We start from the raw sequence: 120,173 nt of genomic DNA, 5'->3' as shown, positions 1-120,173 counted from the left end.
GGCTGCCTCTTCCCTCTCAGCCAGCTCCGTTTGCAATCACTGTTTGGATCATTCAGTCAACGTTCAGCAAATCATTCATTATCTGTTCCTTCCTTCCTTCATTCAAAGATACTTACTGAGCACCTCTTTTGTGCCGGGCCCTGTGCTGAGTCGTTGGAATACCTTGGTGAACAAGATCCACATGGTTCCGGCCCTACTGGAGCCTCCATTCCAGTCAGAGAGACAGTGCCTAACCACAAAACGATTCTAACACGTATCTCAATAAGAACTGTGCTGGGCTTCCCTGGTGGCGCAGTGGTTGGGAGTCCACCTGCCGAAGCAGGGGACACAGGTTTGTGCCCCGGTCCAGGAAGATCCCACATGCCGCGGAGCAGCTGGGCCCGTGAGCCATGGCCACTGAGCCTGCGTGTCTGGAGCCTGTGCTCCGCAGCAGGAGAGGCCACAATAGTGAGAGGCCCGCGTAGTACAAAAAAATAAAAAATAAGAACTGTGCTAACACCTGGAAAATGCAAGTACACAGCATGGCGATAACAATCCTGGCCAGGCCAGGCTTCCCTGAGGAAAGGCGGGCGGTTAAGCTGAGACCTGCAGGAAGAGCAGCAGTTGGCCAGGTTTAGAGCAGAGGGGAGGAGACCCAAGGCTGAGGGAACTGCACGTGCAATCCTGAGAAGTCAGGGTGCCTCCCACGCACTGCGGGGACCAGCAGGTGCTGAGGTCACAGCAGTAGACAGGGCATAATGATAGCTCGCTGGGGAGATGTTTTGGAGACCTTTGCCACTGACTTTGTGGGCTCCCTTGCCCTTTCCCTTAAAAGGGAAACAGAATGTTCCCTGTAGGGCTCAGGGTATGGGATCTGGAATCAGACGTAGGCTCCATCACTCCCTATGTATGTACAAAGAGACAACAGCTTACTGTCTGTGTGCCTCATGCTTTTCCACCTGTAAAATAGGTATGACTCTGTAACTTGGGAGGATTTAATTAGATAACCCACATAAAGTCACATCAAGTCATGATCACAGTGCTTGGTACTTCAGCAGTGCTCGTTCGTGGTGGCTAGTGCTATTGTTATTCCTATTATCAGAGGCACCATGACCCTGGAGGTGCAGTCTCTATATAGTTAAATATGAAGTTAACACAGAGCCAGGGAGGGGCTCCCAGCCTCTGGATTCCTGTAGAACCAAAGTCCAAGGTATGACCCCTTTGGAATGACATTCGTGAATCCATCAAGTATGTTTTGGGAGTGGACTCGATTTGTCAGTGACCCAGGCTAGAGAGTAGAGGACAGCTAAGACCCAGAAAGGTTCCTTAGATGACAAATGCACGCAGTCAGTGGACATCAGCCCACCCCCATCTCCTCCTCCTGCCCTGAAGGCTGGACTCCCATCCAAAGGATTCCAACAATGCTGTCGGTAACGAGAGCCCCAAGATGTCCTCTCGGAGCTGAGGGGTCACGAGTTCTGCCTTCCCAGAAAAGCACCTTTGCTCCAGCGGTAGCACGCCTTTGGGCTGATAGAGACTCGCCGGGTCCAGTTATGGGTAAGAATATTGCAAGGGGCTGAAGCTATTTTTTGCCACATGCTCTATCTCTCCAGCAGGCAGAGTGACAGTGCTTGGGATCCAGATATTCTCAGCCGTAGAAGGTCATGGAGCTGAAGGCTAGAAGTCCTGGCTCTCAAATAGCTAGATTGGGGGTGGGGGATTATTTGCATCACCGGTTGGGGGGTCCTAAGACCTTGAGCTGTCATCCCTTCCATCCCCTGGCCCAGCACCGACCACTACCCACAGGACTTCTGTTGAACCGATTCCCCTGGGCCCAGAGTCTGGTGGCAACTGTTTATTTTTAGCCTCTGATTCTCTGAGAATGTGGGTGGGCCCCTTGGAGCAGGGGGAGGGAGGAAGGAGGAGGAAGAAGAAGTTCAGGGCCTGGAGGGCCACGGAGGACACAGCCCAGTCCAAGCCCTTAGCTCAGCTCTGTGACCGACAGTCCTCTCCCTTCTTGGCCCACCCCAGCTCAGGATTAGGTTGGACTCATGTCCCCACGTTCCCCTTTCCCTCTGCCCTGAAGGCCCTAGAGACTGTGTGCTTTCCGTTCCTCTTTATAGCCACGCCCCTGCCGTGTGCCCTTGGTCCTTTGATGTTCTCATACTCAACCACAGTGGGTGTGGAACAGGACTCCTCAATCCCTCCCTTCCTCCCTGAAGAGACGTCCCAGGTCCACCTCCTTGGGCCTGCCAGAGTAGGTGCTTAATAAATACGGGTAGGCTGAAAGATAGACTTCAAGGCTCTTCCATAAGGGCAAAGGCTTGAATAATGGAAGGACCAATAAGGGGAAGTTATAGGGGTTTAGAAACTTACAAAACCCTTAAGTCATTGTCTCTGGTTGCTAGTTCCTTTCTCCTTTCTGAGAAGTTCTCTGGAGCCCCTAGGCCCTGTCTTTGTCTCTGTGATCTAGAAGGAAATGCAGCTACCTCTTCTTCCTCTTCAGTTCTAACTTCAGTCTTCCCTGACAAAAGGGGAACTGCCTAATGAGCTGGCCTCAATCCTGGCACAAACTTGCCCTGTGACCCAGGGCAAGACACCCTGCCCACTGCACGACATTGTAAAGCACTCTGGTGGGATTGTTGTGAGGACTAGCGAGAGTGTGTGTAAAACGGCTGGCATGTAGTTGGTGCTTAATGAATGCCTGTTGCTGTTCTATGATCATTAAGTAAATGGTACAGTAAACCAAGCCTTCTTTTTTAACATCTGCTTCTTTCACGCTATACCTGATCATTCTTCACATTTTGTAGAGCGCTTTAATATTTTATAAGGCACTTTCACATACATTAGCTCATCTGAGCCCCACACAACCCCTTGAAAAGGGCCAAGTCATCATTCCATGATTATTATTCTCATTACACAGATAAAGCCACTCGTGTTCCAGAAAAATGTAGATGGGTCTCACTCACCATTACGTCGTCAGCGTCTGACGCAGGGCGTCGCACAGAGTGGGTACTGAAAACAAAACAAAGCAAAGCAAAATCCTTTTGAAGGAATGGCCTATAGGATGTAAGCCTATATGCCATTTACCCTTTCCTCACCTGTAAAATGGGGATCAATGCTATAGGATACACACAGGAAATTCAAATTCTAGGATTCAGCTCCATAGCAAGGCTTGGTCTTTTTAACAGACAGAAGGCAGTGAGGTATGTGTAGCAAGCCCTTTCCCCTTCTCCTAGAGGCGAGACCCATTTTTTTAGTTTCAGGAGAATAATTGGGAAGTGCCTCAAACAGGCAGATGGTTACAGCTCATTCCTGGGAGAGGCTCAGACCAGGTTCCCAATGTCCTTACATCCTGGGACTTTGGTTTCTCCTGGTTTCTCCAGCTGGAAGCTGAATTTTAGAAAGGAGAGGGGCCTATGTGCATGCAGTCACGGGAAGCAAATCCCAGAGGCAGTGGGAAGGGTTCTGGAGTAGAAATTAAAATGTCCTCTAAGATTAACACCATGGGGAAAAGATGCTGCCGCATTTGGAAGAGATGGGGTGAGGTGGATGAAAACATAAGAGAAAATTTACATATGTGCAATCCCCTTTTAGGTCAAAAACCATTTTACTAATTTCGGGACATAAAAATGTATTATATGTAAGTTGATTTTTACTGCAAATGATCACCATCAGTAAATTACACTTCAAAGTATAATCTTTGTTGTCAGGCAATAATTATAAATCTGTGGCTTACTTTTAATTTATTGAATTTCAAAAGAAATAAATGTTAAATTTTTAGATGTTAAATTTTAGGGAGTCTCTTCAGTTTGCCCATTGAGGAGAAGCAGAAGTCACCCACACTTGACTTCAAGAAAGCCTCTAATGTGTGGGAGCTTATGGTTTATAAGGAGAGACCACACAACTTTAAGCAAGTTACCAAGACTGTGTAGGAGGGAAAAACTCAACTCACTGCTGACAACACATGTCTCTTGGAACTGAACTCACCACTGTGTGTACATTTTCTTTTCTAGTGACTGTAAATCACATTTTTTCCCTCAGAATACTTTACAATACTTTTAGATCCTTGGAATCTAAAATAAAGCCGAGGGCTTCCCTGGTGGCGCAGTGGTTAAGAATCTGCCTGCCAACGCAGGGGACATGGGTTCGAGCCCTGGTCTGGGAAGATCCCACATGCCACGGAGCAGCTAAGCCCATGTGCCACAACTACTGAGCCTGCGCTCTAGAGTCTGTGTGCCACAACTGCTGAGCCTGTGCTCTAGAGCCCATGAGCCACAGCTACTGATCCCACACACCACAACTACTGAAGCCTGAGCGCCTAGAGCCCATGCTTCACAACAAGAGAAGCCACCGCAGTAAGAAGCCCGTCGACACAACTAGAGAAAGCCCGCACGCAGCAACGAAGACCCAATGCAGCCAAAATTAAATAAATAAAATAAATAAAAATTTAAAAAATAATAATAAAATAAAGCTGACGTTTATTAAGCATCTACTATGTGGTAGACATTTTTGTGAGGACTTTCCATGCTTTCATTCATCTAATCCTTATCCCAGCCCCATGACAGAGGTACTATTATTATCCCCATTTTACAGATGTGAAAAAAAGTTCAAGGACGCAAAGTGATTGCCTAAGGTCCCATGGCTACCAAATAGCAGAACCAAGATTTGAACCCAGGTTGAGAGCAAAGTGGCAAATGGTTCAGCATGAAAATTAGGCCCCTCTTCATTTTTTTTTTAAGATTTTTTTTGATGTGGACCACTTTTAAAGTCTTTATTGAATTTGTTACAATATTGCTTCTGTTTTATGTTTTGGTCTTTTGGCTGGGAGGCATGTGGGATCTTAGCTCCCCGACTAGGGATCAAACCCACACCCCCTGCATTGGAAGGTGAGGTCTTAACCACTGGACCACCAGGGAAGTCCCAGCCCTCTTCATTTAATCAAGTTACCTCCTCAGAGTGAACTGAGGCAAACTACCCACCTCTAGCCTCATCATCCCATGGAACCACGTGGAACACTTTTCTCCCCAGATCCTGCCCCAACAGGAACACATTCGTGACTTAGGAGCTGCTGAAAACACACCAATGCTCTTTCAATATTGCTTTAGTTTTTTGAACTCAGAGCAATTTTTAACTCTTTAAACCTTCATCTTAAAAGGATTCTTTCTTTAATCCCTTTTATAGATGATGAGGTCACAGGGACGAGAAAAAGCTGATTTCTAATTCCCTCCCAGCTCCATATCTCTGTCATGCTCTCACTAGTTTGCCTGGAACCTTGTGAGCAAGCAGAGAGTAGGATCACATTTCTGGCCCTTCCCATTCCCTTGTTCCTTTAAAACTTACTCATGGAGCCCCAGACCCTATCGAAGGCGTTAGGAACTCGGGAAAGAACATGGAGGGCTCTGCCCTCAGTCAGTGAACCTTCTAATGGGTAACGACTGACAGTAAACAAGGCACAAAGAGAGAGACTGAAATACAGTGACTGTATCTGCGCTCTGAAGGAAATCCCCCGTTTTTTGGTTTGGCAATGTCAGTGCCCAGTCGAGCTCATGGCCCCCATCAGGGCCTGGGGAGTGGGCAGGAGCACGCCCACCACTGAAACTGAAAGTATATAAGAGGAAGCCCCAAGCCAGGGGGCATGGAGATCCCTATCTTGCAACAACAGCAATTTCTGGGTCCCAGAGGGGCCGTTTCCCCTTGTTGACCCACGCTCAGGTCACCCTGCCCTCGGTGCCCTGGAACTGCACTGAGACCACACCAGCCACAGCTTTGCCTTCAAAACCTCCCTGTGGCTTGAGTTTTAGGCATCCCTTCAGGAGAGCAAAGTCTACCTGGTAGTGTTTGGACAACTTATCTTAAGTGTTTTATTTGGGGGAGATTGGTTTTTCAGGTTTAATGTCTTTGAAGAGCCAAAAAGTCCTTGGAATAAAATGACACTGATCACACCCCACACCTCTAACTCCTACCTTCACAGAAGAGACCCAGTGGGAGGATCAGGGCGGAGATTGCCACCTTTTTCTTTTTTTAAAAATTAATTAATTAATTAATTTTTGGCTGCGTTGGGTCTTCGTTGCTGCGCACGGGCTTTCTCTAGCTGCAGCGAGCGGGGGCTACTCTTCGTTGCAGTGCGTGGGCTTCTCACTGCGGTGGCTTCTCTTGTTGCAGAGCACGGGCTCTAGGCATGTGGGCTTCAGTAGTTGTGGAGCACGGGCTCTAGAGCACAGGCTCAGTAGCCGTGGCACACGGGCTGAGTTGCTACGCGGCATGTGGGACCTTCCCAGACCAGGGCTTGAACCCGTTTCCCCTGCATTGGCAGGCAGATTCTTAACCACTGCGCCACCAGGGAAGCCCCTGCCACCTTTTTTTGAGCCTGACACAAGGACTGTCCCAAGAGCCATCCCTCACCGGCCAGCACCACAGAGTCCTGGAACACTTTTCCTCTCTGTGATGTCAACCAGTCCACACGACAACTGGGAGAAGGAAGACAGAGGTTCTCATCCCCACTTTCAGGACTAGAGCAGGTCAGTTGCTGAGTGGTACTCACACATAATTTCATGATTCTAAACCCAGTGCTCTTTTTACCATCACAGTGTCTCCCAACCTCTGTCACTCAAGTCCTCCCTCTGACTTTTGCCAAATCCCTGTAACAGTTGCACCATGATTAATACATTTTTTCCAAAGCTGCCTGCTTTTTCCTTAGCTTAAATGGCTTTGTTTAAAAACAAAACGTGCTATCACTGCTCTAATTGGAAACCTGGTTTCACTTACTGTAAATGGAAGGCAGCCATAAATATAAATGCAAGGAAATGTAGCAATTCCCAGCTAGACACTGAGGCCTCCTGATGGCTCTGAGCCTGAAGCCTGCTCTCTCTTTGTAAAAAAAAAAGGTGGGGGGGAGGGTAGAAAGTGTCAGAGGTGTTAAAGACAGGCTAGCTCCCAACTGAGGCTTTCTCCTGGAAGGACTGAGGGAGAATTGAGAAAGTGCTGAACTTTCTCACTATGTGAGCAAACGAACGCTCGGCTGTGCCTATCTTGGACACCGTCCAGCAGGAGCACTTGTCTTGCCCCTGGGAAAACCTGCGGTGCTGCACCCTTTCTTGGAGAAGAGAGGCGGCTCCCTTGCCGTGGCGCCTCTCAGGTTGGTTCCCCCAAGCACCACTCCCGAAGTGGTCCTCTCCTGTCTTGGAGGCCGTCCTTTGCAAGTCCTCTTATCTCTGCCTCCCCACTGTGAGGTTGCCCAGGCTCCAACCCTGTCCACTCGTGTCCCAGCACAAGGTCTCTTCTCTCACCCAGGCCCTCGCCTGGACCAGGGGGCAGAGCTTGGCTGGATTGCTGCAATCCCCCCGCCTTTTTTTTTTTTTTTTTGCGGTACGCAGGCCTCTCACTGTTGCGGCCTCTCCCACTGTGGAACACAGGCTCCGGATGCACAGGCTTAGAGGCCATGGCTTACCGGCCTAGCCACGGTGGGATCTTCCCGGACCGGGGCACGAACCCGTGTCCCCTGCATCGGCAGGCGGACTCAACCACTGCGCCACCAGGGAAGCCCTGCAACCCCTTTTTTTTTTTTTTTTTTTTTTTGGCGGTACGCGGGGCCTCTCACTGTTGGGGCCTCTCCCGTTGCGGAGCACAGGCTCCGGACGCGCAGGCTCAGCGGCCATGGCTCACGGGCCCAGCCGCTCCGCGGCATGTGGGATCCTCCTGGACCGGGGCACGATCCTCTATCCCGTGCATCGGCAGGCGGACTCTCAACCACCGCGCCACCAGGGAAGCCCTGCAACCCCTTTTGAAACACTCCCTCTGCTTCCCATTCCTCCTCCTTCAATCTGCCCGCCACGCCCAGCCCAGGTGCCTTTCTAAAGCCCAGATTGATCATGCTGCTTCCCTTGGGGCTTCCCCGGTGGCGCAGTGGTTGAGAGTCCACCTGCCGATGCAGGGGACATGGGTTCATGCCCCGGTCCGGGAGGATCCCACATGCCACGGAGCGGCTGGGCCCGTGAGCCATGGCCGCTGAGCCTGCGCGTCCGGAGCCTGTGCTCCGCAACGGGAGAGGCCACAACAGTGAGAGGCCCGCGTACCAAAAAAAAAAAAAACCACTTGGCGTCTCCCACTGCCCTCAGGATCACGTCCTTCCTCCCTTCCTCGTGGGCCTACGAGGCCCTGCCTGCCCTGTCCTGCCCACACGAGTCCCCAGCCTCACTCCTCCCCACTTCCCTCCCCCAGCTCTATGACCTTGCCATGTTGGACTTCTTCACTTCCTTATCAGTCTCTTCCTTGACTTGGGAATTTCATAAACAACGTTCCCTCTGCTTGAAGGGAACGCTTCTGCCTTCACCCACACGTTCTGCCCGTCTCAGCTTCAACATCACTCTCTCCCAGCAGCCGCTCCTGGTCTCCCTCCACGCAGACCCCTCCCCTTTGATGACCCCGTGTTTCTCCCGTGGCTCACGCTCTATTGGAATCACCTGTGTCTGTTCGCTGCTCTAGCCCAGAGCCTAGCAGAGGGCCTGAACTGTATGGAGCCACAGAAATGCTTGTTAATTGAATGGAGGGTTATTATTAATTCCCTGCACCTGTCAGTCCCCAATCCCAGTTTCTACCTGCCCTGCCCTTTGTCTTCATTTAACTAAATTCTCCCTCTCCCAGCCTTGATAGTCCAGGTCAATTCCCACCGCTCCCATGAAGCCACCCCTGATTGCTCTAGCCCAGACAGAATTCACCTTCTGTAGAACCCCTAGAGCATCTCTTTCTTTGCTGAATGAATGAATGGGACATATTCTATTTTTATTTGGCCACGCCTCGTGGCTTGTGGGATCCTAGTTCCCCAACCAGGGATAGAACCCTGGCCCTCGGCAGTGAAAGCACGAAGACCTAACCACTGGACCACCAGGGAAGTCCCTAGGACATATTCTAAATGGAGCAGAGTGAGAAAACGATGTCATTTAAAACTCAAACTCATGGTAACGACCTCTGTTTTTTAAGAGGGAAGGCATAATTCCTATCAGTGGAAAAATAAATCTCTAAATGACTTCCTTGGAGAGGCTGGTGGGAAAAAGAGAGACAACAGGCTAAAATCACAAGACTTTTTTGGTTTTTCTTTGAAGTAAATGTGAGACCCTAAGAAGAAGTCCTCTTTTAAAAAGTGACGTGGTTTTTTGGAAATAGATAAAAGTTTGCACATGGTACAAAATTCAAAAGGCAGATGGCCTTTCCTTAGCACGCCACATTAATGAATTTGAATATGCGGGGAGATAGGTGTAAGTGGAATAGAGAATCCATTGTTCCTAATGATACAGTGGGGGAAACTGCATTCCTAGGGGAGTCCCCACAGGGGCAAAAGTGGACTCTAAGGCCGAGGGACCAAGCACGCAGATATTGTTCCAGGGTCTGTGCAGGTGGATGGCCGGGGAGGAGGTCTCCGAGCAGGTGGCCTAAGGGCCTCCAGGCCAAGGGCCAGCCAGCAGTTAAGTTGCCCTTGCTTGCCTTATCAGCCACACCAGGCCATCAGCCCTCAAATCCCTGGAGGGACAGTTTGGGGGGCAAACAAGGAAAGTTGGCTCCAGTCACCCTGGAATCAAACAGCCTCAGAGACAGCAGGAACCCAGGGTCTGGGGACACAGGGAGGACAGTGGCTCTGGGGACTTGTGGAAACCTTGGGAGGGCTTCCCACTGAGAAGGAATTGGGCTCCAGCCAACGGTATTTAATCTCAAAGGACACGTGACCTTAGCTAACATTGGAGTTACAAGCAGCCTTGCTTTACATTATTATCTTTTTCGTTTATTGACACTCTGTACTCCTGACTAGACTATAGGGTCTCTGAGGCCAGGGACTGGGTCTCATTTCCTCTTGTTCCACTCCCGACTTCCCCAGCCAATAACAGCGAGCTCAGCACTGAATCCATTTTGGTGGCCACCTGTGACATTCTCACTGAGAGAGCACTGTGACGGTGATTCATATCAACCCCCTCCAAACACACACACACAGCACCTGGAAACAGCCCAGGGGAGGGTGAAGGCACTGCTAGGCTGCCAGGAGCCCTGGGCCCTAGCCTGTCCCCCACTACCAATGTGCCACTTTGGGCAATCTCGGGGCAAATCCCTTGGCTAACTCAGCTCTTGTTTCCCACACCCTGCAATCAACAGCTCAAGGAGCCACAAAGCAATGTTTATGGCTACCGCACTGGCTGGATTGTAAGAAGGACAAGTAAGGCCGTTTCTAAGTAATTCCCAAACTGTTCAGATATGATGGTTATAATGGCCAGGGACTGGCATGGGCTGGGGAGCCAAGCAAAGCAAGATTGCCAAAGGCCTTTGTAACTGCTTCTATGGCTGTACTGGTGGGGAACCAGCTCCAAGTCAAATATGTGTACAAAGAGGACGCTCAAACCCCTCCTCTCAGCCCAGCCCTGGCTTGCTGCCTCCATTGGAGAGATAAGAAAGCAAAGACTCAGAAAGTTTAACACAGTCATGTGAACATCAGTAGGGTAGTCAAGAATTAACCCCATTAGGCCAATACTAATTCCAGACTTCTTAAAGGCTCCAAGGGACTGCATTTCTGCCAAACTGAGGTTCTCATTACCTTCTAGGGAAAAACATTCTCCAAATGATGCCACCATTATAATAACAGTGTGAGACTATTGGGGGCTTATGCTGGCCATCAGCTTGGTACTCTGAATTCTTGACATTGCTCAATTTAAATTTTTTTTTTTTTACATCTTTATTGGAGTATAATTGCTTTACAATGGTGTGTTAGTTTCTGCTTTATAACAAAGTGAATCAATTATACATATACATATGTTCCCATATCTCTTCCCTCTTGAAAATTTTTGGTTTTAATTATTTGTGAGTGAACTAGAATGCTCATGGCATGCACTGATGTGTCATTTTTTTGTGCCCAAATTTAAATCAGAGCACTGGGAGGCTGGTGTACTGGAAATATTAACAGTAAGTAAGGCCAGCCTCTTGCCCAGCGGCTACTTTTCAACATTGCTTTGTTGTTGTCACAGGTCATATACCCTGGAATTCTCAGGAGGTTATATAAAAAATTTTTTTTTAATTTTTACTTTCTATAAAATATAGTTCTTGAAAAACAAGCCAACTTGTCTTGGTGATGGAAGGGAGTAGTATAAGAAGTATAAATTCCTGTTGTTTCTTAAGCCAGAAAATAGAAGTTTTAGATGAACTGCAGAGTAGGAGATTGAACCCAGTGGAGGCTCAGATCCTAAAAGTGACAGGTTCATCTTTTTCTCTAAACAGTAATTTAAAAAAAGCAATTTATAAAACCATTTCAAGCAATCAGTGGCAACAACAATAACAGTAACAAAAACAACTCTTCAATAAGCAAAAGAAGAAACTTTAGAGAAGTCAAAAAAGCATTTGATGTGTAGCATGAAGATGTAACCCTTGATGGAGATGGGATTCTGGAGGAAGGCAATTATCTGAGCAGATTTTTCCATACATACAAATTTAGGGTGCACAAAGGTCTCCAGCTCTTAGTCTGGAGAAGATTGGAGGCCACTGGGAAGTCTTGCCTCACCATCAACTTGCTCATCCTTCAAATTTACCCCCACTCCCAGCCCATCCCAAATGGGATGTCATGATGGCGTGTCATCTAGTGGTTGAAATGATCACTGCAAATAACTGCCTTGCGCTTCCTGTTTCAATTTCATCACACCTTTATCTTTATTTATTTATTTGTTTATTTATTTAATGGATTGTTATTTTGTGCCTGATGCTGAGACTATAACAGAGAATATAGACATGGGCTTTCCTTCAGGAACCTCATAATCTACTGGGGGGATCAGACACAGAAAATAAAATATGAGGGTAAGCTCATAATATATTATAGGGAGCTAACAGAAAACTGAGGAAAGGGCACCTAAGCTAGATTTGGTGGCCAGGCAAGCCTCCCCAGAGGAAGTACCATCAATGCTGGGACCTGAAGAATCTCGTTCATTAGGGAGTCATTCACTAGGAATTCATTAAGCGAAGGAAGGGAAGGGAAGAGCCTTCCAGGTAGAGGGAACAGCATGCTTAAAAGCCAGGTATCAAGAGTACACAACAACCAGCACAGGCTGGGCTTTGAGCTCTGTTAAGAACTTTGAACTTCATCCTTGGGTGCAGTAAGAGCCATTTCTTTTTAGGGGAAAATGAAGAAAGCCTATAGAATTTGAATTTCCCCCAGGCCCTGGCTTACACCTCTTCCTCTTAGAGTACATATCCTCAGCCCCCGGTCACACCCCCAAAGAGTGGCATGATGTTATTCTTTTTGTTTGTATGTTTTCTTCCCAGGCATGAGTTGCTCATCCCACATGCCCTTGATCTCTCTTTTCCTTCTGTCAGCAAAGAAGTTTGTTTTGCATTGTAATCATTCCTAAGCCAGGGCAGAAATTCAGGTCCTGCACAAATAGGTCTGGGAATGCCAAACTCCTTTCTAAGGCCAAAGTTCTTAATGGGGGACTAATGACTACTCTGAGGGGAAGGTCCTGGGAACCTGTGCCTCTGCATCCTCTGGCCATTTGTTAAAGAGGTAGCTTCCCAGATCCCATCCCAGGCCTGCTCAGTCCTCACTCAGAGGTGGTCGGCCATGGAATAGGCACCAGTGCCCCAGGTGACCCTGCTACTCACTCAGGTAGGAAGCACAGGTGCTGTGGCCAAGAGCACCAGCTCTGGGGTCAGTTCCCTCCATGGCTCAGTCTCAGCTCTGCCTTGACCTGTAAGTGGCTCATCTGTTTGACCTTAGGCCAATGACTTCATTTCCCTAAGCACTGCTTCCTCTTCTTGAAAAGGAGAATAAAAATCATAAAACCTACCTGATAGGGCTATTGAGAGGAGAAGATGAGGTTATGCATGTAATGCACTTGGCACAAAGTCTGGCATACAGGAAGTGCTCAGTAGAGATTAAAGAACAAGGACGGTCATGTCTTGGACCCTGTTTCAGTCATAAGTGGGCACAGGGCTTAAGGCAGCAGGCCTGGATAATCAGGAACTGAAATCTAGGATTAAACACACCCAGAGGAGTAGGCTGGTACTGAGGGGGAAGAGGGGGCCTAGGTGCATCAGACATGTTACTCTGAGAGGAGGATGAGAGCCAGCAGTCCAGGCAAGCAGTCTGCCTTAGGGCAGCTGGGAAAGGCCTAACACAGGGTCCCAAGTGCACAGCAAAGGGGGTGGCAATGAAATCTCCATGAAATGTTCAGAGAATCTGATAGGAGGCTTGGCTCTGCCAACTCTGGGTAGCAGTCACAATTCTTGCCACTACAAACCAGCCTAAGCAAAAAAAAAAAAAAAAAAAAAAATTTGGGCAGGGGTTCATTTAACTAAAAGGGCCAAGGGTAGCTGAATCCAGTTTAAACAAAGTCGTCAACCAGTCTCCAGTTCTCAGCTCTACTTCCTTCTGTCCTAGCTTTGTTGTCAGGCAGGCTTGTTTTTTGTCATGGCGAAAAGTCAACCAGCAGCTCCAAATGTAGCTCTGCATGTAGCAACCCCAGCAGAGAGACAGCCCCTCTTCTGCCATAGCTCCAGCAAAAATCCTGAGGCTGACATTCATTAGCTTGACCTGGGTCATATGCCCATCTCTGAACCAATCACCGTGACCAGGGAAATGGAATGTTCTGATTGGCCAGGCATGAATCATATGTTCAATCTGGAATCCAAACTACATGAACTGAGCATAAAGAATTCCCTGAATAAAATAGCAGCCTTGATTCTGGCAGAAGATGTCAACCTAAAAAAGACAAAAACAAAAACAAAACCATGAGAGTCCAGTTCAGAGGCAAGGTGTTTATTTGGGACCAAAGAACTGCAATTCGGGGTACACAGAATTAGGTAGAAAACCAAATAGTGTCCTGATTACAGGAAAGGGTCTCAGGATTTTTATGGGAAAAAAAGAGAGAGAGATGAGGTAAGCTGTTTTTTTGTTTGTCTGAGGTAAGCTGTTTTTTTAAGAAGAGTTCATTGGTGTAAGACCAAGTAATTTATCAGGTGAAGTGTTCATTGATGAAAGATGAGGTAAAGCTATATTTGTACTTCACTGATCAGGTGAGGTGGTCACTAGGTAAAAGTTCATTGATAGTCCTTTCAACAGGACATTCTGGTTTCTCTGCTGAGTTGGAATGTTGGTGGTTTTGTCCAGTTCAGAGGTACAGAAAACAGGACTTGCAAGGCAGTTCCTCTGGAATGGCTGCTACGGCTCTATTTCATATGGCTCCACTCATGTCATCTTTCATAGAGGAATGAGGACAAGAGGTGACCTCATTTTGTCCATGTGTGAGACACCCCTGAGGCCAGAGGTCCCTGGAGCCAAGTACTCAGTCCCGTGAGCATCCATCCAGTTCTGCTGCAGCCACCACAGGCTTGGTCCTTGGACAGAGGATTCCAGCAGCATTGGACAGCAGGTGGGAGGAGTCTCTCCCCACAGAGAGCTACGACACTACAGATGGTGCTTGCTGAAAAAGCAGTTCTGGGGAGAATTAGGCACAGCTGGTTTGTACAAGCCCCCAGCCAGATCCCCCTAGTGTCCTTCAAGAGAATCTGTAAAGGACAAAAAATAGGGGACCTTATTGGGGGAGGGGAGTAGGGAGATGCTAAAATGCCTCTAGCTCTTCAGAAGGCTAGGACTCCTCAGCCATGGTACCTGAAGCCCATGGGGGCTGGCAGTCTTGGGCTGGGAGGGCATTAGGGATGGTGTTCTTGCTCAGGCACTCTTGCCTTTCTCCCTCCCTTCTTCTTAGCCCATCCTCCACCCTCACCCCAGCACCCTCTGAACTATGCAGCCCTGTGAATGAACCCCTTCACGCCTGACATGAGTCTCTTGGGCCCTTGTATTCATTCAGTCACTAGATTAGCGTCTGCTGTGGGGCACGTCCTGTGTCAGGAACTGCAATGGGTCCCTCGGCATAGCCCACAACCTCTCGGAACACACAGCTCTAGAAAGTGTGCATTCTTTACTTTTAATTGCACAAGTTATGCATGCAGTGATTCTCCTTGTAAAATATTCCAACAATATCTTTACTACTAAGGCCACTTGACTCCACTCTCCCCAGCCAGTCAGTCCCTCCAAGAAACCTCAGTTATACATTTGATGTTTATCTGTTGAAACAATTTTCTACATATGTACATCCTAACATGTTCATTTGCAGAAGCATATAGCTTTTGTTTTGGTGACAGTTAAAAAATAGGTCCAAAAGTGTACACCATGAAAAGTCTCCCTCCAACCCCATCCCCCAGCTGGGGATGTGAAATCCCCTCTTGGAGCAGCCAGTCAGGGTCATCAGTTTCCAGTGCATCTTTCCAGATAAGCTAGGCCAGAAGTCAGCAAACCTTGTCTGGAAAGGGCCAGATGATAAATATTTTAAGCTTTGTGAGCTTACTGGTCTCTGTCACAACTACTCAAATCTGCCATTGTATTGAGGAAGCAACCATAGACAATACACTAATTAATGAGCATGGCTCATTAATAAAACTTTGTTTATGGACATTGAAATTTGAATTTCATATCATTTATATATATGATGAGATAATATTCTTCTTTTGATTGTTTTTCAACTACTGAAAAATCTAAACATCATTCTTAGATAGTTGGCTGTACCAAGGCAGGCAGCAGGCTGGATTTGGCCTGTGGACTATAGTTTGCTGATCCTGGTCTATGCATAAAAAAGCAAGTATCCGTGAATATTCTTTCCCCTCTTTTTTACATAAGGGGATCATGCTATACATATTGTTCTGAACATTGATTTTCTCACTTTGTGATATATCTTAAAGATCGTGCCACATCAGTTCATATAGAACTTCTTTTTTTTTTTTTTGTGGTATGCGGGCCTCTCATTGTTGTGGCCTCTCCCGTTGCGGAGCACAGGCTCTGGACGTGCAGGCTCAGCGGCCATGGCTCACGGGCCCAGCTGCTCCACGGCATGTGGGATCCTCCCGGACCGGGACACGAACCCATGTCCCCTGCATCGGCAAGCGGACTCTCAACCACTGCGCCACCAGGGAAGCCCAGAACTTCTTCATTTTTGCCATTGGCATACATAGTATTACATTTTATTCCATGATAACACATGTACCATAATTTACCATAACTTCCTTAGCCCACCACTTATTGATGTGTTTTTAGGTTATTTTCTTTTGCTATTATAAACCAAGTTTCACTGAAAAATCTTGTATTTATTTGTATGTGTGTGCATTTTTAGCTTTATTGAGATATAATCCATATACCTTACAACTCATCCACCTTAAGTGTACAATTAATTGGCTTTTAGTATATTTACAGAGCTGTTCACGCAGCAGTACATTCAATTTTAGAACATTGCCATTACCCCCAAATAAACCCCTTACTCTTTAGCTGTCATCCCCTCGAAGTCCTAGGCAACCACTTAACTACTTTCTGTCTCTCTGGATTTACCTATTTTGGATATTTATGTGGAATCATAAAATATTGATCTTTTGCGACTTAGCATAAGGTTTTCAAGGTTAATCCATGTTTTAGCATGTTATTAGTACCTCATACAATATTCTACAATATTCTATTGTATGGCTATACCACATTTCATTTATCTATTCATCAGCTTATGGACATTTCAATTGTTTCCACTTTGGGGCTATTATGAATAATGCTGCTATGAACATTTGTGTATACGTTTTTGTGTGAATATATCTTTCCATTTCTCCTGGTTATATATCTAGGAGTGGAATTGCTGGGTCAGATGGTAACTTTATGTTTAACCATTTGAGGAAATGTCAGAATGTTTTTCCAATGTTTTTCCAAACATGTTTTCCAAGGTAGCTGCACCATTTTATACTCCCACCAGCAATGTATGAGGACTCCAATTTCTCCACAGCCTTGCCAATCTTTGCCATTGTCTGTCTTAACTTATTTCTATATCTCAGGCTTTTTTCATATATATATATATATCTTCTTTGTGATTGTTAAATACTAGGTGGTATGCCAGAGCAAAACTGGAGCCCAGTTCAGCCATTCCCTCTTGATGGCTATCTAGACTGTTTCCAGCTTTTTATCGGTACAAACAGCACAGCAATGCACATTCTTGTTTTACTTCCTTGTGCATAGAGTAAGCATTTCTTGAGGACAGTCTTTGAAGTGGAATTGCTGGATGAAGGGGTATGCACATTTACATTTTTTGAAATATTACAAACTACCCTCTGGAAAAACGCTACCAATTAACATTCCACCAACAGTGTATGAGTGCTCATTTCACTACATCCATGCCAGCCCTGGATATTACCCCCTTCACTGATGCCAACAAGCATCTTGTTTTCATTTGCATTTCCCTCATTAACGTGAGGTTGAAATCAGAGCCATATCCCAACTTGTGGCTCTCCTCCTCTTTGGCATCAGGGTGCTGCTCCTTCATCTGTGTGTCTTTCATACTGCCCAGCCCAGAGCTGAGTGCAGCAGCTACGGATAAATGTTGGAGTCAGGCACTGTGATTTTTGCAGTCCTATGTGACAAAAATATGTTCTGAGACCCTACAAAATTCTACAGTGTCTTAGATCTCCAAGATTTAATTGCAGATGTTAGAGCTCCTATCTGAGCTGTGCTGACTTCTAAGCCTTAGAGAAATCAGAAATCCTTGACTCCTGGTCTAGGGAGCAATTTTTTAGTAAACAGCAAAACAACTTGAATACCTGGCAGGCTGGAACACGGGAGTCTTTCAAAACAGGTCCTAGGATCCTGGGAAGCAGGAAATCTCTTCTGTTGGAAACTTCCTGATACCATCATCCAAACAGAATGGAAAAAAACCTTAGGGGTCATTTAAAGCTATCCTATTGCGCAAATCAGGAGACGGAGGCCCCAGCTAGAGAAGTGACTTGCTCTACGTCACATAACTAGTCAAGAACAGAGCTGTGAGCGCAGCCCAGGTTCTGATTCCAGGTCAGTGCTCTTTCCTCAGAACATGTGGAGTCAGAGGTTCACCTACAGACTCCTCCCCACACTCCTCTGCTCCTAACCGGAGAACTTGACCTTTCTCAGAAGCAGCATAGAATGGGGATTAAGGGCCCTGGTTTTTGAACCAGACAGCTCTAAATTCAAAACCCAGTGCAGCCACCAGGGTCTAGTAACTTTACTCTTTGACCCTTGGTGTCTTCTTCCTTGACGGTTAATATCACCTACATCACAAGATTATAGCTGTAGTTAGTATTATTTACCTCACAGGATTATGTCAGATTTAAATGAGCGAAATTCAGTAAGCACTCATTGAACTGCCTTTTATTTTTCCCCTCTAATCTCCTCCTCTCTTGAGTGATTTGTCTGTGAGGGTGTAAAGATTAATTTATCAGAGTGTAGGGAATTCCTGGTTCGGACTCTATGCAGTTGGGAGGATCATGCATCCCCCGCTTTGTGACTTCACTTGGCTAGGTTTGAGTTGCCACTTCCTAAGTCACTCCTTTATTAAACCACCATTCACAGCAGAGGAACTGTCTGCATCCTCGTTTATTTGCATTGCATAAATTAGAAAGAGCTGAGAAAAGAGTTCCTTTGACCTCAGTCAACCTTGGCTGCCATTAGAATCATAGGGGGAACATTTCAAAAGCACAAAGACTGCACCCCATCCCTTCCCTTATCCCTTATCCTGATCAGATTGGTTGGGAGTGGGGTCCAGGTGGCTTAAAAGCTCTCCCGGTGATTCTAATTGAAGTCAGGCTGGCGATCCTCTGGTCCACATGAGTAGAGTTTAACACGCATCTGAATCACCTATAGAGCTGGGCCCCTTCCATTCAGTAGGTCTGGAGCGGGGCCTATGAATTTGCATTTCTTACACGTTTCCACGTGATGTGGATGCTGTCGATTTGGGGAACATTCTTTGATAAACGCTGATCTAGATGAACCTGAGAGGACCTTTGGGTTTTTTCCTTCCCAGCATCATTTCCCCCTCTGGTAACAGCTCATGACTTGCCTTTAGTGAACTACCCCTCCGCATATCTTAGGCCACAGGTGTAAGCAATACTCACCCTCCTCCCAACTTCAGGAGCAAGAACATGACAAAGTCTGGCCAATCAACATAATCTACACCCTGGCTCCAGGGAGTGATTTGTTCAGCAATGGGCATGTCACTTAACAGTCCAGTGAGAGTCAGCCCTGGGATGTTTGCTGGAACCCTTGGGAAGAAGTGCTAAGCTGGTAAGTTGTAAACCTGGGGCTGCTGGGGAAGAACCTGCCTGAGGATGAAGCAGGCAAAGGAGAGCAGAAGAAGAGACTAAGAGAGACCAAGTCCCGATGACACCTTCTTATCCCCTGGATCCAGCCAAGCCTGAATTTAGACCTAAATATTTCAGTTATATAAGTCAATAAATTCCCTTTTGGTACATCACAGGGAATATAACCAATATTTTGTAATAACATTAAATGGAGTATAATATATAAAAATATTGAATCACTATGTTGTACACCTGAAACTAATATAACATTGTAAATCAACTATATTTCAATAAATAAATAAATTCTCTATTTTGCTTAAGCCAGTTTGGAGTGGGTTTTGTCATGTGCAATTCAAAAAGTGCTGGGAATTCCCTGGCGGTTCAATGATTAGGACTCCGACCTTTCATTGTCAAGGGCCCAGGTTCGATCCCTGGTTGGGGAACTAAGATCCCACCATAAGCCACGGTGCGGCCAAAAAAAAAAAAAAAAAAAAGTGCTGAGTACATGGGACATCTACAATGCCTTTCCACCCAAAGGGTGGGATTCCAGGTTCTTTCCTGGATGCTACTCCCATCAGGCAATGATCTTCACAAAGGCCCCAGAATGGAGCAGAAGAACTCCTAGAGGTCATTTAGTGCCATTCTCCTCCTTGTTTATGTGGGGAGACCGGGGGGACAAGGAAGGGTGAGGACACGTCCTGAGTCATGCATACAACAAAGCCAAAGGATATCAGCCCTTAGCTCTGTCAGTAAATACACCCAAACCAGTGGGTGATAACAGCCAGCAGTGCAGTGCCAAAACACTGACAAGTTTCCTTCTCAAGGACACCCATACAGGGACAGGGGCTCCCTCCTTCAGCATGAAAAAGAGCATTACTGTGTCTTAGTTTCTCTAATTGCAATTGAACAAACACACAGATAAATGCTGTTGTTCTCTTTTTTTTTTTTTTTGGCTGTGTTGGGTCTTCATTTCTGCATATGGGCTTTCTCTAGTTGCGGCGAGCGGGGGCTACTCTTCGTTGCAATGCACGGGCTTCTCATTGCGGTGGCTTCTGTTGTTGCGGAGCACGGGCTCTAGGCGTGCGGGGTTCAGTAGTTGTGGCACACAGGCTCAGTAGTTGTGGCTCACGGGCTCTAGAGCGCAGGCTCAGTAGTTGTGGCACATGGGCTTAGTTGCTCCACAGCATGTGGGATCTTCCCAGACCAGGGCTCCAACCCGTGTCCCCTCCATTGGCAGGTGGATTCTTAACCACTGCACCACCAGGGAAGTCCCAGTGCTGTTGTTCTTTTTTTTTTTTTTTTGCGGTACGTGGGCCTCTCACTGCTGTGGGCTCTCCCGTTGCGGAGCACAGGCTCCGGACGCGCAGGCTCAGTGGCCATGGCTCACGGACCCAGCCACTCCGCGGCATGTGGGATCTTCCCGGACCGGGGCATGAACCCATGTCCCCTGCATCGGCAGGCGGACTCTCAACCACTGCGCCACCAGGGAAGCCCGCTGTTGTTCTTAATCAACGAAATGGAGTATGGAAATGGGAAAAAAGTTTTTTCAGGGGATAAATATGAGGAAAAAGAGGAAAATGAAGCCCCTGGTAATCTCACTACCTGTGCTAACATTGACAACATTTAGGGAGCATATTCCTTTGTGTTTGTTTGCTTTATCTATGAAGATTTACATCAGGTAAGGTGGAGATGTGCTCTGGGGGACCCAAACTATCCTTCTCAGGAACGAATTGGGGTGAACCTTGGAAGTGAAAGAGGAAAAGATTTCTTCCATTCTTGGGGGTTGTATCAGACAGGGTTCTTCGTGGGAGCACCAGAAATTAGAGAGCAGGGGATTTTTTTGGAAGGCCAATGGAAACTTACACAATTGATGAAAGGCTAGAAGAGCAGGCTTGTGTCAACAGGACTTAAGGAAACTGAGGGTCAAGAAACATAAGTAGGAAAATCAGTCATTTCCTTTAATAGGGACATAGGTAAGGATGCTATCAATGACCCACAACTGCTATTGCCACAAAGAGAACGGCCAGAAAACACTTCCTTGTTCTTGACAGAGATAAAGTCCTGGGAAAAGAGCATTTTAGAGCACGTGTTCCCCACTGATTCACCCAGGTGAGTCGAGGAGAGATCTGACCTCTTTGACTTCAACTGGAGGAGGCCAGCAGGGGAAGGAAGGAACCAAGAAGTACCCCTTCCCCAAGACAGTCAGGGAGGGGCAATTTCCCTTAATGAAACTGGGGTGCTTTGGGAAGGAGGATGGGTGGTGTAGAGCCCCAAACTAAGAGCTACCCACTAGTGAGCCTAGAGAGGGCAAGAGCATGAGGGCTGCCGCCTCTAGGGCCAGTTTATCACTGAGCCTGCAAACCAGTCCCAACCTACTACCCTAGCACACTGTTGGTGTACTTCTGAACGAAAGCAACCATGTTTGAGCATATATGGAAATACAGAGCTGTAACACTGGGTGTCCAGGCTATGTGTCATGGAATATGTGCAAAAAAAGTCTTTTCCCTTTCCCACATCCCCCTGGGAAGCACCTGCAGGACCAGCCAGATGGAACGTGCCTTGATCAATGAAGTGGTTTCTTTAGAGGGTAGGGGCTGTACCTGGGGCTGGGTGTTGTCGACCACGTGTCTCCAGGCGGTGGAGGAACACGGCCTTTAGGCAACCAAGTTGCCTCTTTTCAACAGTGCCCTCCTATGGCCGTCTCAGCAACTGCAGGATATCTAGTGGTCAGGCTTCTCTGTTCTCCTTCAGCAGATGGCAACTAAACTGCCCCTTAGGACTAAGTAACTGCTCTGAGAGTTATCCTGGAAGGGAGGGCCACAGGTTGGGAGGAGAGTCATTCTCAGAAGAGGTGGGATGGGAACTCAAGTCATTCAATTTTAGTAGTAAAAATCACGTGACATGGTGCTTCCCTGGTGGCGCAGTGGTTAAGAATCCACCTGCCAATGAAGGGGACACGGGTTCAAGCCCTGGTCCAGGAAGATCCCACATGCTGCGGAGCAACTAAGCCCGTGCGCCACAACTACTGAGCCTGTGTGCCACAACTACTGAAGCCTGCGTGCCTACAGCCCGTGCTCCGCAACAAGAGAAGCCCACGCACCTCAACGAAGAGTAGCCCCCGCTCAACGAAACTAAAGAAAGCCCGTGTGCAGCAACGAAGATCTAATGCAGCCAAAAATAAATTTTTTTTTTAAAAGTATTAAAAAAAAAATCACGTGACATAGCATCCTTCTACGTAAACACTATTCACCAAGATCCTTTGGGTACTGATCTCCTTCTGGCTAAAATCCATCCAGCTGTCCTTGAATCTGTCTCACAGTTTTCCATCATATATAACCATGAGGATAGCATGCCTCTGCTTGTCCACTGCCTTGCTCAAGTTCAGACATATTATGTCTCTATCATTTCCTTGTCAAAGAGGGAATTGAGGGGCTCACTTATTGAAGGGAAGCGAAGGAACTAAATCCCTGACCTTCAGTGTCCCCTTTATTTCTGGGGGTGGTTTGTAAGAAACTCACAATGCACTGGAAGTTCGGAGTCTTGATCCTTGCTTCCAGCTTGGCCGTTAACTTGCTGTGTGATCTTGAGCAAGTTGCTGGAGCTCTCTGAGCCCCACAACCCTCCTCAGGCAAATAACCTCCACAATGCACACCTCAGGGCTGCTCATTGGTTCGAATGAAGTTAATGTTGCAGAAACCTAGAAAAGACAAAATAAGTAATTATTAACAACAAGTAATGTGGGGAGATTTTCTGCTGCAGTATTGGCTTTTCTGCATCCGCAGAGCTGAGGAACTAGGAAATAGGGTTCTGGTTCCAAAAAACAGCTGTTAAGGGATCTTTCTGTGTGTGTCTGCATCTCTCTCTGACTCATGTTTCTCTCTGCGTGTCCCTCTGGGTCTCTATCTCTCTCCTTCCCCCACTCTTCCCTTACCTTTTCCCAGTCTTAGGCCAGAGCTGATGTTTCTTCACAAGTGACAATTCAGGGCCCTTTTAAACCAGGTCTGCCCTCCCCTAATGGTTGTGCTAGGCAAGATGAAGCCAAGTCAAGACAGCTTCTGGGTTTCTCTGGCTCCAGGCTTGGAAGGTAGAGCATTTCAATTTCTTGCAAGTCCCAGTTAAACAGGACCTTAGTAGCAGATCAGGGCAGAGAAGTCCCAGGCTGCTGTACTAGGCTCCTGGGGAATGGGGTGGAGGGAGAGGAGGGGGAGGGGATTGCCAGCAACTTGGTGACTGACGGCTTCAGGCCAAGGTAGGCGGCACTGATGCCACCATCTCAGCCCTGCTTCCTGCCCACCTGCTGGCTTCTGCCAGCTTTCTGCCTCTCTAGAGCATCTGGGGTCAAGACAAACCTGGGTACAAATCCTGACTCCCCCATCTGCTCACTGTGTAACCCTGGCAAATCATTAACCTCTTCTAACTTGATTTCTTTGTCTGGAAAATGAAGATGATAAGAAATAAGTTGTAAGGATCAGGTTGAATAATAGCATAGCATAGAGCGGTAGCCAGCAAGTTATAGGCTGTAGACCAAACCTGGCTCACTCCGTATTTTTGTATAACCTGCAAGCTAAGAATGGAATATTTCTAAATGGTTGGGGGAAAAAAAATCAAAAAAGGGTAATATTTCCTGACACTGAACATGATATGAAATTCAAATTTCCGTGTCTCTAAATAAAGTTTTGTTGGCACACAGCCACACCCATTCATTTATGTATTGTCTAGGGCCACAGAACTGAGTAGTTGGGACAAAGATTGTATGTGGCGCTCAGTGCCTAAAATACTTTCTGGCCCTTTACAGAAAAAGTGTGCCTACCCTGGGCATGGGTTTAAGAGTACAAACTACCTGGGTTCAAATCTCTGTTCTGTCACTTACTAATTTTTGACACTAATTTTGTGACATTTAATCCATATGTGCCACAATTTCTTCTTCTGTAAAATGGGAATAACAATTGTGATTAGGGGTTGTTTTAAGGATTAAATGAGTTAATATTTGTAAAGCACCAGGACCAATGTCTACATGCAGTATTATGTAAATAAACAAAGAAGATCATGTATATGAGGAATTAAGCAATGATCTTGTGTTATGGATTTGGTTGGAAGCAAAATCAGAAGGAATGGTGGCTTTATCCCTGATACCGTCCTGGGCAACATTTTTTTGGTCGGACACGTGAATGAAGACATCTGAGGTAAGACAGTGGAATGCACGGAGGGTGTGGATGGGAGTGCTTGCGGGAGGACGGAATTGGATTCCTAGAGACCCTGTCAGGAACAAATGCACTGACTATACAGGTGACAATTTGGAGGGCCAAGCCTACATGCGGCCAGTTACTCTACAGAGATATTAATATGTGTTTTGTCTTTTGGGGGTTTTGTTTTTTGTTTGTTTTGCTGCTATTGAACATTAAAAAGAACGAGAGCTGGTTTCTTGTCTCCTCCTTGACCACCTCACCTCTCCAAGAGGACAAGATTTTGCATTCATGGAGTCTTGAAAAGAAGTTGAAAGTGGAGGCATTTCTCCCAAGGTGGAAGAGGGTTTGGAAGACTTGAGGTGAGCGAGGAGACATGACATAGTAGTGGCATGTATGACATCCATTTTAATACAAAGCATAACGCGCTAAAACAAAGTGAGTACAATCTCAGGCCACGTTAATATCAATAGAAGTAGGTCTTGTAGAAAGAGGGAGGTGATGTCCTTCCATCTACTCTGGCCAGCGCACGTCCTATCCTGGGCAATTTAAGAGGGATGTGGACACATTTGGTGGTATCCCCATACCTTCTCATCAGTTGCACTGGGTTCTTCCCCACCCTCATCATCCCTGGCCCATAGGAACAGTTGATAAATGCCAGTAGCTCCTGTCTTCCAATCATTCTCAATTATGCAGAGCTCACTCACTCTTCCCTGGTGAAAGCGGGCCTGGAGGATGAGTCCTGCTTCAGATCAAAATTTCTACTTTATCAGCAGCTACAAAGACATTAACTTGATCCCTGGGTGCAAAGTTTAGCTTGTTCGGCATCTCCTAGAATCACCTGGCCTTAGGAGATCCTGCTTAGGCCCCAGTGGTCTCAGAGACTGGGTGGCCCATCTCAGTCTTCAAGGACCCCTGCCATGTGCCTACAGCCTGATTTCCCAACCTTACCTTCCACTACTCCCCTTTACACTTGTATGACTCAGCCAAAGGAGAGCACAGTTCAGCTTTTTCAAAAGCACGTGCTATCTTAGTCGTTTTTTTGGTTGCAAGGGGCAGAATGCCAACTCAGATGAGGTTCACCAAGAAAGGAAAGTTTATTGGCTCATGTGACTGGGATGTACACTGCTGTCTGGCATCAGGCCCAGTTGTATCCAGCACCTTAGGATCTCTCTGTCTCAGTCTCCAGGCTCAGTGTTAGCTTCAGTCACAGACCAACGTTCCCCTAGGAAGTTGTAAAATGGTTGCTGAAAGCTCCAGACTCAAATCTGGAGCTCAATAACCCTGGTAGAAATAGAATTTCACTCCCCCAAGAGTTTGAGCCCAAGGCTCAGGAGATGGCTCTCTGGCAACAGACTGGGGTTATCCCAAATCAAGTCCTGTGGCAAGAGGCACTGAACACAACAATTGAATAGGCCCAAGTCACATGCCCCAAGATGTAGGGAAAGAGACCCCATTAAGAGCTGGGGGTACAATTAGGGTCCGTGTTTCTTATACCCATGACTTGAGAGTGGGAAAGAGTGGTTCCTAAAGGACATTGCATTCTGTGATTAGAAGCAGTGGAAACAGGTGATGGGCAGGCAATAGCACATGCCGATCACCACACATGCTGTACCATTCCTCCTGGCAACCTAGGGATTTGGTATCAGTCTGACAGAGAGCAAGGGAAGTAAAGCCAGGAAAGGCACCTCTGGATGTTGGAGGGAAAGTCCTGCATTTCTTTAGGACACCTTGCTGGCTCTGGGAGGGGACTGGAAGAGAGGATGAAGGAGCCATGGGGAAGATTTTGAAATTTAAAAGTTGATCTTCCTGCAAAGATCATGACTAATGAAAAGAGAGATGCCTCTGGAGCCTGGGCCCAGAATCAGGGAGGGAAACCCAGGAAGCTGGGGAGGAACTGTGCAGCATACACTACCCCACATCCTTTTTCCCCCTCCAGCCTTCTTTGAAGAGCCCTATACTGTTCAGGTGTCCACTCAGCCCAGCCTCAGGGTGAATCATGATTGCTCCAAGCCTATCATGATGCCCCACCCTCTTGCCAACAACTGGACTAGGTATGAATGTGTGATGTAATTCTGACCAATGATATGCCGGGGCCTTTTCAGAACCATTTTCTTTACTGACAAAAAGAAACACATAGGAAGACACAGACCATTCCCCTATGCTGGACACTGTCATGTCTGGAAGTGCAGCAGCTATCTTGTAGCCAAGAAGAGAGCCAGCCTGAAGGCCATGTGATGCCTGAAGAGCACAGAGAAGAAAAATGGAAAGAACCTGAGCCTTTGCTTATGACACTGAGCCACTGAATTAACCAATCCTGGAAACATCCTACTTTGGACTTCTTAGAGTGCAGTGTAATAAGTTATCCTTCTTGCTTAGGCCAATCACAATGGAGTCCTCTCTTACTGTAGCCACAGCACACTAAGTGACTCACATAGGCTTTGCTTTATTGAAAGAGTATCTGAAGAGAGAGGACATTTCCAACACTGGGTGTTAAGGCTCTAGGCAAGCCGCACAGCCACTCTGGGAAGTGCAGGGTGGTGGAAAGAGGATGTGCTTTAGAGACTCATATGCCTAGATCCGTCACTTATTAGCTGTGTGCCCTTGAACACATTCATTCACCTCTCTAGGCCTCAGTGTTTTCTTCTGTAAAATGGGAAGAATAACCTGTACTTCATCGAGTTGTTGTAAGGATCGAAAACGTGTACAGAGTTCTGACATACAACTATAACGGTCACATATGGAAGGATCGCTTTTGTCTGTACGTCACTGGACCAGGATCTCAATGATGTCCAAACAAACAATGACTGATAAAGCGTGATGATACTTTACCAGAACCTCCTCAGAAGCTTCTTGAAAAATCTGGATTCCTGGACTCCATCCATGGGGATCATGATTCAGTAGATTTGGGGTAGGATCTGTGTATTAGTCTGGACCCTTTCTTTCTTTCTTTCTTTTTAATATTCCAACCCCTTTATTTTTAGAGTATCAGCACCACTCCCAGAAAATTAAGTTCACAGCAGTTTCTGGGTACCATGATTTTTTGGGGAGAAAAACAAAGCTCTCAGGGTGATACCTATTATCCCCGTATTCAACTTCCCCTTCTGTGCTCTGCAACGGGAGAGGCCACAACAGTGAGAGGCCCGCGTATGGCAAAAAACAAAAAAAACAAAAAAGGGGAAATTTACACACAGAGACAGATGCCTAGAGAGGGACGACCATGTGAAGACACAGGATAATAACATCTACCAGCCAAGGAACATCTGAGGATACCAGAAACTAGGAACCCTTTGAAACCATCAAGATGCCAGTTTTCTCATATGGACACCAAGGGGGGAAGTGGCGGGGTGAGGGTGGGGGTGATAGTCTGGACCCTTTCAGTTGCAAGTTGCAAAAACCCAACTCAAACTGGCTGAAGCAAAAGAAAAAAAAAGACAGAAAGAAAGAAAAGAAAAGAAAGAAAAAGAAAAGAAAAGAGTAATTTATTGGCTCATACATTTGAATAGCCCAGAGGAATAAACTTCAGACCTGGCTGGACCTAGGTGCTCATAACATGTCATGAGATTGCTCTATCTCTCTCTCTCTCCCCTCTCATCCCTTGTCATGATTTGCCTCTGTGTTGGTTTCATTCTTAGCCAGCAGTCCCAGGCTGATGGCTACCAGCCTAGAGCCTCTGAAAAAAGAGAACATCTCTTCCCCTACAGCTCTGCCAAAATCCTGGGGCTGCCTGCTCCAGCCTAGCTTTGACCCCTGGGCTGATCCCTGTGTGATTGGCCCGGCCTGGGGAACAGGCTTGCCTCTGGAGACCACCCAAGCTACATGGGGCCATGTGAGGCAGTGACAGCTCTCTAAGGTAACCTAGGGGCTCTTCTCAGAAGAAGAGGAAATGGGTGCTGAGCAGACAAACACGCTACAGGTCTCAGAATCTGTATTTTTTACCCAGTCACCTGGTTGATTCTGATGCACAGGCAGGTTTGGGAATGACTGCTGGACCGATCACTGGTTTTAGGACTCACTAGAGCCATGGAATCCCTCTCCTCCTAGAAAATCTTAAACAGGAGAAAATAAACAAAACAGATATCCCAAAATGGCCCTGTCCTAGTGGAAGGAGGGGTTTGGGGGCCTTCTGTCATCCCCCAAGCAGCCCCTAAAGCCCCCCCCCCCCCCCCCGCCAAGGGTTCCCTTGAGCTCCCTGATTTTGCTGTTCTCTTTTGCTCTGACTCTTCAGCCCTGCATTTGGTGCAGTGGACTGGGTGGGGTGGGAGGGGAGTCTCAAAGAGCTCACCTAATGCTGTCCCCGCTTCCAGCCCTCGCCCACGCCTCAGCAGCCAGTGCCAGAGGAGTAAATAGGGACAGGAAGGGCCAGTGGCTGACTTAGAAGGCGCGTCAGACATGCCACATCGGATGCTTCTAGCTTTGAAAGCCCATCCTGGCCCAAGGCCAAATGGCTTCATGGGCTCTGCAGAGCGCTGGGCCCTGGGGCTGCGTGGGCGTTGATGACCCGCCTGTCTGCCGGTGACAGAGGGGATGGCGGCAGGACTGCATTAGTGGTAGCAGAGGGAGATGCTACAGGGACACACTGGCTGGGGAGACGTGGCAGAGGATGAAGTCAATTTCACACTTTATTAGTCAGTCTGGGGCCAACTGAGGCCATCCTAAAACTGGGCTGAAGCCCCGACTCTCCCTCCTCCCTTCACCAGCAAGAAAGGCCTTTATCACCTGAAACTCTTCTTGTTGAAGGAGCAGTATTTTTTTCTACTCAAAACCCCATAGCATTCAAACAAGGAGTTGGGATCCTTTTTATTCTGCAGCAGAACAAACCTGAGGGGTGAACAAATCTGATGTATGTGTGTGTGTGTGTGTGTGTGTGAGGCGAGGGGGGGAAGTGGTGTTGAACCACGTTGTTTATTTATTCATACATTCATCCCTTACCTATTCAACAGACATATATTGAGAGCTTACTATGTGCCCGGTGCTCTGTGTAATAAAGCATAATGTCCTCAGGGAACCCTCATTCATTCCCCAGCTTTTCACTGAGCACCTACCAGTTACCTGACACCATGCCAAGCTCTGGGGATGCCATGTGAATAGGTAGACACAGCCATTGCCTTCTTGGAGCAAGGGAGAGACCCTCAAGTAAGAAGGCAATTTCAACAGAGAGGGATAAGGACCCGAGTAGAGGCACCACAGGAAGAGCACTGGAACCAAGGAAGGAACGCTTCCTGGAAGAAGTGATATGCCTCTGAGACTTGAAGGATGACTTGGACAGGGGACGGAGGAGTGGGAAAGGGTGTACCACCAGGTGAAGGAGTGAGTGTGAAGGGGGCCAGAGAGAGAGCGGTGCAGATTCAGCTCAGCCAGAGCACAGAGTTCAAGGAGGGGAAGGGATAAACAGCAGCCAGACCATGAAGCCGTGGTCAAGAACCCTGGAAGAACCTCCAAGAGCCCTGGATTCAGATCTGTGTTTCTGAAAGCTGACCCTGGTGGTGGCCCTGTGAAGGATGGAAGCCTGGGGGTTCGCTGGCAGTGGGGATGGTGAAAAGTGGGTGTCTTTGGGAGTTCTGAGTGATGGCATGCTCTGGGGGGCGGGGTGGTTCTCTGTAGGCCAGAGGTTGAGTACTGGAGACAAAGACTGTACTGGGAGTCAGATGAAGCTGGGTTCAGAACCTGCTCTGTTCTTAACACCTATGTGACCTTCAGCAAGTATCAATACCTGTACCTCTCTGTGCCTCCTTCATAAAATGGGACTCTATACCCATCTACTGAGATAATAGTGCATGGAAAGACATGCACACAGGGTTTCTGTAAGGGACATGAAAGAGCTTGCGAAGACAATGGGAAGAACTCAAAACTCAGTCCATAGGAAAATATCTCAATGCAATCTCGTCTGCTTCCTGCCTTCTTTAAAGCAATCATAGATCCAATGTTTTTTCCTTATAACCAGTGTTGAGATCCTAGCTCTGGACCTCTCTTTGTGGCTTTTCTGGACACTTGACTTCTTGAAGCCTCAGTTTCCTCATCTGTAAAATGGGGGTGACAATATCAACTTGGTAGGGCTGTTGTGGGGATGGACTGAGAAGATGTGTGTAAGGTGCTTAGCACAATGCTTGGTACATAGTAGGTGCTGAATAAACAGTCAGGATTCTCATTAATATTTTCCATTCTTATCATCACTCACACAGGAAACATGAGCACTTCCTCTGTGCCAGATCCTGTGCTGGGCATCAGAGACGAACTGAAAATAATAAAAATGTCTGTAAATGTTTATTAAATGCTTACCCGATCTAATGGCTTTTTATGTCTGTGTACATAGATGTTAATTAATTAAATCCCCATATCAATCCTATGCTGTACCTACTATTATTGTCGACTCCATTTTACAGAAGAGGAAGCTGATGCTCAGAGTAAGTGGACAACTTTCCCAAAGTCACACCATGGGCGAGGGAAGTTGGATTTGATCCTGCTTAGTCCGGTTCCTGAGTCCACACATGATGCCACCCAGCCTCTCAAGGGTCGGCCATCCAGTGAGCCGCTCGGGACCTCCTCAATTATGAGTGACAGCTACTCCACACAGTGGTCAAGCACTCTGGCATCTGACTGCCTGGGTTTGAAGCCCAGCGCTGCTGCTTAGCGTCTGTGTGAACGTGAGCACGTTATTTAACTTCTCTGTTCCTCTGTAGAGCGAGTGACAGTAACACCCTCATAGAAATGTGCGAGGTGACAGCCTAAATGAGATAGTGCATCCAAAGGCTTGGCCCAGTGCCTGGCACACACAAGTGCTCGAGAATGTTGGCTATTATTTTGAAGCAAAAGGAGAATTTACTGGTGCTCATAAACAAACTACAGAAAGGATGGGGTGGCACTGACTTTGGGTCACCGAACTGTGGGACTTGAACACTACCAGAGGGTGTCTTTTGGTCTACCTGTGACTCTGTCTGTGTCTCTTTCTCTTCACTCATTCTCTGTTGCTGTCTTGTTCTCTCTCCCACCCACCTGTCCTTCCTCCCTCCCTCACTTTCTCTCTTCTCTTCCCATACCGGCTTCATTCTCTTGGGATCATGTTCCCAAGATGTGGGACCATGGGCCTCAAGTAGGATTGCCAGTTAAAATACAGGGCACCTGGGCTTCCCTGGTGGCGCAGTGGTTGAGAGTCCGCCCGCTGATGCAGGGGACACGGGTTCGCACCCCGGTCCGGGAAGATCCCACATGCCGCGGAGCGGCTGGGCCCGTGAGCCATGGCCGCTGAGCCTGCGCGTCCGCAGCTTGTGCTCTGCAACGGGAGAGGCCACAATAGTGAGAGGCCCGCGTACCGAAAAAAAAAACAAAAACAAAAAACAGGGCACCTAGTTAAATGTGAATTTCAGATAAACTAGGAATCATTTTTTAGTACAAGCATGTTCCATTTGGGACATACTAAAGGTTATTTGGATTTAGGATTGAAAAAGATGGATAAAATCCTTATCCATCTTACTTTCTAATGAGGGAAGCAGACAACAAACAGATAAACTAGAAAATAGGAGGGAGTGGTACAGTCTCTAATGACAGTAAGACAGGGTGATGAATAGTGAGTGCTGGGGTCAGGGTAGGAAGGGTTGGACACTAGCCAGATGGAGTGGTCAGCGAAGGCATCACTGAGGAGCTGACCTGTGTGGCAAGAAGCCAGCCAAGGGCAGATCTGGGGGAAGAGTATCCCAGGGAAGGGAAGGGCCAGTGCAGAGTCCCTGAGTCACGAAGGAGCGTAGGGTAATTGAGGGACAGAAAGACAAAAGCAAGTGTTGGCCGTATCACAGTGATCAAGGTGGAAGGTGGTACATGGTTTGGTGGGAGGGAAGCAGGGCCCATCACACGGCCCGGTTAGGTCTGAGTAAGGAATTTGGGTTTTGTTCAGTTTTAAAAGGCGTGACATTCTCTAATTTACTTTTTTCGAAGGATCACTTTGACTGTTCTATGGAGAGTGGGTGAGGGGGAAGCACAGGGGTGGGAACTGAGAGACAGTCCAGAGGCTCCTGCAGAAGCATAGGGGAGAGAAGAGGAGTGGAGGTGCTGGAGAGGGGGCAAGTGGACAACTTTCAGGAAGGTTTTGGAGGTAAAGTTGACAGCCCTTGCTGAAGGACTGAACATGGAGGGCTGCGAGGAAGAGAGCAAGTGGAGTAAATCCCAGCTTTGTTGGCGTTACCCCTTACAGGAGCCTAAGGAAGCATGACAGGCAGTGATACAATTCAAATTCCATATTTGGTTTTATTAAAAATAATGTAGGGACTTCCCTGGTGGCGCAGTGGTTAAGAATCTGCCTGCCAGTGCAGGGGACACGGGTTTGAGCCCTGGTCTGGGAAGATCCCACATGCTGCAGAGCAACTAAGCCCATGCACCACAACTACTGAGCCTGCGCTCTAGAGCCCAAGAGGCACAACTACTGAGCCCGTGTGCCACAACTACTGAAGCCCGCGCACCTAGAGCCCGTGCTCTGCAACAAGAGAAGCCACCGCAATGAGAAGCCTGCGCACCGCAACGGCGAGTAGCCCCCGCTCGCCACAACTAGAGAAAAGCCCATACACAGCAACAAAGACCCAACGCAGCCAAAAACAAGTAAATAAATAAATAAGTAAATAAAATAACATTAAAAAATGTATTACGTGCATATTGTAATACATTAAGAAAAACAAAAACTACGTTATAGTCACAATACAAACTGCAAAAAGTAAATCTGGACCAGGTGCTTTTGGCTGGTATCTGTCCCCTCCAGGTGGGGATGGAGACACCAGACTCCTAAGGGGAGTGTCATGCCTTGGAATCTCTGGCCTGGGACGTGGCCAGCGGGGTGGTGTGAAGGGGAAGAAAATAGATGTTGAGATTTTTCCAGTTGTGCGCGTGTCACTGTATTTTTCTTTTATGTTCTGCCTCAGCTTTTGGTGAGGAATGGGGGAAGGTTGAGAAAGAATTTGAGGAAAAAAGTTTAGAAATGTGGGGGGAAAGAAAATAGGGGGTAGGTATACTCACAAAGGCATATCAGCAAGGCTGTCTCCCACTGCTTGGCCTGGGGCTATGAGGAAGCTTCCTGGGAGGATGAAGATGAAGTAATTCAAGATGGCGAGCTCTAATCACCAGGGAGTATCGGAGGACGTGGTCACATTACATTCCCAGGGGAACAACCTTTGGCCTCTTAAGACATCCACTTGCTTTCAGTTTGGAAAGAGCTCAGGCAGTGAGGGGCTATTTTTTCAGAGCCTGAGGTGGTGAAGGGTCAGGAACACAGACGTTAGAGCAAAGGTTGAAAGTACAAGGAGTGTTAGCACAGAGAAGACTCGGGCTGGGGTCACTGCTGGCAAAGCTTAGGAGGAATACTTTGGAGGAGGTGGGAGCCAGCAAAAATGGCTGTGTCTTCGAGGATCAATCATTTAAGCAGCACTCATATGTCCTAGTCTGCCAAAACCTCCACGCGTGATCCCATTTCGACATTCCAACAGCCCTCTGAGGTACAACTGTTTCCTGGTTTACCCACAAAGAGGAAAGTGAGGTTTTAGAGAGATGAAGTAACTTGTTCAACGAGGTCCCACAGCTGGTGAGTGCGGAGTCAGGATTTGAATTTGGACGTTTTGCAATGTGAAGTCTGGGCTCCTGGGCTTCCCTGGTGGTGCAGTGGTTGAGAGTCCGCCTGCAGATTCAGGGGACACGGGTTCGTGCCCCAGTCCGGGAGGATCCCACATGCCGCGGAGCGGCTGGGCCCGTGAGCCATGGCCGCTGAGCCTGCGCGTCCGGAGCCTGTGCTCCGCAACGGGAGGGGTCGCAACAGTGAGAGGTCCGCGTACCACCACACACAAAAATAGGTTTAAGGTATATATCACTGTTTAAAATTGCTCTCTGAGGGCTGGGCTTCCCTGGTGGCGCAGTGGTTGAGAGTCCGCTTGCCGATGCTCCGCCTGCTGATGCAGGGGACGAGGGTTCGTGCCCCGGTCCGCGAGGATTCCCACATGCCGCGGAGAGGCTGGGCCCGTGAGCCATGGCCGCTGAGCCTGCGCATCCGGAGCCTGTGCTCCGCAACGGGAGGGGCCACAACAGTGAGAGGCCCCGCGTACCGCAAAAAAAAAAGAAAAAAAGTCTGGTCTCCTGACTACCACAGCCTCTTCATCCCAGACCCTCTCCCACGTCCAGCCCATCTTGCTCCCTGGGTTCAATCCTGTCATCAGATGGGAGGGTTTCCAGCAGCTCTGGCCCCCAGGGCTCAAAATGAAGTCACTTATGTCCAGCTCTCAATCCTGCCTCCTGCCAGGATCTTTGTATTTTTAGTGGACCTGATCCTTAAGTCCCCAGGACCTGGTACCTGAACCTCAACCCAAAGACTGGGATCCTACTGCCTGCTTTCTGACCTAGCCTTGATCTCTGTCCTGCCTGGACACAAGGTGATAGCTGTCCTCAAGGGCCCCATTATGGTTCTGGACACCTACTGCTCATCCCCACGTCTCTGGGGAGTGTGCCCTGAGATCACTGTGACCTCCCAACCTCACAACTCCTTCCCCTGACTCGTCCTTCTTCCTAGCCCTGGCAGCTGGAACTGTGTTGCCAGCCCCAGCTCTGCTCCAGGGGAGAGGCCTGGGGCTCAGCACTAACTAGACACCAGCTTATCCTACAGAATAAGGTCCACAGTGCCTGGTTGCTGTTGCGATTTGAGTTTTCTTGTTTGTTTTTGTTTTTCTTTAGTTCGCAGGTCTTGAGAGCTTCTTATATGCCAGCACTGGATTAATCACATAAAGTGGATTCCCTCACATAACCCTCAAAAAGCCCTGTGAGAAGTGAACAGAAGCTGTGGTGATTGCTAGTAGTGCACTAGCCTTTCCCCAGACCAAAGGCTCTGCTGATGTGCCTGGAATCACTGAGGCCCCAGAATCAAGACAAGCAGGCTTTTTCCTGGCCAGAAGCCTCATCTCCACTTCCTGTCTCACTGACCGGGGGCTCACTGTCCCTCCTGAGCCAGGGCCAGACTCGAGGCACTGTGGCTGGAAGGAGGTGACCCTCTCCTCCTGCCCACAGCCTGGCTCTCCTCTCACACAATGGCCCTTGGGTCTCCTCTGTGTCCGTCTTCTCTGGGCCCTGCAGAACAGCTTCAGTTGGCCCAAACAAGGGCTGCTTGGCAGATTCTCACAGCCACTGACCCTGGAGCGTGACCCACTCAGCTGCTGTCTATAGCTGAAGACACTTCCAAGAGATCTGGGTGGGGAGGGCCGGACTGTTCCCTGACCCAGGGAAGGTACAGCAGACCTGGTGATGGTCCCAATCTTCTCTGAGGGCTCGGCAGCCTGAGGGGCAGAGGTACCTAGGAGCCCCCCAGCTCTACTACCCACTCCCTCCCTGTATCCCTAGCTGCTGAGCTGCACAAGAGTCACTGACCAGTCAGAGAGAGAACCACTCCATGCCTTGTGAACAGAGGGACTTAGGGAGGAAGTTACACAGGTGAAAGAAGATCCTAGAAGCACCACAGGGATTAACAACAGCAAAAAGACACTAGTCTTCAGGTTGGAGGAACGCAGGGAAGAGGCAGTGTTATTAGGGCCCAGTATCTGAAGCTATCTGACAGAAACTGGAAGTATAGCCAGGCCTGTCCAACGGGACCTAAGACCAAGAGGCAAGGACCATCCAGTGGAAGCGGGAACCATGGAGAAGACCAGCTAAGGCAGAGATGCTGCCTGAAGCAGAGAGAGGGAGAAATACCTGGGGTTCTCCCCTCCTTCCCCCTGCCAGTGCCTCCCATTGGACAAACCCACCAGAAAACCAGCGAACAAAGGAGCCTGGGCAATGTAGTTCCCTGAAGTACAGAGCTGAGCTGGGCAGGGAATAAATGTGAGAGCAAGCAAGCAAATAACCAACCTCTGAGATGTGAGCTGCTCAGAAGGGGTGGATGCGAGTCCTATGCCCACTCTGGCCCAATCCTCCTAAGGCTCAGGGCTGTCCCAAACCTGCAGCCACTGAGCTCTCTTTCTACTCACAGGCCTCAAGGATGCCCAGACCCCTGATGACAGGCAAATGGGCCCCAAACAGGGAAACCAGAACCACCCTGAGGTATCCTGGAAGCATGGTGGCGGCCTGAGACCTAACTGAACAGCATTAGCTGGTGCTCCTGAGCCCAGCATAAGTCAGAGCCCTCAAGGACAAATCTGATCTCACCCTCTCTTTGTTCCTGAATCTGACAGTGGAGGCTCCAGCAAGGAGCCTTTGTCCCCAAAGCTTCTGGGTCCCCTTGGAACACCCTGAGAAGATGCTCCTGGATGTAAAGGGCCCTGAGCCTCTGACCAGAGTTGCTGCTCCAGCGCATCTGCATGCCTGATTATTGCCTGAGTACCTCCCTCACTTGTCCGGGTGCAATGGACTGCAGAAAGCCCTCTCGCTGGGGAGAGGCAGGAGAATCTGGGCCACTCCTGCCCAAGATTGGGATTGCCCTGGAAGGGGAAATCTGCCCACCCTGACCCAGATGCAGCACCAGGGAACCCGACAAGGGAAAGTCCCAAGAATGCTTTTGGGGTGTGACAGCAGCCTCTGAGGGAAGGGCTGTATCCAACCTCTACCAGGCCCTCAGGAGCCGGAACCAGGGGGCTTCATCTACATAAGGGAGTAGCCAGGCCTTGTCACCATCCCATATATATAGAGAAAGACAGGCCCTGCAAACCTTCCTCCAAATGTCATGCCATCTTTTCTAAAGTCCCCATAATAATATTTATTGAGTGCTAATGAGCCAGGTGCTGGGCTAAGCGATATTATATCAGTATCTCATTTATTCCTCAAAAAACCCTTGTGAAATAGGTACTATGGAGATCCTCATGGGTGGTCAGAAAATATGGCCCACGATCGAATAAATGTTTGATGACAACAATAGTAACAAGAGCAGAAAACGAAACAGTGCTCCCCAGAGATCCAAGGAAGGAAACTTAACGTCTAATGAAGTAGTGAGTGAAGTGGAGACACATGACGGCATTTCACAGGAAACAGATATGAAGCTAATTCTTCAGAGGAGATGCTCTACCAGGGCAGCCAACCCACACTCTGTGCCAGAAGATGCAAAAAGGGGGACCGGTTGTGACCCACACAATCTCCACACAGATTTCACATCAAAAATCAAAACAAAACCCTGGTTTCTGGCTTCTCTTGAAAAATCAGAATCTCTGGCACCACTGGGCCCTCATTCTGATGTGGCAACAGTGGTTGAAGCCAAGAAGCTGCAAGCTCCTTAGATGGAATATATACGCTCTGGTCCACCACAGTCCCTGCCACTCCCTAATGTCTCTCACCGGGCCCTTCCTCTCATTTGCACCACCTGCCCAGCACCCTGGGCATTTCAATTTGCTGAGGTGGCGCCTCCCAGCCCGATCTCACGGGATTCGTAGAGCCCTGCTGCCACCTAGTGGTCAGAGTTCACATATTCCCTCCCTGCACAGCCGTGACGCTCCTGTTGTGATCCACCATCATTCACAAGTGTTTCATTTAACCCTCTCACTCCCCCTGTCAGAACAGGAATTGTACCCATTTTACAGATGAGAAAAACAGAAAACAGAAGTTCAAAAATTACTGATAAGAAAACAGAAGAGCAAGGTTAAGTGAGTGTATTGTTAAGGAACCCAGCTCCTCGGGATGTTGCCAGGAGTGGAATCCAGCTCTTTCCTTACCCCCCAGTCCAGGTATTTGAGTCTCTGCCCTACCACAACAGATCCTAAAATGACTTTTCCACGCTGGAAGGTAAGGCCTGGTAGAGGAAGCCAGCGACTCCTTGAGAAAAGCCGGAATTCTACAGTGAGTATTTTGGGGGCTGAGTAGGGAGGACAACGCAGGCTGGGGGCTCTCACCAAACTTCTCCACATGCAGAAACCATAATAAATGAGTTTGCTACTTGCCTATGGCCAAGAGGGCCTTGAACTCAGGGGCTTTAATGTCAAGTGCTGGGCACTTCTCATACTACTACACTGCCTCTCTGGGCCTGAGAAGGCCTCCCCTTCCCTTTTGCTTCCCCCAACCCTACTTATCCCACAAAGCCAGCACCTGCCCCACTTCCTCCAGGAAGCCTCCCTGACCACCTCAGCGACCCCAAAACTCTTCCTTGTCTGAGCACCTATGAGCCTGGTCCATAGCACCCTTCTGGGGCTTACGGCATCCTGCCTTGTGGTGCCAGGTAACTGCCTGATGCTTGTCTGTCTTTTACAGCTGGATGGGAGATTCCTTGGAGGTAGGTTTTAGTATTCCCATCCCATCTGGGCTGTTTATCTGAGCAATGTGTATTGAACATCTATTACTTGAGGCATGTGACAGATGCTTAGGGAGATTCCAGAATGAACCAGAACTTGTATCCTAAAACACAACTCTGGGCGTGTCACTCCTCTGCTTGAAACCCTTTAGTGTCCCCCACCACTGCCCTCAGGATAAACCCCAAATCTCCTTACCATGCAGACCTCACTAAGCCATCTCGCACTGTACCCACCACCCTTACACACACCCTGTGTTCCAGCACTATAGCATTTTAGTTCCCTGATGAGCTGTGCTTGCTCTTAACTCTGGGCCTTTGCATGTGCCCTCCCTCCCACCTTCATCTAACCTGTTACCCATCAGCTTGGATATCACTTCTTCCAGGAAGCCCTCTTAGCCACCAAGTCTGAGTCAGGGGCTGGCCTCTCCCCTGGGCTCTGGTGGCACCTGTTATCACCCTATCCTAACAATTAACACTGTGTTTAACTGTTGCCTTTCTGCCTCCCTCATCAAACTGTGGGCTTTGGGAGGGCAAGGCCCCGGTCTCTCTGACTTCTCACTGCATCCCCAGCAGCTAAGGCCAAATCCTGGAGGCACCAAAGATGTGCAGTAGACACTCACTAAATGAGCACATGAATAAAGGAGGTGCCATTTTTATCTATGGCAAATATCTAGTGAACAAATGTCACACTGGGGTATCTGACCATCCAATGGTTAGAGTCACACAAATTTCAGCGGCATTTCATCTTCAAGTCCTTTATTCCCAGTAGTTGACATCAGTTATTCACCAAGCTAGACTCACCACATTAACCACGAATTTGCTCATCTTTCCTTTGATATTGTAATCTTGTCCTCATGTCTAAAACTAGGTTGGAACCCAAGAGATTAAAGAGGTCTCAGTCTGTCGCAGGGAGCAAGGGGCACCCTTGTGGATCAGTCTTCACCTCCCGGAAGTCTTGTTCAATTCACAAATACCTTTGTTTGTAAGTCTAATATGTGGCAGTCCAGCATTGAAATACATAAGACACAGGGCAATGGTTCTACGTATTCGGAGGGGGAAAGGCACATTACACAGAGTCCCCTGGAGAAAATTCAGGCCATTCTCCATCTTCTCAATTATGCATTTTCTCACCTTTCAGTGACTTTTAATCTCATCTCCTAGGAGAAACCATTACCCATGTGCTACTGAATACATTGTTATTTTTCCTCATGAGATAGATTTGGTTCCAAGAATATTTCAGTTTTCTCCCTTATGCCTACAAGAATATCCAGTTTTGTTCAGGTCCCTTTTAATGGCACTTAATAAATGTACATTCTGGGGCCTGACAGAACAGGCTGTCCTATTTCAAACCTCCTCTCAAGCTGCCTGTTTTTTTTTTTATATAACTTTTTTTAAAATTAATTATTTTTGACTGCGTTGGGTCTTTGCTGCTGCGCGCAGGCTTTCTCTAGCTGTGGCGAGTGAGAGCTACTCTTCGTTGCGGTGCGCGGGCTTCTCATTGCAGTGGCTTCTCTTGTTGCAGAGCACAGGCTCTAGGCGCGTGGGCTTCTGTAGTTGTGGCACACGGGCTTAGTTGCTCCGTGGCATGTGGGATCTTCCCGGACCAGGGCTCAAACCCGTGTCCCCTGCATTGGCAGGCGGATTCTTAACCACTGTGCCATCAGGGAAGTCCCTTTTTATTTTTAAATAACTTCTAAAATTATTTTGGCTGCGAAGCTGCCTGTTTGAAACATCTGAGCAAGTACAAAGTTTGGATGGGGCCCGTCCTAGCTAACAGCTTGTGACCATTTCCAACCCCAGGTCTATCTCGTCCACCACTGTGTGTCTAGAGCAGAGGTCCCCAACCCTGGCCACACACTAGAAATACTTGAGGAGCTCTCTGAATTCCTGAGGCTGGGCCACACCCCACACCAATTACATCAGCATCTCTGAGTGGGATCCTGGCTTCAGTCATAGTTAAAGCTGCCCCGGTGCAAGCAGTGGGCAGCCACGTTGAGAAGCCCTGAGCTAGGTTTCTAGCACACCGTAGGCTCTCATTAAGTATTATGGAACCACAGTTGGATTTCCTGTTTTATTATCTGTTCCCCTGTGCTTCCTGTTTGTATCAGAACTCTGAGCAGGGAAGAGAAAGGAAAATGAGTCATGAGCATCTTGGAGAGTGAATTTGATGCTAGGAGAGGGATTGAAGGGACTGAGTTTTGCATTATGTATGCAGCCTTCACACTTTCACAAGCCCAGAGGAGGTAAGTTACAGACTGACAAAGACATGTATAGACTTTTAAAGGCTCTCCAAATACCAGAGCTAACAGTTTTAGGCACTACAGTTATAATACAGAGATGTTCCTGGAATTAAGTCTAAACTGCCACATATTTTTACACACACTCTAAGGTGGGTTGGTTCCAAAAAATTTTTTTTTCCAAAAATGTTTTATTTGTAGCTACTTGGCTAATGGTCATGGTTGTAATATATATATATTATTTTTAAAAAACATCTTTGAGTATAATTGCTTTACAATGTTGTGTTAGTTTCTGCTGTATAACAAAGTGAATCAGCTATATGTATACATACATCCCCATATCCTCTCCCTCTTATGCCTCCCTCCCACCCTCCCTATCTCACCCCTCTAGGTGGTCGCAAAGCATGGAGCTGATCTCCCTGCGCTATGCAGCTGCTTCCTACTAGCTGTCTATTTTACATTTGGTAGTGTATATATGTCAATGTTACTCTCTCACTTCGTCCCAGCTTACCCTTCCCCCTCCTCGTGTCCTCAGGTCCATTCTCTACGTCTGTGTCTTTATTCCTGTCCTGCCCCTAGGTTCATCAGAACCTTTTTTTTTTTTTTTAGATTCCATATGTATGTGTTAGCATACAGTATTTGTTTTTCTTCCTGACTTACTTCACTCTGCGTGACAGACTCTAGGTCCATCCACCTCACTACAAATAACTCAGTTTCGTTTCTTTTTATGGCTAATATTCCATTGTATATATGTGCTACATCTTCTTTACCCATTCATCTGTCAGTGGATGCTTAGGTGGCTTCCATGTCCTGGCTATTGTAAATAGTGCTGCAATGAACATTGTGGTACATCACTCTTTTTGAATTATGGTTTTCTCAGGGTATATGCCCAGTAGTGGGTCATATGGTAGTTCTATTTTTAGTTTTTTAAGGAACCTCCATACTGTTCTCCATAGTGGCTGTATCAATTTACATTCCCACCAACAGTGCAAGAGGGTTCCCTTTTCTCCACACCCTCTCCAGCATTTACTGTTTATAGATTTTTGATCATGGCCATTCTGACCGGTGTGAGGTGATACCTCATTGTAGTTTTGATTTGCATTTCTCTAATGATTAGTGATGTTGAGCATCTTTTCATGTGTTTGTTGACAATCTGTATATCTTCTTTGGAGAAATGTCTATTTAGGTCTTCTGCCTATTTTTGGATTGGTTTTTTTTTTTTTTTTACATTGAGCTGCATGCGCTGCTTGTATATTTTGGAGATTAATCCTTTATCAGTTGCTTCATTTTCAAATATTTTCTCCCATTCTGAGGGCTGTCTTTTCGTTTTGTTTACGGTTTCCTTTGCTGTGCAAAAGATTTTAAGTTTCAGTAGGTCTCATTTGTTTTGTTTTTATTTCCATTACTCTAGGAGGTGGGTCAAAAAGGATCTTGCTGTGATTTACGTCATAGAGTGTTCTGCCTATGTTTTCCTCTAAGAGTTTTATAGTGTCTGGCCTTATACTTAGTTCTTTAACCCATTTTGAGTTTATTTTTGTGTATGGTGTTAGGAAGTGTTCTAATTTCATTCTTTTACATGTAGCTGTCCAGTTTTCCCAGCATCACAGTACCATACTGTCTTGATTACTGTATCTTTGTAATACAGTCTGAAGTCTGGGAGCCTGATTCTTCCAGCTCCAGTTTTCTTTCTCAAGATTGTTTTGGCTATTCGAGGTCTTTTGTGTTTCCATACAAATTGAGAAAATTTTTGTTCTAGTTCTGTGAAAAATGTCATTGGTAGTTTGATAGGGATTGCACTGAATCTGTAGATTGCTTTGGGTAGTATAGTCATTTTCACAATGTTGATTCTTCCAATCCAAGAATATGGTATATCTCTCCATCTGTTTGTATCATCTTTAATTTCTTTCATCAGTGTCTTATAGTTTTCTACATACAGGTCTTTTGTCTCCTTAGGTAGGTTTATTCCTTAGGTATTTTATTCTTTTTGTTGCAATGGCAAATGGGAATGTTTCCTTAATTTCTCTTTCAGATTTTTCATCATTAGTGTATAGGAATGCAAGAGATTTCTGTGCATTAATTTTGTATCCTGCTACTCTACAAAATTCATTGATTAGCTCTAGTAGTTTTCTGGTAGCATCTTTAGGATTCTCTATGCATAGTATCATGTCATCTGCAAACAGTGATAGTTTTACTTCTTTTCTGATTTGGATTCCTTTTATTTTTTTCTTCTCTAATTGCTGTGGCTAAAACTTCCAAAACTATGTTGAATAACAGTGGTGACAGTGGGCAACCTTGTCTTGTTGCTGATCTTAGAGGAAATGGTTTCAGTTTTTCACCATTGAGAACGATGTTGGCTGTGGGTTTGTCATATGTGGCCTTTATTATCTTGAGGTGGGTTCCCTCTATACCTACCTTCTGGAGAGTTTTTATCATAAATGGGTGTTGAATTTTGCCAAAAGCTTTTTCTGCATCTATTGAGATGATCATATGGTTTTTCTCTTTCAATGTGTTAATATGGTGTACCACATTGATTGATTTGCGTATATTGAAGAATCCTTGCATTCCTGGGATAAATCCCACTTAATCATGGTGTATGATCCTTTTCATGTGCTGTTGGATTCTGTTTGCTAGTATTTTGTTGAGGACTTTTGCATCTATGTTCATCAGAGATATTGGCCTGTAGTTTTCTTTTTTTGTGTGACATCTTTGTCTGGTTTTGGTATCTGGGTGATGGTGGCCTTGTAGAATGAGTTTGGGAGTGTTCTTTCCTCTGCTATATTTTGGAAGAGTTTGAGAAGGATAGGTGTTAGCTCTTCTCTAAATGTTTCATAGAATTCACCTGGGAAGCCATCTGGTCCTGGACTTCTGTTTGTTGGAAGATTTTTCATCACAGTTTCAATTTCAGTGCTTGTGATTGGTTTGTTTATATTTTCTCTTTCTTCCTGGTTCAGTCTCAGAAGGCTATGCTTTCCTAAGAATTTGTCCATTTCTTCCAGGTTGTCCACTTTATTGGCGTATAGTTGCTTGTAGTAATCTCTCATGATCCTTTGTATTTCTTCAGTGTCAGTTATTACTTCTCCTTTTTCATTTCTAATTCTGTTGATTTGAGTCTTCTCCCTTTTTTTCTTGATGAGTCTGGATAATGGTTTATCAATTTTGTTTATCTTCTCAAAGAACCACCTTTTAGTTTTATTGGTCTTTGCTATTGTTTCCTTCATTTCTTTTTCATTTATTTCTGATCTGATATTTATGATTTCTTTCCTTCTGTTAACTTTGGGGTTTTTTCATCCTTCTTTCTCTAATTGCTTTAGGTGTAAGGTTAGGTTGAGATTTTTCTTGTTTCTTGAGGTAGGATTGTATTGCTATAAACTTCCCTCTTAGAACTGCTTTTGCTGCATCCCATAGGTTTTGGGTAATCGTGTTTTCATTGTCATTTTTTCTAGGTATTTTTTGATTTCCTCTTTGATTTCTTCAGTGATCTCTTGGTTATTTAGTAGTGTATTGTTTATCCTCCATGTATTTGTATTTTGTACAGTTTTTTTCTTGTAATTGGTATCTAGTCCCATAGTGTTGTGGTTGGAAAAGATACTTGATACGATTTCAATTTTCTTAAATTTACCAAGGCTTGATTTGTGACCCAAGATATGATCTATCCTGGAGAATGTTCCATGAGCACTTGAGAAGAAAGTGTATTCTGTTGTTTTTGGATATAATGTCCTATAAATACAGATTAAGTCCATCTTGTTTAATGTGTCATTTAAAGCTTGTGTTTCCTTATTTATTTTCATTTTGGATGATCTGTCCATTGGTGAAAGTGGGGTGTTAGAAAGTCCCCTACTATGATTGTGTTACTGTCGATTTCCCCTTTTATGGCTGTTAGCATTTGCCTTATGTACTGAGGTGCTCCTAGGTTGGGTGCCTAAATATTTACAATTGTTATGTCTTCTTCTTGGGTTGATCCCTTGATCATTATGTAGTGTCCTTCTTTGTCTCTTGTAATAGTCTTTAAAGTTTATATTGTCTGATATGAGAATTGTTACTCCAGCTTTCCTTTGATTTCCATTTGCATGGAGTATCTTTTTCCATCCCCTCACCTTCACTCTGTATGTGTCCCTAGGTCTGAAGTGGGTCTCTTGTAGACAGCATATGTACAGATCATGTTTTTGTATCCATTCAGCCAGTCTTTGTCTTTTGGTTGGAGCATTTAATCCAGTTACATTTAAGGTAATTATCGATATGTATGTTCCTGTTACCATTTTCTTAATTGTTTTGGGTTTGTTTTTGTAGGTCTTTTCCTTGTCTTGTGTTTCCTGCCTAGAGAAGTTCCTTTAGCATTTGTTGTAAAGCTGGTTTGGTGATGCTGAATTCTCTTTAACTTTTGCTCATCTGTAAAGGTTTTAATCTCACCATCGAATCTGAATGAGATCCTTGCTGGGTAATCTTGGTTATAGGTTTTTCCTTATCATCACTTTAAATATGTCCCACCACTCCCTTCTGGCTTGCAGAGTTTCTGCTGAAAAATCAGCCATTAACATTATAGGGATTCCCTTGTATGTTATTTGTTGCTTTGCTGTTGTTCTTGCTGCTTTTAATATTTTTTCTTTGTATTTAATTTTTGATAGTTTGATTAATATGTGTCTCGGCATGTTTCTCTTTGGGTTTATCCTGTATGGGACACTCTGTGCTTCCTGGACTTGATTGACTATTTCCTTTCCCATGTTAGGGAAGTTTTTGACTATAATCTCTTCAAATATTTTCTCAGACCCTTTCTTTTTCTCTTCTTCTTCTGGGACCCCTACAATTCAAATGTTCGTGCATTTAATGTTGTCCCAGAGGTCTCTGAGACTGTCCTCAATTATTTCCATTCTTTTTTCTTTATTCTGCTCCCTGGCAGTTATTTCCACCATTTTATCTTCCAGCTCACTTATCCGTTCTTCTGCCTCAGTTATTCTGCTATTGATTCCTTCTACAGTATTTTTAATTTCAGTAATTGTGTTGTTCATCACTGTTTATTTGCTCTTTAGTTCTTTTAAATCCTTGTTAAATGTTTCTTTTTTTTCTGCATTTTTTTTCTGAGATTTTGGATCATCTTTATTATCATTACTCTGAATTCGTTTTCAGGTAGGTTGCTTATTTCATCTCATTTGGTCTTGTAGGTTTTTACCTTGTTCCTTCATCTGTAACATATTTTTTTGTCATTTCTGTTTTTTTTTTTTTTTTTTTGGATGGGTGGTGCTCTGTTCCTGTCTTACTGGTTGTTTGGCCTGAGACGTCCAGCACTGGACTTTGCAGGCAGTTGGACAGAGCTAGGTCTTGGTGCTGAGATGAGGTCCTCCAGGAGGCCTCACTCCAATTGATATTCCCTGGGGTCTGAGGTTCTCTGTTAGTCCAGCAGTTTGGACTCAGAGCTCCCACCACAGGAGCTCAGGCCCAACTTCCAGCCTGGGAACCAAGATCCCACAAGCTTCATGGTGTGGTAAAAAAAAAGAAGAAGAAGAAAAGGAGCAGTACAAGATCAAAGAATAAAAAACAAAATAAAATTAGAAAGATAAAAAATATATTAGGAAAAATAATGAATCAACAAGGTAAAACAGAACCCCAATCTAAAAGAGGAAAAAAAAAAAGCCTTGGCTATGTGGGCAGAGTTTAGGCAGGGGTGGAACTTAGGCAGGGGTGGGGTTTAGGGTGGGTGGGGACCTAGGCAGGTAGGGGGACATTCAAGCACGGGGCAGGGCCTGTGCTTAGGATCTGCGCAGAGGAGAGAGGCAGCACGTGGAAAGGGGGGCCTCTGGAGTGTGGAGTTCCGGAGTTTGGGGGTAGGGCCCTGAGTGAGGGTGTGTGGGTGGGGTTTAGGCCCAGCACATTGGACGGGGTCTCTGAGTGTAGAGGTAGGGCCCTGGGTGGGGTTGTAGGGCCAGGGCTCGGGCTTTGCACGGCAGGAGGGAGGCTCCAAGGGTAGAGGATTAGGCCCGGGAGCCCAACGGGGCTCCAACTGACCACGTTCCCTTCCGTTCCTTCATGCCCCTACCCCACCATCTCCCCCAGGGTCTCCCCCATCACAGCTGGACCCCTAACCATGGGTGGGTCCCGCTGGGTGTAGGAACTCCTCCCCTCCCTTAGCCACCCTTCAGGGGTGCTGGTCCCGGAGGTCCGGCCTTTACTTTTGCTCCCTCTTCCCTCCCTCCCACTCCCTCAGGACCCACGCGGCTGGAGGGGTCCTCGGTGGGCAGAGGATCAGGCCCAGAATCTCAGCAGGTTCCTGGGGGCCTAAGTGGGTAGGGGAAACCTGGCCATGCTCCCTTTTGATCCTCTGCCCTCCCAATGGGTCCCCAATTTCCCTCTTTGGGCATGGGATCCCTTCCCCTCCCCCAGCCGCCCCTCAGGGTGCCAGTCCCCTCCCGCCTCCACTTCTCCTCCCCCTTCACTCCCCCCATGCCCCACGTCCTACCCGGTCACTGTAGGTTCCTCCCGTCCCCTTAGATGTCCGTGGTCGCCCACTGGTGCCCGGTAGGTGCCCTAGTTGTGAGGAGACGCGAATTCCGCGTCCTCCTAGTACATCATCTTGACTCTGCCCTCTCTGTAATATATTTTTAAACGATCTGTAATTTGTTTTAAAAGTTACAATGGATCACCTTTTCTTTCTCCTGTGAATCTTGCAATTTATGTGAGCCCCAAGTTACAACCTAGAGATGATGATCCAATAGCGGCTGCACCCAAATTTGCCCCAGCGGTCAGTCTTCCTTGAACAGGAACTGTTTTGAGGGGCTTCAATTTCTAAGTTCTAGAAAGGGATGACAATAAGTTTGATCTCACCAAGTTCAAGAGTTTGTTTACCTAGATTGCAGTGTTGGGAGGGATCCTGGGTTTATGGGAAAGGATGCCACAGTGATTAATAATGTCCATCATGGCCATGGGCATGGCGAGTGGCCAGCCGATGGCTGGGGCCATCCTGAGACCACTTCCTAGACATCCTGCAATTTACATTTATATCACACTTCACGACTTGCAAGGAGCTTCCACATCCTTAGCATCATGTCATTCTCACCACAAGCCTATGAGTTAGGTCTTTATAGATGGGAAAACTGAGGTTGTGTCCTATGTCTGAGGGGCCACAGCCAACTGACATCACCTCCACTGTTGCCTCCAAGCCCTCAGCAGCCTCCTGAAACCACTGGGGGTTCCACTGGCTCCCCTTCTTCCAGAAACAGGAAACCAAGTCATTACCCACCCACCAGGCCTTTAGTTACCTGCTTCACAGAGTTTCCTCTATGACTTGCATACCCCTCTGTCTCCTAATCCAGAGAACACAGCAGCAGTGTACAACTTCTGCTAACAGCCTCACACACCCCACCTAACACACCCTCAAAAATCCCCTCTTCCCTGGAGCAGCCTCTGCATTTGCCTTAACACATTCCAGAATCGTGACTTGCTCACACCTACTCCTTGGCACAGCCAAAAGTCTCCTGGGAACCTCTCCACTGCCCCAACAAGCCCTCGTTCCCTTGCTAGAGAGGGCTCCCAGGGGTTCATTGCCCAAGATAACTCAGCTCCCAGCATGGAGAAATAAAAGCTGACTGGTCGGCTGTTGTATCTCTTTATACCACAGGAAGGAAGTGAACTGCCAGGCCAGGCGGTTCTGGACTCTCCAGTGTGCCTCCATGCAACCACACGGCGCACAGGTAAAGCTCACCTGGGTGACCCACTCCCATGGGCAGGAACAGACGGGGCACAGGTAAGATTGGCCATAAGCAAGTCCTGGCCAATCAGCTGTGACCTGCCATCCCAGGTGTTGTGACTCAGGTTGGAACGCCCTCTCCATGCAGACATAATGAGCCGTCCTGGTTGGAGCCTTTCATGTCCACCCACGCCAGGCACTCTGCAAGGCCCACCTACCTCTTCTGGCTGCCTTCTGGGTACCCTTCACCCCACCCTGACCTGATTTCCCCATCCACCCCACCTTCTCTTTGCTTCTTTTCCCTCCCAGGGTCACAGCCTCTAAGCCTCTTGGAACATGGGCTCCAAGCAGGGCACCCTAAGAGGGAAGACTCCAGCCCCACAGAGCTGGACCTGGGGCCCTGGCCAGGAAGCTGGAAGGCACATAGCCCCTCTGTCCGTTCACTTCCACAAGGCTCCATTCTGGGTTCCCCTTCTTGTCCTGGGCCTCCAGGACAGTCACCTGCTGGCCTGCCTGCAGACTCACTTCATGGCTGCTTCTGGCCACAAAGGGGTACACTGCCACCACCTGAAACACACGGGGAGTGACACAGAAATGGTCAGGGTGGGAGGACACACAAACCTGACCTAGAGAAGCTGTTTATCCTCTTCCCTCCCACCCGACTCAGTCCCCATCGCTGAGCAGTCATTGCCTCCCAAATACATCCTTTGTCCAAAGCCATTGGCTACTTCTGCTACTCCCACTGCTAATAGCTACTATGTGGCAGGCTCTTTGGTTTTGATTTTCACAATTCTATAATTCTGTTTGCCCCATTTTTCAGATAAGGAAATTGAGACTCAGAGAAGTCAAGGAACTTATTCAAAATCACAGAGCAGTGAAGCTGGCCTGTCTGACCTCAGAAGGGGTGCTCTCAGTCCACTGCTGCCATCTCACTGAGCAGGGGACTCAGCATCCCTTCCCACCACCCTCCTCAGATCAAAGGGTGTCATCTGCCCAGGCCAGTTTCCCAGCTTGGAGGAGAGACAGGAAGGAGGTTAGGTGACTTTGTTGAAAGGCAAAAAAAAAAAAAAATTGGAGGAGAGGGCATTTGTTAGGCTGATATTTCACCTCCCTGGGCCTCATTCTCATCATCTGTGAAATGGAAGTAATGATATCCTTCCCTCCAGGTAATTGTGGGAATTTAATGAATGGATGCCTGTGCCTGGTACATAGTAAGGGCTCAACAAATGCAGGCTGTTTTCGCTATTTTTACCATGACTTTTACTACTGTGTGCCAAGGCTCAGGAACCGTCAGGGGCAAGGGGGAACTGGGATGACCCCATGTGAGTCCCACTGAGCAGCCCCATGACCAAAGAGGAAGCGGCTGCTGTGTCTTGGCAGATGGACGGCTGAGCTCACCACGTGAGCCCCTGGGCGGGTGTTCTGGGACACTACCCACACTGGCGGCCACTGGGACTGAGTTGGGTGGCCAGGCTCTCTGGAGGGATCCCTGTGGGTTCTTTGCTGATGGGTGGGTATGTCCAACAGGAGGCAGCCCTGGTGTACCACTTCTAGCTAAGGCTCCCAGCACTGGCCTGAGAGCCTTCCCAGCATGTGCCACAGCTGTACATAACAGCTTCCGCAGGCTGCTATGCAGCCCTCCTGCAGCCCACTCCAGGCTCCCCCAGCCACCTAGCCTGCGGCATCCCCTGGCTATTCACTGCAAGCCTCTGGGCTCCCACCCCTCAGCCTGGGTCCTTTCTGTTGTTCATCCATCACCTGTGAAGCTCCTCCTTTATAACTGTGAGTGCAGCCTCCATTTACTGAGGCTCACATGTGCCAACCAGCTAACTACCTCAATCAGCCCTCACAGTGACCCCACTAAGCTTCTGCCCCGAAAAGCCTTCCCAACACTTTTTTGTTTTGAGATATAATTCACATGCATACATTCACCCTTTCAAAGTGTACAATAAAGTAGTTTTTAACATGTTCCCAAGGTTATGCCACCGTCACCATTATCTAATTCCAGAACATCTTCATCATCTCAAAAAGAGACCCTAGAGCACTTAGCAGTCACTTCCCATTCCCCCTGCCCCCAGCCTCTGCCAACCACTGATCTACTTTCTGTCTCTATGCAATTGTCTATCCAGGACATTTCGTATAGAGAATCATACATTACATGGCCTTCTCTACCGAGCTACATGTGGTAGCATGTGTCGGCACTTCATTCTTTCTTATGGCTGAATAATATTTGATTGTGTGAATGTGCCACACTTTGTTAATTCCTTCATCTCATTGTTGTGGCCTCTCCCGTTGCGGAGCACAGGCTCTGGACGTGCAGGCTCAGCGGCCATGGCTCACGGGCCCAGCCGCTCCGCGGCATGTGGGATCCTCCCGGACCGGGGCACGAACCCACGTCCCCTGCATTGGCAGGCGGACTCTCAACCACTGCGCCACCAGGGAAGCCCTCCTCCCATGGCTTTTAAGGGAAAGCCAACAACCTCACCAAGGCCACAGGCCCTGCTGGCTGGCCCCGCCCACCTCTCCAGCCCACCGCCCTCACCGTCCCAGCCCCACTGGCTCCACTCAGTTCCTCACTCACCCTGTCCTCCCCGGCCCTGGGCCTTTGCATTCACTGGGCATGCTTTCTGGGAAGCTCTTCCCATCCACAACCATTTATCCAATTACTTCCTAACCACCCTTCAAATCTGAGCAAAAGCATGATTCTTCTCAGAAAGACCTTCCCTGAACCTCTCCCACACCTAAGGCTCTGGCACTCAGCACTAATAGAACTGTGATTATTTATATGTTTATTTTATTAATCGCTGTTTTCCCCACCTCCCAGATTATAAATCTGAGGAAGGCAAGGGCCAAGGTTGACTTCTGCTCATCACTGCATCTCTTATCTAGCACAGTGCCTGGTGAATACTGAATAAATGAACAAATGCATGAACAAACGAATGAACGAAATAATCCCACGTGCTCTGCTAATGGGGAGCGAGGGATTAACTCCCTGCTCTTGATGTGGCAAGGACGAGAGGCTCCTTTCTCCAGGTCCCACCCTGGCCAGGACACTGGTGTGGCCACTGACCAAGGCCCTGGCCTCACAGGGTGGTAGCCCCTCTGGACAGGAGGAAAATCAAAGCCCCACTCCAGATGGCCATGGGGATGTGAAACCCCCCCTCCCCCGCCCTCTTCCAGGCTCACCTGGGTCACTGCTGGGACAGAAGGGACAGGGGCCAAGGTGGGCTCTGGTGTCTGACGTTGGGAGTCCCTGTGAGGCCTCGCCTGCCCTCTGAGCTCCTCCTCACGGGGGACCACGTGGTACAGCTCCAGTTTCCCAGCTGGCACATACCCTCGATGTCCTGCAGGACACATAGAACGTTATCTGGCTGTGGATCACACTGCCCATCCCTTTCAGAGGTAGAGGAAGTCACCACCATTCATGGATGTGAATATCTCCAATACAGCTTCTTCACACTAAAATGGACCTCAAAAGGTTATCTCGGAACCTCACAAACTGCCCCACCCCCCGCACCCTGCACTCGCTCTTTCTAGCTTCTGCTTGTTCACCCCAGTGACAGCGAGCTCATCCCTTGCAGAGGCAGCCCACTCCATTTGGAACAGCTCTGGCAGAGATAAAAAGTTCTTCCTCGGAATGGTATGAAAACTATTTTCCTGGTGCTAGCACCACTGGCCTCCTTTCCAAGCAAGGCCACTTCCTCACCGCAGGACGGCCTTTCCCAGGAGGCAGAAATTGCCTTTCCCTTCTCCAAGTGCCCCCAGTTCTTTCTCGTGTGACAGCTACTCCAGTGGTGCTCTGGTTGCTGTCACTGTGAATGGCCATCACCTCCTGAGAGCTTGCTTGGTGCCAGAACTGGCATCTGATCACCTAGTCTCTCGAGGTCCGTGTTGTTATCTCCATTGTATGGCTGAGCCAACCGAGCTCAGAGAGGCTCCGTAACTCCTCCGGGATCATGCAGTTAGTACAGTGCAGAGTTGGGGCCCAAACCCGGTCCTCTTGACCCCAGGGACCTTATTTTAATCCCCATTCAGCTGTTTTTCAACTTGAGTTAGGATTTTACCCTTTCATGATTCTTGCCAGATTTGTACCATCTTCTTAATTTTTTTTATAAACGCACTTTTTAAAACTTAGTGTGAAAAAAAAAACAAAAAAAACCCTTAGTGTTGCACTATATAATAATGAATAAAATCATGGGTTTCTGTGCTAGTTATATTTTTTCTAATACACATTAAAATACTGAATTAAAATAAAATGTCTGAAGGGGGAAAACTGTTGGCAGATCCCCTCCCAGTAATCCTGTGTAACCCTCATCTTGTGGGTCACGTGCCCCTCTGTGGAAGACACTCTGCTGGGCCTTCTCCTCCTGGGTTCATGATGCTCCTTGCCTCCTGCCCTGCTCCCTCCTGGGGCCCCTACATCTGAGCAGCACACCCAGGGACATGACCAGTGCAGAGGGAACAGGATAACACCTCCCTTGTTCTGGATGTCAGACTTCTGTCCACACAGTCAGGATCTAAACATTCCTTCTCTGCGTATCTCCATCCCTTCTCCGTCCTTCAAGGTGATGCTGAGTTCTCTCTACACAAATGATCTGTGAGGTCCCCAAGGCAAATCTTTGTCTTCCTTACACAGCACCCAGCACACAGTAGGTGCTTGGTAACGGATATTGCAATGTAAGACTGAATTTCTCTTTTTGGCGTATCATGCACCACATTAAGCCGGCTGTATCCCACGCCCTCCATGTTCACCTGTGTTCATTCCCATCCTGGATTTGCACCCCTGCCCACAAGAGTGCCTATGTCTCCCCACTGGCTCCTGTTGGACAGTTTTCCCAAAGGCTTGGGAAGTGCCCATGAAGTCCCACGTACCTCCGGTGTCCACCAGCCATCGGCTGCTGTTGCCTTTGGTGTCCTTGTCTTGAAGGAGGGCTATGATGTGCCCCCGAGGCAAAGTCAGGTCCAGAGCTCCAGCCCCGCTGATGTTGCTTGTCACCTGGTACAGCTTTCCCGGGCCATACCTGCTCAGGAGAGCCTGCACCTGGCGTTCAGCCCCTGGAAGGAGTGGCTAGGAGAGAAAGGACAGAGACAGACACAGGTGTTGGAGCTGGAGTGTTAAAGCTGGCACCAATGTTGGCCCACGTGCTGACAGCTAGGTGTCCTGGGCCAAGCACACCTCTGCTGCCCATCGGTCCATCCCAGTCAGGGCAACCATGTCCTCATTAATAGATGGCTGGATCAGATGAGAAACACATGCTCTTAGTATCCAAAGGCATTTCAGAAGAAACTTCTAACTTAACTTCTAAAATCCTTCTCTGGTCTAAACTTCTTGGGTTTTCTAAACTCCTAAGGCAGTTTCTGAATCTCTTCATTACAGAACTCCAGGACTGGGGCCTCAATTCTGCCCATAGCATCAAGCTAAGCTGTCCCACAGGAAAATGCCTTACACACGTCTTTTAACCCCAATGAGCAAAACTATGAGCTTCATGTGGGCACCAGGCCTTACTCGCCTGGCATCTTAAACAGCCAGCACAGGGCCAGCACATGTAGACACATGTGTGAACAAAGAGAATGTGGTTTTTTATTCCATGTGTTTTGAGGTCACAAGTATTTATTGAGCCCCCTACCATGTACAAGGCATGGTAAGCCTTGTGAATGGTATAGTAGAAACAGATTTTCCCTGATGGAAAATGCCATCTAGTTGAAGAGAATGATTCAGTGCATTTTCAGAGCATCCAAAAATCTCCTGGCACTGCCTTTGTTTTTTCATTCACTGCTTCCAGCTAAAGTATCAACAAGAAAGGACTCAGGCGATTGTCCCCTTTTTGTAAAACAAAGAAGAAATTTAAAATGTTGGATATAGATTTATTATATATTCTCTCTCGCTAGATATATATGGATGGATATATATTCATCATATTCTATATGATTATTTCCAGGTGGAGAGGTGCTGGGTGTAGGCAGGTAGGCAGAGGTGCCCTTCAGGGACATTTGGGCATGGACTCTGCCATTAACTCTACCTCCAATGGGTCCCTGAATCAGGATCAAGAACCAGGAGAACTCCAGGTTTCTAAACAGGCCCTCAAATGGAAGTGTAGAGACAGGGTAGCTCTTTTTCAGAATGGTGGTGTTAACAGGAGTATGGGGTAGCAAACGTTTGCCTTCTTTCTCAAGTCTCTGCCCCTACCTGTGCAGAGAACAGCAGTGCTCCCTGGAGGGACCGGGGAGGCCTGTAAAGATCTCACTGGACTCTCCTGTCCTGGGTGGCCACCTCACTCCTCTGGGTTCTGTACCCATAGCCAAATAACTCAAGAATTTATAGGAGGGTGTGTGCATGTTGCAGGGGTGGGTGAGAGAAGGTGGGGAGGGTGGGGCTGGGGGGGTGTCTCCTCTCTTCCTACCAACACACCAGGACTATGATGTTCCCATTTGTTTTTTATTTTTTCTGTATCTTCTTTTTTTTTTTTCTGCAATCAGCATGGATTGCTTTTCCAATAAGAAAAATGTTATTTTGTCTTAAGTAGAAAAAGATAGAAGTTTCCATGACTCATCTGAGTGGCTGCTCTCTTCTTGATTTTCTGCACCCTTCCTCTCCCCAAGCTGCAGAGCCCATGTGGCAACCCTGATGAGTCCTCTGCTGGGGTATCTCAGGGTGGGAGAGGAAGTGGGGACAGCTGTGGCCCCAGGGGGAGCCAGCCCCACTTGAAGTGCACATACACCTCTGATGGTCTTTGACGTCCTCTGTGCTCTGGCCAGGTGCAAAGGCCACCTGTATCTGTCCAGCTCTGCTGGGCTCCTTTACTGCCCCCGTGTCTCTGGGGCCCCCTTCTCCCTTCTGGGGAATCTTGGAGCTGTCTCCTGACCCTTCACTTCACATCTCACATGTGACTGAATACAGTTTGTTTTCTCAAACCAGGTTTCATGATGCTCTGGGAGCCCGTGCTCCCTTCAGCTACTTCAGTTACTTTTCAAATATAGTAAAAGTAACTACACAATATTTTATATATTCTTGAAGAATTCTTCAAGTGGACTGCAAGATACCCTTTCCCTATATTTTAGAGAAAAATGTTTTACCAAAAAAAAAAAAAAAAAGACTTTGGCTGGCCAAAGTTTTGTAAACCACAATGCAGCTGAGATACTGTCCTTTGCAATTAAAAATTCCACAGCAAAAATAAATTTTAAATGACTTCTTATTCAAATTTTTTATTCATCCTGAATGCTGGAATTTGAAGCAGGTTCCATGAGAAGGTGGTGAGGAAACAGTAAATTTTGATGAAAAATTTGAAGAAGTTCCAAGTTTCAGGCTGTAAATGCCACTTAGCCATTATGATGTCTAATTTCACCTAAGAGTAAAAAAGTTTGCATTTTCCTCTTCCTGACCTGCTCTTATGATTACTGGCCATGAAGAGCATGTGTGTGTGTGTGTGTGTGTGTGTGTGTGTGCGCTCTTATGCTTACTGGCCATGAAGAGCGTGTGTGTGTATGTGTGCTCTTATGTTTACTGGCCATGAAGAGCGTGTGTGTGTGTGTGTGCGTGCGCACTTATGCTTACTGGCCAGGAAGAGCGTGTGTGTGTGTGTGTGTGTGTGTGTGCTCTTATGCTTACTGGCCATGAAGAGCATGTGTGTGTGTGTGTGTGTGCACTCTTATGCTTACTGGCCATGAAGAGCGTGTGTGTGTGTGTGTGTGTGTGTGTGTGCGCGCTCTTATGCTTACTGGCCATGAAGAGCGTGTGTGTGTGTGTGTGTGTATGTGTGTGTGTGCGTTCTTATGCTTACTGGCCATGAAGAGCATGTGTGTGTGTGTGTGCGCTCTTATGCTTACTGGCCATGAAAAGCATGTGTGTGTGTGTGTGTGTGTGTGTGTGTTTGCACGCTCTCATGCTTACTGGCCATGAAGAGCATGTGTGTGTGTGTGTGTGTGTGTGTGTGTGTGAGATTCCCACCCGACCCCCATCCCCAGCTCACAGAGAAAGGAGAGGGGGAGGAGCACTGGGAAAAGAAAAGGGAAAGGAAATAGGGGATTGACCTCACTCCACTGGCAGGTGAAGGACTGGATAGTCTTTGCAGGGGAAGGAGGGACGCTTACTTGTTTGGTGAGAGGTGGCAGCACTTTCTCGAAGTTCTCTTGAAAGGAGTGAAGCTGATGACCGGTCTGGCCCAGTGCATCCTCCACCAGCTTCCTGAAGGCTGGATCAGAGATGTGGTGGTGGGGAAGCTAGGTGGAGACAGACACTGTCATCAGAGCCCTCCTTGGGAGAGAGGGGACAGGGAGAGCCTGACAGCCACTCCAGCCCCAGATGTGTTAGGATGGCCCTTTATGTCTTGGTCATGAATGATGGTGCATCCCGGGACCTTGGCCCTGTTGGTCATCTCCTGCATTCTCATCAGACAGCCTAAGAGTGACCAGGGCCCCACAGCTAACAGAGACATGTCCTCTCTGCTGGTCACCAAAATCACCACGCTTCATTCTAGCTCAGAGCCTTTCCCCTACCCCCAGGATGAAGACAGATTGAGGTTCTACCATGTGGGCCTTTCCCAGGCTCCACAGGACTGTCCAGGTGAATGGGCCATGGGACACACACAGGAAGCTGGCATCAATCATTGACAGGCCCTAAGATTCTGTATTACAGGATCAATCAAGAAATGTCCTCGGGCTTCCCTGGTGGCGCAGTGGTTGAGAGTCCGCCTGCCGATGCAGGGGACACGGGTTCGTGCCCCGATCCCGGAAGATCCCACATGCCGCGGAGCGGCTGGGCCCGCGAGCCATGGCCGCGGAGCCTGTGTGTCCGGAGCCTGTGCTCCGCAACGGGAGAGGCCACAGCAGTGAGAGGCCCGCGTACAGCAAAAAAAAAAAAAAAAAAAGAAATGTCCTCTTTCTGGGACTTCCCTGGTGGTCCAGAGTTTAAGACTCAGTGCTCCCAATGCAGGGGGCATGGGGTTCGATCCCTGGTCGGGGAACTAAGACCCCGCACGCTACATGGCGCAGCCCCACCCCCACAAAAGAAAGAAAAAGAAAAAAAGAAATGCCCTCTTTCTGCTCTTATGAAGTTGACTTCCCCATTACTGTATCCTACCACACTCCCCAGCCCTGCACATCCCTGTCTAAATACAAGGGGAGCTGGCCACCCTGGACAGAAAACTAGAGGGTGAGAGAAGAATGAAAAGGTCATCTAATCAAATTTACCCTCTTCCTTCAGGAAAGAGAAATGCTTCTTTTTGCAGATGGTTCAGGCTTAATTCAAAAAGAGTGTCTGGGGCTTCCCTGGTGGTGCAGTGGTTGAGAGTCCGCCTGCCGATGCAGTGGACACGGGTTCATGCCCCAGTCCAGGAAGATCCCACATGCCGTGGAGCGGCTGGGCCCGTGAGCCATGGCCGCTGAGCCTGCACGTCCGCAGGCTGTGCTCCGCAATGGGAGAGGCCACAACAGTGAGAGGCCCGCGTACTGCAAAAAGGAAAAAAAAAAAAAAAAAAAAAGAGTGTCTGGGCTTCCCTGGTGGCGCAGTGGTTGAGAGTCTACCTGCCGATGCAGGAGACAAGGGTTCGTGCCCTGGTCCAGGAAGATCCCACATGCCGCAGAGCGGCTGGGCCCGTGAGCTATGGCCGCTGAGCCTGCGCGTCCGGAGCCTGTGCCCCGCAACGGGAGACAACAGTGAGAGGCCCGCGTACCAGAAAAAAAAAAAAAAAAAAAAAGTGTCTGAGACAGAACTCTGTACTAAATGCTGTGAGGGCCAAAAAGAAGAAAAGCTCAATGAGGGGAACCGGCTTCATCCATCAGGCCAGCAGGAGGCAGGCTCTGATAAGTGCTTAGCAGAAGCACATCCTAAGGGCTGCTGGGGTACAGAAGATGGAGAGGTGGGTTCTCCCACCTGGAGGAGGGGGATTCTGAGAGCTTCATGGAGAGATTCATTCATTTGTCACATATTTGGGCAGGTCCCACCATAGGCCAGGCACTGTGAAAGGCATGGGGGCAACGGGGAGGGACATTCCGGGCTGAAGAAGGAGTCTGTGCAAAGGGACCGTGGTCACACTCAGAAGTGGTGCACTGGAAGTGAAGGCTGCAGATGCAGAGTGAGACTATGGGTTGGAAAGGTAGTGATGGGGGTGGGTGGCAAATTTTAGAGGAATTTTTATGCAACAGATTGGATGGGGAAAGCTGAGCTGGGGCACATGAAGCACAGGAGACAGCATGCGGTATGAGCAGTACCGAAATTTCTCCAGAGCTTAGATCCACAGGCCATTAAGCTCTGATGTTGATATCAGAGAGAGATTTAAGAGTTCTTTCCTATACCAACCCAATCTTCAAAATTCTAAAATCAAAGTTTGCACTTGGAGATGTGTCTAAACCTCTTTGTGACCTATTTATGCTTTCAGCAGACAGGCTGTCGGGCGCTATGGTTCAGAGCCCAGGCTCTGGAGTTGAACTGCCAGGATTCAAATTGAGCTCTTAGCTGTGTGGCTTTGGGCAAGCTGCTTAACCTCTGTGCCCTGGCTTCCTTTTGAAACGAGAATAATAATAATACCTATTCTGTAGGGTTATTGTGAGGATTAAGTGAGACAATATATGGAAAGTGTTCCAAACAGATGCACCATAAGTGCTCACAAGGAGGCAGCTGCTAGAAGTAGTTAACAGTGTCAGGAGCACAGCTTGAGACATTTACTCCTGACTGTGTAGAAAGGACCCTGTCTTCTCTGTTACCTACTTCTTTTTGTTTTGTTTTTTTTTTTGGCTGCATTGGGTCTCCGTTGCTGTGCGCAGGCTTTCTCTAGTTGCGGCGAGCGGGGGCTACTCTTCGCTGCAGTGTGCAGGCTTCTCATTGCGGTGGCTTCTCTTGTTGTGGAGCACGGGCTCCAAGCTCACAGGCTTCAGTAGTTGTGGCACGCGGGCTCAGCAGTTGTGGCTCGCAGGCTTTAGAGCGCAGGCTCAGTAGTTGCGGCACACGGGCTTAGTTGCTCTGCAGCATGTGGGATCCTCCCGGACCAGGGCTTGAACCCGTGTCCCCTGCATTGGCAGGCAGATTCTTAACGACTGCGCCATCAGGGAAGTCCCGTCTGCTACCTACTTCTAATACACTCCAGGGAATGGCCCCAAGGCCTGTATTTTCCCAGCAGAGCCTCCTGTGCTTCTGAGTCCCAGAGCCTGAGAGTGGCCTGGAGTCCCAGTTCCACCCTTGCTTTCATGGTCTGACTCTATTAATGGAGGGAGAACAGGCATAAGAGAGATCCAGAAGGTCCCCACAACCTCCTCCTAAGCACCTGTTGGAAGGCCCAGACCAGCCCCTGCAAACAGCTGGCTGAAGGGGCAACCAGGCCCTGCCTGGCTATTCCCCAGGGGCACCCCAGTCCCAGAGGCCTTACCTGGGCCAAGCTGTCCTCTGCCCTCTGCAGCACTTGCTTTGCAAGGTCCCTCTGGAGGGTCACAAATGTGCACAGGATCTGGCCCAGCCACTGCATGGCCAGCTGCTTAAACTGTGGGAGCTCAGCCACTAGCAGGGAGTTGAGTGCCTCGTACATGTGCCGGGCCGCCTCCTCCTCATAGGTCATGCTGCCCACCTCCAACAGCTTCTCTTCCACCCTCTCAAAGTCCAGTAGTTTGTCCAGACGCTTCTTGATCAGATTCTGAGGGCCGGCCAAAGCTTTGGCCAGGCTGCACAATGGCTGCCACACCAGGGCTTCCAGCCGCTGCTTCTGTGGGGAGAGGTGAACTTGGGAGTTGAGGAAGGAGGTGGCAGAGGGCGGGGCACAGGGAGAAGGGGCTTTGGATGTGGGCAGGACTGGGCTCCAGTCCCACCCTCACCGACCAGCTGTGACCTCTAGCATGACATCTAACCTTTCTGGGCCTCAATGTGCCCATCTGAAAAATGGGGACAATGTATGTAACAAGCTTAGCAGAGTGCCTAGCACTTATACTTATTCAATATATATGTCACTTCTTAATACGGTTACTGTGCACAGATGTTGAAAAAATTTTGTATGGAATGGTGGTCAAAAGCATAGCCCTTGGGGCACAGATTCTTGCCATTGACCATCTGAATAACCTGGGAGGTCACCCTCTCTGAGCCTCAAGCTCTCATCTGCAGAATGGAGCTATTAATAGTATCTACCCTGTAAGCTGTGTTGTGAGGATTAAATGAGGGGAAGAATGTAGAGTTTAGCACAGTGCCTGGCAGATAACAAGGGTCAGTAAATGTTAGCTGGGGCTATTTTTATCAGGAAAATGCACTAATAATCATCTCTGCCCTGCTGACTCTCCAGGACTGTTATGGATGTGACAGTCACGCAAAAGGCCTGGCTTCTAAATATTATCCTTATAGGCTCTGCCACCTGCCTAAACAAAGAAAGGAGAAGTTCTGCTCACAAACTCAGGGAAGGCCTGGAGCTGCAGGTCTCTTGCCAGGTAACAGTACTGCACCACAGGCCCCCCAGGGATGTCCAGATCGTATTCCTGGGGCCGGAAGCGGAGGAAAGCCTAGATGGGGTCAAATGAGAGAGTCAATCATGGCCCGTCGTCGCCATCTCACACCTGAATCCCCCTCCACCACAGACCGGAAGAAGTGCCCAGGCTGTCTGCACACCCTCCCTGTGTCTGCACACAGCCTATTCTATCCTTGCACAACTTGGGTGATTAGAAAGTTCCTCCTTAGACTGAGCCAACATCTTTCTCCCTATTCAGTGCCTCGACTTCACACATTTGCATATCTCCTTTGTGATTTTGTTTTGCCATGTCCATGTTCCTCGAGTTCTATTAATATTTTTCCTTAAACGAAATTGGGTCATTTGTAGAGACGTGGATGGATCTAGAGACTGTCATACAGAGTGAAGTAAGTCAGAAAGAGAAAAACAAATATCATATATTAACATATATGTGGAACCTAGAAAAATGGCACAGATGAACCAGTTTGCAGGGCAGAAATAGAGACACAGATGTAGAGAACAAACGTATGGACACCAAAGGGGGAAAGTGGTGGGGGTGGGGGTGTGATGAATTGGGAGATTGGGATTGACATGTATACACTAATATGTATAAAATAGATAACTAATAAGAATCTGCTGTATAAAAAAATAAAATTCAAAAAAAATATTTTTCCTTAAATCAACCTAGCATCCCTATTTAAATCAATGCATTAAAAAAAAAAAAACACCTTATGGGGAATTCCCTGGTGGTTCAGTGGTTAGGACTTCGTGCTTTCACTGCCGAGGGCCTGGGTTCAATCCCTGGTCGGGAAACTTAAGATTCTGCAAGCCACATGGCACGGCCAAAAAAAAAACCCACCTTATGATACTCCCATAAAGGGAAAGCCAGTAATAATTGCCATAAATAAGTATATAAGAATAACTGCTATAAAAACAATGCCATTAAGTTCTGTCTGGGCGTGATGGCCTGATGAAGGTTTCCAGCCAGAGACTTGTTCTGCCTGTTTATTTAAGACATGTCAGAAAAAGAGGCTTTTCCTGGACTCTGAGGATTAAAAGAGAGAGTCATTTTCTCACTGTGGGATTCCATGTCAACACTGTATCCGTCGTGTAAGTCCTGCATTTATGGAAATACGGCCTTAATGCTTCCAAATATCTGTTCTACTCTGCAAAGCCAGACGTGTCTCTCATGGGCCTCTGGTTTCTCTCTTTCAGGGCCCCTCCATTCTTTCTCTGAGGGCCTTCCCCTTCTGCTTCACTGTGCTGTCCAGATCTTTCCTCTGGGGGGCCCAAGATGGAGCAGGAACAAGCAGGGAACGTGCCCCACAGTGAGGAGTGTAGAGCAACGACCTCCATCCTTCTACATACTTCCAATAATGCCACCCCAAATCCTATTATCCAAAGAGCCTGTTATTGTCTGACTGAGCTGGTTTGTGCAAATGGACGTGATTGAGAACAAAACCATGCAAAAGGGACAGAGTGGATGGAATGAGTCAGCATCCATGACAAGAATGAAGGGGGAATTTTGGTGAAAGGAAAGTGATGTGCTGGATGGGAATGCAAACTGGTGTCCCTGTGGGCTGAATGTGGTTTGCAGAAATATATTTTCTTGGGCCCACATAACATTTAAATTCTTATTTAATTAGCTTCTCACATGAACACAGGGTGAGATTTCACCTAAAGGTCTGAATTTCCAGTTTTCTTCTCCCTTAAAATCAGAAGAACTGGCAGCACTGGGTCCACATTCCCGCACAGGAACTCCTGTGAGCCAAGGAATATCTCATCCCTTTCATTTTATCCGTTCATTCATTTATTTGGTCATTCACACTCCAACTATTACTACATACTGAACTCTACCAAAAAAGTCTCATAAATAGACAATAGGCCTTATACACCTGCACACTTCAGTCAACAATATTACCTGCCCGGTCCCTTTGAGCACCTGTGTTTGTCAGCCCTGCTCTGGGTGCTGGTCTGGCAGGATCCCTCCAGAGGGCTCTGATTCCAGTGAATTCTGACCCGACCCAGTGAGAACACGGTCCCCCTGAGAACTCAATGAACTCAGAAGCTGCCCCAGTCAGATGACCTGTGGGCGGAGGAGTGCTTGCGAACGGCCCCCCTTCTGGCCTCCAGCCAGCAACTGTATGACCTCTTCCATTTGGTTCCTGAAGTTGGTGTCTTTGTCAGCTTGTTCAATGGGCCCTGCATGACTCCTTCCCCGGTGATCTCAGCCCCGCCCCACCCTACCCACTATTAACCACAGGATCCTCACCTCCAAATTATCCAGGTAAGCAGCCACATTGTTCTTCAGCTCGGTCACACACAGCGACACCCAGTGGAAACTCTCTTCTAAGTCATCAAATTCCTTGTCTTCTGTCTGAGAGTAAAGTTATGCTTATGAGGGCCGAGAACATCCACATGGGGCCAGTGTACACCCATTTCCCAAGTTATTACCAGGGACCACAGACCCACCCATCAGAGCCAGTCCCTCCAGCCCCAAAACTGAGTGGGACGGTTAGAGGCAGTAAGTGCAGCTTGGTGGTTCTGTATTCAGACAATGGAATCAGACACAAGAGCCCGTGAGGCCTGGTTCACTTGCTTCCTGGTTGTGTGAACTTAGGCAAGTGTTTTACTCTCTTTGAGCCTGTTTCCTCATCTGCAATATGGGAATAGTATGAACTTACTTCATTGTGTGGATCCATTAATGCCTGGTTCAGAGTAAGTACTCAATCCACCTGAGCTGCTACTAGCACCTATTCAAGGCTGGCTCCTTGCCCAGACCCAGACATCTCCTCTCTGTATCAAGAGACCCCAGAGAAAGAGCAGCACAAGATGCAGAGGAGAAGGCCCCACCCTGGCTCTCCAGAATAAAGTGGTGGTGCCTACTCTGCCTTGTCCTGGCTACGCATGCTGGAAGTTCACTCCCTCAGCCTCAGTTTCCTCATCTCCGAAAGGAGTCTAAGACCCCGCACTGCACATTCTTGCCCCTTGGGATGGCTGGGATACCACCCTTCCTCCCGTCCCTGCTCACCTTGGGTACGAGCCCCGCCTCCTGCTTCAGCAGATGGCTCAGCCGGGTGGTCTTCTTGGAAAGGGTGTGCATATTGATGCGGGCCAGTCGCTCCCGGAGGCTCAGATGCTCCACCTTGGTGTACTTGGAGGCTGCACCAACAGAGGAGAAGGAGGGCACAGGAACCGGAGCTGACCCAGGAAAGCAAGGGCCCCTGACATACCTGGCAAGGCATCTCTTGGGCCCTCTTCTCAGATGTCAGTCACACCCATTAGAATGGTGAATCTCGGAGGAAAAGCACAGGGCTCAGAGTCCTCACTCTGATGTGAGCACCCTGACTGAAGAGCTTCCTGCCTGCTTGACTTCTTAGGCCTCAGTTTCCTCATCTGTAAATGAGGCTAGCCACCTCACAGGATTGCTAGGAGATCACATAAGATGATAGGTCTGGAGCAAATGACTTAAGCTCTCATTTTACCCAACTGTGAAATGGGGCTAACATTGCCAACCTCAGGGCTATCGGAAGGACCAAACAAGATAATGATTGAAAAAAAACATGTCATAGTTAGCCTTTAGTAAACATTAGCTAAATTATCATTACTGCACGGTCTGAGTTGTGCAATTGAGTTTTTCATCTACTTGGGACACTGCTTCACTTTCCAGACCTTTCTGTTTTAACAACTTCAGAGGCAGCAACCTCCCCACTTTCTCCTCTTACCCTCACCCCTGATAAATACACAGCTCTTTGCCTCCCCAGTATTCATTTCTGCTTAGTATAGCAGACATGTGGTTTAGATAAGATTGATTCCACTTTAGTTCAAGGGGTGGGTGCTGACTGTTATAAGCCAGTTCACACAATCCCCCCATCCCCTGCCACAGTGATAGGTTCAAAGAAGGGCACATAACCCAGGCTGAAGCCAATCAGTTCATGGCATTCCCCTAACCATGGCAACTGGTTCAGGGTGAGCATACGACTCAAATGAGTCCTAGCAGAGTGAAACTCCAATTTAGTTTTTACAGCTAAGGGGAGAAAGGGCCCATCTTATCCTGGAGGATGTGGTGTGCAGATGCGAGTCTTAGGACAGCAATAGCCCTTTACTATTATGAGGGAGGCCAGCCTGAAAAGGAAGGTGACACATAGTAAAGGCCAGAGACAAGAGAATTGCAGGGAAATGATGTCAGCACCCTGATCAAACCCTACTTAAAGCCCACATTACTTCTGGACTTGCGGGTTACATGAGCTACTATATTCCCTGTACTGGTGAAGCCAGTTTGAGATGAGTTTTTTGTAACTAGAAGCATTCTCACTCATGTATCACCTAAATGCCCCAAGTCCTTACCCACTTCTTTGCGCCTCTTGTACTCATTGATGTTGGTGACCACGTCCTGGAGGGCAGAGGTAGCCCTCTGAAGGACAGGGTAGGCACTGGCATCAGGGAGTGTGTTCTCCAGAATTTTCTGCAGCAGCAATGGGTATTTGGTAATCCTCTGCAAAGGAATTACCAGCAAGAAACTGAGGCCTGAGGGTCCAGCTTGAGGCCTGAGGGAGAAGGCTGGTGTTAGGTAGGTCAAGTCCACCCTTGGGGGCACCAAGGGGCCTGGGCTCTAGTCCCAGCTCTGCCATTTAACTCACTGTGTGATCTCAGGCAAGTCACCCTCCTTCTGTGGTCCTCAGTTTCCTCATCTGTAATCTGTGAGGTCTATATGTTAGATGGGTGCTTCTAGTTCTCACTTTACCCTTTTCTGGGCCTTGGTTCCCCATCTGTACTAAATTTAATGGTCAGTTCTCTGCCCTCAGCTTACTCAGTCTCTCAACAGCAGGCACAGCTGACCACTCCCTCTTTCTCGAAACACTTTCTTCTTTTGGCCCCAGAGACACTCTTCGTCCTGCTTCTCTCACTCCATAGGCCACTCTCTTGGCCTCCTCTGCTGGCTTCTCTCCAATGCTGGAGTGTCCGGGGCCTCCTCTCCTCCTTCTCTCTCCACTCACTCTCTTACTGACCTCATTTAGTCCTATGGCTTTAAACACATCCCAAACCCATATCTCCACTTCCTACTTCTGTCCAGAGCTCCAGACACACACGGTCAACTGCCTACTCGAAATCTCCACTTGGATATGTCTCAAGCACAACTCCATCTGCTGGACATGCACAGAATATTTCATTTAATAAAATGGTTCTGCTGCTTTAAAAAAGAAGAGCTTTTAAAATCACAGGAACTTGGGAATTCCCTGGCAGTCCACTGCCGTGGGCCCACCCAGATTTGATCCCTGGTCGGGGAACTAAGATCCTGCAAGCTGTGCAGCATGGCCCACACTCCAAAAAAAGTTTTTTAAAATTTAAATCATAGGAACTTAATGTTTAGAGATGTATTTAAGGGTAAAAAGTTGTAATTATCTGTAATTTCCTGTATAGTATATAGCATAAAATTAGATACAGCAAACAGCAGACATTAATACTTGTTAATTTCAGGTGGTGGGTGTGTGAGTGTTCATTACATTATTCTATTTTTCTTTAGGTTTGAAATTTTTCATTTAAAAAAGTAAAATATAAAACAAAACACAGGAACTGATAGTGTCAAGGTCCCTTCCAGATGCACCATTTGATGCATAGATGATTATTTCTAGTCCCCTTCCTGATGATGTCTGGAAGTTGCAGAAAGAGTGCCCAAGTCAACAGCATCTGGGACAAGGCTCTAAGTCTTTCCTTGATCATGACCAGTAGCCCTCAGACCCACCTTCTGAGAAACCCACAAGATTTTCAAACCACAATGTCTAAGCATGTCTCCTCCACGAAGACTCACAAATGTTTCTCATGACTATTATCTGGCCTCCTCTCCACGGTACCCTTGCCTCTTGCTCTTCTTCCTATGGAAAAATCTCTAGATCAAATGTCCAGGAAAGATCAGCCATGAGGCTAGGAACAGACAGAGCAGGTGGGGGGCCCTCCATTAGTTGCAGGGGGTTGGGATGCAGGGGTGGGATTACCTGTCAGGACATGCCTATGCTGACCATCTGCTCTCACCAAGGGTTGCCTAGTGCTTGGCTGACTGTGGGCAGGAGAGGTGGAAACAGTTGCCAGATATTTGCAAAACTCTGTCCTCTGGGCTTAACTTTCCATGGGAAAGGGACAACTGTCACCTTACCAGGGGAGTCTCTGGTGGGATCTTTTTTTTTTTTTTTTGCGATACGCGGGCCTCTCACTGTTGTGGCCTCTCCCGTTGCGAAGCACAGGCTCCAGACGCGCAGGCTCAACGGCCATGGCTCACGGGCCCAGCCGCTCCGCGGCACGTGGGATCTTCCTGGACCGGGGCACGAACCCGTGTCCCCTGCATCGGCAGGCGGACTCTCAACCACTGCGCTACCAGGGAAGCCCTCTGGTGGGATCTTTTTAGAGAGCAGTTTGGCAATTTATGAAATGTACAAACCCTTTATTCCCTCAATCCTACTACAGAAATCTACCCAGAAATATCAACTCAAGGACTTCCCTGGTGGCACAGTGGTTAAGAATCCGCCTGCCAATGCAGGGGACATGGGTTCGAGCCTTGGTCTGGGAAGATCCCACATGTCGCGGAGCAACTAAGCCTGTGCGCCACAACTGCTGAGCCTGTGCTCTAGAGCCTGCGAGCCACAACTACTGAGCCCTCACGCCACAACTACTGAAGTCCGTGCACCTAGAGCCCGTGCTCTGCAACAAGAGAAGCCACCACACTGAGTAGCCCGCGCACCGCAAGGAAGAGCAGCCGCCGCTCACTGCAACTAGAGAAAGCCCACGCACAGCAACAAAGACCCAACACAGCCAAAAATAAAATAAAATAAAATAAATATAAACTCAAGTGAGCATGGATAAAGGTAGAAGTTATTCAGCAACTCTATTTATGACAGTAAAATTTCGGAAACAGTCCAAATATACATCAATAGGGAATGGTTAAATAGATCACAGACTATGAGCTGCCCTGGGAAGGAACTCTATGCAGTCATTAAGAAGAACATGGTAGAGTAATTCATATTGTCCTGAAAAGATATTTATTCATGGCCATGATTAGGTGAAAAAGCAAGTTCTAGAAAAGCATGTAGAGTAGGAGCCCCTTAAAAATTCATTCATTCATTCACTCATCCTATCTATCTATCCATCCATCCAACATCTACATGTTCCCATGGAAAGTCTATTTCCTGTCTGTCTGTCTGTAAATATACAGAATAGAGTTCGGATGGAAAATGTTTACTAGGGGGAGGGATGGGGAAACGGGAAACCAAAGGGGAATGGACTTTTTACTTTATATACCTGTGTATTGTTTGAAATTTCTTTTTTCAATAACCACATGTTACTTTTAAATTTAAAACAAATTAAAAATGCCAGTAAAGGAAAACATGTCATCTGCCTTTTCCAAACACTGCCTCAGCTGTTGTGGAACTGCAGGTGCTTTGTGCTGGACTGATCCACCTCTGTAAGCAGCCTCCTACCCCTGAAAGCTATGCCACTAGAATGGTCCCTAAGGCAGAGCTTCCTGCTGGCTGCAAGGGCAAGCCTTGATTCCCTTGGCCCCCAGGTGGGAAGCACTGCCTTAAAAGACAGGATAAACTGGGAGTTCCCTGGTAGCCTAGTGGTTAGGATTCTGGGCTTTCACTGCCATGGCCCAGGTTCAATCCCTGGTCAGGGAACTGAGATTCCCACAAGCCGCACAAAGACTCTATGCTTCCACTGCAGGGGGCGAGGGTTCGATCCCTGGTCAGGGAAGTTCCGCATGCCACACGGTGAGGCCAAAAACAAAGTGGGGGGCGGGGGGAGAGACAGGATAAACTAGACACCTCACCCACTTACCCATCCAAATAAAAAGTGGGAGGTGGCATATATTTTAGAATCACAAAGATCTAATTAGATGGTACCATCTATCCTACCTGGATGAGAAAGAACCATTTATGGCTGGTGTGATTCTAGTTGGCCAAACTCCAGAAAGAGTCCCATGATCATCAGCACAAGAAAGGCAGGATTATTGTTTCAAAAGGGAAGGGATCAAAAGTTCTAGAGCAGCATGTATAGCAGGAGCCCCTCAAAAATTCATTCCTTCTACCTACCTACCTATCTATCTATCTGTCCATCCATCCATCCATCCAATGTCTACACTTTCCCATGGGAAGTCTATTTTCTGTCTGCCTGTAAATCTACCGAATAAAATTTGGATGACAGAAAGAATGTCATTCCTGCTGGAACATTAGTCCAGAGCATTTCGTTGAGGGCATTTTTGAAACTTGTAGGCTCTGGTGTGCTGCAGGCATTTAGTTGGCAGGGACCCAGGGATGCAGGCTATCCTGCAAGGACAGTCCTGCATTATGGAGAATCTTCCTACGTTTCATGTGCCCCTCTTCAACATTCAGAGACTGAATGAATGCCTTGCAATGGGCTGCGATTTCAAGAACTGAGATATTTTTGTGACACTTGGACTCCATCCTGTCACATATCTTAACACTGGGAATTACCATGACACACCTTTTATAAATAAGACCAAGGTCATTTGCAGGAACACAATCCTTCCTCATTTCCTCTGCCTCCTGGTGTGTAATGTTATCCCTACTTCAGTTATGTTATTTCCTTCTTTCTCTTATCATACACAAGGAAGTCAAGTTTGTTATCATTGCTCACTGTTTTTTTTTTCTGTATGTGGGCCTCTCACTGTTGTGGCCTCTCCCGTTGTGGAGCACAGGCTCCGGACGCACAGGCTCAGTGGCCATGGCTCACCGGCCCAGCCGCTCCGTGGCATGTGGGATCTTCCCGGACTGGGGCACGAACCCGTGTCCTCTGCATCGGCAGGCGGACTCTCAACCACTGCGCCACCGGGGAAGCCCTCATTGCTCACTGTTATTGCAGGGTACACACATTCTCTGCTCTTTTCTTTTTCTGTACTTCTCGTACACAATGGCTTCTGACTCTTCTTTGCTTAAATCCAAGCTTATTTATTATAAGTAGGTACAAGCATCTGATTGCTTCATAATATTTTCTAGTGTAGTGTTACACAAGCATTTGCACACTGAAATACATATTACTTTATTAGAAATTATTTTCTTTTTATTTCTCCTTTAATTATAGTTAAGCCATTATATTGATTTTTTTCAGTTATGTATATAGACAGGAGAAATTTTTTTCAGAATATAACTCAGGATAATAAATTTATTTAATGTTTGTTATAAAAAGGGGGCGTTGGGACCAACAGAGCTGAGAACCACAGTGTGGTCTCAGTGAAGCATAATCCTTGCCTAGCCAAGGGAACCACAATAGCTGGGAATTTTTGCATGTTACTTGCATGCAGTGAGTCTATGTCCCCATGAGCTGTTGTTATTACTCCCACTCCACATGTAGGGAAACAAGGTTCTGAGACACGAAATGGCTCTGCCAAGGTGAATAAGGGGCAGAGCCCGATCTGCTGCCAGGCAGCTTGGCGTGAAAGCCCATGAGAAAAGCCTGGACTTGCCTGGCTGAAAAAGACCTGAGTGCAGAAGACATGACAAACAGCAGCCTCTGGGGCTTCCCTGGTGGCGCAGTGGTTGGGAGTCCACCTGCCGATGCAGGGGACACGGGTTCGTGCCCCAGTCCGGGAGGATCCCACATGCCGCGGAGTGGCTGGGCCCGTGAGCCATGGCCGCTGGGCCTGCGCGTCTGGAGCCTGTGCTCCACAACGGGAGAGGCCGCGGCAGTGAGAGGCCCGCGTACAGGGAAAAAAAAAAACAAAACAGCAGGCTCTGTGCCAACTAGGGCCCCCCACATAGTGTTTCTAACATGTCTGAACTAGATGCCAATATTTAACACTTGGGAGACTTACATCAAAGTTTCTGGTTTCTCTTGAAAGATCAGAGGATCTGGGCACAGTGGAATCACATTTCTACATGGCAACGGAGGGAGATGGTTTATAAAAAATGGCTGCAATTATTTCACTCTCTGTATCTACACCCTTTGAATATGACTTTGAAGCTTCTCCCATCAAGAAGTGGGGAATACTCCACCCCTTGAGTCTGGCACAGCATGCCAATTCCAAGCTGAGATCTCAAAAGGCAGAGCTGAGTCTGCTTGTATGTCCCAGATACATAAGAGAGCCCAGCCAACATCAGCAAAGCTGACCCGCAGTTGATCACAGACACATGAGGGTGTTCAGCCAGGACAAGAAGAATCATTTACTGAGCCCAGCTAAACCACTAACATGCCTAAGTGTGACCTAAATAAATGTTTGCTTTAAACATATTTTGGGGATGATTTATACTTTAAACCACTATATTTGGGTCAGTTTGTTATATAGCAAAAGCTACACAATACAGCAACAATCAGCCGAGGCTGGGTTGCATCTGCACTCTATACAGGGTCTCTTGGCTCTGGTTTGCCACAGTCTCCACTACTCCCTTTTGTCCCACATCTGGCATCTTGCTTTCCTCATTGCTCACTCCTGTAGAAATGTATTTAGTGACCCTTGCAAAAGCCTAAGTTTGTAAGTTCCATGAAGGGATCAAAGGAAGCAAAGGAGAAAATGAATGTGGGTTTTTTTGGAGGCTGGGAAGGGTTAGGACATGGGTACTTCAAAAGGAGGCTTCAGGGAGTAGAGGGGTAAGGATAAGATAAGGAAGAGGAGGAGAGGTAGCAGGAGGCTCCACATGAGATAATATCAGCTTCAAAGCCCTAAACCTACACTGTCTTTCTCTTGGGTATAAAGGAAATGTCTAAGTAAGATGAAATAACAATAATAACTTCTGTTCCTCCTACTCTACTCTGCTTTCCAGAGGATGACCTTCATCTATCTTCATTTGGTGAGCCTGTCCTTGGGAAGATATAAGCCTTTTCAAAACAGAAAAGAAGCAGAACAATTCACAGGCAAGGAAATACAAATACCTCTTAAATATATAGAAAGATATCAAGGGACTTCCCTGGCGGTCCAGTGGTTATGACTCCGTGCTTCCAATGCAGGGAACGTGGGTTCAATCCCTGGTCAGGGAACTAGGATCCCACATGCTGTGGGGCAACTGAGCCTATGTGTCACAACTAGAAAGGCCGAGTGCCGCAACGAGACAGCCTGCGTGCCACAACTACAGAGCCCACGTACTCTGGAGCCCTCGTGCCACAACTACAGAGCCCATGCACTCTGGAGCCCACCCGCCACAACCAGAGAGAAGCCCGTGTGCTGCAACGAAGAGCCGATACACTGCAACAAAAGATCCGGCGTGCCATAACTAAGACCCAACACAGCCAAAAAATAAATAAATATTAAAGAAAAGGATGATCAACTTTTTTTTTAACATCTTTATTGGAGTATAATTGCTTTACAATGGTGTGTTAGTTTCTGCTTTATAACAAAGTGAATCAGTTATACATATACATATGTTCCCATATCTCTTCCCTCTTGCATCTCCTGGAGATAAATGCACAATGAAACATTACTGAGATGCCATTTTTCACCTATCAGTGGTAAATACTCTAAAGTTTAACAACACACTGCTGGTAAGGCTGTGGAGAAACACCCTCATATGCTGCTCATGGGAATATCAATTGGTATAACCTTTACAGAGGGCAATTTTGCAATATTGCCAAAATTATCAATACATCATACTTCCTTTGACCTAGCAATTCCACATCTGGAAATTTAACTTACAGATATACTTGTACCTCAGTAAAATAACATGTTCGTGAATAATCATTGTAGCACTGCCTGTAATATGAAAAGAATAGAAACACCTAGAGTCTGTCATACAGAGTGAAGTAAGTCAGAAAGAGAAAGACAAATACCGTATGCTAACACATATATATGGAATTTAAGAAAAAAAAAATGTCATGAAGAACCTAGGGGTAAAACAGGAATAAAGACACAGACCTACTGAGAATGGACTTGAGGATATGGGGAGGGGGAAGCGTAAGCTGTGACAAAGCGAAAGAGAGGCATGGACATATATACACTACCAAACGTAAGGTAGATGGATGGTGGGGGGCGGCCGCATGGCGCAGGGAGATCGGCTCGGTGCTTTGTGGCCGCCTGGCGGGGTGGGGGGGAGGGGGACGCAGGGGGGAGGGGATGTGGGGGCGGATGTGTGTGTATGACTGATTCACTTTGTTATAGAGAAGAAACTAATAAAAAAACTATAGCCATTAGTCACATGTGTTTTTAAATTTTTAAATGTAAGTTCAATAAAATTCAATAAAATTAAAAAAAAAAAAGAATAGAAACAAACCAATGTCCATCAACAGAGACCAGTTAAATAAACTGCGGAACAGCCACAGAGTAGAAGAATACGTAGCCGTTCAAAGGATCATACATGTATATATTGAAATGGAAAGACCTCCAAGATATAATGTAAGTGAAAAAAAATTACAAACTTTCATTAAAAAGATGGGGAAAATAAGAGTATATATTTGTATTTGTTTGTATAGGCATAAAGGAACTCTGCTAAGATCCATAAGTAATTTAAAAGTGGTTACCTTAACTTTGTGGGTAGGAGCAGTAATTGGGTGGATAAAAGGACAGGGTTGGAAAGGTCTTTTTACTGTGTAAATTCAGATGTTTTAAAGATTTTGAAACATGCAACTGTTACCCGTTCAAAATTTTAATTTAAAAATATATTTTTTCTACATACCTCTACCTGGAGCTCCCACTCACTGGTACCAGCTCTGGGCTGTGAGGCCACCCAGAGCAGTTCTGATCCTTTTCCATGGGGCAAGACTCTAGCCATCTGTCGAGAGGTCTCCCCAGGTGATACAAACCTGTTTCCTGCCACTGCTGCTTACACCACATGGTTCCCACCATCTCATCCCTATGGTAGTCACGAGTGCTGTTCACCAAATGTTTCTGATTTTCCACCTCTGAACACATGGCTGGATGGCAGGCCCTGGCCTCCTGGTAGCTGGACGAAGCCATGTGATTAGCTCTGGCCCATGAATTTTGAGAAGCAATGAATATCACTTCTGGACTAGCAGCATCTAGTTACCAGTGTTAGAACCCCAGAGCACTTTTTTCCTTTGCCAAGTTACTGGCAATATTCCAGACAGTAGTTGCTGTCAGCTTGAGTCTCAACATGAAGAGCCCCAAGTTAACCTGCAGTGGAGCATAAGGAAGGTAGAAACCTTGTTGGTCGAAGCCACTGAAAGAGTTGGGAGCTGTTTGTCTCTGCAGCATAGCCTAGCCTAGTCTGACTGGGACACTCCTGAAGCAGTGTGAGCAGCACCAAGCAGGGGTGAGACTTTAACAGCCTCTGACCTTGGGGTCCATGAGGGTCATTATACTCACAGCACTGCCTCAATGGTGTCCTGGATCTCCCCTTGCAGCCGTGGCTCCTTCCGGTAGGTCTCCACCAGCAGCAAGGCCTGTTCATAGCTGGCACAGTACACTTTATAGACTTGCTCCAACTCCTCTTGGAATTCCAGGAATAAGTTGCCTGACAGTGAAAAGCAACAAGGAGTTCTCAAAAGCATGCCTGCATGTCCTCTTGCTTAGGACAGAGAGGCGGTGAGTGACACAGCTAAGCACTCCAGCTCTGGAGTGAGACTGCCAGGCTTAACCAGTGTTGTTGCCTTGGGCAAGTCACCTCATTTTCCTGAGCTTCTATTTTTTTCATCTCACTTTCAAAAGGCTGCTGTAGGATTAAGTAACAGAATGATGTAGAGCTCAGACTGGTGCGCTGCCTATATTTAATAAATGGTAGCTACAATTATAGCAATAATATTGATAATTCTCATATTTGGAAAGTGCTTTATAGTTTACAAAACACACCCATATTATATCTTTACAATTACTATGTGTGGCAAGTACAACTCCAAATGCTCTTTTTATAAAGTATCCCTACAGCACAGCATGGATAGTCACAAATGTGGGCTTTGAAGTCAGAGAGAAGGCCAGATCTCCAGCCAACCCTTTCCCAGTAGCGTAATCTAGGGCGAGTATTTGACCCCTCTAACCCTCCATATTTTCACCTATAGACTGGAATAAAAATAGTGCTCACCTCCAAATGTTCATTGCAAGGATTAAATCAAATAACGCATGTAAAGCACCTGACACAAACTTCATTCACCAAAAATTTACCAACTGCTTATTTATTGACTATGTGCCAGGCACTCTTCTAAGTTCTGTGAACAAAACAATGACCCTGACTCATGGGGCTGATATTCTAGTGGGGAAGACAGACCATAAATAAATATATTACATATGCCAGGGAGTGGTGAGTACCATAAATCTAAACAAAGCCAGATAAAGAGTTAGAGAGTGGTAGGAGATCTACTTAGGAAAGACCTCCATAAAGACATGGATGTTTATCAGAGACCAAAAGAACCCAGCCCTGCAGAAATAGACACAGATGTAGAGCACAAATGTATGGACACCAAGGGGGGAAAGTGGCGGGGGGGGATGAATTGGGAGATTGGGATTGATGTATACACACTAATATGTATAAAATAGATAACTAATAATAAGAACCTGCTGTATAAAAAATAAATTAAATAAAATGCAAAAATTAAAAAAAAAAGAACCCACATCTAGGAATGTCTGGGGGAAGAGCAGCACCAGGCTTAGGGAAGGACAAATGCAAAGACCTGAAGGCAAGTGAACACTTGACAGGTGGGTGACACAAGAAGGCAGGTGTGGCTGGAACACAATGAGCAAGGGCACAAAGTAGAGAAAATAAACAGGAAACTGAAGCCAGATCATGTAGGGCCTTAAAGTAAGTAAGGTGTAATAAGGTGTTTGGATTTTATTCTTATGGTGGCAGAAAGCAAATGGAGGGTTTTGAGCAGGGGTGACATGATCTGGTTTCTGTTTGAAAAGGATCATTCCCATGCTCAATTTCAGCAGCACATACATTAAAGGTAGAATAACACAGAACAGATTAGCATGGCCCCTGCACATGAATGACATGCAAATTTGTGATGTGTTCTATATTTTAAAATCAGAAACTTATGAGATTGATTATTTGTAAGGGGAGATAGAACAGGGTGGAAAGAACAGGGAATGGGTCAGGGTAGTAGGGATGAGAGGGAAGCAATGCTTCGCTGAATATACCTTTCTATATAGCTCAGATCTTGGAACCATGGTAATGTTTCACATACTCCCAAAATAAATATATAGTTAAGACCAATCAGGATGTGGAGGGGGAACCCGAAATAGAATACAAACAATAAGGAATGAACCTAATTCTATTACAAATGAATAACATAACCACACTGAAGGGTATAGGAAGAAATTAATGTAAGTAACTATTTTTCACAAAGGCACAGGTTAGTAATGCTGATTATAACATAATAAAAAATATTTTATGTGTCTACTAACTTTGAACAAATAAGTAAATACACTGAAGATAATGGCAGCCATTTCTATCTGTCACAGAAAGATGCTACAAATGAGAAAAGGCGAAAGACTAGAAAGAACCCTGAGGTGCTGGACTGGAATTGGAGGTTATCAGTAGGAACTCACGGTTTTAAATATTTTAAATATATAAATACAGATGGATAGATACAGAAAGAAATGTAGATATGTGTACATGCACGTGTTGGTATATATACATATATTTCCTAACTCTGTCAGCTAAGAGGGCCTAGAAACAATGACACCCCAGGAGCAATGAGCACACCTAGACCTTAGAACCTGGTGTCTAAATACCATTCTCCAAAGGTAGGAACCAGCGCTCCTAGGAAAAAAGCTGATTCCAAGGATGAGGCAGGGAAAATACAAGATGAGCCTAGAAAATCTTGTGGGGTCAGAAAGTAAGAAAGTGCTCACAAATTGTTGGAGACATACTGAAAGAACACAGGTGCCAACTTGAAAGAGTTCCCTATGGCCAAAGCTGGTAAAATTTGAGCAAGAAAATGAATATTAATAGTACTGGATTCTGACTCATGGAATAAAGTAAATATTCATGAGTTTATACTTATATAAATAGTTGAATAAAAAAATGAATGGGTGAGGGACTTCCCTGGTGGCGCAGTGGTTAAGAATCCGCCTGCCAATGCAGGGGACACGGGTTAGATCCCTGGTCTGGGAAGATTCCACATGCCACAAAGCAACTAAGCCTGTGCACCGCAACTACTGAGCCTGTGCTCTAGAGCCCACATGCCACAACTACTGAAGCCCGAGCGCCTAGAGCCCGTGCTCCGCAACAAGAGAAAGCCACCACAATGAGAAGCCCACACACCGCAACGAAGAGTCGCCCCCGCTCGCTGCAACTAGAGAAAGCCTGCATGCAGCAACGAAGACCCAATGCAGCCAAAAATAAATAAATAAATAAATAAATAAATAAAATTTATTTAAAAAAAAAAAAGAAATGAATGGGTGGGACTTCCCTGGTGGTCCAGTAGTTAAGAATCTACCTTCCAGTGCAGGGGATGCGGGTTCAATCCTTGGTCAGGGAACTACGATCCCACATGTTGCGGGGCAACTAAGCCCGTGTGCCACACTACAGAGCCTGTGTGCCACAACTAGAGAGAAGTCTGCCACAACAAAGAGCCCACACACGACAACAAAGACCCAGCATAGAAAAAAAAAAAAGCTGGCAAAATTTGAATAAGGTCTGTAGAGTTAATAGTATTGCACTGATGTTAATTTCCTCATTTTAATAATTGCACTATGGATATGTAAGATGTAAAAATTAGGGGAAGCTGGAAGAAGGGTATATAGGAGCTCTCTGTATTATTTTTGTAACTTTTCTATAAGTCTCAAATTATTTCAAGATAAAAAATGTAAAAAGAACCTTGAAGACATTATGCTAAATGAAATAAACCAGTTACAAAAACACATATACTATATGATTCCATTTATATGAGGTACCTAGAGTAGTCAAATTCAGAGAGACAGAGGGTAGAATAGTGGTCACCAGGGGCTGGTCATCAGTTTAGGATGAGGAAAAAGTTCTAGACATGAACAGTGGTGATGGTGGAACAACAATGTGACTGTACTTATTGTCACTAAACTATACACTTAAAAATAGTTAAAATGGGGCCTCCCTGGTGGCGCAGTGGTTGAGAGTCCGCCTGCCGATGCAGGGGTTACGGGTTCGTGCCCCGGTCCGGGAGGATCCCATATGCCGCGGAGCGGCTGGGCCCGTGAGCCATGGCCGCTGAGCCGGCGTATCTGGAGCCTGTGCTCCGCAAAGGGACAGGCCACAACAGTGAGAGGCCCGTGTACCGCAAAAAAAAAAAAAAAAAAAGTTAAAATGGTAAATTTTATATGTTATATATATTTTACTACAACAAAAAAAACTTTAAATAAAAGACTTTTTAAAACACTGCACACAGACTTCCCTGGTGGAGCAATGGTTAAGAATCCGCCTGCCAGTGCAGGGGACACGGGTTCAAGCCCTGGTCTGGGAAGACCCCACTTGCCACGGAGCTACGAAGCCCGTGCACCACAACTACTGAGCCGGCGCTCTAGAGCCCAAGAGCCACAACTACTGAACCCATGTGCTACAACTACTGAAGCCCACGTTCCGGGGGCCTGTGCTCCACAACGAGAGAAGCCACCGCAATAAGAAGCCCGCACACCGCAACGAAGAGTAGCTCTCACTCACCGCAACTAGAGAAAGCCCGTGCGCAACGAAGACCCAAAGCAGCCAAAAATAAATAGATGAATAAATAAATTTATTAAAAAAAAAACCCCTGCACGCCAATGTTATAACTGCTATATTCATAACTGCCAAAGCCTGGAAGCAACCAACTTGTCCTTCAGTAGGTGAATGGATAAATAAACTGCACTATATCCATACAACGGAGTATGATTCAGTGATAAAAATGAAATGAGATATCAAGCCAGGAAAAGACACGGAGAAACCTTAAATGTATATTACTAGATGAAAGAACCAACTCAGAAAAGGCTACATACTGTATGATTCCAGCAATATGACATTCTGGAAAAGGCAAAGCTATGGAGACAGTAAAAAGAGCAGTGGTTTCCAGGGGTTGGGGTTGTGGGAGGGATGAAGAGGCAGAGCACAGAGTATTTTTAGAGACGGGAAACTATGTCTGAAACTGTAATGGTGGCGTCGTACATTATACATTACTCTAAACCCACAGAACTGAACAACACACAGAGTGAACCCCAATGTACACTATGGACTTTAGTCAATAATAATACATCAATATTCATTTGTCAGTTATAATAAATGTACCAACTAATGCAAGGTGTTAATAATAGGGGGAACTGTGGGGGGGGAGGTACATGGGAGCTTTCTGTACTTTCTACTTAATTTTCTTTTTTTTACAGATTTAATTTTACTTATTTTTGGCTGCATTGGGTCTTCACTGCTGCATGTGGGCTTTCTCTAGTTGTGGCGAGTGGGGGCTACTCTTCATTGTGGTGCACAGGCTTCTCATTGCAGTGGCTTCTCTTGTTGCTGAGCATGGGCTCTAGGCACACAGGTTTCAGCAGTTGTGGCACACAGGCTCAGTAGTTGTGACACACGGGCTTAGTTGCTCTGTGGCATGTGGGATCTTCCCAGACTAGGGATCGAACCCATGTCCCCTGCACTGGCAGGCAGATTCTTATCCACTGCATCACCAAGGAAGTCCCTGCTTATATTTTCTTTTTTTCTTTTTGTTTTTTGTTTTTTTGCTTTTGTTTTGTTTTGTTTTTTGACCGTGCTATGCGCCTTATGGGATCCTAGCTCCCCGACCAGGGATCAAACCTGTGCCCCTGCAATGGAAGCGCAGAGTCCTAATCACTGGGAATTCCCTCTACTTAATTTTTCTGTAAATCTAAAAGTGCTCTAAAAAATAAAGTCTATTAGAGCTATACTATGCTGAGACTAAACCAGAAGTCAAAATGGAAATAGGAATAGCTAATAGTACCCGTGAAATACAACAGGCCCCGCCTTGAGACACATCAGATGGTACCTAGACCAGTGCCGTCCAGCTCTCAGCAAAGACTCCCACAGCAAGACTCCCACCCCAGGAACCAAACCCTCTCGCCAGTGCTGGTCAAGCCAATCCTCAGAGAGAACTCCCTCAGGAGAAGCCCCCAGAACAAGGGAGAACATGACGAGGAAAGATTACCCGAAATTGCAGCTAGGGAGAATGTGTATGATAGGGAGATCAGCCAGCTGCAGAGATGATCCCACTAAGAGATAGCTTGGGTGTAGCCCTGAAACCTAGGGCAGTTCCCACATTCTTCATTACTAGGGTGATTCTGCAGGAATGCAACTAATGCCAAAGAAAACTTACCATACCAGTACATGGCCAGAGGCAGAGGCACTTCAGTAACTGAAGGTTGGAGGAAGGCAAACTCCCCTAGAGCAGAGAGCAGAGCTGTCCAACAGGCAGGAATGCTTGGGGCACCAAAGACTTATTTCCTCTCCTCTTGTCCTTCTTAGTCACAGATTGGAAAGAAGTCACAGCAGCAAAGAGTTACTCCCAGTATCAAAACGGTACTCTACCTCTAGCTGGGAGAAAGGAGAAAGGGAGGCAGGAAGGCCAAGAGCTGGGGCTGTAGTCTGAAAAAGCTGTTCAGATCATGACTCAGCCTGGTCAAGCTGTGTGACCTTAGGAAAGTTAATTAACCTCTCTGAGTCTCAGGTTTTCCTCATAATAATCAACAAGTAACAGTGTCATGAGAATAAAAAGGGCTACTACATGTTAGGTACCCACAGTTATGGTTGGCACAGAAACGGGTACTATTTTCATGCAGAAGGCATGAAACTGAAGTTCAGAGACATGAAGGAGCTGTGGGTGGCAGAACCTTGTAAGTCAGACTCCAAAGCCCCTGCTCTAAACCACTCCACCTGCAAGCCACGGCCACAGATGGCTACTGGGCACCTGAAATATGGAGAATCCCAACTGAGATGTGCTGTCAGTGTAAAAGGCACCAGATTGCAAAGACCGTACCAAAAAAAAAGTAAAATGTATCATGAATAAGTTTTATATTGATTACATGTTGAAATATTATTTTGGATACATTGGGTTAAACGAGATATATCATTAAAATTTATTTTACCTGCTTTAGTTTTTTTAATGTAGCTACTCAAAAACTTTAAATTTGGCTCACACTACATTTCTTTTAGACAACACTGGACTACAGCATGATGCCTTCCCGTGACAGGACCCTGTGTGGGAACTCCTGTGAACATCTGCGTCGTGTTTGTAATCATTTGTAAGAACATGGAATCTGACTCACTTGGGAGGTTCACGCCCAAGGTCCAAAAATCTTTTAAAATGCTGGGGCTGGGACTTCCATGGTGGCACAGTGGTTAAGAATCCACCTGCCAATGCAGGGGACACAGGTTCGAGCCCCAGTTCGGGAAGATCCCACATGCCACGGAGCAACAAAGCCTGTGCCCCACAACTACTGAGCCTGTGCTCTAGAGCCCGTGAGCCACAACTACTGAGCCCATGTGCCACAACTACTGAAGCCTGCATGCCTAGAGCCCATGCTCTACAACAAGAGAAGCCACAGCAATAAGCCCACGGACCGCAACGAAGAGTAGCCCCCGCTCACTGCAACTAGAGAAAGCCCGCATGCAGCAATGAAGACCCAACGCAGCCAAATAAATAAATAAATAAATTTAAAATGCCATGGCTATGGAATTGGGAAAAGGGCCTTCCTTGCATAGCAGGGCCTGGGGGCTGAGAGGGGAATAGAGAGAACTGGTAGGAGCCAGCTCAGCCTTGATTAGGCACAAAGTTGAACCTAGGAGAAGAAAAGCTATGTGGATTCTTTGCGCCTCTTTTTGGCTAACCACAAGGGGCAGAGGATGAGGAGGCTATTTTCTGTAGACTCAGTAAAGGCCAGGGAATAGGTTTGCCAAATTAGGGAGGGGGGGATACAAGATGCTCGGTTAAATTTGAATTTCAGATAAATAATGAAGAATATTTTAGTATAAGTATGTCCCAAATGTCCCGTGGGATATACTTATACTAAAACATTATTCATTGCTTATGTAAAATTCAAATATAATTGGGCATCCTGTATTTTATGTGGCAACTCCACCAGGGAAGTAGTGAAGGCAGGGAATGGAGATGTTACCAAGTACGCTCAGAAAACAAAGCAGCACCTTGACTCTTTGCAGGTCAAGCAGGAAGGCAGAGATGGATAAGTGAGGACCCTTAACAAGGAATTAGTGGACCCTAGAACCCATAGCAACAGAAGATTCTAAACTCAGAGTCCCCAGAACCTTGGATTGTCTTCAACCTGAGGTTATAACAATTTCCACTCAAATAAGTGGTAATTATTAACAGAAATAAGGATAAAATGATAAAAGGTAAGAATATCTACCTAGATACTTAAAAAAAAATCTTGTTCCTTAATTTTGCATTTAAATATTCCTCACATTGCTGTTTTAATGAAGAATCATAATTTCAGGAGAATAGTAAACACACTATACACAGGCTTCAATCCCACTCTCTACTGCATGGAAGCTGTTCAGTGCAGTAGTTGAGAGCACTGGCTCCAGAGGCCACCTGCCGCAATGCACATCCTCCTGGCTCTGACACTAGCTGGATGACCTTAAGCAGGTTACTTCCTCTCTCTGTGTCTCAGTTTCTTCAACTGGGAAATGAGATGATAGCAACTACCATTCAGGGCTCTTGTGAGGATTAAATGAGTTAATACGTGTACATCAGAAGAGTGCTGGTCATTTAGTGAACACTCAGAAAGTTGGCTTTTTCAAAACGTGTATATTTGTTATTTTAAATCCCCACCATCATCATTCATGTCTAAGAAAAGGTAGAAGATTGGGGGTGTAAAGGCCAGCGTCACTTGGGTGGATGCCCCCACCTCACCCTGTTTTCTGCCTAACACCATTCACCCTTGTCCCCTGACTCCATTTGAAAACCCTTGACCACAGAAATTTTGTCAAGCAGATGAGAAGAGACTGCAGAAGACAGGGATGAGGTTTATACCCACTTGTCCCTCCTTCTTTACGTCTGGTCATCCTAACCATTTCACAATCAGGAGTCTACCTTCATCTCTCACCTAGGTGGAGGTAAAGCCACCAGCTGGTCTCGCTACTTCCACTCTTGCTACCCTCTAACAATCCATTGTCCACAGCTACCAAGGGGATCTTTGAAAAACAAATCTGATATCACTTCCCTGCTCAAAACTGTCCAACGGGGCTTCCCTGGTGGCACAGTGGTTGAGAGTCCGCCTGCCGATGCAGGGGACACGGGTTCGTGCCCCGGTCTGGGAAGATCCCACATGCCGCGGAGCGGCTGGGCCCGTGAGCCATGGCCACTGAGCCTGTGCGTCCGGAGCCTGTGCTCCGCAACGGGAGAGGCCACAACAGTGAGAGGCCCGCGTACCGCAAAAAAAAAAAAAAAGAAAAGAAAACTGTCCAGTGACTTCTCATCACATGTAGAATAAAATCCACACTACTTACCAAGACCTAGAATGCCCTGCAGGATCTGGTCCTTCTCTGCCTCTGCTATCTTATCTCCTAATACTCTCCCCTCACTCATTCCCCTAGAGCTACACCAGGCTTCTTTCTGCCTGTCCTTCAAAAATCCCAGGCTCATCCCTGCCTCAGGGCCTTTGCAGAGCTCTTCTCTCTACTCTCCCGCCAGATCTTCTCATAGCTGGCTCCTCCCTAACAGCTCTCAGTTCAAGTGTCCTCTCCTCAGGAGACCTTCTCTTTTCTCAAACGTTACTAAAATTGTCATTCTTTAAATTACAAATTACTACTTAAAATTCTCCTGTTTATCTGTGTGTCATCTGTCTCTCTCGCTAACTTGTTAACCCATGAGAACAGAAGATTGGACCCTCTGGTTGATGCTGTGACCCCAGCACACAGCACAGTGACTGGCACACTGCAGGGGCTCAGTAAGTAACTGTTGAATGAATGAATGTGAAAGAATCCCAGAAGAAAGTCTCAGCCACTCCACTAACCAATTTTGTGTCCATTAGGATGTCCTCCCTGTCTCTAGGCCTCAGTCTCTTCATCTGTAGTGACAGGGTTGGACTGGATATTATTTGAGAGTCCTGCCAGCTCTGACATGCTATATTTCAGGGATCCCCAAAACAGCCTCTCACTGAGCTGCATTTCCCTGGAATGCTGGACAAAATACAGCAATGATCACATGCCGAGACCAATTCCTCAGGAATCTCAGGCTGCTAACTGCCTGGTGTTTTGCTTACCGATCAGCTGCACTTGTTCCTCTTCCCTGGCGGCTGTCTCCTGCAGATCATGAAGCAATTTGCTGTTCACCTTGATGATATCATCAATATTTGAGAACAGGACATCCAGATCTCCCTGCGGCAGCTGGAAGGAACAAAGGCACCATGGGGGGTCGCTTAGGAGTTCAGTAGAGTGACTTTTTTTTGTAGGCTTTGGACAGTAGTCCAGAACGGTCACATCACTGGGGTTCCATCACTCTTGGGAAGACTGTCCCAGTGGAATGTTTGCAAGGACTTTGAAATTTTATAATTAGGTATTTTCATTACTCTACAAGAAGAGAGAGAGAGACGAAGTGCTCAGCATGAAAGGAAAGCTGAACTGTATTATCCTAGGTCTGCTGCCAACTATAATTTTTCTTCTCTCATTTTCCCCATCTGTCATATAAGTGTGGGAAGTTGGACTTCTTTCCAGCTCTGACATGCTTGGCACCTACCACCATTACCTTGAGATATATTCTGAACTCCAGCCCCTATGAACTAAGCTATCCCACTGTTTAAAAGGATGCAGGACATCTATATATGTGCATGAACATATATAGGATATATATAGAGATAGATGTCCTGGATGCACAATCAAGTGGGAAAAGCTAACTGTAGAAAAATAGAGTATGCTCTTATTTTTGCTAAAATAAGTAACAGGGAATTCCCTGGCAGTCCAGCAGTTAAGACTTGGGCTGTCTTAACCCCGACAGTGCTGTGGACCCAGGTTCGATCCCTGGTCAGGGAACTAAGATCCCACAAGCCATCTGGTGCAGCCAAAAACAAAAACAAAAAATAAAATAAGTAACAATCTATATTTGTTTATTCAATGCCTACAGAGAAAAATCCCAATTTCTAGAGGGTGAAATATGAGAGGGCTTTCACCTTCATTATCTATTTGATTATTTCATTCATTCAATAAACACTAGTTGAAGTCCACTGTTTACGTGTCAAGAACTGGGATACATTGAACTAAACAGCCTTTACCCTTATGGACCTTACATGCTAGGGGATGCTTGACATTTTAGAGAGACAGCCTGTGTTATTTCTGAAATCAGGGTGGGGGAAACGATGTAAAAAATTAACACTAAAATAGAAACCCATCACAATGATAACTTTTCCATGTTACCACCCTCCAAATGAGACAATTAGAAATAGGTCACTTAAAAGAATCTGTTCTGGGCTTCCCTGGTGGTGCAGTGGTTGAGAGTCTGCCTGCCATTGCAGGGGATACGGGTTCGTGCCCCGGTCCGGGAGGATCCCACATGCCGTGGGGCAGCTGGGCCCGTGAGCCATGGCCGCTGAGCCTGCGCGTCCGGAGCCTGTGCTCCGCAACAGGAGAGACCACAGCAGTGAGAGGCCCGCGTACCGCAAAAAAAAAAAAAAAGAAAAAGAAAAGAATCTGTTCTAAACTTAATAAAGGGCTATTTTATCCATTAGTTCACTTAATTCTCTGAGGTAATTATTCTCTGCCCATTTAGCAGATGAATATACTAAGGCTCCAAGGTGTTAAAAGCCTTGCTGAAGGTTGCAGGGCCAGTAAGTGGAAGTACCAGGGTTTACGTCTAGGTGACTTCACATCCACCACACTTCCCCCTCCATCAGGCCTGTGCCAGGAACAGATGTGAGGTTTCAGGAGCTGGGACTCACATTTGCCCCTATAAAGACAGGCTGAGTGTGGCCCCACCCAGGTACCTGCTGCAGGTGGCTCCTAATGTCCGAGGCACAGAGCTGGAGCACGTGCAAGTAGGAGACCTCGGTGTCGATGAGTTCCCTGACGGCCAGACTCTGATGCAGCAAGGATCTCTCCTCAGGGACCCGACCTTCCCCGTCTGGACTCCCTGCCCTAGAGGACAGCTCATCATCCCCATGATCAGTCATGTCAGCAGGTTCTGGGAAAGACAAACACATCCGGACTCACTTCTGGGAGCTCTATTGGAACATGCTGTCTCTAATCCAAAGACAACTATTCATCAGATGGCCTAAAAACATCTTTAGCTGCCTACAGAGTCAAGGTGAACTGCGTATAAGCATTTGTGGGCAGTATCTGAACAATCTTAAAAGGTAGAGTGCAGCTCAGATAATTGTTGACATTTTAAATTCATTTCCCAGGATTCAGACAATGTGCTTGCCTGGCTTTTCTTCTATTTTCCCCCCAGCTCTTGACCTAGATTTCTTTATCTGGTTCAGCTGAGTCTCTCTCACCCTCCTTCTCCCAGCAGTTCCCTCTTCTCTACCCACTACTACCCCATTCAGGCCATACTACCTATCGCCTGGACTATTTCCACCGCCTCCAGGATCGGTTTTTCAAATCCACACCCCTCTCCCACCTGCTGCCACCCACATCCATTCATCCTGGATATGCTTCCAGTTTAAACTTCCTGAAACAAAGCTTATGATCCTGGTATTCTCTGCTGTGAGACTGTAATAGCTATCTGCTGCTCTGTGGTCTACCTCTGACTTCGTTTTCCTCTTCCCTGACACACACCAGTGAAAGAAAGTTATGTGCTTTTCTCCATACCTGCATGGTCATTTCCTGCCTCCATGCTTTTGCACCTGCTGTGACCCTTCCCATGTCCCTATGCTCTGACATTCATCTCTAAGGCCTTTCCTGATCCTCCCAGCCAGATGTACTTTTCTCCTTTATCTCTAAGTTTTAAAAGTACAAATGGCAATACTGTGGACAAAAAAAATCTCCCTACTACAGAACACCTAGAAATGCTAGATCAGCTATAACAAACTTCCTTTTCACTGCATGGCAAGGTTTGCAAGAAAGTAAAGGAGGGACTTTCCTGGTGGCGCAGTGGTTAAGAATCCGTCTGCCAATGCAGGGGACGTGGGTTCGAGCCCTGGTCTGGGAAGATCCCACATGCCGCGGAACAACTAAGCCGGTGCGCCACAACTACTGAGCCTGTGCTCTAGAGCACACGAGCCACAACTACTGAAGCCCGCGCACCTAGAGCCTGTGCTCCGCAACAAGAGAAGCCACCACAATGAGAAGCCTGTGCACCGCAACGAAGAGTAGCCCCCACTCACCGCAACTAGAGAAAGCCTGCGTGCAGCAACAAAGACCCAACGCAGCCAAAAATAAATAAATTAAAAAAGAAAGTAAAGGAAATCAGCAGGGATCCGCAAACAGGGAACTGAAAACCAGATCAGAAGCAGCTAAGCTGATGCAGCTGTAGCCAAAGTGGACAGGATGGGCAGGGAAGAGGGCACTGCCCAGCTCTGTGATCCAGAGACTTGGGCATCAGTGCCCAGGCAGAATCAGGAAGCAAGCTCCTCTCCAGAACTGGGATCCCTCAAGCATGCCAGTGAAATGGTGGATTAGAAAAAAAAGTCTCCCTACCCACACAGAAGATGACAAAGATGTTTCTGCATCTTGGCTTGGGTCCTGAGTAAAGGAAAAAGTCCTTTCTGAAAATTCATAACAACAGGCCTGCTTTCACTGGGTTGTAGGTTCAAATGTATACTACACATGTGGTCCAAGGAGCTCAATGCTGATAAATAAACAAAAAAACAAGTCCTGGAATAGTGCTACTATGAGTACCCACAGAAAAAATAAAATGTCTCCAGGAGGACACATCCTTAACCTAGGCCACATGGTACTCCAAGAGATAACCCTGTCCTGAAGATGAGCTTAAAATCCAAAATTAGAAGAACTCCAGTGTAAGTGAGCATCATCAGAGACAACAAAGAACAGGATTAGACCCCAAGAACATCAGATAATCAAACTATCAAATAGAAACTATAAAATAAGCAGGAAAAGAAAAGATGTACAAAAAATAAAGACCGGTATGATTTTTTAAAGCACCAAGCAGGGCTTCCTTGGTGGCGCAGTGGTTGAGAGTCCGCCTGCCGATGCAGGGGACACGGGTTCGTGCCCCGGTCCAGGAAGATCCCACATGCCGCGGAGCGGCTAGGCCCATGAGCCATGGCTGCTGAGCCTGCGTGTCTGGAGCCTGTGCTCCGCAACAGGAGAGGCCACAACAGTGAGAGGCCGGCATACCGCAAAAAAAAAAAAAAAAAAAAGAAAAGAAAAAAAAAAGCACCAAGCAGAACTTACAGAAATTAAAAATTTAGTCTTTGACATTAAAAACTAAATGGACAGTTTAGACACTTAGGAAAGAGAAATAGTAAAGGGGCAGATAGATCCAAAGAAATGCTCCAGACTGCTAAAAAGAAAGAGAAAATCATGGAAAATATGAAAGAGAGTTAAGGGATCTGGATATTGAAATAAGAAGATAATGTACCAAATCTGTGTTCCAGAAGACAAGAATAAACAGAGTGAGAAGAGGCAATATATGAAGAGATGAGACTCATAATTGTCCAGAATTTATAAAAGATATTAATTCTTAGGTCTAGGAAGTACAAGTCCCAAGCAGGATAAGTTTTTAAAAAAAATCACATCTAAACACACTGAGAGGAAATTTCAGAACCTTGAAGTCCTGGAGAATTTACCTTATAGTTTCCTTGTCAGGAAATTATGTTCCACCAAAATAAAGAAATAAATCACAACACAAGATACAGGGAACTGGTGATCTAATATATGAGAAGGGCTGAGGAAATCCCTAGGATAGGTGAAAGGAAATTCTAAGTTTGACTGTTGGTGACAGACAGACAGCAAACAATCTGGGCTAGAGTATTAGAATGTCTTGAGAACAAATTTATTAATCAGTAGAGAATATGGTCCTTATGTAGGCATAATTACACTGACGGGGACTTCCCTGGTGGTCCAGTAGGTAAGACTCCGCACTCCCAATGAAGGGGGCCCGGGTTCGATCCCTGGTCGGGAACTAGATCCCGCATACATGCTGTAACTGAGAGTCCGCATGCTGCAACTAAGAAGTCAGCATGCTGCAACTAAGAAGTCAGCATGCCACAACTAAGAAGCCTGCATGCTTCAACTAAAGATCCTGCATGCCATAACTAAGACCCGGCACAGCCTAAATAAATAAATATTCTTTTAAAAAATTACACAGATAAGACATACGAAACTAAGAAACAAACCAACAAATAAAAACAATTGTTATAACAATTTTTATAACAAAATATTGTACAGAAAAGATAAAATTATGTGTCACTACCCAATTCAGTTATAAATAGAATCTACACAAGTAATAATACAAGTGATCTAATTCATATTATGTACCAAGAGGACAGGGTGATGGAGAGGGAGAAAAAATGAGCTAAAACCTCATCATCCTTAGTGGAAATCAAAGAACAATGTCTAAATTGAAAGCTCAAGAAAGAGTAGTATATGTGTGTTATAAAACAATCAGCTAAAAACAACAGAAGGAATTGCCTGGTAGTGGCTGGAGCAGGAAACAGAAGAGGACAGGCTGCTTTTCATAACAAACGTTGCAGAATCACCTGTCTCTCTTTCTTATCACAAATGTAGAACTATCCATCTCTTCATATTACAGCTTTGAAGTGAACTAAAAACTAAATGTAAGAAAAAGTGAGAATTCCTCAATTTTGCTGGAGATCAATATTCAAAAATAAATCATATTCCTGTGTATACCAACAACAATTTTTAAGAGTGCAATTTAAGGAAAAATAGCAGCATAATAATAAAAAGATTTAATAATAACACATAATATTTATTCCTTCCAAAATATCTTAATTTAACAAAAGATGGGGAGTTCCCTGGTGGCCTAGTCATTAGAATTTGAGGCTTTCACTGCCGTGGCCTACATTCAATCTCTAGTTGGGGAACTGAGGTCTCACAAGCTACGCATCCAAAAAAAAAAAAAGATGTACAAGATCTTTATGAAGAAAATTATAAACCTTTATCTAAATATATTTAAGAACTAGTTGGGAATTCCCTGGAAGTCCAGTGGTTAGGACTCTGAGCTTCCACTGCAGGGGGCCCAGGTCTGATCCCTGGTCAGGAACTAAGATCCCACAAGCCACACAGCACAGCCTGAAAAAATAAAAACAAAACCACAAAAAAGAACTAGTTACAAGTAGAGATATACTATGTTCATGGATAGGAAAAGTTAATATCATAAAGATGAAAATTGACCCAAACTGATTCAATACAATTTCAATAAAACTCCTGATAGGGTTTGGGGGTTTGGGTTTTTTTTTAGTAGAACATAATACAATGATTCTAAAATATATATGGACAAAAAGGCTCAGAATGACTAAGGCAATTCTGAAGAACAAGGTGAGGGGACCTGTCCTACCAAATATCTAGATACATTTGAAAGTCATAATAATTTAAAAGTGTCGTATTGACACAGGGGCAAACAGATCAGTAGAATAGATTAGAGAGCCCAGAAGCAGACCACAGTAAATATGGAAACTTGATATATGACATACGTGTCATTGTAAGTCACTGGGAAAAGGACGGTCCATGAGATAACTGGCCTCCTCTATAAAAAATAAATAAACAAATGCAATCCCACAGCACACACCAAATAAACTCTAGATGGATTAAAGACCTAAATGTTAAATGTGAAACTCTAAATTCTTAGAAGAAAATGGGAAAATATTTTTAAACTCTCTAGATAAGAAGGATTTTTTTCAACAAGACATAAAATGTACAAACCCCAAAAGAAAAAATTGATAAATCTGACTACAGTAATATTGGAATGCTCTGTTCATAAACAATTCTAAAATAAAAAGGAAAAGAGGGGCCTTAGATCAGAAGATATTTGTAGTGAATACAACTGACAAAAGTTTAATACCTAGACTATATAAAGAACTTCTATGAATCATTAAACCAAGGCAATCTGTAAGAAAAATAGATAAAGGATATGGTTGCAAATACAGTGTTTGAGTTCATTTAGTGTCAATTTTAACCTCCTCCTATGAGATCTTGCTGTAATGCTGAAACTGGAGAGCTAAAACCCAGCTTTCCAGACTTGCTTGCAGCTAAGATTCTAAGATTCCACCAATCAGATGATCTCATGTGAGCCAGAATTTAGAAATTAGATAAGTAGGAAAAGAAGTGATGCTTGAAGTAACTATTTAATGGGGCAGGTGCTGCATTGTTCTGAAATCAATAGTTCTGGCAACAGATTGTAGCTAAAGTCATAAAATCTTGAAGCCAGCAGCAGGGGCAGCAGCTTCCCAATTCTTCAGTTTCTGGATTGTTACAGAGGGTAGTGGCTTCTTTGGAGCAGCTTTGGAGCTGTATTATTGTATTATTACTTTTTTTGGGGGGGGCCGCACCATGCAGCATGTGGGATCTTAGTTAACCAACCAGGGATTGAACCCGTGCCCCCTGTATTAGGAGAGCAGAGTCTTAACCATTGGACCACCAAGGAAGTCCCTGGGACTCATTCCTAAGGCCCATTCTGTGGACTGCTTCTCCAGGCCTTCCACCAATTTGGTAAGCTCTTAAGACCCTCTTTTATTTATTTATTTTTAAATTTTTTATTTATTTATTTTTGACAGCACTGGGTCTTCGTTGCTGCGCGTGGGCTTTCTCTAGTTGCGGCAAGTGGGAGCTACTCTTTGTTGAGGTGCACGGGCTTCTCACTGCAGTGGCTTCTCTTGTTGTGGAACACGGGCTCTAGGTGTGCGGGCTTCAGTAGTTGCAGCACGTGGGCTCAGCAGTTACGGTTTGTGGGCTCTACAGCACTGGCTCAGTAGTTGTGGCGCACAGGCTGAGTTGCTCTGCAGTGTGGGATCTTCCCGGACCAGGGCTTGAACCTGTGTCTCCTGCATTGGCAGGCAGATTCTTAACCACTGGACCACCATGGAAGTCCCAAGACCCTCTTTTAAATCCCTTTCTGGTTAAAATAGAATGTTTCCTGTTATCTCCAACAAAATCTTGGCTAATACCAGCACAAAAAGTTAATTCACAAAAGAAGAAATTTAAATGGCTAATATGCAAATGAAAAGATGTTCAATTCACTCTTAACTAGGCAAATGTGAATAATTAAAACCACAGTAAGGGAATTCCCTGGTAATCCAGTGGTTAGGACTCTATGCTTTCACTGCAGAGGGCCCAGGTTCAATCCCTGGTCAGGAAACTAAGATTCCACAAGCTGTGTGGTGCAGCAAAACAAAACAAAACCACAATGAGATACCATTCCATGCCCAAGAGATCAGCAAAATATGAAAATAAAATAAAATGTTGGTAGGACTGCAGATGAATGGGAAATCTCATATACTGGTATGATAATGTGAATTGTTGCAACCATCCTAAAGAGCAACTTGGCAATATTTAGTAAAGTTGAAAATTCACACACTGTCAGGCCAAGGAGTTCTACTCCTAGGTATACCTCGCCTTCAAGAAACTTTCCACATACACACAAGAAATGTAGACATGAATGCTCATTGCAACACTGCTGAAAAAACAAAAACTTAGAAAAAAACTAAAAGCCCCAATGAAAGTAGATAAATAACTTGTGGTATAGCCATATAATGGAATTCTGAACAACACTGAAAGTAAATAAACTATAGATTCATGTATCAATATGGATATCCTCACAAACACTGTAAACAGGAAAATATATATATAAACAAGTCCCAGAAGGATACACAGAGTATGACACTATTTTTAAAAGTTTAAAATGTGAAAAGAAAAAAAAATAATAAAATTTAAAAGTTTTTAAAAGTTTAAAATATGTGAAACAATGCTAGATATTGTTTAGGGACACGTACACATGTAGCACAGGTATTAAATTTTTCATGGAAGTGGTTAGCAATAAATCCCAGTGATTAAAGAAATTTTCACATATTGAGCTATAGCGAAGTCATTCTGGCTTATACATGATTTAACTTGATTTTCCGCTAACTAAAACAGCCTGTTTGTGGCCTGACATACATTGTCATATCTGCTTTAATTATTAAAGAAAAGGGCACAATGATCACAAGTAAAGAATGTCCATGTTAAAAATAAAGATTAAATGCCTCGTTTCCTAGAACACCAATGCTGGTACTGCTTCGATGATAAGACTCCTTTCCCAGGAGCCAAGGTCATACTGACTCACTGTGTACATGCTGATCTGTTTTTTGAAACCTTGAAGGAATATATTCCTGACTTGTTTGATGTTCACTGTTCTGACATAATAATGTAAAACTGTGCTGAAAACCATGCTTCTCTGGAGCAGCTCTTTAGAGTTATCTGAGAGGCTGTCTTCCAGGCTATAGTCCTCAGTTTAGCCCAAATAAAACTCTTTTTTATTCCTATTATATTTTGTTTATTATTTCCATCCACACAGGATAAAAGTAACCTCTGGAAAGGGAGCTAGAGGAATAGAATTGGGGAGAGTATCAAAGGGGACTTAATGGTATCTGAGGGGCTTTTTAAGTTAACCTTTTAATTCTGAGATAATTAGAGATTCACATGCAGTTGTAAGAAATAATACAGAGGTTCTGTGTATCCTTTACCCAACTTCCCCAGTGACAACACTAGGCAAAACTATAGTACAATCTCACAGTCAGGATGTTGACACCAATACAGTCAAGATGCAGAACAGTTCCATCTTAAGGATCCTTCATGTTGCCTTTTTACCCACTTGGCTCCAGCCCCATCCCATCTTTAACCCCCAGCAAATAAGAATCTGTTCTCTATTTCTATACTCTTGTCAGTTCAAGAATGTATGTAGGTAGTTCCCTGTGGTCTAGTGGTTAGGACTCGGCACTTTCACTCCCGTGGCCAGGGTTTAATCCCTGGTCAGAGAACTGAGATCCCACAAGCCGCATGATGCAGCCAAATAAATAAATAAATAAATAAAATAAAAGCTTATAAAAAAAAAGAATGTATGTAAACCACACAGTATATATATTTGAATCATATAATACATAACCTTTTGGGACTGACTTTATTCAATCAGCATAATTCCTTGGAGATTCATGTAAGCTGTTGTGTGTTATCAATAGGTCCTTCCTTTTCATTGCTGAGTATCTGAGATGTTTATTTGGTTTTTAAAAAACTGAAGCAGATATGTCAAAAATGTTAAAATTAAACAAAGCTAGGTAGTAAGAACATGGGCATTTGTTGTTTTGTTCTTTGTTCTTTTCTGGACGGTTAAAATATTTCCTAATATTTAAACTGACATGCATCCCATTCAGCCTTGTACTCAGGTTACTTAGGGCTATGCCTCATCTTCCTGGCTAGACACTAAGCTCTTGGAGACAAGATGAGCACCCATTCATGTGTCTTCCTCTCTGTCTCACAATGCTGATACATACACGAATATGTATTTGCATATATAAATGGTCCTTTTCATGTATTAGTAGCAGAAGTTTCTGTCCTGGGTCATAAGCACTGACCCCATGGATCAGTGCTTATATACATGTGCTTGGCAAGAGCAAGGTTGTTCAGAAGGCAGAAGGCCCAGAAAGATCCTGGAACATATCTGATGCACAGCTCTAGTCCAGCTCCTGAATGCTGCCTTTGGCCTGCTGACCTGTCCCTGGCCTGAATCACTGACATTCATCACTCAGTGCATTGCTTTTCTAGAAAGATCCCAATAGGATTTCAGGAGAGCTACTCAGGTTCCACTACTCAGAACTGTTGCTAAATAAACAAAAACCATAAATAATACTTCACAGAGAACTGCTAAATATTTAAAATAGCACTTAGGTTAACTGCAATCCAGACCTCCAAGCAGGCCTGGCAGAACTTCTCCATAGCAGCATTTTGTTATTCTCTTAGTTTATAGCCCATGTAATGGAAACACATTTTTATTTCTTTAAAAATATAGTATTTGGCAATGAAAAGGAATGAGCTACTAATGTGTGCTATAACATAAACAGATCTTGAAAACATTACACTAAATGAAAGAAGTTAGCCACAAAGGACCACATATTTGATTCTATTTATAGGAAATGTCCAGAATAGGCAAATCTATAGAAACAGAAAGTGGATTAGTAGTTTCCAGGGCTGAAGGGATAATGATTTGGAGTGTGGTAGCTGGGTTTCTTTTGGGGATGGTGAAACGTTCTAAACTTATTAGTGGTGATGGGTGCACAACTCAGTGAATATACTAAAAACCATTGATTTGTACACTTTAAATGTGTGAATTAGGGACTTCCCTGGCGGTCCAGTGATTAAGACTCTGTGCTTCCACTGCAGGGGGCGCAGGTTCGATCCCTGGTCAGGAACTAAGATCCCGCATGCTATGTGGCATGGCCAAAAAAAAAAGGGTGAATTATATGATGTGAATTATATCTCAATAAAGCTGTTACCCCCCAAAATATAATATAATACGAAATGTTGGCAAGGATGCGGAGAAACTGGATCTCTCATACATTGCTGATGGGAATGTAAAATGGTACATTTACTTTAGAAAACAGTTTGTCAGTTTCTTTAAAAACTAAACATACACTTACCAGCAATCACACCCCAGGGCATCTATTCCAGAGGAAGAAAACTTATGCCTATACAAAAACCTGTCTATGAATGTTCATCAAAGCTTTATTTGTAATGGCTAAAAACTGAAAACAACCAAAATGTTGTTTTATTAAGTGAATTTAATAGGTGGATGGCTAAAAAAAAAAAAAAAAGTTGTATATCTAAGGTCACAGAATACTCAGAAATAAAAAGGGATGAACTACTGATACCCTCAAGAACCATCCAGTTGTGCTGCCTGAAAAAAGAACAACCTGAAAAGCTTACTGTGTGATCATTTATAAAACATCTAAAATTATAGAGACAGAGAACAGATTAGTGGCCACTTGGTTAGGGATGAGGGTGGTGGGCACCTGGGTGTGGCAATAAAGGAACAGCACAGGAAGAACTTCACGGTGATAGATCTGCATCTTAATTGAAATGGTGGTTACAGAAATCTACACACCTGATAAAACAACATCTAACAATCAAACACATGATTATATCAATGCCAATTTCCTGGTTTTGATATTGTGCTATTGAGATAAGACGTAACCACTGGAGGAACCTGGTGAAGATACACATAACCTCTCTGTACTATCCTTGGAACTTCATGCTGACCTATATTTATTTCAAAGTAAAAAGTTAAAAACAAATGAAATATTAGATAGCTTAAGTTATCCACTATCTTTGCAACACTCTCAGGACAAATGCAGCTTAAAAGCCTGGGAGAGCAGGCTGGGTGCCTTTGTTCCATTTCCTGGTCTGGTCTGATAAGGAGGTTTGTCTTGGAGAATATATTTGGGAAAATATGTCTTTCAATATAGTCCAGTCCATGCTCAGTCCTGAGATCTCTTTGATGCCCTGTGATAAGCAATTAAGAACTAAAATCAGTCTAGCACATAGTGGGTACTAAAAAAAAAAAAAGTTTGTTGAATGTTATGCAGTGACTGCTTCTGACTCTAGGATAGGATAGGATAAAACAGTTAATTCTCTTCTTCTCTCTCCTCCTCTGTCCACACTCACACAGAATAATTTGGGCATTCACACATTTATTCAACAAATATTTGGAGTAGCTATTCCATGCCAAGCATTTTTCTGGACTGTGAGGCTACAAAGTTAAAGGCGGGAAAAAAAGGGCTCTACAATAAAGATAGGGCATTTATTTTTTTGTTTTTGTTTCTTGTTGTTTTGTTTTATTTAATTTTGGAAATGGCTCTGGGGTACTTTCTTTTTTTGTAATTTTATTTTTTTTTATACAGCAGGTTCTTATTAGTTATCTATTTTATATATATTAGTGTATATATGTCAATCCCCATCTCCCAATTCATCCCACCGCTTTCCCCCCTTGTTGTCCATACGTTTGTTCTCTACATTTGTGTCTTTATTTCTGCCTTACAAACCAGTTCATCTATACCATTTTTCTAGATTCCATGTATATGCGTTAATATATGATATTTGTTTTTCTCTTTCTGACTTACTTCACTCTGTATGACGGTCTCTAGGTCCATCCATGTCCACGTCTCTACAAATGACCCAATTTCGTTCCTTTTTATGGCTGACTAATATTCCATTGTATATATGCACCACATCTTCTTTATCCATTCATCTGTCGATGGGCATTTAGGTTGCTTCCATGACCTGGCTATTGTAAATAGTGCTGCAATGAGGGCTTCCCTGGTGGTACAGTGGTTAAGAATCCACCTGCCAATGCAGGGGACACTGGTTTGAGCCCTGGTCCAGGAAGATCCCACATGCTGCAGAGCAACTAAGCCCGTGCACCACAACTACTGAGCCTGTGCTCTAGAGCCTGCGAGCCACAACTACTGAGCCTGTGCACCTAGAGCCTATGCTCCACAACAAGAGAAGTCACCGCAATGAGAAGCCCACGCACCACAACTAAGAGTAGCCCCCACTCACCGCAACTAGAGAAAGCCTGCGCGCAGCAACAAAGACCCAATGCAGTCAAAAATAAAATAAATAAATTTTTGAAAACATAGTGCTGCAATGAACATCGGGGTGCATGTGTCTTTTTGAATTATGGTTTTCTCTGAGTATAAGCCCAGTAAGGATAGGGCATTTAAAATATCTGGTTATTTGCTCCAAGTTTTGTTCCACTAAAAGCAGAGGGACTAAGTAAATGTTAAGGACATCCTGATGATTTCACCCCTTTTAAGACAGAAGTAACAAGGAAAATGATACTGTGAACCTAATTTTGACCCATCAGAAGTGAATGGAGGGCTTCCCTGGTGGTGCAGTGGTTGAGAATCCGCCTGCCAATGCAGGGGACATGGGTTCGATCCCTGGTCCAGGAAGATCCCACATGCCGTGGAGCAAATGAGCCCGTGCACCACAACTGCTAAGCCTGTGCTCTAGAGCCCATAGGCCACAACTACTGAGCCTGCATGCTGCAACTACTGAAGCCTGCGTGCCTAGAGCCCGTGCTCCACACCAAAAGAAGCCACTGCAATGAGAAGCCCATGCACCGCAACAAAGAGTAGCCTCCACTCACCGCAACTATAGAAAGCCCGTGCGCAGCATCGAAGACCCAATGCAGCCAAAAATAAATAAATAAAATAAATAAATTTATATTAAAAAAAGAGGTGGTTACTCTTTAAAAAAAAAAAAAGAAGTGAATGGAGACAGGGACTTCCCTGGTGGCTCAGTGGTTAAGACTCTGTGCTCCCAATGCAGGGGGCCCAGGTTCCATCCCTGGTCAGGGAACTAGATCCCACAGGCATGCTGCAACTAAGAGTTTGCATGCCACAACTAAAGAGCCTGAGTGCTGAAACTAAGGAGCACTTGAGCCATAACTAAGGAGCCTGCCTGCCGCAACTAAGACCCAACACAACGAAAGAAAGAAAGAAAGAAAGAAAGAAGTGAATGGAAGTAAGCAGATCCCAGAGGAAAGTGAAACCATCATCTTAAAAGTTCTTTCAGAAGGCAAAATGTCATGGCAAGAAAAGATGAACATCCATCAGGCTCCCACCCCAGGTTACAGAGGGAGGTCAATTTAAACATTTACGGGAAAAAAAAGGAAGTAAAAACTCTAGGGATTAGGGTTCATGGGAAGACTGTTGAAGGTGAAGTTAAACATCATGCTAACAAAAGACCCTGTTGAAGAATAAAGGGAGGAAATACCTATGGAAATGAGAATGGCCACATAGGGATCCTGGCTAACGAGCCTTGTTTATAGAGATACATACAAAAGTCAGAGTAGTGGGTCCTGTACAAAGAGCTTCCAGAACTCTAAAACACAGAAGCGTCTGGGATTAACAAAATTGTAAGAATAACCTCCACAGCTCTGCCCCTACTATGACTGCCAACTAAATTTTAACATTCATGTTCAGAAAAAGTAAAAAATAGGCACTCTATTTGATGGCTTTGCTTTCCTCTTCTTAGCCCTAAAGAGTGACTGCAGGGGTCACTATGAAGGTTAGAAGCCTAGACCCTGGAGCCAGAAAACCTGATTTCAAATTCTGATCCTGAGATCAATCAGCTGGCTTTCCTGGCATAATTATATAGCCTTCCTTATAGGGTTGTTATAAGATTTCATATGATAATCCATGTAAAGTGTATAGCAGAGTGTCTGCTACATGGTGAGCTTTCAATAATGGTAGCTGTTGTTTTTGTTACTATTACTGTTAAACTGGAAAGAGTAGCATGACCATGGATCAGAGGGATGAAGTTGTCTAAGGACACTTGGCTGATCATATTCAAGCAGATGGTGAGAACAGCTAATCAAGATGATAATAATAAGTAATACGAACTACACAGCAGAGGCTAACTGACAATGCAGCTAATAACAAATAAATGGAGCTGAGAGATGGAGAGACCATGAGACTAAGCCCTGATGGCATTACTTAATCCAGCCATGATGGAGACTGCTTCCCTTCGGATTTTTTTTTATGTGAGCTAACACATTTTCATTCCCCACCCCGCTTTGGCCTAAACCACTCTGAGTTGGGTTTCTGCCACTTGATTAAAACAGATGGTCTATCAGCCCTTGGAAAGACCATCTGTCTATGAAACAGACATCACTGAGAGCCAGCATAGGTTAACAGAAAAAAGACAAACAGGTCATGCCAGACTATCCTCATTCCCTTAATGAAAGTTGACTAGATCAGTAGATCAAAGGAATACCACAGGCTACTGCAACTGGACTAGGAAGGTACTGCTGGTCTCTCGTGACATCCTTACAAATAAGGAATAAGATGAGGTAATGGAATAAGATGTGGCGATGGGGAAGCAATAGGACCATACTATGGACTAAAAACTGATAAAAATACCAAATTCAAAGAGTGTTGGTCAGTGTCAACCTCTGGGATCTGCCCTGTTTCCTTAAGGATAGCCATTAGTTCTTTCGGTGCTTCCCATCTCTAAGACCACCTGAGCCTAAACCTCCACCATTTTCCTCCTGAATCAGTACAACAGCCTCCTGACTGGATGCATACACAGCACAAGAGTGGAGTGGTTATTCAAAAACATAAAATTGGGCCTCCCTGGTGGCGCAGTGGTTAAGAGTCCGCCTGCTGATGCAGGGGATACGGGTTCGTGCCCCGGTCTGGGAGGATCCCATATGCCGCGGAGCGGCTGGGCCCGTGAGCCATGGCCGCTGGGCCTGCGCGTCCGGAGCCTGTGCTCCGCAACGGGAGAGGCCACAACAGTGAGAGGCCCACATACCGCAAAAAGAAAAAAAAAAAAAAAAAAAAACATAAAATTGACTGCTTTATTCCTCTGTCGAAACCCAGACAAGTCTTCCCTGAAAGTCATCCCCCTTCCAAAGAACCACTCCTTTCCCCCAATAATTATGTTTCCTATTCAATTTGTTTTACTGGTTCATTCAATAGAGCAAAAGCTCCACAAGGGCAAAGACCATGTTTCTTATATTCATCAACACATCACCTAGTGTCTACTCTAGATCTAGCACATAGTAGGTGCTCAATTAATTGAATTAATGAGTGAATGACACAGATGAACACTGGCAGAATAGTGATCAAATTGCCAATGACACTGTTACAAGTGGAGTTAGACACACAACTCTTGGAAGCCACAACAAAGTTTGAGGTCAGCTAAGAGACAGAAACTGTCCTTGAATTTTATCTAACTGTAATTATATAGTATGTACACTTTTTTGTCTAGCTTCTTCCTTTCAACAAAATTATTTTGACATTCATCCATGTTGTAGCATGTATCAATAGTTCATTACTTTTTATTGCTGTGTAGTATTATATTATATAAATATACCACAGTTTATCTGTGCACTGGATAAAAAATTGGTTGCTTCCTGTTTCTCAATTACAATAAAGCTGGACCTAGGAATGCAATGTTTATTTTTCACTTTTTTTTTTTAGGAATGCAATGTTTAGATCACAGATAGGTATATACTTTTAAAAGAAAATGTCATACTTTTAAAAAGTAGTTGTACCATTTTACTTTCCCACCAACAGTGTATGAGTTCTGCAACCTGGTCAACACTTGATGTAGCCAGTCTTTGTATGAAGTTTTATCTGCTTGTGGTTTTAATGTGCATTTCCCCAATGATTAATGATCCTGAACATCTTCTCAAGTGCTTATTTGCCACCAATATATTTTCTTTGAACATCATGGGTTTTTTGTTTGTTTGCTTAAATTACAAAAGAGGACTTCCCTCGCGGTCCAGTGGCTAAGACTCTGCCCTTCCACTGCAAGGGGCGTGGGTTCAATCCCCGGTTGGGGAAATAAGATTCTACATGTCATGTGGCACAGCCAAAAAAAAAAAAAAATTACAAAAGAGGCTCTCACTTATTACATAACTAGACAAACAATACAGAAATGTATAAATAATTAATAGTCTCCCACCCCCCAACACAGACATAGGCAACCAGAGGTGCACAAGAACCACCAGGAGCACTTATCAGGCATGTAAATTCTTGCCCCCACTCTTGAAGATTCTGATTCAGTAGGTCACAGATGGGGCATTTTGACAAGCCCCTAGGTAATTCTGACACAAGCGATCTGTAGATTTCTTAAGAAAGTCTGCTCTTACTATTGTCCTCCTAAGGAATAGTTGAAGGAATGAAGACAGTGAGTCTGGAGAGGCAAACGCACAGAAGGGGTACACGGACTGCCTTCAAATAAGTAAGAGCCTTTGTCTCAGAGAATGACTGTGTGTGCTCTATGTTGTCCCATGGAACACCAAGAGTTTGGAACCTAAAGATCAAATCAAAAAAAAAAAACTTTCTAGGGGCTTCCCTGGTGGCCCAGTGGTTGGGAGTCCGCCTGCTGATGCAGGGGACATGGGTTCGTGCCCCAGTCCAGGAGGGTCCCACGTGCCGCGGAGCGGCTGGGCCCGTGAGCCATGGCCGCTGGGCCTGTGCGTCTAGAGCCTGTGCTCCGCAACGGGAGAGGTCATAGCAGTGAGAGGCACGCATACCGCAAAAAAAACCAAACAAACAAACAAAAAAAAAACTTTCTAAGAGAGTTACTGTGAAACAAAATCAGGCAACAGAGCCAGCAAGGGAAGGAATGGGCCAAAATCACCAAGCTTGCAGAAAAAGGACTTCTCTGGGTTGAGAAATGAGTGCTTGAGGTTAAGCAGACAGAGGGCAAAAGACGTTCCAGACATACACATACACATTCTCTCTTTCTTTCTCTGAGGAAAAACTGCCCCTTATAAATACACAGAGAGGAATGTAACCACCAGACAGGTAGTGTGTGTGTCTTAACCCAAATTAAATAACAGTTATTTGCCCTAAGCCATATTTCCCTCTCTCTATTGGCAAGGCCTAAAATGGTAGAGAAAGGAGACAACACAGTATTTGGTAAAGGCAGTTCCTTTTATAGATAAGTAGGCCTGCCCAGGCCCTCTCCTCATAATTTTGGATCCATCGATTTTAAAGAGCTTAAGCCTGTCAATAAGCAACAGGCTTTGGACAATCAAACTCAACAAATGCCATTTTGCTTCAGTTACAGCATCCAAAACAACCTCCCTCCCCAATCAGTTAAACAAAAAGCCATTTATTTGTTCTAGAACAGAATCAACCAAGGCACTGTTTACCACAGCAAGCTGCTGATCCAAGAGGGATATGAGCCAACTGCCAAGTAACTCCTGTACCCTGGCAGAAACTCAGCTGAGCCTCCATCTGTGGGCAAGATTAGGGAGGCGCCCAGGTTCCCATGTATGTCCTCCTCTTTCCTCTCATTTAAAAACAACTATACAGATGCTGGCTCCATTCAAAAGGGGCATGTGAGGCCCAATAAACTGTCCTTGTTAGAATGTCTGGTAGTTTCTACTTTCAGCATTTGAGCTAGGGTCAAATATCGAGTGTTGGGCATTATTCTAAATAGGTGCACTCTTATTTAGGTTACTATCACCAAGGTATGTGCAGCCGCTTATAAGTCATAATAGGGCTGACTTTATATTTGCATGTTTTAAATTTTTTAATTTTTTTTTCTTTTATTTCGGATACAGCCCAACTTCCCGCAGGTCGTCACTCTTTTTTTTTTTTTTTTTGCGGTACGCGGGCCTCTCGCTGTTGTGGCCTCTCCCGTTGCGGAGCACAGGCTCCGGACGCAGGCTCAGCAGCCATGGCTCACGGGTCTAGCCGCTCCGCGGCATGTGGGATCTTCCCGGACCGGGGCATGAACCCGTGTCCCCTGCATCGGCAGGCGGACTCTCAACCACTGCGCCACCAGGGAAGCCCCCGTCACTCTTTCTTAACTGGCACGGCTTTGACTCACTGGGTTGTGTGCGCCAGCCCTTTTATTGAGCACCTACTACGAGCAAGGCACTGGGCTCAACGTTCATCTGTAGTCTGACAACAACATGAAAGACGAAGCAACCTTACCTCAAGTTTACAAAGAAAACTGGGCCTTGGAGGGGTTAAACAATTTGTCCAAAATCAGGCAGCTAAGGGCGTCGGAAGCTGTCTGAACTCAGAGCAGGAACTTACTCCTTCACCTGCCTCCCTTTACAGGAGCAAATAAACTATTCTGAAACAGGGCAGCCTGAGTGCCAGACTTCAGTCTTTCCTTACAGCAGGAATGCTTCATACTGCTGTCAAATCCGAAACTGTGTGCAAGATTATGTGTGAACCCTGGGGAGGGGACCCAGATTTTTAAGGAGTCAGTGATCCCAAGAAGGTTAAGAGCCAGCACCTGGGCAGGCTGTCAGCTTCCCCATTCTCTGAGTTCCTGGCGCTCGCTGTCCAGGGAGCCATGCGGCAGGGGTCGGAAGTTGTGGCTTCCAGTCCCAGTCTTGGCACTACTTCTCTGAGGGCTGTTGGCCCAGGCAGCTCACCTATGGACCACAGATTTCCTTTCTCTTTTCCCCTGGCCATGACTCCCTATTTATAATTATACTTTCCTTGTTAAGGATTTTTTTTAACCATTGTTTTATTCCATTGTTTTAACGTATATGGAGTCATTAAAAAGTCGCCCCCAATGCTACACTGAAGCAGAGGGATAAACAATGCCAGCCCAGCTTACCTCTCTGGGCCTCAGTTTTCCACCCGTAAACTGACCCGCTTGGGTCAGCTGGATCAGGTTGCTTGCATTCCCATTAGGCTCAAGACACAAAGCTAGCTACCGAGCAACCCGGACCGGCGTCGTCGCTCCCGCACTCCCCCAACTTCCCTTTCCGGATCTGATCAGCAGCTGTTATCCCGCGACCCTCCCTGGCCCTATCCTGCCAGCCCAATCACTCGGGCGGACTCACCGCTCGCGCAAGGTGCCAGCTGCCGGAAGGAGCTCGACCGCCCCGGCGATTGCGCTGCCATGGAAGGAGAGGCGCCGGGCTCCCGGCCCCACGCCGCGCTGGGGCGTGCGCGCGCTGTTCCTAGGGAGGGCGCGGGAGGGCGCGGGCGGGCGCGGGCGGGCGCGGCTCTGCCCACGCTGCGTATGTGCGTGCGCCGAGAGGGGGCGGCCCCGGCTCTCGCCTTTGTTAATTGTCCAACTGGAGGCAGGTTGTTTTCCACTGGGCGCTCCCTGCAGTGGGTACCAGCCGGGGTGGCCCGGAGACTGCAGCAACTGCCGTGCGCTGGCCCGCAGCCAGCGCGAAGCTTTGCAAGTGGGTGTCAGTGCTGCGCCCGGTGACCCACCCACCCGCGACTTCTCATTTAGGCACCTACTCCTCCCTCGGGCTACTCAGCACCAAATCAGGGACCGGCAGTTAGGCCATCCGGTGGGAATGTTGACCCCAGGATCCCTGACTGTGGTCCTTCCCGAATCACCAAACTTTAGGGCTGGACCTTGATTTTAATTCTGAGTGCCGGCTGCCCAGGATTTCTGGGTTCCTATCCTAGCTCTCTTGGGAGCCTTCTGCGCAATCTTAGATAAATCTGCCAGTCTCCCTGCACCCCAGTTGCCTTTTCTATGACTCACAGTAGTGAGTGGGACTCTGTTCTAGGCACCAAGTATTCAGCAGTCAACATAACAGACAAGGTCCCTGCCCCCTTGGGGCGTGTCTGACAATGAACACACACTTGAAAGTGATCATTACGAAAAGTATGGAAAGTTTCATATCAGGGCAACCAAACCTTGTTTATGGAGTCATAAATGGACTAGATTAACTTTTCTAAATCCTCCGATTCTAATATTCATTCTTACTCTCATTATGTGAACGTTATTACTGTTATTAGTGATAGCACTAGTAATATTGCTTACTCAGTGCCAGGTACTGTACTAAACATTTTATTTGTATTTCCTCATCAATCAGATTCATAACTTCTCTAACGATAGGTATACCTATTACCATCCTCATTTGAGAGAGAAAAACTGAGGCTAGAGAAATGAAAGTAACTTGCTCACTGTCACACAGCTACTCAGTGACAGGACCAGTACTCAAATTCAGACTGGCTGAGGCCTCAGGGTGCTTAAGCACTACTCTACATGCATAAAAATATGAAGACCAGCATGGTGTTGTATCTAGAATGTGATGGATGAGAACAACAGAAGAGGAGGGGGTGGTTTTAGTCTGTAGAGGAGAAAAGCAAGGGAAGTTGAGAGATTTCTTAAAGAGCTGTCCATGGATCAGACTTCACGTACATGAACTTAGAGGTCACTAGCATGGGGAAAGCTATAGGGAGACAAATTGCAAATATGTAAGGAAGAATTTATCTAACAATCAGAGCATTTCAAAAATGACATCAGTTGCCTGGAGAGAGTGAGCATCCTGTCACTAAAAGTCAGCATTCAACTAGAGAGGCTTATTGGTTATTGGGGATGCTTCAAAGAGGAGTCATGCAAAAGTTAAAGTTTAGGTGATCTCTAAGTTTCCTTCTAATTCTGAAGGAATTCTTAAGAGAATTTGAGTCCTAGAGTGGTGAAGTGACTTGTCCAAAGTCACCCAGGGAATGAAGACCTGACCCCCAAAACAAGTCTGACTTCTAGATCAGACTTCCTGTTTATGGGTGAGGGTCTTGTGAGTACTCAGCACCTCACTTTATGCTTCTTTTGTGTGTGTGTGTGTGTGTGTGTGTGTGTGTGAGAGTGAGAGAGAGAGAGAGAGAGAGAGGGAGAGAGAGACCACTTGTCCCAGGTGTCTGGAATCATCTGCTTTACCTATTTACTTTCCATTACTAATATGTGTGTGCCCTTCTTCCTTGCTTGTGTTGAATATGCTGTGTTTTCAGATAGAAGTGTCAAACCTCCCGGGCAAATTACTATAATATAGGGGTTCAAGAGGTAGTGGAGTCCTTGCTTCCCTGGAGTACAATTTATTTCATAAGTTAAGGAAAAGGAGAGAAGCTAGATGATATTTTTATTTGAAACTGATGTTTCTTTGATTCTATTTTAGGACTATGGGTTATCTTGAGTTAAATTTCTAATGCACTGGCACTAATTCCCCATCTTTCATCCTAGTCACAAATATTTTGATAAGCAGAAATCTAGTTGTCAGCTTCAAAAGAGGCATTCTTTTTTCAGAGCTCTGGAGAGCTACTTGTTTGTTTTGACTGGAAACCCTAACAAAGGAATCCAATTGCCTTTTGGGATTGATTTCTAGAACATTTACAAAGAAATGGATATCACCTTGTCCCCAGTGATACTAACTCAAAGATAAAAAGAGTTCCCCTTCACTTCTACCCTCAGAGTGATCAATTTTTTAATTTTTTAAATTTAAAAAATTTTTTGGCCTCATCATGCAGCATGTGGGATCTTCCCCAGCCAGGGATCAAACCCGTGCCCCCTTCAGTGGAAGTGCAGAGTCTTAACTACTGAACCACCAGGGAAGTCCTTAATTTATTTTTTAAGAAAATATATTTACCTGGTTCAAAATTTCAAAGTATACTGTCAGGGCTACAGCTTATTCATCTTTGGACTCCTCTCAGTGCCTGGCATATTGTCCTGTATATAGTAGGTGCTTAATAAGTGATTATTGACTGGGTAAGTGAATGAGTGTGAATTAAGAAGTTGTGGGAGATAGAGAATAGTTGGTTTAGGGTGGGGCAGCAGATATTTTCCCTGAGGTGCATGGGCTTAAAGGAAACCTAGACAGAACTCGTAGACCAGTTGCATATTTGACCAGGACTTTATCCAGAGATCTGTACTAAAAGCAGCAACATCAGACTCTTTTGGGTTGACCATTACCTAAAGACTATGTACTAGCCAGTATTTTGGTTGTACACAACAAAACACGATTTTAGTTAACTGAAGCAGAAAACGAATTTATTCAAAGAGTATTGGGGAGCTCAAAGAATCAATGCAAAGACTAGAAAACCAGGCTAAGAATACAGGAAGCACCAACGTAGGCTGGGTGGCCAGACCCACAGAGGAAACCACGCCATAGGAAGGATGCTACTGCTGGACACTGGCAATGTCCTGGGGACTGGGCGCCATAGCTGACCCAGCTGCCATCACTGCCACCAGATACTGAATACCACCACTTCCAGAGTAATTTTACACATTGCCTGCTTCTCTCTCTCTTTTTTTTAATGTATTTATTTTATTTATTTTTGGCTGCGTTGGGTCTTTGTTGCTGTGTGCGGGCTTTCTCTAGTGGCAGTGAGCGGGGGCTACTCTTCGTTGCGGTGCACGGGCTTCTCATTGTGGTGACTTCTCTTGTTGCAGAGCACGGGCTCTAGGAGCCCAGGCTTCAGTAGTTGTGGCATGCGGGCTCAGTAGTTGTGGCTCATGGGCTCTGGAGCACAGGCTCAGTAATTGTGGCGCATGGGCTTAGTTGCTCCGTGGCATGTGGGATCTTCCCAGACCAGGGCTCGAACCCATGTCCCCTGCATTGGCAGGTGGATTCTTAACCACTGCGCCACTATGGAAGCCCTGCCTGCTTCTCTTGACCCCTATCTCCAGAATCACAATCCTGGAGGGATGGGCTAATCAGTCATGTTTGGGTCCCAAGCAGTCAACAATCAGGAAAAACTGATACCAGGGACTTTTGGCTTCCAGGAGTGAGATGTAGGGGCCTGCCTCACACCGTGGCCTGTTCCCCAAACTTATAAAGGCAATTTGGAGGCTGGGCAGCCAGGAATATGACAAATGTCCACTATAAAGTCTTCTAATAATTTATAGGCCAAAATGGAAAGAATAAAAGAGTATAATCTGTGTAAAATGCTTAATACAGCACCTGAGCTGAACTCTCAAAACCAGAAGAGGTGGCTGTCATACTTATTACTCAACTTGCTAAAATTTTAGCTAGTCAAAGAACTTCTTTACAGTAACAATATTTTCTTCCCAAGCCTCTCCTTTTATTTCTTATTGGAATCACTTATAATTGCAGAGTTGATCAAAGAAAGGTTGCAAAGGGGTAAACTGTGTCAAAAGTGTACTTAGCAGCACAGTGGGGACAGTGCCATGAGTATAATAAATCCAATTTATTTTTCTGATAAATTTTTAATAAGACTGTCTACCTCTTTTAGAGTCTCAGTCTTGGGATCATATCTTTTTTTTTTTTTTTTTTTTGCGGTACGCGGGCCTCTCACTGTTGTGGCCTCTCCCGTTGCGGAGCACAGGCTCCGGACGCGCAGGCTCAGCGGCCATGGCTCACGGGCCCAGCCGCTCCGCAGCATGTGGGATCCTCCCAGACCGGGGCACGAACCCGTGTCCCCTGCATCGGCAGGCGGACTCTCAACCACTGCACCACCAGGGAAGCCCTATTTTTTAATTTAATTCTATGAAATTTACCACTCTAATTTCTACAGTAATACTAAAAATAGGTGCTACTTACTGAGTACCTAATACAAGCCAGAAATTTTTCATGGATTATTTCTAATCGTGATAGTCATCCTATATGATAGATACTACTTTCATTTTACAGATGAGGAAACTGAAGCTCAAAGAGATGAAGTAACCTGTCCAAGAGTACACGGCTCATAGGTGATAAGTGCATAACCAACTACTACTACTCCATATTTTCTCTCATATGGTTGCTTTCTCCAAAGATTCCCATCACCATTTTTTTTTAAATTCTAAGTCCAAATGTATGTTTCTTGAATCATTTATTCATTCTTCTGAGATTTTAAATTGTCAGAAAGACAAGTCAAGAAATTATTGGTTGCCGGGTCTTTAGCAGAATTAAACTTTTATCAGATAACAGGCTAGTGTAGTAACCTCATTAGCAACATATAAAAAATTTTATATCAAGAGTGTCTGCTTTATTGAGCCCATACTGTAAGCCCGATACTCTGCTAGTGAGCCCTAAAAGAAAAGTATTACCATCTTCTTTTTATAAATGAGAATCCTGAGATTTAGAGAGATTCAGAAACTCGCCAGGGGCCTTGCTGCTAGAAGTGGCAGAACTGGGACTGCAAGCTCAGCAGTATGACTCCAAAGCCTGCAATTTCTTCCAGTGTGTCATACCACCTCTGGGCCAGTTTGCTAATTTGTACTGAGAAACACCACTTAGTATTGATACCTCTTTTGTTTCTCTCCCTTCCCGGCTTCCAGAGGCTTCCCTGTGGGCTCCTGGTTCTTTGCAGGTATAACAACCCTTCTAAGGACAGAGCTGTTCTCTCTCCTTTCCAGGTTTTCTGGCTCCTTCATCCGTAGGCAAGACCACAACCTCCCCACACAGATCCGGCCTTGAGCTCTGGAATAGTCTTGTTCTTTTTTCTTTTTTTTTTTTGCGGTACCCGGGCCTCTCACTGTTGTGGCCTCTCCCGTTGCGGAGCACAGGCTCCAGACGCGCAGGCCCAGCGGCCATGGCTCATGGGCCCAGCCGCTCCGCGGCATGTGGGATCTTCCCGGACCGGGGCACGAACCCGTGTCCCCTGCATCGGCAGGCGGACTCTCAACCACTGCACCACCAGGGAAGCCCTGGAATAGTCCTGTTCTTAATCTGTAGAAATATGTGGAGCCTTGGCTATGAAGCTTAGGAGAGTCCCTCTAAGTCTACTTTGCTGGAACTCCATCACTGATTAAGTGCCTTAGTTCTAGTAACTGGTTTTAACGCATTACTATCATGATTTGTTAGCCAAGTTTGGGGGAACTTACTTTGCTTCTACTGTACTCCTTGTATTAGTCAGTACTCCTTTGGTTCTAGTGGCAGAAATCCAGCTCATCCAGAAGCTATAATGTCTATCAGAAGAAAAGACCATCTCTGCCTGTGTGTCTCTTCAAGAGATCAAACCCTCTAAAAAGCTGTCCAGCAGACTTCTATATCATTGACTAGAATAGCATGTCCATATCTAACCATACCTAAACCAATTACTGACTGGCTTAGATGAATGAACATTCAACATTGGGCCAGCTCCCTTCTGAAGCATATAGTCATGTAGTCTTGACAAAACTGGAGTCTTATTGGGAAAGAGGAAAAATAAGGGGGAATGTTCTTGGGTAGGCAGCCAACAGTATCTGCTGTAGGAGGGAGACAGCAATTCTACAGGGAGCTTGGGGAGCCAAAGATAAGGTAACCCTTCCTGCTGAGTCTTTAAAGAGAATTTTTACCAAGCAGATAGGCATAGAAAGTTACACCAGGTAGAAAGGACTACATGCAAAGGCATAACAATATGCAACTACCTTGTGTTTTTCAGAGACTGCAATCACTTCATTGTAACTGGACTGAATGATATACATTGGGGTGTGCAGTGACAGACAGGCTCCAGATCATGCAAGCCATGTATGCCATGCTAAGGAATTTATACTTTACCTGTAGGCGATGGGGGAGTCACTGAGGAATGGGGATAGCATGACATTGCTAGAATTTTAGAAAGATCATCTGTCCAAAGAATGGAAAATGGATCCCAGAAGGAAATAAGGCTGGAGGGTGAGAGACCAGTTAGAAAATTGTACTTTTCAGACAGGGGAGAGATAATAGGCTTCAGATTAAGGCTGCAGTAATAGTGAAGTAGAGGGCGGGAGGGTAAGAGTAAAATGCTAAAGAAATATCTATAGAATTTGAGGACACCTACAGGATGTGAGGATGGAGGGCCTATGCTGACTCTGAGATTTATGTTTTGGGTAACTAGATGGATACTGGTAGCCTTCATTAAAGAAAAATCACCCTAGGGGACTTCCCTGGTAGCACAGTGGTTAAGAATCCGCCTGCCAATGCAGGGGACATGGGTTCAAGCTCTGCTCCGGGAAGATCCCACATGCCACGGAGCAACTAAGTCCATGCGCTACAACTATTGAGCCTGCACTCTACAGCCCACGAGCCACAACTGCTGAGCCTGCAGGCCACAACTACTGAAGCCTGCATGCCTAGAGCCTGTGCTCGACAACAAAAGAAGCCACTGCAATGAGCACGCGCGCTGCAACGAAGAGTAGCCCCCGTTCACCACAACTAGAGAACGCCCATGTTCAGCAACAAAGACCCAATGCAGCCAAAAATAAATAAATAAATAAATAATTTTTTTAAAAAAAAAAAGAAAAAGAAAAAGCTCCTAGAGAAGGAAAGGTTTGGGGACAAGTAATACAACCAGTTTGGGACTAGCTGACCCCTGTGGCTTATCCAAGTAGAGGTGTCCAGTGGGAAGATAGATGTAAGGTTCTGGGAGACAGAAGTTTGGCTTGGCAATATAGATTTGGAGATCACTGCCATATCTACTGTACAGGGAGCTGTAAGAATGAATGAGATCACCCTGGGAAAATAGGAAAGACATAAAAAGAAGAAGCCTAAGGACAAAGACCTGGTGAACACAGCCAAGTGGCAGGCAGAGAGAAGGGAGCCAGCAAAAAAGACTGAGAAAGAACAGTCAGATAAAGCTGGGAGGAGAGCCGGACTTTTATTAAACTTCCTTATGAACAACTTCCTTCAACTGCTGTGTTTCACCTGGTGTGTTTCACACCACCAACTCCTTTCAACTGGTGTATTTCACACCACCAAGTAAAACTACAGTTGAAATATTTGACCAGTACCTTTTCAAATATTGTTTGAATTATTGGAATATCAGATTTTTATTCATTGGTTTTTTGTTGGATGTACCCTCTGTCAGGTCAAAGCAATGCTTTCCTGGAAACTGCATGAGAAAGAAGTCTAGTGAGAAAAGGAAACTCCCTCTCCTGCAGTATGCATTCACCACCCTGGAGTATAGCCTCAAGGTCTTACTGCCACGTATTTAAAAATCAGCAATTGGGTGGGCAAGGGTATAACCAATTAGTAAGAGTGTGAGTTGACAAAACCTTTTTGACTCAGGAATTTCACTTCTATTAATTTATCCTATAGAAATCCACACACAAGTGCACAAAGATACATGCATATTGCTGTGGTTTGTGACTTTTAAAAAATCTAAGTGAAGGGATAGAAACAGCTCAAAAACTATCAGCAGGGGATAGTTAAATAAATTCCAGTATGTCCACACCATGGAATACTACACAACCAATTAAAAGAACAAGGTTTATCTCAAGGTACAGACATGTGGAGAAGTCCATGTTATAGATATGATATATTGTTAACTGAAAAAAGGCAGGTTTCAGAGCCATATGCTGAATATGTACATATGTAAATCTACATTATATATACATATATCCCATTCAATCATTCAACAGCTATTATTGAGGCAGGCACTGAGCTGGGGATACATTAGTGAATAAGTCAGAGAAAGTTCCTGTCTCATTAAGCAAATGTTCTAGTGAAGGAATTAAGTCAATAAAAGAGTTTTATATATATATATATATATATATAAAATTTTAGATACTAGTAAGTGCTGTGAAGGAAAATAAAGTAGGGTAAAGAGCTGAAAAGTAACTAGGTATGGTGAGGAGGTATGTGTAAGGGGTTATTTTAAATAATTTGGTCACGGAAAATGTTTCTAAGGAGAGAACATTTTAGCAGTGACCTGAATAAAGTGAATGAGTGTATTAGAGTTTTCCAGAGAAAAAGAACCAACAGGATGTGTGTGTGTGTATGTGTGTGAGAGAGAGACAGACAGAGAGAGAGAGAGAAAGAAATACAGAGAGATTTATTTTAAGGAATTAGCTCATGTGATTGTGAAAGCTTGGTAAATTCAAAATCTGCAGGGTAGGCCAGCAAGCTGAGACCCAGGGAAGAGTTGCAAAGAGTTCCAAAGGCTGTCTGCTAGAATTCCTTCTTGCTTGGGAGAGGTCAGTCTCTGTTTTATTAAGACCTTCAAATGACTAGATGAAGCCCACCCATATTATGGAGGGTATTTTGCTTTACTCAAAGTCCATCTACTTAAATGTTAATTTCATCCAAAAAATACCTTCATAAAAACATCCAGAATGTTTGATCAAACATTTGGGCATTATGGCCCAGCTTAGATGACACATAAAATTTATTATCACTAGTTCATTCCTTGTTAACTTGGCATGCACATGCATCTCCTTAAACCATACCTGGTCTCCAAATAAAGACAATAACAAGGTCATACTTCCACCTACCATGATACAACCATCTTGTATACAATTGAAAACACACTAACTCTTTCCCCAGAGAGGAAACAAAGTCCTTGGGTGATGTTTACTCTTCTCGATAACCTGTAACTGCTTTCTGCCATGAGAAGTTGGCAGCTCAGAAGAGGGCTTTTACCAGAACTTGACCTTGCTGGAACCCTGATCTCAGACGTCCAGCCTCCAGAACTGTGAGAAAATAAATTTCTGTTCTTTAAGATACCCAGCCTATCTATGGTATTTTGTTATAGCATCCCAAGCTGACTAAGACTGGCAGGAAGGGAAATTGTTTTCACCCAGTGATGCAGGAATAACTGGTTATCCATATGGAAAAGACATACCTTTGTTTTCTTCTCTCTCTTATCCTTTTATCATGTAAACATAAGATGCACTGACTTTATATCATAGCATTCAAGTATTGTTAACGAGAAATAATGCAATGCTTGATCTTGTTCAGAAAGCACAACAGGTTTGCTCAAACTCTTGACACTTGCTTAGCCCCTCAAATGTTATTCTAAATTCCCCAACTCCAACTCTTTCCTGGGCATTTAACATTTCAATGTTCAGATCCAACTAGGTGATTCTGGCCCAGCACGATGCTTGGCTACAGAAGCCAGCTAATGCAACAGCAAATGATCATATCCACAAGATGGCAGCATTGTATAATCATTGAAAACCATAATCTGGCATGGGTTCTTGAACATACCTTTCTGTGGCATATTATGTGATCTGTTAAGTGGACTTCTATATATATCTTCACTTAATCTTGAAATAAATGAGCAGTTTCCTTCCCAGAATGTTTTACAGTTTTGAGAAGCATGGACTGGAGAAATAAAAAAGCAGATTCTTTAGAGTCAGAAAAAAATCTGAGTTCAAGTACAAAATGCACCCCTAACTTATTTAGGGCACTTGAGCAAGTTAACTAAGATCTCTGGGCCTCAGTCACCCTATCTAAAAATTTAAAACAATGAAATTACTTTCCCCACAAAATCTTTTTTTTTTTCTTTTTGACATAGGTAATGTGAGTAAGAACAACACTGCATGGGAAAATCGATTAGAGTAGATGCCCTCTGAAAACTCAGTATCTTCAGGTTGATTAGAAAAAAGGTTCTGAGGCCTTTAGAATAGCCTAGAATATATTATTTCTGTTTCCTGTGACACATCTTAAAAGCCTATGGTGGTGGCCTTGTCAAAAGGAATCAACTACACAAAGAAATCAGTTGCGGTAGTATAATAGTCGATACACATATTTTTGGTTTGGGGTAATAATTGTTAAGTTCCAATTTCAGCTGACAGCCTGTCTTCCTCCACCGGAAAGGTTAGAAAAAGTCACCTCTGGCTTGAATTGCCTAATTACAGCAGCAGGGTACATTTGTATGGGGTTTATGGCTTAAACACGGTGCTTTTACATATCCTATTTCAACTAAGCAGAAGCTATGGTAATTGACGACATAGTGTGGGCCAAGAAAATATAAGCTAAGAAGGTCAACAGAATTTGAAATTCTAAGCAACAAAAGAAAATGTTTCATATAGGTTAGAAGGGGCTATCATTTGCCTAGACTAGAAGAACACAGATAAGCAGTCTTAGGAGTTCAGGTCAGATTCAGGGTCCAACAGGAATTAAGGAGGGTCTGGAAAGTCTGCTAGGTAAGTGACATTTAAATAGGTCAGTTGGCTTTAGAATCTGAAAGGAGGAGAGGCAGAAGTAATTAACACTGGTGAGGCAAGAGTAAGCAGCATTGTCCAGGAGGGATGGCTGGAGGTAAATAATTGAGGTCAGGTAGCCAGGATCTGTGAACAGCTGTAGAGCCAGGGGCTACAGGGTTTGAGATTCAGACATGGAGGAGATGGGTGTCAGCCCTCAAAAGTGTGTGGGAGTTCAGACACAGCTGGTCGGAACCCAGACCATGCTTGAGCACCAAGTTGTGTAACTTTGACACTGAGAGATCAATTGAGCTGCAGGTGGGCTGGGTCAACCAGCTGGAGAGGGATGATTTAAATCAACCGTACCATCAAGTGAGGTAGTGACTGCTAATATACTCTCTATCCAGATCTAGAGCAGGCGCCAGGGTCTGGACAGGACATGCTAACTGTGAGAGTGAACAGGCATACTTTATAGGACACTGGTATGGATCTTAGGGAGTTCTTAAGAAGTCACCACACCTCTCCAGAGCTTCAGCTTCATCACACACAAGATGAATATAATAAGAGATGCTTTACCTATCTCTAAAACAGGTCAGGAAAAGCACAATTTAGTGAATGAGAAATTACTTTATGAACTGTAAAGGGCTCTATAAACATAATTTGACATCTTTGGCTTTGTGGATTAGGGGCCTACAATCCAGAGTTTTTTTGTTTGTTTTGTGTGTGTGTGTGTGTTTGTGTGTGTGTGTTTTCCCCCAATCAGGCCCTGGGCTCTGCTCATTGTAGAAAGTCTTTTTGCAGTGGTGTTGGGCTTGGTCAGCATCAAATGGAGCAGCTATTCCATTTTCTGTGATCAGCATCAGTGCTTCCCAGCATTAGCATGGAGAGATGAGAGTTAACAGGATGTGTTCTTAGGACCTGTTCTCCTCAGGAATGGCAACTCAAGCATCTTGAAAATTTAGTCTCACAAAGAAAAGAAAAGTAGATCACTCTAGTGAGTAATAGTGAGTCATTGGGAGCAGGGTTTCATGTCCTTGCTAATGAACAATGCAAGGGAAGAGAACAGAGGCTGAGAAAACAAAGGGACAGAGAAACTGCAAGAACTCCAAAACACTAATGAAATGCTTCCAAATAAAAAGTAGCCTACCCAGGACTTCCCTGGTGGCGCAGTAGTGAAGAATCCTCCTGTCAAGGCAGCGGACACGGGTTTGAGCCCTGGTCTGGGAAGATCCCACATGCCGCGGAGCAACGAAGCCCGTGTGCCACAACTACTGAGCCTGTGCTCTAGAGCCCATGAGCCACAACTACTGAGCCTGCGTGCCACAACTACTGAAGCCCGCGTGCCTAGAGCCCATGCTCCACGACAAGAGAAGCCACCACAATCAGAAGCCCACGCACCACAACAAAGAGTAGGCCCCGCTCGCCGCAACTAGAGAAAGCCCGCGCGCAGCGACAAAGGCCCAACACAGCCAAAAATAAATAAATTAATAAATTTAAAAACAAAAGCTTACACCAATATCCCCGAATGCCATGCATGATAGTGCATTTCCAGCAATTAATAGTTTGAGTTATTAAAATAGACATTAAAAAATATAATTGGATTATGTAAATATTTCTAGGTCAGACAGACTGACCAGAACAAGATAATGGGGATGAAGTGGGGAACACAGGGGAAACCTAGGCATTTCAACTTTTATAGTGCCTTTCAAGGCCTGGCCTTGGTAAGGTTTTCAATGTGTACATGGAACATCAATGATTTGAATTTCCTCCCTGTCAGGACATCTCTCTGGCGTTTAATTATTACACTGCAGAATGTTCATTGCAGACAAATGAGTTAAAGCCTCAGGCATTATTTCAAAGCAGCTCTGTCTGAGAGGGAGCAGTGGGGCTGGTGTACACAGTATTAGAAGAGGATATGAAACAAGTTTTGCTTGATTTTCACTGTTGAATCTCATTCCTTGCCAGGAATACAACTGTGCTGAACAGTAAAATCGTTTTGTGCTTGCCCTGTATGAGAATCTAAGCAAGGATTTTTTTAGACTGAAAGGGACCTACAGAGGTCATTTAAGTGAGGTCCCTCCCCGACCTGAGGGGAGAATTACAGCCTCTTAAATATTTAAAAAAGAAGATATTTCCCAAACTCTTCTAATTTGGAGTGTCTTCTAATTTCTAATTATCTATGTATTGCTATGGTTCACTGTTAAGAGAATTTGATTTTTCTGACAAGTATTAAGGAGAATGGGTGAGGATCTGCCCATCAGAATTTTACATATTATCTGAATTATAAGAAGCTATAAAAGGCAAAGAGCATGTTAATGTCTTCCTTCTACTTCAAAATACAGGAGTCATCTTTAGTATATAGTACAATAATTTTTAAACCTGTAAAGAGCTTTAGAATCTGACTTCTCTTTTAGAAGATTACAATATTGAAGCCTCAGAAAATACTTAAGGTAGAGTCACAAATAAAATTCAGTTTTTCTGAATACTTAGGTCAGGATACATTTCCTTACACCATTTAACCTAGCTCTTAAATACCCAAACAAAGGGATATTCCATCTGGTTTCTCCTCTCACCCCAAACTACTTTTTAAGAATAAAATGTGTCCACTACTTTAGTATCATTTCCAGGGGCTCTTGCTTTAAGTTAGTAAAACTTCCAGGCCCTCTGCTACTCTAAATGTAGATGGCAACATCTTATTTTTATATAGGTGGCAAAGGAGGCATTCTCATTGAACAAAGTACAGTGAAAAGCCTAACTCAAGCATTTAAAATATTTCTGTAGTAAAGTCTGTGTTAATCTCAGTTTTGGAACAGTGACCGTTTGAATTCTTCCCCATCTCTAAGACCCCACACATTTATTTTTGTGAGAATACACTTTTATATCTATGGGAATAATTGAGCTCATGCAAAATACGAGACATTTGAGCACATATGAGATTATTCTGTTTTTCATACTAAATTAACTATGTTCTTGGTTTTGAGGGTCCTTTGATCCCCATTCTCTCTTACAGGAAACAAATTTTCCCCCTTCCTTCAACTGAATCTACATATCTAAAGAATGCAATTGCTTCATCAATTGCCAACAAATGTTAGCAACTATTAGCTGTGTCCATAAAGGGGACATTTTTCATCTTTTGAGCACATCCCTGTAAACCACGGATTTACAAAATACTTGAGATTTTGAAATGGGTGGGGAAGGGAATAGGGGAGTTGCAAAAAAAGCTCTCTTCTAATTAAGTTTATTAGGTTTTACAACAATGGCTGGTCAGTAAAGATAATCTAACAACCTCTTTCAAGGACAGAACGAAAGGATAAAGATTTAAATTTGTAAAGATAAATCTATGTAATGAGAAGATAGGATTGCCCATGAATATGGGTTTATTCATCACAAACTACCAAAACAGAATCAGTTGTTGTTTATGATACAAGGGATTTTAAGACCTTAGCATTTCTAAAAATATATCCTAACCAATTAATTCTGATGTGGGCAAAGATTTAGCTATAGGAATATTCACTGAAATTGTTTATACTAGCAAGATTGGAAATAACTAAAATACTCCATTGGGATTGGTTAAATGTTGTTCTGTCAATATGATACATATTTAATATAGAGACACTAAAAATGATATTTTGGAAGATTACTTAGTTATACGGAAATATGTCTCCAACAAATCATTAAGTGAAAAAACAGATCTCAAAACTGAAAGTGCACTATGACGACCTGTTGCAAATTTTAAGAAATAAAATTAAATATATGTGTGTGCACACATATGTACTGATAAGTATACATACACTCAAGATACACACAAACACACACAGAATACACATAGAAAAAAAAAGACTGGACACATACAGCAAATGGTTAACATTTCGTGATTATCTCTAAGAGATTTTTGTTTCCTTTTTTCTGATTTATCAAACTTTCTGAATTTTTCAAATGAATACTTGTCACTTTTATAAGGAAAAGAGCAGTCAACATCTTATGTGTAAATGACTATTAAAAGATCATTGGGTAGCATACATGTGGAACTTATCAGCTTTAGAATCCTGAAGGCATATGGTTCAAAAGCACAGATATATATGTTCAAAGAATTAAATTAATCGAAATAAATTTATGGTTAATGACCCCATAAAAGGTAAGAAATGTTTGCAGAATGTCTCAAAAGTGTTTGAAGTTGCTATCATAGATGCAGCAGTATACTTTCACAAAACCTTGTGAATAACTCAGAGGGGGAGAACAGGAACTGAGACAAGAAAGGAACATAGAAACAGCTGTCACTGTCAAAGATTAGAAAAAAAACCTAATGGATTATCACTCTGATACAACAGGACATTTCTGATGTTCTCATGTTTTCAATCACTTAATTAACTGGCTTATCATACTGATCATGCACAAAGCTGCGTAACAGTAACAGTTAAACAACATGTGAAAAAGCATTTGACATAGTCTCTGTCATTCCATTTTTCTACTTATTTGTACCAAACAACTCCAGAGATGGGTAGGCCACCTTTGTGATTTTACTTTCTTCCTTACTGCACCTATCTATAGCTCTTAAGCTTGTCCTCATCATTTTACTTAAAACACACTCTGCTTTCCAGTGACCTTTCCTTGGGTAAGCACTGTGGTTTAAAAAAAAAATTTTCAATTCATCTTGATCTCTCTTTGAAAACAAGTAATCAGTGGGGCATGACTGTCCCTATTTACCTTCTACCTTTTTCTTTTTCTCTTTTTTTTTTTTTTTTTTTTTTTTTTTTTTTTTTTTTTTTTTTTTTCGGTATGCGGGCCTCTCACTGTTGTGGCCTCCCCCGTTGCGGAGCACAGGCTCCGGACGCGCAGGCTCCGGACGCGCAGGCTCAGCGGCCATGGCTCACGGGCCCAGCCGCTCCGCGGCATATGGGATCCTCCCAGACCGGGGCACGAACCCGTATCCCCTGCATCGGCAGGCGGACTCTCAACCACTTGCGCCACCAGGGAGGCCCCTCTTTTTCTCTTTTAGTTAGTGGTTGGGGCTCTAATCCTTTCTTTTTCTTTTTTTTTTTTTTTTTTGCGGTACGCGGGCCTCTCACCGCCGCGGCCTCTCCCGTTGCAGAGCACAGGCTCCGGACGCTCAGCGGCCATGGCTCACGGGCCCAGCCGCTCCGCGGCACGTGGGATCCTCCCGGACGGGGCCACGAACCCGCGTCCCCTGCATCGGCAGGTGGACCCTCAACCACTGCGCCACCAGGGAAGCCCCTAATCCTTTCTTTGACACTAAGATCTGTATGATCTTGGGCAAGCCAGTTTGTCCTAGCTGAGCCCAACTGGTATGTGTGAAAGCACTGTGTAGATTGCAAAGCATTTACAAATATGATTATTGAACTAGATGATCTCAATTTCATTCAAGGTCTAAAATATTTATTCTATACTTTAAATTATATTTTTGGTGAATTCAGCTGATCCAGGAGTCAGGAATTGCATTTTGGCACATTGCAGAAGATTCCCTCCGTTACAGTAAAGC

The 120,173-nt window shown here is 45.4% G+C and overlaps 1 protein-coding gene and 1 non-coding gene across 3 annotated transcripts; one reads left to right on the top strand and one right to left on the bottom strand.

Moving 5' to 3' along the window:
• Positions 1 to 22,676: 22,676 nt before the first annotated feature.
• ARHGEF37 (Rho guanine nucleotide exchange factor 37) lies at positions 22,677 to 104,069 on the bottom strand. 2 transcript variants are annotated; one of them, XM_060093617.1, is made up of 14 exons: positions 103,950 to 104,069; positions 85,651 to 85,847; positions 83,938 to 84,061; positions 74,122 to 74,269; positions 65,211 to 65,410; positions 63,895 to 64,025; positions 63,136 to 63,240; positions 60,808 to 60,918; positions 59,808 to 60,137; positions 56,539 to 56,667; positions 53,323 to 53,518; positions 51,637 to 51,794; positions 47,224 to 49,017; positions 44,451 to 46,239 (listed from the first exon to the last, which is right to left on the bottom strand). In XM_060093617.1, the coding sequence occupies exons 1-13, from the start codon at positions 104,008 to 104,010 to the stop codon at positions 48,808 to 48,810; spliced, it is 2,100 nt and encodes a 699-aa protein (XP_059949600.1). In that variant the 5' UTR covers positions 104,011 to 104,069; the 3' UTR covers positions 44,451 to 46,239; positions 47,224 to 48,807. The 2 variants fall into 2 exon arrangements, with proteins under 2 accessions (XP_059949601.1, XP_059949600.1); XM_060093618.1 differs by lacking the exons at positions 44,451 to 46,239; positions 47,224 to 49,017 and adding an exon at positions 22,677 to 22,831.
• LOC132487259 (U6 spliceosomal RNA) lies at positions 75,662 to 75,769 on the top strand. Its single transcript, XR_009531554.1, has one exon. It is a non-coding gene; the product is annotated as a U6 spliceosomal RNA (small nuclear RNA).
• Positions 104,070 to 120,173: the final 16,104 nt, after the last annotated feature.

The sequence above is a fragment of the Mesoplodon densirostris genome, chromosome 3, assembly GCF_025265405.1.
Source record: "Mesoplodon densirostris isolate mMesDen1 chromosome 3, mMesDen1 primary haplotype, whole genome shotgun sequence".
NCBI classification, from domain to species: Eukaryota; Metazoa; Chordata; class Mammalia; order Artiodactyla; family Ziphiidae; genus Mesoplodon; species Mesoplodon densirostris.
The sequence above is the reverse complement of the archived record's forward strand: the minus strand, read 5'-3'. Positions and strand labels throughout refer to the sequence as shown.

Excerpts from the sequence above, each read along its gene's own strand:
- ARHGEF37 (XM_060093617.1), bottom strand. The coding sequence starts at position 104,010 with ATGGCAGCGCAATCGCCGGGGCGGTCGAGCTCCTTCCGGCAGCTGGCA. Across the intron at positions 64,026-65,210 it reads CAAGAGGCGCAAAGAAGTGG|CCTCCAAGTACACCAAGGTG; the intron begins GTAAGGACTTGG and ends CTGTTGGTGCAG. Across the intron at positions 56,668-59,807 it reads CAGAGGACAGCTTGGCCCAG|CTTCCCCACCACCACATCTC; the intron begins GTAAGGCCTCTG and ends GTCTCCACCTAG.